This window comes from Euleptes europaea, chromosome 4, assembly GCF_029931775.1.
Source record: "Euleptes europaea isolate rEulEur1 chromosome 4, rEulEur1.hap1, whole genome shotgun sequence".
NCBI lineage: Eukaryota > Metazoa > Chordata > Lepidosauria > Squamata > Sphaerodactylidae > Euleptes > Euleptes europaea.
Window position 1 is genome coordinate 28,403,341 of NC_079315.1, and position 115,284 is coordinate 28,518,624.

The following is a 115,284-nucleotide window of genomic DNA, read 5'->3' on the forward strand; positions in this document are numbered from 1 at the left end:
CCCTGAGCTGCTGACAGCCATGGTTCCCAAGGTACAGGGACCCGAGCGCCCCATTCAGTCGCTCCCTGCACCTGTATCGGCTCCGTCCCCAGTCAAGCTGCCTGCCGACTCCTCTCTCCGGAGGGGGTGGAAGGACTGTCTGATTCCTTTAAGGAGACTCTCCTTCTAAATTGTATGTTCCGGCAGCGTTGCGGGGGGGAGGTTTTGGGTTTGGTTCATGGCGCCAAGACCGCCGGACATTTCGGATTCCTCAAAACATTGCATTTGCTACGGAGACAGTTTTGGTGGGTGGGCATGCGATCAGATGTGGACTCCTTCATCTGCAGCTGCCCCATATGTGCAGCGGCCAAACGATCACAGGGCAAACTGCCCGGACTTTTACAACCGTTAGAGACTCCCTCGAAACCATAGGAAGTGATTGCAATGGACTTCATGACGGACCTACCCCCTAGTGGGGGGAAAGACAGTTCTTTGGGTAATTACTGATCTGTTTTCGAAACAGGTGCATCTTGTACCCTGCGCAGGTATCCCTTCCGACCCGAAATTAGCCTGCCTCTTTGTGTTACATGTCTTCTGTCTATATTCCTTCCCGCGCAAGATAGTGACGGACAGGGGGTCAACTTTCGTGGCCAAATTCTGGAAAGCTTTTCTCAAACTGGTCAGAATAGAACAAGGACTGTCTAGTGCCTTCCATCCCCAAACGGACGGTCAGACTGAAATGCGGTGTTGGAATGCTATTTACGCTGTTACGTTAATTACCATCAAGATGATTGGGTAGACCTGTTGCCTTTTGCTGAATATGCTTATAATAATGCGGTTCACCAATCCACAGGATTCAGTCCTTTCTAGGTTGTCCATGGTAAAGAGTTTGGCCCCACTGGTCATATTGATATTTTTGAGGAGGAGGAGGGAGCGGATGTGGCCGGATGGGTACGTTTTATTCAAACAACCTGGCCATGGCTGGTTAAAAATCTAGAGCGGGCCAAACAGCGTTACAAGGTTCAGGCTGACAAACATCGCTCCCCCAGTATGGAATGCAAAGTGGGGGATCTTGTCTATTTGTCCACCAAGAACCTACGATCCACCCGCCCGTGTGATAAGCTCAGTGCCAAGTATGTAGGTCCGTTTCCCATTTCCCGGATTATTAATCCAGTGGCTGTGGAACTCTCCTTGCCCAAGTCCCTACGAAGAATCCATCCTGTGTTCCATGTCAGTCTTTTAAAACCGTTTGTTCCTTCCCAAAAATGGCACCCTGAACCACAACCTGAAGTGCCTGAAATGGTTGGGGGGGGGGAGCATTTTGAAGTGGTTAAAATACTGGATTCTCGTATTTGCTACGGTGCCCTTCAGTACCTGATCCGCTGGAAACATTTTGGTCCCGCCCAGGATGAATGAGTGTGCGCCAGTGATGTCTTCGCCCCCCACTTAGTACAAGAATTTCATGCAGCCTATCCTCACAAACCCACGGTGGGAGGGTGAGGGGGGTCTTTAGGGGGGCAGAATGTCAGGAGCAAGCCAGGAGGATGGTATGCGGTAGTGCAATTGTGCTGCTCCCAGGTGCTGTTGTGCTGTTCTGTCCAAGGCCAGTCTGTGCCCCGTGTTTAGTCTTCATAGATTCCCAAACTGTGGGAACTGCCAAGTGCTCCTTCCTGCCTCTGGGAGGGGGGTTGCCTAGGTTACCAGTTATCTCCTTTTGTTTTTCCATATATGCTGTGCACCTTACCTTTGCCCCGTACTAGTGTCCTTTTGAATATGGCTTCTGAAACCTGTCGATTCTAACCAATAAAACTGCTTTCGTCTGCCGAAATCTGTTTTTGCCGTCTGCTGAAATCTGTTTATGGGTTTGCTGCAAGGCTAGAGCTTACACCGGTACCTTTCCTCCCACAACTTAAACCCATTATTGTGAGTTCTACACCAAACAAAACATAAACATTTTCAACTGCTGGTAAAAGACAATGATAAAGGGAGACAGACAAATCTCCCTGGGGAGGGAGTTCCAAGGTTTGGGTGCCACCAATGAGGAAGAAGCTTCGCCATAGATGCCGGGGGCCTGAAGCAGGGCTTCCAAAGATTATTGGACTGGTAGTATCCTATGGGAGGAGGAGGTCCTTAAGGTATGCTGGCCCCAAGCCATATAGGACTTTATGTAATTGTTGCACTCATTGGCTGGCTAATTGGAGGACACAGGCTAAGGACCAAGAGCCCTTTGGCTTGTGACTCTGGCCATGCCCAAGATTTATAGTTAGGGTTACCAACTCTGGGTTGGAAAAATCCTGGAGATTTGGGGGTGGAGCCTAGGAAGGGGTATAATGCCATAGAGTCCACTTTCCAAAGCGGCCATTTTGCCCAGGGAACTAAACTCTGCAGCCAGGAGACCAGTTGTAATTCTGGGAGATCTCCAAGCCACACCTGGAGATTGGCAACCCCATTTATATACACTTGAAATACGACAAGAAAAGACAAAGATGTTAAACAGCTGGTAAGATGTTTGAACTTCTTTTCTAGGGGACTAAAGCAGCTGCCCTCATTTTCAGCTTCTATATTAATGTCATCTTCTGCCTGGCTCCTAAGCAATGGTTACCCTAATTAGATACTATCCCAAATATAACAACAGAAAGATAATGGATAAGAATGCCATGTACTACTGAAGATAACTGTAGCCATAGCAATTTTTCTTTGAAACACCTAAGAATGAAATCCGTTCTGAGCCTCTCTCATTTTCTGGTGGGTGATGCTTATCCTCTGTGAGAAAAGGACTGTGCTCCCCTGGAGGAGGAGGAGACAGGCCATCCCGGCTTCCACAAGCAGAGGCAGGCCTGCCGTCACGCTGCTGCACTCCTCTCCCTTGCTTGACCCCCTAAGGCATGAATTCACATTAAAATTATATTTCAAAAGAGCCAGGGAGGGCCTGTCAGGGCACAAAGCAGACTTCAAAAGCACATGGCGGTAGAGGAGTGTTCCGTTTCGCTAAAGAAAATGGGTCAACGGGCAAACCGGGCTCTTCGCTGCAATGCCGATGGGGGCGGGGGAGGCTAGAGTACGTGCACGGATGATAAAAAGTGCTGATTAAGAAGTTTCTGTTGTAAATCAGAGTAAGCAAAGAAATGTCAAGCATGCAACCTTCGCAGCAATAAATTCCAGATAAGGGATAGTTTGGGTAGGCAAGAGTATCCTTTTGGCAGATAATTTAAGCAGGAGTCTGCACTCCGGAGACCAAACTTTAAAGCCAAATTGTAAGCAGACTCTTCTGCTTCTGTTTGGAATCCTGCTATAGGTGATCTTCCAGAGACTTTAGCAGTGAAATCCTAAGCACACTTACACCCTTCTAAGCTTGTTGATTTCATTGGCTTTAGAATGGTGTGACTCTCCTTAGGATCGTTGGGTGCATTTATTTCAAATGAACTCAGCAACCATTATTGTCTTTCTGAGATTAGATGGTTTTTAAAAAAAGAACAATAAATCTGATATTATAGCGAAGAAGAAAATCTAGAAAATCTCAGTCAGTCAAATGGTACATCGATGGGAACAGAGAAGTAACAGGAAAGTTTTTTTTGTTTATTTAGATACATGTAATAGGGATCCAAAGTGGTTTACAACCTTGTCCTCCCCTCCTTTTTTAATATTTGTTTGTGTGTCAAGTCAAGTCACAGCTGACTTATGGCGACATTACAGAAATATGTATCTGTAATTAATTTCTGCCAGCTCAAGGTTGACTCAGCCTTCCACCCTTCCAAGGTCAGTAAAACGAGTACCCAGCTTGCTGGGGGTAAAGTGGAGATGACTGGGGAAGGCTATGGCAAACCGCCCAGTAAACATAGTAAATAATGGTAAACAACATAGGAAATAATGGTTGCTGAGTTTATTTTAAATAACTCTACCCAACAATCCTAAGGAGAGTCACACCATTTTAAAGCCAATGAAATCAATGAGCTTAGAAGGTTGTAACTGTGCTTAGGATTTCACTGCTAGTAAATGTCGGGATGTGACATCACTCCATGGGTCAGTAATGACCCGATGCTTGCATAGCGGATTACCTTTACCTTTAATGAATTTCTACTTTTCACTTGTATGATTTGGAAAGTTATGCATGCAAACACCAAATGCCTTACTGGGAATTTGGGTCTTGACTGTTCTTGTGTTTCAGAATGTGAAATAATATACTTACACATTTTCAGCTACAAATGGCTACAACTAGATCAAATAAAATTAGCAAAAAAACAAAAAAGCAGCAGGAGAAATCCAAACCAATCACTTGGGTGGCTCGGTATTTGAACCAGCCACAGTGGAGGCATGGCTGTCCTAACTGCTGTATCTGTGTACCACGTTCATTCTACGGCAGCCTTTAAATGCAAGAATTATGGAAGCATATGTAAGCATATACTTAGGAGCACCAATATTAAAGGACATGAAGTGTGATGGATGAAAGCTACATTACATTTGCTCTGAGTTATGAGTGTAAAAAAACAAATTACCAAATTATGAAAATAAAGGGGAAGAAAACCCCATAAATTCGAACGTATATGTGTAGTTTGAATCTCAAGATGCATAAACCAGGAAAAAGAGAGATACTTCCCAATAATTAATAAACACCAGCAGGGAAGCCATTATTCTTTCTGGCCTGCTGCTACATACAATTGATTACGTCAATAATCCCCAGCAGGATATGCATTAGAAAGCTAGCAGCGCACACTTTGAGAGCATTATTAAGAAATAGGCTGAAGACTGTTCCTGCTACATGACAAATGTTCCAACTTTCTAATAATACATACCCCGCTGTGGCTTACCAAGTGAAGGCACACTCATTTTACAATTCATTCTATATGATCTTTTAGAAAAATCAGTGATTTATTCAGGAAAGAGTAGATTGGACACATGGAGTGGGAGGGAGTCAGTAATGCATAAAACGAAATTAGTATCATGTACACATTAGCTAGTTCTTGGTTTAATCTCTTTGTTACACTCTGCCATGACCAACAACAATCCAATGTGAGGCGTCACAGATAGGAGCAGGCCTGACTCCTAATGACTCCCAGTTCCTAATGACTCCCAGTTCCACAAATGTTATGAGTCATGAGCTGTAATTGGCAGAATGGCTATGGGAAGGACAAAGAAAGCTTGCTGTTATTGAAACAGGGATAAGCAGGGCTAGGGGATTGATTTAGCTTCCCCTCACCCCTCATGGTATTTAAGTACATTTTATGTTAATGACCTCCAAAATGCCCTACCGTTAACAGCCTTGGTCAGGTCTTGCAAACTGAAGGCAGTGGTATTCTAGTTTATTGGGTCACCCTCACTTTAGGAAAATGCAAAGTTTCCCAGCCTGGCCCTGAGCTCTGCCAACCCAGGACCCGCGCTGGTGCTGCAGGGGAAGGGGAGGGCGCCCTCCCAGTGAGGGTGGGCAGGGGGGAGCAAATAGGACGGTGGCTCTCAAAATAAATCTCAATTGTTCTACTCTTGATATTTGGCTCTTTTGACTAATGAGTTTGCCGACCACTGTCCTAGCTGATAGGATAAGCTGGTAGGGGATCTCTCAAATGACTACAGAAGATTCCATGGTGAAAGGTAATATTACCAAGTTCCTCTCGTCTCTCAGCAGAAGATGCATCATGGAATTCTGGGAGTACATTTTGGGCTAACACTAGCCTGAAGACTCCTAACCAAAGACAGAGCTGTATTTTTCTAGGAAATTTGGCTGTGAAATTGACATAACCGGACTGGTTTTCTATGAGGACATACAAGATGACAAGTCTGGGCTTGTTTTAGCTCCATGCACATTCAATCTCTGGTGTGAAACAAAGGTCAACTGATTGTAGCAACATGCAGTTTTGCCCCTTAGAAAAGGGGGAAAGTTGGCCCAGTCATAAAAGATTTAGAGATTATGTATATATAATTTCTATAATTTAGCATTTTATTTATTTACTTAACATTCTATACCGCTGTTCCTAAAAGCTTTCAACTGTTTCCAAACATAAATGTTGATATACAATAATAATTAAAACACTCTCTGACATGAATAAAACCAAGTATAAAATTAATATTTAGCCAAAGACCCTTTTAAATTGGCTGCCCTTGCCCTTTCCCCTAATCTGCAGAAGGAATGGAACAGCCCTTCCATCATTTGGTGTCCAGTTCTAAAGGGATGGAAGACATTCTTGCCTGGGCTGAGGCTGTCTTCTCAATGACTCAAAGCAGGTTCCTCAGGAGAAGACCACCCAGGTTCACAAGGGAGAGGTGGTTCTTCAAGTTATTTACCTGAAAGGAAGACTCTTTCCCCCCATATGTCCCACCAAGAAAAAGATGGGGCCATCTTAAATTCATATAAAAGATACAGTCCAGTATAAAAATATTTTTGTATATAACCCTTTTTAAGGGGAGTTGTCTTCCTTGTGGGTAGATACCAGCAACACGTTGCTAACACTCCCTCATAGCTGCCTTTTCTACAAACAGGCTATTATTTTATACTTTTGACCTTGAGCAGAGAGCAGACCTGCACATTACCAAACAACCATGACATTTCCATGTTTTGGTTATGGCAATGGCACCAGGCCTACTGAAGTCATTACAGGATTGGAAGGGGCTGCCTAAACCTACTTGTTACCCACCAATTTATCTTTGTTTCCCGTGCCCCCCCCTTTGCCAATTTCCCCCACTTCAGGTGGAATTTGCAAGACTGCATCAGCCAGCGAGAAAAGATTAAGCACCCCCTCCACTCACCTGCTGATTCACCCCTACAAATCTATCTCCCGCATTCACCTTATCTCAGAAAACACATGTTTAGGAACACACATATAGTTCCAACCTGAGCTGTTAACACATTGCATGAAATATTTCATCAAGCTCCAAATTGTAACTTTTCTTGTTAGCCTAGTATTATATTGTCAATTTTAAATGTCTGAAACAGTGGCAAATTAGCCTATTAACAGCAGATGGTTTTAGTTTTTAGTTAAATATTATAATCCTGTACAGCAGGAAATCAGCTCAGGATTTGTTTTCAATGCTGCCTGCCTCATTTGAGTATTATGGTCCAACCTTTTGCTGTCAATTAAATTAGAATCACTCTTAAATTAAGATTTTAAACCTTTCATTTTTTTCATGACACACACACTGTCACAGATATGTTAGTAGACACTAGGAAATCAGAGGAATTATTCGCAATGACAGCCAGAGGATCCCATGTCCATGGTTAAGAAGTTGAAATCATTGTCTACCATATGTTCATTCTCCTGCACTGTATAAATTCAGATAGTCCATCTGCTAAACTATTTTGCTGTCACTACGACAAACGTAAAGCTGTATTGTGTTCACATAGCATTTTGTTAAATTGTTAGAATGTCCTGGAACACATTTCACAACCTGAAACTATAGTTGCGGTGCCCATTCACTGAGTTAAAGTGTAACAAAATAACTCGCAAAATTACAGTTTGGAGGAATTTACAGAAAAAGATAATAGAGATGGGAGTAGATTTATATCTATCAGCAGATATTATTTTTCTTAAGCATTATCTGTCACAGGATATGAGACTAAGGTAGGACTTTGTACTCAATCTGTATCAGAAACATTTCCCTGGTTTGGAGGGAGTTTTGGTGTTTGCCTTATGCTTCTGAGTGCGCTGTGCCTTTTTTGTGTTGGAGGGCAGTCCTTGACTGCAGACTGTGCTTGGTGCTACATAACTGAGAAGGCTATGTTTCTTGCTGACATCCACCTTACCACTAAAAAAGAAGGAAGACTGAGCATGCCTGGAGATTAAGATATTAGAGCCTGAGCAGGAATATATAAAAAAAGACAACCCTTAACTATCCTGGCGCCAAACCATTTAGGGTTTTAAATGGGTGTAGACAGAAAAAAAAATGTAAACTGTGATCAAAAAACCATGAAATTGAATGTTGTGGCATTTCTATGCAAAGCTCAGATGCATGCTGGTCTCTGGAATTCCCACCTAAAAGTGAAGCTGATGAAAAGAACCCAGAAACAACCTATGCCAGCCTAACAACTTAAGGTGGCAAGTCATTGTGCTTGCAAATTAGGTTTGCCAGATCCCTCTTTGCCACTGGGGGGAGGTTTTGGGGGCGGAGACTGAGGAGGGTGGGATTTGGGAAGTGCAGGGATTTCAATGCCATAGAGGCCAATTGCCAAAGCGGCCATTTTCTCCATGTGTTAACGGCAAAACAGGGCTAGACCAGAGAGACCCTTCAGACCGGAGTTCGAGAAATCAGTTTCTTTGCAGCTGATAGGCTCAGCTCGCTTTAGCAAGCACCAAAAAAGCTGAGCCCCCCTCAAAGGCAAAAGGTGTCATTTTTATCCACTGCCAGTGGATTCATTACCTATTCATTTTCTTGGATACATTACCTATTCATCTTCTAATTCTACTTGCTATTGGTTACAAAGCATTTACTTATTAGTTATTGGCTATACAACATTCTACTCATTTCTATTGGCTCTATTACATTACATTTGAAACAATATTATTGGTTAGAAACAGTTCTGTCTGAATCCCATCATTTGCATGTGGGCCAATATTAATCAACATTCCTCCTTGGAGGCTCTATGCTCTGGCTCTTCCAATTAACTTTTATCCTGGACCCTCCCTGCTTTGCTACGTCCAATTAACATTCCTTTTCTTATCATCCTGTATATTTTTGCCTACAAGCACGGTTTCAATCATCCTCCCTCCTTCACTTGACCCCACTTTGCACCCCTCTAAGTTTCAGTACTTTTCCAGTTCTGCTGCTGTCTCACAGGTGAACTGATCTCTACCTGCTGGAGATCAGTTGTAACGGAAGGAGATCTCAAGCTAGTACCTGGAGGTTGGCAACCCTATAGTTAATGGCAAAGGAAGCATCGCAGAGAAAGGTCGACTGAGCCTGAAGCAGGTAGAAGTACCAGTGGTGTTACCACACCACACATGTGGCTTTCCCATCTCCCTTTCAGTAATTTTCTTTATAAAAATGTAGAATATGATTTCTTCTTCATAGTATCTGAAGAAGTGAGCTTTGACTTACACAAAAGCTCATGCTGGAACAAATGTTAGTCTTTAAAGTGTCACTGAACTTGTGTTTTATTATGTGGCTCCCTGCCAGGGATGACAGGTTGCAACATGAACAGCAGGGGAGATAGGAGATAGGATATCCCTAGGGCTATCAGGGCTCCGTGGTCATATAGCTAAATCTTTTCAACAATATCTACTTGTTTTCTACACCGGAAGGACAGGTCAGTCCCTATGCAAAATATCAAGGGACGGGTACTGACAAGTCCCTGTGCATTAAAAATGGCAGTATTCTCAGACCAGTGGGATGTTTTTCACCTGGAGGTTCATCTGTCACAGGATCAGATGCATTACCCCCACTGGACCGAGCATTGCGATTTCAAAGGGGAGCCTGCCTCATTTGCGGTGCCATGGGCCACTTCGCAGCAGCCTGCCTGTCACGTCAGGGATCGTCGAGTCCCGCAACCCAGCCGGCAGGGACTCCTCGCGGGAGGGGACACGCTTGAGGGAGAGGCGCTGCGGTCGAGTGGAGTGTCGCTCCGAGACGACAAGCACCCCCAGCTCTGCTTGCCGGGGAGGTGCCGACAGACCCTTCGCCAGCGGACCCGTCGGGGTCCAGGATTACAATTACTGCCCCTGGAGAGACCAGCTCCGCTTCCTCCGAGGAGGATGACCACTGTAACTCCCCTTCCCTTTATCTGGAGTCTCCCCTCAAACCGCCAAAAAACAGACTGGGTCTGCGGTAGAGGGGGCAATACCGCAGACCCCCGGTGTTCCTGCGAAGCCCAGGGTAAGACCCGAAGCCCCCTTCATGGTGAGTGAAGTGGAAGAGACTGTATATGTAGATGTCATATTACAACATTATAGAAAGGGTCCTCAATTACAAGTGAAAGCCTTAACTGACTCTGGATGTGCCCGCTCGTTAATAAATGAAACCACTTTTAAGGCGCTCCAGGTAAAGTCAGTACCTCTGCCTGCTCCGGTCCAGTTCGTCCAGATGGATGGCAGTGACTTCAAGGGGCCCCCGGTAGATCGCACAGACGGGGTGGCAATGGGAATTGGCCACCACTGGGAACAGATCAACCTTACTATTGTGCCTAATGTTAGATATGCGGTGGTGTTAGGAGCAAATTGGCTCAAAGGTCACAGTCCCGCCATAGACTGGGACGCTGGGACTTTAACGTTAAATAGCCTGGTGTGTGAATTACACCGACATGACGTAGCCGTCAAAACCGTAGTCACGCCAACCCCTGCTCTTGCCTCGGACCCCTCCAGTCCAACCCCCTTGCTACCTGAATATCAGGACTTTGTGGATGTATTCAATGTACAGGAGTGTGATGTTTTACCTCCCCACCGCCGGACTGATTGTGCTATTGAGGTGGTGGGGGATGACAAACTGCCGAAAAGTAAGATTTACCCAATGAGCCCTACAGAACAAACGGTGCTCCGCGAGTTTTTAGACAAAAACTTGGCTCGCGGTTTCATCCGACCGTCCACCGCGCCTTGTTCGGCACCAGCCTTTTTTGTGAAAAAGCGCTATACAGATTTTAAAATTCTTTAAAATCATTAAAATCATTTACAATTTCACTTTCCAGTTCATGCAATGAGCTTATCTTGTCCTTGTTCTTACTCTTACTCTGTACATAGGAAAAGAACCCTTTTTTGTTGCGTTTAGCATCTCTCGCTAGCCTAAGTTCATACTGAGCTTTAGCTTTCCTAGCACTCTCCCTACAAGCACTAGTTATTTGCTTATATTCCTCTTTGGTTATAAGGCCCTCCTTCCACTTCCTAAATGAGTCTTTTTTATTTCTCAACTCTTTAAAAAGCTGCTCATGAAGCCACCCTGGCCTCTTTAGGCTCCTGTGGAAGAAAAAAGAGGGGAATGAAACCCAACCTAAAAACAAAAGCTGGGTACCCGGGGTTGGGTGAGAGGAAAATTTATGTAAGTCTATGTGGACATATTAAATATTTTTATTAGAAGCGCTATACAGATTTTAAAATTCTTTAAAATCATTAAAATGGCACAATGGCCAAACTTAAGGTTGATATGTGTAACCACAAACCCAAACGCGTTTCGACCTCTAGGGCCTTCATCAGTAGTTAGTTAAAACCTTTTCTAAAATCTGCACACACATATATATAGAAATACAATGATGTGAACCAATACAAATACAAAATACAAAGTACAAACAGTTTAAAACCCAACCAGGTAAGTGAATATGTTGCAAAATTTATTCTCAATTATTCAAACAACTGGTATATTGGATTTTTGTTGTAGTACTGGTTAGTATAAGTCTCTCGTATATTTTGTGTGCAGCTATCAACCTGGTGAATTGAGAATAAACTTTACAACATATTCACTTACCTGGTTGGGTAAGTGAATTTGTTCCTGCTGATCTAAAACTTTATGCCGCAAAAGTGCTCGCCCTTATGAGATGTGGGACACAAACCATCCAATTCGGTAATCTCAAAACCTTAGAAATAGTTCAGTCAAAATTTCTAAGATTACTTTTCAACTCCAAGAGGTACTCCAAATGTGGTTTTGAGACAGGAGGCTGCTTTATCTACGGTATCAACTGAATTATGGCGACATATCATTTTTTTATTGGCTAAGAGTGCACTTAAAACCTATGGGTCTAATCCCCTCTATGCTAGCCAGTGATCCCTTCCCAAAATGGTCGCTTAGAGCCATAGACAAATTAAGATCTATAGGATTAGACCCTGAACAACTCTTAGAAGATTTAAAAAAGCAAAAAATTTGGTACACTAGCGACTTTTCGACATCGAATTGCAAACTGAGCATGCCGCCTTACCACCTTTTTATAAACATCTAAATCCCAGCCCGAGCACAGCTTTAGCATCACACCTAGCCAATATTTCAAATTCCAATCACAGATGGGCCTTCTCAAGGGCAAGATTTGATGCCTTTCCCTCTGCGGTTCTCTCTGGTAGATTTAGTCGAACCCCCATGTCTAGAAGAGTTTGCCCCTGTTCGGAAGACATGGTAGAGTCAATCTGTCACATTTTATTTCATTGTCCTCTGTATGAAGCGGAAAGAAAATGGCTAATTAAACCCCTATTAAGGGGTCTTAATCCCCCCGGAACTTTTTCGCATCAAGCAGAAATTATATCTCTGAGATATCTCTTGGACGATAAGCATATACGGATATCATGGTTGGTGGCCAAATTTCTGTATATCGCGATTGCCAAACGAAAGTCATTTATAAACAATTTAGGTTTTATGTAGATAGAATACCATTTAGTTTTAATTCCATTTCAGTGCTTAGCATCATATGTGGATTTTATTTGGTTAATCATGCTTAAGATAGTGTACAATACATTATATACTATTTGTGCTGATTCATTTTGATCTCCTTTTCAGTATTTAATACCTTTTATTCTGTACATGTGACTGATATTTTACTGGTCATGGACTATTTTAATAAAACTGAACTGAGTCAAGTCTAAGATAGAAGACCCCCTTGTTTCCCTGTCCACCTTCTGGAATAGGAAGTTGTCAGCAAGACAAGTCAGGAATTTATTGGATCTTGCATTTTTAGCAGCATTGGACTTCCAACAGATATCCGGGTAATTAAAATCTCCCATGACCACCATGTCCCATCTCTTTGAGAACTTTGTGATCTGGTCTAGGAGCGTCCCATCCAAGTCCTCTGCCTGGTTTGGCGGTCGATAGCAAACCCCCACGAGAATATCACAATTATTTCTTATTCCTTTTATGTTTACCCATAGAGTCTCGACTGCACTACCATGCTCAGATTCATGTACTTCTTCACAAGTGTACACATCTTTGACATACAGGGCTACTCCTCCCTTCTTCCTTATCAATCTATCCCTTTTGAACAAGTTGTACCCCTCAATCTTAATATTCCAATCATGAGTGACATCCCACCAAGTTTCAGAAATGCCTATTAGGTCAAAATCCCCTTCCTGTATTAGGGCTTCGAGTTCTTCCTGCTTGTTTCCCATACTCTGCGCATTAGTGTACAGACATTGGAATCCGTGGTTTATGTGCCCCGTGGTTTTCGTTTCTGTACTTACCTGTAAGTTTATGTTTCTTTGCATACATGCCACTCCCTGCAAGTCTTTATTGTTCTCGTCTCCAGGTATTATCAGCATACAAGTCTTTAAATTGTTGTCTCGCTCCCCCATAGGATTTAGTTTAAAGCCCTCCTGATCAGGTTTGCAAGGCTATCACCAAACACATTTTTCCTACCCTCGTGAGGTGTAAACCATCCCCCGACAGAAGAGCTTTTTCTCAAAAGCGTAAGCCATGGTCCAGAAATCCAAACCTTTCTTGATGACACCACCTACGCAGCCAGTCATTAATTTGAAGTATTCGTCTTTCCCTTCCTAAGCCACGACCTTCAACAGGCAGAACTGACGAAAACACAACCTACAGCCCAAGTCCTTCACCTTCTCACCCAGAGCCATGTAGTCTCTTTTAATACGTTCTGGGCTGTGCTGGGCAATATAATTTGTTCCCACATGAACAAGTAAGAAAGGGTAAGAATCTGAGGGCTTGATGAGTCTTCCTACCCTTTCTGTCACATCCTGGATGCGTGCACCCGGTAAACAGCAGACCTCTCGGGACAAGTCAGGTCGGCATACTTTAGACTCTACCCCTCTCAGGAGGGAATCCCCAATTACGAGAACACGCCTCTTCCTAAATTGTGGGGCGGAAGATCGAGTCCTCTCATGCGCAGGAGCCTGAGGAATTTCTTTCACGCTTTGGGGGGATAGCCCTTGTTCCAGTGGTCCAGAATCAGTATCTATTGGGAGATCCTGGAACCGATTGCTGAGCAAGAGAGGATTAGGATGTGTCCTGATTTTCCTACTCCTGTGGGCCACATTCTTCCATGCATCCTCCTCCTGTGTTGTTTGTACCTCCATTTGTTCAGATTCCTTACTCTCCTGCTCCTGTTGCTCGCTAAAGAGAGCTTCATGAGTTCTGTCCATGAACTCTTCACCTTGCTTTAAAAAAATGGAGTGTGGACAAGCGTGCCTCAAGACCCTGTATCTTCTCCTCCAGCAGGGCTACCAACTTACACTTGCTGCAAGTATAATTAATGTTACCCTCAGGTAAAAAGACAAACATTCCACAGACCTTGCATGTTATTGCCTCGGCTCCCTCAGTAGCCACAATGCTGTGATCCATTTCTGAAGTTTCTTTCCTAGGCTACTCTGATAGTTCCCCTGGCAAATCTTCTTTCAAAGCTCCCTCCTTGAAGAGTAAAACACTCAGCACATAAAAAAATATTACAGAGCCCCCAGGCCAAGACCCCCAGGGCAAGAGCCCCTGGCAAGCAGAGCCTGTTTAAATACTCTCAGCCCCACCCTCAGCAATCAACAGCACAGCAATTACCTTCAGCCAGCTACAGCTTTCTCTAAGCTCCTTCTCTGTATCTCTCCCAGCTGCTCAGGCCAGCCTCTGGCAAGCAGAGCCTGTTTAAACACTCTCAGCCCCACCCTCAGCAATCAACAGCACAGCAATTACCTTCAGCCAGCTACAGCTTTCTCTAAGCTCCTTCTCTGTCTCTCTCCCAGCTGCTCAGGCTGGTATTTTATTCTCTTTTATTATAACCATTAAACAGTATATATTTCCTACAAGCTCTGGATAGCTAAAGGAAATAGAAATCAATCCAAGTTCCTAGTAGAACACCACAGACTACAATATGAACGGCCTACTTATTTTTATATACCAAATATAGAAATATCCTCCATAGTATTTTAAGTAAGACTTTAAATTTAGCTTGTAATAAAAAACATCTGTGCCCTGTCAAAAATGTGGGGTCTTTACTTAGTAAAACCTCTTAGGTAGATATTTTTAAGGTTATAGAAGAAAATTATATTTGCTTCTACTGTGTGCTGAGTTTAAAAAAACCTAGTTTTTGAGAGGCCCTCATGAGGGTCAAGGATCAAAGGAAACAAATATCTTCTAACTTTATAGCTCTTGAGCTTTAATGAAGCATCTGTCAGTAACCACAAGGGTTTTAGGTTAAAACCTACAACTTGGGGAAGTTTGCAGAGGAGCACCCCTTTCTCTGTTTCTAAGGCTTGGAGATCCAAGTGGTATTTTACTAGACCGGCTTCTCTAGATTATATTTCTTCCCCTTTCTTTTGAGCAGCCATGGACAAAGAAAAGCAATTTATCAATAACACCATACATATGCTACTCTTCTCCTTCTCAACACCTGCTTTTAAATCAATTAATATAGGAATTTTTATATCCCCCTCCATGTTTTTTAATAAAAAATAAACCATGTTTAATAATTGAAGATCACACAGGAATCTACAGATTACACAGGAATTATTATCTAATGCTGTGGATTGTCTTACATAATTTTGTTAAGTACTATACATTTTGAGTGTCAAAAGGCATGAAAAACCATAGGAGTGTTTTTCCAGTGTTCCTTGAAATTTCCCAGTTTTTCCATTGCAAAAGTCCTCTGACTTTTTCCACGAGCCTTGCCATCGGTCACTGGGCAGCTGACAGAGTTGGCAAGGGCCCCAGCAATCCCTCTCCATGGAAACCCCAAGCAGGCCCTCAGCCCTTATGGTGCAAAGGTTGCCATTATCTTGAAAGGGGCATGGGGGCACATATGGTGCCCTAACCCCTAGCTATCTGATTGGGACAGCTGCCTCTCTTCCATCCTTGGAGAGGACTGACTCTCCAGCCACTGTATTGTCAGAAACTCCTTGTGCTTCCAGGCTGTCCGGGGGCCACCAATCCACTCTAGCTTTGGCAACTCTTTCCACTCGCGACCCCTTTTTGCCCAAGAAATTTTTATGCGACCCCGATTATATAGGTATATAAAGTAGGTATACAAATCAAACATTTACTGATAATAAATCATAAAGATATTCATTTTAAAACAATTCTTTGGTATACATATAATTTTATCATTTATTAAAGATGGAAGCAAATTTGCATACTAATTTGCAGACTGTTGCCAAATTTTTCGCAAACTCCACATTCAGGTACGCGACTGTGGAACCATGTGTCAGCCTCTGCCACAAGGAACATAGAGGAAGGAGAACTGAGACTAGCCAGTCAAAGGAATATTTAAGTGTTGGCTCCCAAGGCTGCCTGATAAACCCCAAAATTGTTGACTGCCTCCAGAGACCACATTAGTGCCCTCTTTAGATATATTCGGGTGTGCAGCAATTATGTGGAGAACAACTCCCAGATGTTTCCCCAAAGTAGTTCTGAAGCATCACTAAACAAACACACATGTCCCACACCCACAGAGAACGAGTTGTAGTGCCAAGCAATACTTTATTGATCAGCAAATGGGGGGAAGGGGCTGAGGACTCCAGAGATCACCTCTGACGAGCCACAGGGAAACAAACTGTTCCTCTCCTGAAGAGGCAAGCGTCCGAGTGGGGCGGAGCCACAGATGAAGCATGCTGGGGAACAGACCCCTGCTTACCTGTCAGTGCCAGGCTGCCCCTTTGGGTCCTGCCTCTGTAGATGGGATACCTGTTTGGGTTCTGAAGGGAGAGGTCAGCCATGGAGTATGGATTCTGCTCTCCTCTTTGGGTGTTGGTACAAAGTGCTTGCCCAGTAGTACAAGGGCCCTTCCTGTGCTTTTCCTGCCACCAAAGTGCCTCACCACTTGATTTGAGTCTGCATGGCAGGGATCTCTGAGACAGAGTCCCATGCTGCACACCCTACCTTGTGAGTTGTGCTGAATCCTATCCAGGGTTTTCATAGGGTTTTCATAGTGCCCTCATAGGGAGGGCACGACTGGGAGCTGGGGAGGGGGCTTGCCCACCATAGGGGAGGGAGGCAACTGGATCTCCTGTAGTCGGCATCCTGAGCACCTCCAAGCCTTATGGGCATGTCTGCACCAGTAGAGGGGCAGGTTTTCACTAAATGCAGCTACGCACCCAGGCCCACCCACAACCACGCCGATGCAGGCACTTATGTCTCTGTTCCACCGATGGGCACCTGCTGCAGGGCTGAAACGGTGCCCAAGAGTGTCAGAATAGTGCTGCGGGCCTGCACTAGCATAATTGAACCTTACGCCAGCATATCTCGGAGATATGCTTATATAAAGCTTAATTGGATCCCCTTTGCGCCCCCCCCCCTGGATTGCACTGTAGCATATTTTAATGTTGCTGCTTTATAACTCTTTTGCTAGCAATGAAGCAAAATTACAACTCTGACTCCACTCAGCACTTAATATAGCACTAGATTCCCATTACTATTCTGCAATAATCATTCCCACAGCAGTGACAAAAGTGAGTGGCATATTATGACCCTTTAGATTTGTCTCTAGAAAGTAAGCCAAGGATACTGGCCTCTTTGCATGTTTCTCTTCATTGCCACAGTCCCTATTCTTAGAAGGAACCAATACAGGAGGGCTTTCCCCATACATTTTCCAAAACTATAAGCTTGGACAGCACTGCCAAAAATCCTTGCTTTGTATTTGTTTTTCAGATGTGAAGAGGGCAACATCCTAGTCAATTTCAGAGTACTTCCCCCAGCATTCTGCTTCTGTAACATTCTGGACTATTTCAAGCTGTTTCATGGAACCCTTTATTATTTTTAAGTGATCTGTCGTTTATGCTTCTCTCCCCCATTGTTACTGTAATTAGCCCTAATTATATATTTCCTGATTTCATTTCCTTATGGCAGTCACAGGCTGTTCAAATATAATCAGGGAAGGGACTGCATTGTAAGACATTTTAAAATGGCTGTGCATCCCGGAAATGGTGCGGCATTAACAGCCCAATGACTTGAATATTCGTCTTTCCAAGTGCATCAATAGCACTTTGTCCAAGCGCACTGGGCAGGCTAATATTGCAATTCTGTTCAAAACTAAAGATATTGCCACAAACCAAATCTGAAATTTGGTCTGAAAAATGATGACAGGACAACACAGAAAATATGGGGGTGCAACGGCCTGGTAGCCACGGAGTCCGAGTTCTCCATTATAACTCTGAATAGGAACGACAACAATTCCGACAAAATGGCTAATGTGGAAGCACCTTGTGTGTGTCTCAGACCCTGATTCAGGCATAAAAGAAAATAGGTGAGTGCCTCTGTGACAGTTAGGCAGGATTTGAACTGATCACACCTGGTACTAATAGGAACCTGGTTTGGTCAAGAGAGCAGTACTTTTTAATTTTTATGTCATTTATACTCCACTTTTCTCTCTGAACTCAAGGTAGATCACACAGTGTGAAACAATTAAATCAATAGGGATGGGGCATCCAATAAACTATGTAATAGGGCCTGGACCACAGATACTACATTTAAGTATTGCACGTCAGACTCCAGTTTCTCCCACTCCAACTAATCTCAGGAACTCTAGTCCAGAGCACACAAATCTAGAGTTCCCAGATGCCCACTAATAGGGATTCCTGCCTCTGCCCACCAATGTTGAGCTGTTTGGTGGGCAGAAGCAGGCCAGTCGAGGAGGGGGGGATGCGATCTGTGTCTGTGTGTGATGACGTCACTTCCGGTGCAATGCCGGTGGTTCCGCATCGTGCCGGAAGTGATGTCATCGTGCATGGATGCTGGTCGCCGCCCCAGTACCCGCCTCCCAACATCTCCTGCCGGTTGCCAGGAGGGACCTCGTAACCCTACACACATCCCATGCTAGATTAAAGTTTTATCATCCTGACCTCCATCTGGTATTAACACTGATTCAAAGCAGTCCCACCTAAATCAAAGCAGTAAGATTTTTATGTCATGTACATAGATCTCCATTTGAAAAGACTAAGAATGTGGCCTGTGTAAAGAACTTGAAACCCAAAGGCTGACTAAAGATGAAACAACTTAATCTTTATAGTTCATCACTGGCGCAAGCCCATTGTGGTAAATGGAACTGGTGACAGGACAGTGCTTTGAATATCAGAGCCTGATAGGATTTATACACACAAACACCCCAGGCGCATGTTTTTTGAATACTTGCTGGTGACAATACTGCAGCACTAAGAACTAACTAACCTGTTTGGGAAACATTACATACATTCACAAGGTAGTTGGGATTTGTCCCAATTCTTCCAGCTTTCATATAAAAGTGTAGGCATCTCTTAGCAAAACAAACAGGAATGGCAGTTTTGACATCTGAAATATACACAGCAAAACAGGCTTTCAGCATGAGTGTAACAGAGATTCTACATCTCTCCTAGATACTCTTCTCTCTACAAAGTAATCTATGTGCACTCAGCTGTTCACATGAATCTCTTGTGCAATGAGGAGTATTCACTTTTTTCAGACTATAAAGATATTTGAAGGGCAAAGAAAAGATGTCATCATCATGTGTTTCCCAGAACCATCTACCTGCATGTAAGAGATCTTATCTAACAAGCCAATGCACTTTATGATCTTAGCAAAGGTCTCAACTGATCTATGAAGAAATGCAAACATGGATTGGCACCACTGAAATCAGGTGGAAACGTCTTCTAGATGGCATGGCTAGTGCAAACACCCAGCAAGTGTTGGGTGTCTGGGGACCATAGCAGGAAAGGCCTACCAAACTGGGTAACATGTTCTGTAAACTATAATGTCTGCTGTCTTCTGAGTGCTCAGAAAGCCACTGGGCAGGGTGATTTAAGGAACTTGAAAACTGCAAATATTACACTCTGAACAGGGGAAGGGAAGCTTCCCTCTGTTATGCACTTTTGGTCAAACTAAATTTCTGAGGTCAAAGCCCAGCACAGCCGATAATTACATCTGGGTCATAAGCAGAGTAGTTCAGTCAACAAAATCATAATAAAATTGAAGGTCCAAGTAAACTAATAATACATAGTATTTCAGTTCTTAATAACTAGCAAAAATCACCCCACCTCTAAAACCTCTAAAAGAAAAATCTAATCAGCAGCCATGCCAAGCATTCTTTGCCAAAACTACTGGGGCAGAAATCTAAAATGAATTTATAGAGCGCCACATTACCGTCTGAACTCGCCTTTTGCCAATGACCACCTGTTGAACCTCTATATGAGCTTTTCCTGTTGTCCTGCGACGTGGCTGTTAGCTGCGCCTCTGGGACTCCGATCACCTCCTTCGTCCCCAGCCCCTTTCCAGGGGAGAGGAGCAGGCCAGGAGGGCACAGCTGGCCGGGAAAATAGAGGAGGCCGGCGTGCCGAAGCTGCAGCCAGGGCGGGCGCAGGAGAACTGCCGGGAAGTGCTGATGCGGCCCCAAGCCCACAGCTGCCTCCCAGCTGGCCGACAGCCTGGAGAAGAGGCCAGCCTGGAGAAGAGGCCAGCGGGGCCATGACATGCCCACAGACGGGCAAAGCCAGGGAAACGGGGGCAGAAGCCTGGCTGCTGCAAGGACGCCTGTTGTGGCGCCTGCGCGGTCACCCCGCCCAACAGCTGAGCGGCAGGGAGGCAGGGAAAAGCCCGGGATCAGAGGAAGGGGCCGGATGGAAGGCTCCTCCTCTTTATAGACATTGGGGAAAGGGAAGGAGAGGCGGGGGGCAGGAAAGGAAGCCATCCCTGCCCTATAAAAAGGCGGGCACACGCCGAGACCGGGGAAAAGAAGGCAATAGAGGTTACCCGGCACTACGGGTATCCGCACAGCCTCCGAACTGGCGGAGGGGCAACCTTCCTCAGACTCAGATTCTGAGGTCTGGGAGGCGTGTGTTACAGCCCAACCAGGGACGGTGGGAAGAGGGAAAGGCCTGTCCCTGGGCAAGGCGCCTCAAATTGTGGTGGAGAATGTGGGCACTAGTGCCCCCGTGAGGAAGCCTTTGCCACATCTGCCTACCCCTGGGCTGGACCAGTTCCAGGCCACTCCTTCGGCTGGCAATTTTGGAAATAACCTCGGAAAAAACCGGACTCCGCGGCTACCCCAACTGTTTCCATGGAGCCTGATGGGGGTAAATCTCAGAGCAACATGGACCTGGCCCAAGTCAGCCAGTGGTTGGCAGAGTTTCAAGGGCAACTGATAAGGGAGATGTAGCTGCAGCATAAAGAGTCTCATGCAGCCCTGATGGAGGGCCTACGGCGCATTAAGGCTGGGCGGGCAACCCAAGCAAGCGGATCTTCAGACCCCCTTGGCGCCACTAGTCGCATGCCCTCAATTTCCTTGACCAAGTTAGGACCGGAGGACGACATCAATGGGTTCCTGGAGGCTTTCGAAAGGACAGCAGAAGCCACTGGGTGGTCCCAAGACCGATGGACATATATGTTGGGCCCGTACCTGACGGGAGAAGCACAGGCGGCATTGAAGAACTTGCCCAGGGCTGACCATGCCAATTATGACCGACTAAAGGCAGCTATCCTAGATCGGTATGATATCTCTCCTGATACCTATCTCTTAAAGTGGGAAACACCACAGGTAGGGGTACGTTGTTTACAACTTCCGTTACCCGGCAACTGTGTAAGTCCCTGGGAATTCAGTTTTTGCCTCAGTAGCCCATCCCCAGACTGATGGGTTGGTGGAGCGGTTTAATCGGACTCTTAAGTCAATGTTAAGTTAGTTGGCAGGAAACCACCCTAGTCAGTGGGATCTGTTCTTGGATCCCGTGTTGTTTGCTGTGTGGGAAACATCACAGGCCTCCACCGGCTTCACTCCTTTTGAGCTGCTATTTGGGAGGAAGCCCGGGGGTGTCATGTAGGAATGTTTGTGCTCAGGATCATATGTTTAGATCTCAGTGATCTAGCCTGACAGCTGTCAAATGCTGTAAAGTGCTGAGTAAGGGAAGTTGCCAATTATCCAATCAACCGTGCTGGGCTGATGTAAGCACTAATTGAGTCTGTATTGTGATTGGCTGTATATATGTATATAAGAAGGGTGCATATGTAAGATGTAACTCTGTAGAGTTGGTGTTCACAAGGCTAGTTACTCTGTTGGATTTTTGCACTATAAATAAATAAATAAATACTCACTGCTTTGCACCTTATTTTGTGTGAGCTTCTGCTATATCACGAGTATAGACTCGCTGGGGAAAAATCTGATGCCACTGTGGAGAAAGAAGCCTTAGCGGTGAAATGGGCTGTGGGGGCACTCTAAAACTATCTGGCTAATAACCCATTTAGGCTGGTAACCGATCACGAGCCTCTGCTCTGGATGGCGCGGATGAAAGTCCACAACGCACACATATTACGCTGGTATTTGTCTTTACTTCCTTTCAGTTTTGTGGTTCGACACCACCTGGGCTCCCAAAACACCAACGCCGACTACATCTCCAGAATCTTCGAGGGATCTGACGGCGACGGCAACGGCTCGCCTATAACGGAGGGGGGGTGTCCCGCGACGCGGCTGTTAGCCGTGCCTCTGGGACTCCGATCACCTTCCTCGTCCCCAGCCCCACTTACCAGGGGAGAGGAGCAGGCCAGGAGGACGCGGCTGGTCAGGAAAAAAGAGGAGGCCGGCGCAGCAAAGCTGCAGTCAGGGTGGGGCGCGGGAGAATGGCAGGGAAGTGCCGACGTGGCCCCAAGCCCGCAGCCGCCTCCCAGATGGCCGGCGGGCTGGAGAAGAGGCCGGTGGGGCCACGACATGCCCACAGACGGGCAAAGCCAGGGAAGCGGGGGCAGAAGCCGGGCTGCCGCAAGGACGCCGGTTGCGGCGCCTGCGGTCGCCCCACCCAACAGCTGAGTGGCGGGGAGGCGGAGAAAAGCCCAGGATTGAGGGAAGGGGCCGGATGGAAGGCTCCTCCCCTTTATAGATGCCGGGGAAAGGGGAGGAGAGGCGGGGGGCGGATAAGGAAGCTGTCCCTGCCCTATAAAAAGGCAGGCACACATCGAGATCGGGGAGGAGAAGGCAATAGCGGTTACCTGGTGCTACGGGTAACCGCATAGCCTCTGAGCTGGTGGAGGGGCAACCTCCCTCAGACTCAGATTCTGAGGTCTGGGAGGTGTGTGTTACAGCCCAACCAGGGACGGTTATATTGCTTGTTTGAAAAGAGACGAACCCAGACCAGTGACTCACACAAACATGCAGCAAGTGGCTCCTACTGAAAATCTGGTTCCATGTGCTCAGGTCATTCAATCACTCCTGATGCAGGTACAATTGCTGATTTAGCTGTCCTCCCAAAAGAAAAGGCTGATTGAATGGAGACACACCTTCCACTCAATTTGCATGAATCTGCCTACGTTTTGAGAATGATTGATGCAGACCATTGTGTAACTCTCCATAATCTCCCATGCATTCAAAAGGAGAGCATTTTCACTGAGGTGGGGCAAAGAGTTAGGATAAGAGAGGGAAATTTAGGACTATCCCAGTTTATCTTTGTGCCCAGTAGGTCCGGGGTGTGGAGTGGAATTAAGAACACAAGAAAAGCCCTGCTGGATCAGACCAAGGCCCATCAAATCCAGCAGTCTGTTCATACCAACCAGGTACCTCTAGGAAGCCCCCAAACAAGACAACTGCAGCAGCACCATCCTGCCTGTGTTCCACAGCACCTAAGATAATAGGCATGCTCCTCTGATCTTGGTGAGAATAATTACTCCAACCTACCCCTATACAGGAGTTCCCCAAGTCCCAATATAAAGGACCACTGTTTATCTGAAAGACTACATTGCAACAAAGAAAGTGGGGAACGTAAATTTATAAAAACCAACGGATTTATGCACATTTCCGTGCAATATGGCTCATGACTTCCTGATCCTACACGGAAACCCTATGTAGAGTTACTCTGCATAGGATTGCCAAACCATACCCATGCTTTCCTATAGCCAGGCTCTCGCACAAAACAATTTGGAGACAGCAACCCACCGATTACAACATACCCTTTTTATACCGAAACTGAGAAGAACCCCCCCCTTTTCCCCTTAGTGGGAACTACAAAAACTCTACATAGGGTTTCTGTATAGGATCAGGAAGTCGTGAGCCACATGCACAGAAATGTGCATAAATTCGTTGTCACCTGTACGGTCCCTACAGCTTTTAGACTTGTGCTCCATCACGTTAGGTTTATAGAATTTTATTGATGGTTTTATTATGGATTTTTCTGTATATTTATATTGTATATTGTTGTATTTTTTTAAATGATGTTACCCGCCCTGAGCCGGCTTGCTGGGGAGGGCGGGTCCTAAAAGAGAGATAAGAAACGGAATCGCTTCACAACATTCTTTTACAGAAGAAACGTTTGGAAGCGCATTAGTTTAACCTTTCGTCTTACGCGTCTGCAGGAGGGGGGGGGGTTTAACAACAAAACCGGAAGCGCCCCACAATATTCAAGTTAGCCTATTAAGCGCAAGAGTTAAGAAACCTTGCGAGACTAGTTTGGAAAACCCAGCTAGAATTGTACTGATCCATTGGGCAATGATCCCCCCGCTCCCTTCCTGATTATTCGCCTCTCTTTCCTACCCCGACGGGAAGAAACAGGCGGGCGGCTCTGAGAGAAAAGGCGACGCGACCCGCCCACGAGGAGCGGCCGTAAAGAGCGCTCGTTATTATTGCCGTTGAGGCTTTCTCTCTCTCGCGCGCGCGCGCGCGCCCGGCAGCCCCAGCCTTCTCGTGAGCGCGCGCGCGCCTTCTCACGAAGCAACGGCTAAGTGTGTCGTTCAAAAAAAAACCGAAGCCGGTAGCCGCGCACGCGCACCTTGAATATCTGCCCGGCCTCCACTCCCCCCCTCCTCCCCTTCCCCAGCTGACGCTTGGGTGTGTCCCTAAGCCCTGGCAAAGGGAGGCGGGGCAGGAACAGCCCAGCTGCCACGCATGCGTGCCGCCGGCAGCCCCGCCCCCTCCCCCGCCCATCCTTTTTCGTTTTTCCTTCTGTGAGGCAGCCGCTTCGCTCCCTTTTCCTTTCCCTCCCCCTTTCGCCGTCCCGTCCCTCGCCGCTTCCTTCCTCCTGTCTGTGCCATGGATGGGTGAGTACCTGCCTCGCCCTGGCTCTCAGGGACGGCGGGCTCCACCCGCCTGTTGAGGGGGGGTGGGTGGGGGTTAAGGAGGACCCCCCCGCCTCTTTCCCCTCACCTCGCGGGGCCACCCTGCGCACAAAATCCGGGGGGGGGGGAGAGAGAAAGAGAGAGAGAGAGAAGGAAGGAGAACGGAGATAACAGCGGTAGAGAGACGTGTTTGAAGTGAGAGAAGTGGGGCTTGCCGCGCGGGGGGGGGAACAGGTGGGAAGTGGGGCGCTGTGTGTGAAGAGGAGTGAGGGGCGACTGGTGCAGGTGGAGAAATGGGAGGGGGGCGCAAAAGTAGATGGGGGAGCGGGGTAGGCACGTGGGGGGAAGGGACCCGAGTCGATAGTTTTGACTCCCCCTTCCCCCAACCCTTCCCCCAACCCTTCCCCAAGCATTTTCTGTCTCTCTCTTTCCCTTCCCCACCATACCTCTTCTCTCTCCCTTCGTTATGAAAAAGGAGGGGTCGTGTGCAGTTCGTAGCCGAAGCTACTTTCTGGGGAGGTGGAGATGGAAGAAAACAAGCTCTCCCTTCTTCCTCGTTGCCCCTCCCTCTCTCCCAAACCTGGAAGGGAAAAGGGGGGGGGGAGAAACTCTTCCACTTCCCCCTCGGGTACGGCTGGCCCGCGGTATGAGCCAGCCGTAAACTTCTTGCGGATTTATTGCACTCGGAGCAAAGTCACGCCATACTGTTGTTGGACGGGAGAGCCGTTGTCTCCTCTCCCCCACCCCTTCTTCTCTTCCTGTCTTTAAAAAAAAAAAAAAAAAAACACCCTCCCTGAAACAGACAAAAACCGACTCCCGAAAGAGCAACAGATTTCTTTCTTCCTTTCCTTTCTTTCGAGGGGGCTGAGTATAAAGGAGCGAGACCGTCTCGAGGAAGACTGGCTGGTGCGTTTTGTTGCCGTGGGCGTGAACTTCTTTTCGAAAGGAGTTTTGTTGTTGCTGCTGCAGGGCGGGGTGGGGGGGGGACTGAATGAAAGCGTGGTTTTTTTTTTCCTGGTTCCATTTTGATCTCTTGGCAAAGAGATGAAAACCAGTGTGTGCACATTGTTTCGGGCGGAGGGAGGGAACTGCATTTGTGATTTAACATGAAACAAGCTTGTTTCTGGAGAGGAGGAAAAAGACTTTGCATGAGCGGAAACCACTGGAGTGCTTCCTTGTTTGGGGATGGGGAGATAGTGACATCAGGATGAGAGACAGCCCCAGCAAGGGGTAGTTGGAGTGCGTTGTGCTTCTCTTCCTCTTGGTGTTTGATGAGCCAGGAAAGAGCGCCACCTTAAGTTAAAGGTTGCAGATGTGTCCAAGAATAAATGCTTTAAAATGAAGCTTAACAACTGTTTAAAAAGGGTTTTTAACCCTGAAGGTAGCAGTGGCTGTATCTCTGGTATAGTGCTATCATGAGCAACAATTGGAAAAGCTTACAACCATAATCTTGACTTGATACTGATGAAGTCTATTAACTAATTAATTAGAACTCTGCCCTCTCATGGCCATGAAACTGAACCTTGTGTTTCCAAAAGCAGTGTTGGCTTCTCAAGTATTTTATCATGTGACAAAATATTTGCTATTGTCTCTTATGAGTTTTTTTGGATACCATCTTATGACTATTCATAAATTGGAGTTTTTATGTACTGATTTTAGGACTTCAATCTATATAAAGCTTTTAAAAAGCAACTTGAATGACATTTTAGATGACACCTATGACTGGAATGCTACTGGGATATGAATGAAGCTGTTTCATACTAACAGGCAGTACTCCACTAAATTGATATTATGAATGCAAACTAAAAACTTGAATGTAAATTCTTTGTGCCTGATTGTTTGCCTAGAACTTAGGTGAAGAGTTGGAATGGTTTGGTGATGCAAACATAGATGACACAACTTTAAATCATGTGACAAGATGCCTAATTTCTCTACCTTTGTTGCCCTAAACAAACTGTCTCCAATCTGGAATGTAACATAAGGACAAGCCAGACAGGATGGATGTCACAGATCTGTCTTTAAAATCCAAGCTGCTCCAGAGAAAGTCCCAGAGGAGCACCTCTCCTGTGTTGTTACATTTGTTTATATACAGTCAATATACCACTTCTCTCTTCCTGGAGCCCGTAAAGCCGTAACAACCAATAAAAACACAAGAGACTATAATCCATAAAATTTAAAAATGCAGAAGACAACCACCTCAAAATCTGAATGCACCAGCAGGAGTATTCATTGAGAAGTGTTTCAGAATAGATATGTTGGAAGGTCTGCCAAAGTAGTGCTCATCACAGATAATACAACTTTAAACCATCACAGTTAATGGTAGCATCTGAGAATGCAGGCTGTTCTTTGAGTCCTCACTACCATATTTCAGATGAAGTGGGGGTCTCATAACAGAACCTCTTGGTATCTGGGCAGGCTCATACTTGTGGAAATGTTTCCTTTAAAAGCAAATAATGCCATGGGTGGAGGGCACTATTTCTGCTGGTAAAACCGTGTCAGGGTGAAGGGTCAAAAAGCCCCTCTCCCCTTCCATGTTCTAAGCCAAATCAATGGTGTGTGCAGCTATAATACACACTTTAAAGACAAAAGGAGATCTGTGATTTCCTATGAAGTTGATCCTTAAGCCTTTGTCCAGTCCAAGCATTCGGACTGTGTATGAGATTGCTATGCTTAGTCATAAGTCAAGAGTAATATTTTTGTAAAGGGTTTAATGTTAAAGATTAAATTGCATGTAGAATCTTGCACAGTTCATCTGTAAAAGGGGCAAAAAGTAATGCAAAAACATGGCATCAAAGTGTTGAAGCAATTCAGGATTCTTGGTCAAGTTAAAATAAATATATAAAAGTATTGTGATGTAAGGATTGCAAGATTGGTAGCATCTTTTGAAACAGTCAGTTCAGTGTTATATGAAAAAGAGGCAAGAATTGAAAGGTTTTATGCTGACAGTATGAAGAACCCTTTAAAATCGACAAGCCAGCATTCTGTTTCACTAAATAAGTTAGTCTAACCAATTTAATTGCCTTGATGGTTTTGTGTCTCATCACAATTTTGTTTCAGAAGTTGTTCAGCATAGCAAGGACTGAAGGGAGGAGTCAGGCAAGCGTATCTTTAAAAGCTGTGATTAATCTGAAAGCTTACCTTTCAGTGTAAGAAACTTAAACTCAGGTTTATTGGTCATGGCGTTTTTCAAAAGAAATGTAGTATGATAGCATAAGAATACATTTAATTTTGCTTGGTGCATCAGTTCTTCAGTAGAAAAGCCTTTCCGTATAAATGAGATTACTGAAAACAGGATTTTGCACTAAGATACGTACTTATGAGCTGTGCTTTTTTGAATGTCCTGCCCGTCTTTAAATACCTTGCAGGTCACAGAGGATGGAACTTTTATGGGTAGTCTAGACTGGTTAGGCTGGGTCACTAATCACATTTACTTGCTTAAGACAGATAAACAAGCAAAGCTTTCAGATAAAAGCGGTGATAATTAAATGTTTGGCTTCTAATGTGGAAGTTGCCAAACCTGCATATTTCTTATATACCACATTTTTCTTTGCATGAAATCAAGTCTGGAAATGGATCTTGACCCAATTTTGTTTAACCTCTATTAAACTACATTGGTTCATGTTACATTCTGCATTCATTTTTACCAAGGCAAAGCAAGTTAGTTAAATTAATTAGTTTCACTAATTTAAGTTCTAATTCAAAAGTATATATAGTTCTGCACTGAATGCAATTCAGGTTTTTTGCTCGATATAAAAATCGATATTCAGCAGATTACATCTAAACACGTTATTGGGATAATCTAACTTTCACTAAATGGTCGTAAAAGTCCTACTGCAGAAAGCTAAAATGCTTTACATTAGGTAGGGAGGGTGAGCATAGTGCACCATGTCAGAAATTGATAGTGAGCTATTCATCAGATGTTAATTTTGCATTCTTTGTACATGCGTCATTAACATGTTTAGAATATGTGTTGTGTATCTTTTTCCAGAAAATACCCAGTATTTTGCACAAGATAAAGTATATGCCTGCCAGTCTTGTGGATGCGATGCTGCTGAGCCCTAATACTACCCCTACATAAAAACTTAATATAATTAGGCCTGCATCTGTTTGTTGCCTTAATTTTTTTCTATGCATTTAAATCATCTTTCCTTGCCATTGTATGGGTGGGTGACTTATTTGGGACAGGCGAATCAAAGATTCTCAAGGTACTAATGAGTGTCTAGTCTCTGGGGGTGTCTGTTTGGAATGTTATATTCTTGCACAGTTACTGTGCAGGAATTGGACTTGGAAGGTAAAATTCAAATACTCCCTTAGGTATGACCTAAAGTGCCTGATTTTGCTTAGTTGCTGTCTGTAAAATGGGAGTAATAGTACACTGTCTCCCACTGTAGTTATGATGTGCTGGGTAAAACTTGTGTAAAGGGCCAGTGAATTGTAATGATTAGTGTGTCAGTCTAGGACTTGGCAGACCTAGGTTCCAATTCTCACTGGTTTGAAGCTCACTGAGTGACTTCGGACTAGTTATTGTCCCTGACAAAACTACGTATGGTTGTTGTGAGACTAAATGGAGAATGGGAGAACCATTGACGCTGCTCTGAACTCCTTGGAGAAAAGATAAGAAACATGTAATTAACATATACATTGGTTCCAGAGGTGCAGATGTGCTTATTAGTGCACAGTGTGGTTGCTACTTTAGCTTAAATATCTGCATATTTCTACTGGGTATAGAGCGGATGTTAATAAAGGCCTTGAATTATACCCTGCACTATAACTGTACCTGCTTTAAAGGACCAAGGCAGTAGGTGATGTGAAAGACCACTGGTGAGACTCTGGAGAGCCGCTGCCAGTCTGAGTAGACAGTATTGACCTTGATGAGACCAGTGGTCTGATTCAGTATAAGGCAGCTTCATGTGTACCATGGTGTGAATTGAGTGATAATTGGCTTTGTAACAAAGGTCTTAAAATGCATGGACACAGCATTTATGACTCCTTTTAATAGGTTCTGAGTATTTGTTTGCTGTTCAACTGTTGTATTTCATTTTGGTTTGACTGAATGATTGAAGGGAATATTGCAAAAATACATTTGAGGGAAAGTTTGGCATATGTTGGTTGGTTGGGTTGAACAATATTGATCAGTTAAATCAACCTAGAGTCTTCATGAAGAGTAGCAATTTAAAGTCCTTTGTTACAATATTCAGAAGACACCTGATATTGGTCATAACTTGATTTTAGAAGGGTATGAATAAAGCATATTGATGGTTCAATTCAAGTGGCAGTCAATGGGGTAAAGAACTTCCATTAGACCTGTTGCTTAGCCAAGCGATTAAACATATTTTCATATTGCAAAAGCCTCAGTAAAGATGATTTGAGGACTAAAAACACGGTAAACAAACCGACTAAATTTGTATATCCTGCATTGTTAGGAGTAGCCACCTTAAATATTCTGTTACAAACATATTTTTAAGGCATTTTAAGGGTCCTTTTCTCCCCAGAGGGCCCCAGAGTGGCTTAAAGGAAGAAACATACCCAATTGTAAAACAAATAGATCAAAAACACCGTTGTCTGGCTGGTCCAGATCTTCCAAAGCTGCATGTCACTCTCTGGCATGCAGCCAGGGACCGAAAAGTCCTTTGGCTTGTGCTCAAGGGCTCATGCCTCTGGCCCTGCCCAGGTAAAATATCTACAGGAAGAAGAGAAAATAGCCACCAAGATGGATTTCAGCTGCTGCCAGCTTGCTACCTGTAAGGCAGTAGGATTCTCCACATTTCTCCCCTCACCAATAAATGTGTACCCTTGCCATACATCCTTATAGTTTAATATTGCCCCCCCCAATTGACTGATTAAAGCTGCTAATTAAAATGTTAAGCCCTACTAAATTCTTTTTATCCAGAGCTGGATTTTCAAGCACTTGAAGCACCAAGGCCCATAGCTACTTAATGTTTAAAATACGTACAGTAAAACTGGATACCAGAAGAAAACTTTTCCCCACACTATAAAATTGAATTGACAGCATAAGATTATATTAAGATACCTGTGTATAAAATGCTTGTGGTGTCATCCCCCTCCACTGGTAATGGCTGTGTTTTCTGGTAAATTACACTGGGCTGGCCGTAATGCTTACATCATTTTTAATATTTTGAATAATATTAAGTATTTGGAGTAATTAGAATACCTTCTTAGCTTAAGTAGTTTTATAAAAATTCCTAATTCTAAATGGGAATTCTTAGTTTAATTAGTTTTATAGAAATTCCTATTTCTAAACAGCTCTGTGAGGTTGGATAGTCTGAGAAAGTTTTTTCTGCAAGACTGTATAATGAGGTTTATTGCTGTTATTTGAATTTCTCTTCCTCCCCAGTGTTGTTAGATCATGATGGGTAGCTGTGTTAAGTCTGTCTGTAGCAGTAGAAAAGAGCAAGAGTCCAGTAGCACCTTAAAGACTAACAAATTTCTGGCAGGGTATGAGTTTTCGTGAGTCACCTCTGAAAAGGTGCAAAATAAAGGGTATTACTCAGTTAAAATTCCCAAAAATTTCCTATGTGCTTCACAACGAGGCTTCTTCAGGGCAATCTGAAATATATAATGTGTAATTGTATTACTGAGTTAACACAAATAGTTATTTAGTTAAAATAATATAAGTAAATAAAACATTAAATTAAAAGTCAACATACAGGTTGTACAATAAATTATCAACCACATATAAAACCTCTAGAGCTTATTCCATCCTTGAGATTGTTGGTAACATTCATTTAAGCACACACACAAAAAGATTATTTAAATTTGAGCCAAAACCTATCAAGTGCTGGACAACTTTATCTTCTCACTTACAGGTACTTTTTTCTTCTCAATTTTCCATTATGCAATCTCAAGGACAGAATAAGCTCTAGGGGTGTGGTTGATAATTTATTGCACAACCTGTATTTTGACTTTTAATATAATACTTTATTTACATCTATAATTTTAACTAAATAACTATGCAAACTCAGTAATACAATTACATATTATATATTTCAGATTCCCCTGAAGAAGCCTCTTCTTGAAACACATAGAGAATTTTTGGGACTTTTAACTGAGTAACAAAATGCTTACTTTATCTTGTACCATCGGCCTTATTTTTTATCTCCTAGTGACTGGTGCAGCTTTTTTATTTTTCCTGATTAGGTCGATGAATAATTTTTCTGGCAGTTCTTATAAAAAAATCAGAATCTTTGTAGCCAGTGGGGTCTGGGTCAGTGACTCTTACAAGTCTTATTACCATTTGAAGTTACTTGGGAGATCTTCCAGATGTTCATCCTTCAGTAATGGCTTTGCGAAATGTAACTTCTGCAACTTCACCTGACCTTGTAAGTTTCCATGCTATTTCCCCCCTTTTCAGATGGTTGTCTCCTTTCTTCCTTCTGTTCAGTTTGAGAGCTAGTGTATGGGTACATAGTTTGCAGTCATGATTAGGTTAACAGGCAGTGTTATTGCTGCTAGTATGGATTTGCTGTGGTGTATTAAAATGCTTCTTCGTTTGTTTTCATACTGTTTGTTGCTGATAGTTCCCCCCCTGAATATTTTCTTGATTGATCTACTCCCATGCCAGTCTTGTTCATTAAGTCATAATGTTTCTGTAAGTTCCAAAAGAGACTGCAATAGAAAGATGTAATCTGATGTGCAGCCATATCTGGTACTGTACCTTGCATTATCAACTTTGAAATAGATGCTTCCCCCCAGGTAAATTTGTTGTTTAACAATTTTGTAGTGCTGCGGTTCATTGTGGTAGTCTTTTAATGGCTCTATTTGAAGGCAATTTCTCTGATGGATGCAATTGTCTCCTCAGCAGCTGTCTCTAAGATTTTCCCTGAGTACTTGGCATACCTTGATTTTACACAAACATTGCAGTCTGATCTTCCACTTTATCCTTGTTTGCCTTTTGCTTATTTATATGCACATGGATGCACCAATATTTGTTAACTTTTATCACTATTGTGCCTGATATTCTTTACCATGTTAAGATGCAATATAGGCACTGAATTGCAGGAACTTCACTTTTATTCTCTTGCCCTGGCTTCTTTCCTATTCTGTTGCTGTCTCCCAAACTGACTTTCATGGGTTCAAAAGCTGATTGCTGCTCATTAGCAAAAATATGTTTCTTTGCCCTATGAAGCTGCGCACTGTGATATGAAACTAGTACTCTGGGCTAGTTACTCATTAGATCAAATATGAAATGTTACATATGACAAAGTAAATTTAAGTATGGTTTGAAACAGCAGTTTAGGTATATGGCTTCTTGAATTCTTGTATTATGGAGTGGTTATGAAGTAACTTGATAGATAGCAAAAATATGTATCTAAATTGATTGGTTGGTAAATTCCCCTTATTTAGACAGCTGGATTTTCTCAGACATAACCATATCTAAGCTGTAGTTAATTACTTTAGTTATGTGTTCTGGTTGACGTTTGTTGATGTAACTGTGATTAGATGCCCAGGAATATTGCTTCATCCTTGGAGAAGACCATAGTCCTGTTCACAGGACCAACCTTAGATCAGATGGCATCTGAGTCTTTGACAACTCCAATCTGTTCAGTTCTTGAATACATTAATTTATAGCATGTGTAGCCTATTTCACAATTTGTCACATATAGACATAGAAGCAAATTTCTTTCTCCAAAGTGTATAGGAGCATCCGTTTTAATAATGAGCGCACTATCATCAATGGTACTGTGCACTAATATGGATCTAACCTATATTACCAAGCATTGCAGTATTAAGTGACCACATTAGAATGTTAGGCCTTGTCCTTTACTTTGTACTGTTGGTTCAGCTGTTGAGTGGATTGTTGAACAGATAACCCTTAAAGTCTGGCACTCCAGCCTGCTTTAAAGTCTAGCTCTGCTCTGTTTATTCATGGGAACATCCTTCATGAGAAATCGTCTCCATCTGTTTCTCATACCAGAAAGATGACTACTTTCCTCTCTAGAAAGTCATTCTGTGACAATGGCAGTCCAGCATATGGACAGAGGATGCTCAGAGCGTCAAAGAAGCATGGATGAAGTAGGACAGTTCTCTTTACTTGGCTGAACTCTTAACATCGTCAAGGATGATAATGTGAAGTACATGGTTTTTAAAAGAAAACATAAAAATAATGCAGAAATGAGATACTTGGTGAGGTACTTTTGCACTCCATTTTTATTTGTGACCATATTCTATTTAAATTTTGATTTGTATGTGTGGCAGACAAATTAAAAAGCTATTTTGTTCATTTTTCATGATGATGTGTTTCATGCACATCTAAAGAATAAGTTCTATACTACCTGTTCAAACTAAACTTCTCCTTTCTCTTGCTATGTGTTACTAAACTGTCCCTTTTATTTTGCAAAGAACATTCCATAACTCATTCATTTTTTTGACTTTCCCCTTCTTTTAGCTTTATTTACCACTGCCTGTGCAATAACTACTTTTCTAACGTTTCCATTTTCTCCATTTTTTCACACAGTGTTGTTACAGATCTTATAGCAGTCGGTTTAAAGGTAGGAATCTTTTTCTGTCCTTTCATATGCACTTGTTAATCCCTTCCCTTTGTTTTTCCAGTTTCGGGATAACACATTAATATTCATTCACATCTTTTTGTCTTGTGACCTTGCTCTGTTTCAGTCTTACTCTTCATGAAGTGAATTGTAACTATTCTTACAGGTTCACAGTTGTATTCCTTCTGATTCAGCTTGATATAATTTGTATTTCTGAAGTTATTAGGAGTAATATGTACTCATATATTAATTCAGAGGTATCATATATGAATTTAGAGGTAAAGATTTTGGATCCAAGTAAGCTTCTAACCTGCTAGTAGGTTTGAGTCTCCATCTTTTTCTCCTAGCTCTATGAGACTTGCATGTGGTGTCTGAGAATCCATCTCTTAAAAGTAATGAACATCTGAAATGTTGCATTCTATTGCTATGCAGACTTTTAATGATCATGTGACAAAGAGTTTTTAGTAGTCTATGACTGCTGAAGACCTACATCTTCTGTGCTCCTAATTTTTAACAGCATTTCTCGATCCATGTATCTCAGCAAAAATGCAGAGTAGTATTTAAGCTGTGATCTGGCAGATATTGCTGTGTTGGACAACTATAGCAACTGTACAATGAGCTTTTTCACTACTTAGTGTAGGTGCTTTTGTGAATTCTGTAATGCTGTCTATGAAATTTGTAGTTGGGTGTGATTTGCAGAGACCATTTCAGTAAAAAATCAAAGCATCCTGTCACAGTGCCATCCTAACCAAAGTTATACCCTTCTAAGCCCCATTGACTTGTGGACTTAGAAGGGTATAACTGTGCTTAGAATTCTATTGTTGGAAAACTAAACAGCTAGTGTCAATACACATAAATAAAGAAAATATCTAAACTTTTGGCGCAAGTCATTGATGTTGACTCAGCATGCAGAGAATGAAACAGTAGGAGTACAAAATCCGAAAAACGAGTACCATTACCATTAAATTCTGGAAGGAGTTAAATGTGTATAACTGCCTGAAAAAACCTTTTTATTAGGATTTTAAAAATAATTTGTGTTTCAGAAATACAAAACTTTAAAAGGCATAATTTGAATAGTTTCATTATCAAAGTTAAAGTCAAAAACCTTTAATTGCATAAAAAGAGCATGTTAAAATAGTACAATACTTCTCACGTTCAATATAATACAATAGTAGAGTTCCACTATAGGCACCAAAGAACACAAGCAATTGGCACAGCTATTACTTGTCAGTGTTAAAATCAGTAGCTAAAGTTTTTGCCAAATATTTGGCAACTGCTTCTGTAGAGTTGGGGGACTTATCCGCTAGTAATAGTTGGGTAGTCCTATTCGCTGGGCCAGTGAGATTCTTAATGATTGGATCTATGAAATGATTTCTTAAACCGGAGAAAAAAGGGCAAATCAGTAAGATGTAAGTTATGGAATCGGGTTCGAGGTGGCAAAATTTACATAATCTGTCTCTAAATGGGATATTGAGGAATCTCCCGGAGAGAACTGCTGAGGGAAAGATGTTAAATCTGGCGAGCATAAAAGCTCGCTGATGAAGGGGGTTAGTGAGGTTTTGTATGTAGGGGGCACCTCCGGGCATATAAGTCGTCAGTCCGTGGAAACAGGGGGAACATGTCATAGTGGGGCCCGCATTTATGATCTGTTTTTCAATGTCCCTAGTTCTTTGCTAGATGGTGAAGAAAATTTGAGACTCACCACAATTATTTAGTTATTTTTGCCGAATGAATTGGCACCATGAGGAGACGTAGAAATCCCTTAGCATGTCATGCAGTAATGTGGAAAGATCAAAACAGAAGTGAATAGGAGCCACGGCTTAACAGTGGCAATCCAGGCTCTTGTAGACAGAAGGTGGAGGCCAAGCTCTTTGCAAAGACTGTAGAGATTAATCATGTTGGGCAACCCCAATGTTCGTCGTAGGAAAGAAGCCAAACTACGGTCGACATCCAGGTAAGAGCCCGGATCCAAACGGGATTTCATTATCTTGCATCACTCGTTGTGCCTACTTAGAAATATTTCTATCTTGTCTTTTTTTAAACGCTTTTGTTACCCAAATATAGCCCTCGGGGCAATTCCCACAAAGGCAGCCTCAAATGAAAGCCCTCCGAAATAAAATGGCATTGCAAGTTGTCTTAGAAGTAGGCAGTAGTGGTGCCTTCTGGACCTCCTCTGGTAGGTCATTCATAAAATGAGGCAATGACCAAGAAGGCCCTAGATCCGTGTTGGCGAACCTATGGCACGAGTGCCAAGTATGGCACGCCGAGCCCTCTCTGTGGGCACGCGCGGGGGCGGCGGGGGCTTTGAAGGGAGCGCGGAGCCGTTCAAAGCCCCCCCTTCCCTGGACTCCCCCCCCCCCCGCCGAGCTGGGAGGAAACCTCAGTATTCAGGTTAAATCGCCGTGTTGGCACTTTGCGATAAATAAGTGGGTTTGGGGTTGCAGTTTGGGCACTCGGTCTCTAAAAGGTTCGCCATCACTGCCCTAGATGGAACTGAGGATGAGCTAGAGTTGCCAACCTCCAGGTAGGGTCTGGAGAACCCCTGGAATTTCAGCTGATCTCCAGACAATAGAAATTTGTTCCCCTGGAGAAAATGTCTACTTTGAATGGTGGACTCTATGGCATTTTACCTCACTGAGGTTCCTCCCCAAACCCCACCCTTCTTGAGGCTCCACCCTCAAATCTCCAGGAATTTGCCAACCCAGAGCTGGCAACCCTAAGATGAAAGCACAGTTCTATGAGACAGCGTGTGTGTAAAACCTGACCTGAGGCATATTAATTGGCTGAATTTACTAAAAATAGCGTATGACAAAAATGAAATATGGCAACATAGTTGACACTGGTGTCATAAACTGCAGTTTGTGATGAGAAACAACCAGGGTGGATTTCATTTAAACCAAATTGATTTAAATCACTAGTGGATAAGACTAGATTTAAATCATGGTTTTCTGCACTTGTCTACGGCCTGCTGCCATTATAAGTTTTCTCCAGGGAGAGAATAATATGGTAAACCTCAGCCTATACACACAAAGATCCCAAGACTTGTGGAGTATTCTGCTCAAAAGGTTTCACTTTCATTTTTACTGCTCAAAAGGTTTCACTTTCATTTTCACTTTCATTTTTACTCCTCACACTTAGCTCCTTGTGCAGATCAGTTCTAAACAATCTTTTATTCACTGAACTTCTTGAAACTTAAGGGGTAATGGATTGATTCTGTGTACATAGATTTGAAAAGGAACCATGGGGTTAAGGTCTTTTTCTCAACTCTGTTTATTTTGTAACATTTTTGCTGTGTGAAGAAGAGGCATGTTACCTCTGCAGACATATATTCACAGTTTTGAGAACTACAAAACCAAGCATCTGTCATAATATCTTCTAGATAGAGAAATTGCCCAAAATAATCTTACAGAAACCTCTGGAAGAACATGACATTGTGAATGGATTGATGGAATTCATTTCCCCAATAAATAATAAATAAATAAACATTGCATGAATATACAGCCTGTTACTACATAATTAAAAACCAATCCTTATTTCATAATGAATAATGACTATAATGTGTCTTATATAGAAAATTATATTTAGATTTTCTCCTCAAAGCTCATTTTATTTTTTTAAAATTTGATTAAAATTTAATTATTGATTTTTATCCACCCTGGAAACAACATGAAATTGTAAGGCGTCTACAGTCCCTCTCAGTGTTTATTAAGGGCATGAATGTGATTTTGTCTTGTGCGCTTAAACTGTCTTAGTCAAGAAATTACTTAAAAATTATTTACATGTCATGGTGCTTAGGTGATACTTTGTTTCTGTGGTGATGGTTTCATCTTTATAACTTGCCCCTTTCCCAGTATTCTGAGATCCAAGGTGTATAATGGCATAGGATCCAACTACAATTAAAACTTACACCAAAATCCATCAACAAGGCTCTCAAGAATGTCAAAGTTCCATATTGGTGTACTTCTTAAACTCCAGCTGCCCTTCTAAAAGGTTTGGCTGCACAGCTTCTCCTGAAAGCCATAAATTAAAAGGCCTATTTCATATGATCTGAGGCTGTAACATAAAATGGGGTCTGTAAGAGAAAAAATTTGAACAGACTGCAGCTGTCCCCACTTTAGTGCAAGAGGGAAACGGTAAGAAACCCCTGTTGTAATGATGGAAGCAGGCACTTAGATACGTACAGGGTGAGAGTTCTTCAATTATGTGAGTCCCTCATTATGAAGGGCTCTGAAGATGATCACCTGCACCCGAACTGAAGCCAAAACGCTGACAGCCGGAGTAAAGGTCACAAGATTTAGGTAGTGTGAGCCCTGTGGGCTCTTCCAACTAAGCCGGGTGTTGCATTTTAAAGTAATGGTAGTTTTTGTTTAGCCTTCAAGTACAGCTCCATGTAGAGTGTGTTCCCGTTGTGACGCCTCAAGGCTACTATGGTGTGAATCAGGGCAGCCAGGTTGTCTAGTCCAAGATAATTGATGGGCCAGGCATCTGAAAAAACACATTTAAGTAACCTGTTTCTCCAGTAGGAGATCTGGGTCTAGTAACACACCCAGAGTCTTCACCACATCTTCCAGGGAATGCTAAGGATGGAAGTGTTGTTCCCTTGGAACCTCTGCTTTTCCAAGCAGTGTCCTCTCTACCTTGTCAAGATTGCTTCACTTTGGAAGAACATTGATTGCTGAAGCCTAGCAAAGGTTCAGTTCCACAGAGGCTGGAAACTAACTTCTGGCTGAAGGGTTTAGCAAAAGTAATCTGTAAACATGCAGAGACACTGGCCTTGTAGCACAGTGAAGAGTAGCAGAAGGCATAAGAGAGCACTCAAGCTGGAAACCTTATGAGATCTGATTAAACTTAAAGGGGGACACTAGCTTGCTTTACATGTTGTAGCAGTAAGGCCACACGGTCACATGAGTGTGAACCAGTAATTGTGATGCTGCTCATGCAGTTTGAAACATTCCAGACACCTGAGGGAGGAGATACTTTATGGGTTGAAATTGTCCAAATCACACAGGGAGTCATTCCGCATAAACAGTTTTCCAAGTGGCTTGAAGTATATATACTTCACCATCGGGGTGTTGTAAAACCGGTTTGGAGGTAAACAGTTAGTTAGCTGCATTCTAAAGTAATGTCTAAAATGGGCTCATAATGGGGAAAATAAGCAGTGCCATTCAGTTCTCTTGTGGTGTAGCAGCAATTAGTGTTGAGAATGGGGCTAGGGACATGCCTGTCTATCCTCCCCAGGATCATTCTGGATAATTTCCCACCCTTGACCATTTCAGAAGTGGATGTACTTGTCTTCCTGCTAAATTGTTGAATTATTTTTGTGTGTGGTTGGGATGCAGTGCAGCGCATACTGTGTTTTGTCAGATGTGTGGGAGGGGAGGAATGATCGTTTTTGTGTTTTGCCAGCATATTCATCCTGATAATTAGGAAATGCCATGGCATCAGAGCAGCTCGGCCAATAAATTCCTTAGACTTTACCATCATAGGACCATGTAGAATATTATGGTCCTGACATTTAGGGGTGACTTGGTTAACTAGGTTAGTATATTTACTGCAGTGTTTTGTAGCTGCCGAGGTTTGGGAATAAAATTGTTGGTGCTTAACAGTCGTGGACTGAACACAACATGGTTGAAGGGGTATATTAGGTTCAAAAGAAGTATGTTTTTAAAGTCTCTTCCCCATCCTTTAAGATGCCCAGAAGCAGGCCAGCATCTCCTTTGGAGAAGAGAGTGGTTCATGCACATAATTTTTGAGGCCACTACCATAGCAGCCTTTCAAGTAGCAAAGGCATAGTTCTTCTCACAGCTTAAAATATTTCCTTGGGGCTCAGGTGATTCATGCAAGGGATGTGTGTTCTCTTCTATTTTTCCTCTTAAGCCCCTACCTCAAAGCGATGGTTTAGCTGCTGTATGCCCTGGCAAGCCAAGATTTTGAACCTGTGTAGTTCCCCTAACTCCTGGGGATGTTCTCTTGTAGCACCGTGCAGTGCCTTGTCCTCCACTCACTTGATATAGTTACTACCCTTCCTCTCTTCTCCCCCCACAACTCAGTGAGTATTTGCAGGTGAACATATCCTTTCATTAATACAGGGAGTAAAAAAAAGGAATGCCATTTGGATGAACATGACAACTATTTATGCTTTATTCCAGTAGATGTTGAACTTCTTTGTCCTTTTGCTATGTCTTTTTTGTTGTTGTAGGCTTTACTGCTCATGAGTGTATTAGTAACAACTTACATTAATCAGAACTTTGTATATCTTCAGATGAATTGCCAGATGCAGAGTAAATCCGTCTGATATTTTCATCACTCTCAAATAGGCTTGTTTTCAGGGCTGGTACTTTTTTAAACACTAATTCTGTCTAGTGTTGACCTGTTGATGTTTCCAGTTGTTTGGGATGCTTGTGTTCACTTTCATTCTGGATTTTTAGTATCTTTTGTATGTATTTAGTCAATTTTACTTCTCCAGCTTAATAAAAAAAAAAGGTTCTAATATAGTTTATAGCCCTGGCATGGATAGCCCCAGGCTAGCCTGATCTCGTCAGATCTCAGAAGCTAAGCAGGGTTGGCCCTGGTTAGAATTTGGATGGGTAACCTCCAAGGAATACGAGGGTCTGTCAGCTCTAGTCCCATGATAATCCCATAAACAGACATGGTGGGTGGTGGGTCAAAAGGATATTTTGAATTTGTAATTTTGCAATTTTGATTGTATTAAGCAGATTATATAATTGATATTCTTTTGTATTTTTTATTATTGTATGTTTGTTTTGTTTTATGTGTTATGTTATAAAAATAAAAAAATTATTAAAAAAGGAACATACAACTTTGAATCTTTGTACCAACAACCTCCGCGTTCAATCAAAAAAGCAGGGAGGGTTTGGGCGGAGAGTTCTGCTTGGCAATTGCGTTGAAGAGTTTCCTTGAAGGAATCACTAAGCCCCTCCACCTCCTGCACTCTAGGAACTGTGCTGGCAGGCGTCTCGGAGGGAGGAGGGGCCGGCGCTGTTGAGGGGAGCAGGGTGGATGGCTCGATTGGGAGGTCGGGTCCCTGCGACCCGGGACTCGCACCGATAGGCTGCACAGGTGGAGAAGTCCGTGCCGGTGAGAGGCGAGGGGATTGGAGTGGACGGCTCAACCGACGTGGTCAGGCGTTGGGCTTCCCCCCCCCCTCCGAAGGCGGCAGCATTGGGAGCCTGGTCTGCGACTGGGTCTGAACTGCCAGGGTGGGCAGTAAACCTCTTTGGGCTGTGATAAAGAGACTCTGTGGGACGCGCAACCTTGGTAGGATATTGGGGAAGCCTAGACAAAGCATCGGCCAGTAAGTTTTGCTTCCCTGGCACATGTTTCAGTACAAAGCGGAATTGGGCAAAGAAGTCCGCCCATCGTACCTATTTCGCGGACAGTTTGCGAGCTCCTGTTAACGCCTCCAAGTTTTTATGATCGCTCCAAACTTCGAACGGGATTTTAGACCCTTCGAAAAACTGTCTCCACACCGTGAGGGCATGTTGAACCACGGCAGCCTCCTTTTCCCAGATCGGCCAATTGAGCTGAGATTGTGTGAACTTTTTAGAGAAGTAAGCGCATGGATGCAGTTGACCATCCCCCCTCTCGCTGCAGCAGTGCACCTCCCATGGCTACTTCAGACACGTCCACTTGGACTACAAACATTTTTTCACCATCGGGGTGTTGTAAAACTGGTTCGGAGGTAAACAGTTGTTTGAGGCTGTCGAAAGCAGTTTGACATTGAGGGGTCCAATTTATTCTGGCCTTAGGCAAGGTGGCCGCGCTTCCCTTTCCTTTAGTTTTAAGGAGGTCTGTGATGAACAACGCAATCTGGGCGAAGTTGGGGAGGAACCCTCTGTAGAAATTTGCGAACCCGAGAAATCTTTGAACCTGCTTACGTGTGGAGGGTGGTTCCCAATTGATCACGGCTTGCACCTTTTCTGGGTCCATTGTAAGTCCTTGGCGTGGTATTATATAGCCCAGAAAAGTCAACTGTTTTTGCTGGAACTCGCACTTGGACACCTTAGCATAGAGCTCATTGTCTCTGAGACGTTGCAACACTTCCCTAACCAGGGCGATATGTTCATCCATGGTCTTAGTTAAAAATGTCATCTAAGTAGACCACACACAACCCTTGAACAGCAGGTCGTGTAGGAACTCGTTAATGAGTTGCATGAAGACCCCCGGAGCCCCTTTCAATCCAAAAGGCATCACTAGAAACTCAAACATGCCAAAGCAACTGGAGAAGGCTGTGAGGGGCTCATCTCCTTCTCGAATTCTGATTCTATAATAGGCTTCGACCAAATCTTATCTGGTGAAAATGCGTCCCTCCTATAGTTGCCCCAAAAGATCCAAGATCAGAGGAATGGGGTAGGCCAGGGGTGGGGAACCTTTTTCCTGCACATTTATAACATCATTTGGGGGCCATACCAGGTATAGATCTCCCGGTGGGGGGGGGAGGCTAGGGTTGCCAGGTCTCCGGCCACCACCTGGAGGTTGGCAACCCCAGGAGAGGCCATGCAGAGAAGGCCTGGAGGGCGCCCCCCCCAGGCAGGAGAGCAGCCAGCGGGAAGCCCGAGCAAACTAGGCACCAGGGGGGTGCAGCCCGCAGTCGATCAGCAAGGGAGGAAGGAAGGAAAACAGAGAAAGAGGAAAAGGGAGAGAGGGAGAAAGAAATGGAAAGAGGGGGAGAAAGAAAAGGATGGAGGGAGACAGACAAAGAGACAGAAAGAGAGGGAGAGAGAAAAGCCTTCCCCCCACACACACACCTGCCGGCCCCACGTGACCTGGCCCCAGGCTCCATGCCTTCCCACCTCCAGAGTCCACAAAAGGCCCCCCGAAGCCCAATCGGCTCCTGCGCGCATGCTCTGCTGCCAGGAGCCGTGGACCTCTTTTCCCCCCTCCCTCTTGCTGCTCAACAGCCGACAGGCAGCAAGAGGGGCTTACAGTGTGCCCCGGCATTCCTGCACGCTGCGGTGATAGGGGGCAGCCTTGGGGGAAGCGTCCCTCCCCCTCCTCTTGCTGACCAGCAGCCGTCAGTCGGCGAGAGGAGGTCCAAAGGGCGCCGCAGCGCCCCTGCAAGCCATGGCCCCAGGAACACCCTCATGGAGGGCCACCCTGTGCTGCGCCTCTATGGCGGGGCCCCGGAGCTCCCGAGGGCCACAAAAATGTCCTCGGGGGCCATATGCGGTCCCCGGGCCTGAGTTTTCCCATCCCTGGGGTAGGCATTGGTTTGGATAACCGCATTGAGTTTTCGAAAATCAATGCACAAACGCAAGTCACCAGTTTTCTTATGCACGAGCCAGATTCTGGTCTAAGAACTCACAGAGCACTGTTCTTTCAGAAGCGCTCATGGGGTAAATTTTGCTTTTTGGCAGTTTTCCATCCACAATCACCTCAATAGCAGTCTGTCCTGCAGTGGGGGGGGGGGGAAGCACATCACATTCGTGTACATTAAAGACATCCGCAAAGTCCTGATACTCAGGAGGTAGTTGGGATGAACCAGAAGTGTCTGACGCCAGGGCAGGAGTTGATTGGATTACGGTCTTGACCGCTACTTCGTATCGGTGCCGTTCACATATCGGGTTGGAAAACGTTAGCCCCTCCACTGACTGGGAGGCCGAAACTCTGTGTCCCCTGAGCCAATTTATTCCCAACACCACAGCATAATGAATATTGGGGGTTATAATGAAGTCAATTTGCTCCCAATGGTGGCCTATTCCCATTGCTACTCCCCAAGTGCGACGATCCACTGGCCCACCCTTGAAATCACTGCCATCCATCTGTGTGAACTGAACAGGTGCCGGCAAAGGCACTGACTTAACTTTGAGTGCCCGAAACGTGGCCTCATTGATCAAGGAGCGGGCACATCCAGAGTCTATGAAAGCTTTAACTTGTAACTGGGGGCCCCTTCTATAATGTTGCAATACTACATCCACATAAACAGTCTCTCCCACCTCAGTCACCATTAAGGGAGCCTTGGGTTTTGCAGAAGCATCTGCGGAGGTCTGTGGTGTCGCTCCATTCACCGCAGACCCAGTCCGTTTTTTGATTGATCCAGGGGAGACTCCAAGTTCAGAGCAGGGGGGTCCCAGCGGCTGCCTTCCTCCGACGAAGCAGAGCTGTCCCCTCCCGGGCAATTGTAATCCGGGACCCCGGCGGGTCCACTGGCGAAGGCTTGTTGGCAGGCTCTTCGTTTGCAGGCTCTTCAAAACGGACCCTCTGATTGGGACCGCCAGTTCCCGCTGCACCCCGCAAACCGCAACCTCGTCAAACAGCTGGGTTAAGAGAGTTGCGTCCTCTTGCGCCAACCGGGTCTCCTTCAGCAAGACGTCCAACCACCAAAGTTCGTTATGGGTGTGGAGACAGCACCCCGTGTCTCCCAGGGGGGCGCTGCCTCCAGCTGATGCCACTGATCCACGACCAACCCAGTCAGCCGGTTGGACTCGGCTTGAGTCCGCTGTGCCTCCGCAAGGATACCACGCAGTAGATCAGAATCCTCGGGCAGCTGACCCAAAGCTCTAACCCGACCTCCCGGCGAACCCTCCAGGGCTCCAGCCAGGGAAAACACCCTCGGGGAGCACGTCCTTAGCTCCAACCCGAGGTCCCGGCGATCCCTCCAGGGCTCCAGCCAGGCATAAAAATATAGGACACACTGGACTAGTGTCCAAATGTCAGCTCTAGTCCCGTGATAATCCCATAAACAGACATCAGCAGACAGGTAGTCTGAAAAGAGTTGATTTATTGGAAAATCCGCGGGTTAACAGAAGCCAAGAGTCAAATGGACACTAGTGAAAACGGAACGGTACAGGGCATATATGGAAGAGCAAAGGGCAAATCGGGGTGGATCTGGATACCATGGCAACCCCCCTCCCAGGAGCTAGGAGTCTTCCCACGGAGAGTAGTCTAAATATACTGTTTACAGGATACAGAACTGGCCAAGGCCAGCACCTGGAGAAACCACAACATTCCTTCTCAGACCATGTCTGACAGTGTCGTGACATGGAGGCAGGCGTTTCTTGCCTTGAAAATCCTATGGGGTCACCATAAGTCAGCTATAACTTGATGGCACAAAAAAATACATATGTATATCACTCTTAGAATAGTAAGCTAACCAGTATCTTCATCTCTGATCATCAGTATAGATCATTTCCAAGACTTTCTGTGTGTTTGCTACTCTTTAATTCTGGCCAGAGACCATGTGATTTTAAAACTTTCTGTCTTGTCAGAAAAGGAATCCTGGAATGCCTGGCATGAAATTTAAGAGCATACCTGATTATCCAAGGGCATGTGCTAGTGTGACACTAAGTTTACATAGGGTACTTGGCAAACCTGATGGGGCCCACTTGCATGAACTGAATGATTTTACTTCAGAGTAAAATCAATAATAATTGACAACCTATCTTTTGGGGCAACTTCTCTGGTAATGGCAGATAGTGTTATCATTCTGGAGTCCCTAAAGAAGTTTCTAGGGAAACCTTACATTTCCCTTGAACACTTCTTTTCTAAAGACATTGTTTCTCTGTCAGTGGAATCCTACATCTTTGCTATGCCTGCTTTGAACTTCTAGCTGTTTCAAGATAGTGAGAAGCGGTTACTAAAGTATCTTCCATCCATGTAACAAGCCAAATGTTTTCCATCAATCTTGTCTGTACGCTTAAACTGTCCTGTATATTCCGTAACGTCACAAATACTCTAATGAAATACTTTTAAGCGTTTTCTTGTCTATAATGCTTAGGCGTAATATGATGTCTTATTCTCCAAGAAGCCACTTCAAATGAAAAAAACAAACAGGGAGAAGGTGTGCATATGGACACTTTCACCCTAGCAGTGCATATGGACACTTTTCACCCTAGCAGTTGCAGGGAGACAGGTTGGCGCCAGTGCACTCGTACCCACTCTTCTTTCCCATGTGGTAAGGGAACAACCGTATAGGATTGTGAGCTCTGGGCTCGCCATACAATTCCCACAAACAACTTTTAGGCAGGTTCTCCGTAGAAAGATGGTTTAATGGAAATAATACAGCAAGTTACAGAAACCACTTGGCTACAGCAACCCCCTGATAACACTTGCTTTTCCCAGGGTAGCAACAGACACAACAACCTCATATCTGAATAACAGTTTGACCTTGGAACAGCACCTGGCGTAACCGCTGAGTACCAGGCTGGTGCCTGAGATTCTACCCCCTCTAAGGCCCCCCTCCCCCTCCCATGTCTGACGGGGAGGGATGATCGGGGTATGACGCATGGAACTGGCGAATCAGCCGGGGGGCGGAGACGTGGTGGTGAGCAACCCATTCATCGTAAGCAGGACCGAAGTGTTTCCAGCGAACAAGGTATTGGAGCCCCCCCCCCGTAAATACGGGAGTCGAGGATTTTAGAAACTTCGAAGTGTTCCTCCCCCCCCCCCATGTTAGGTACCTCCGGAGAAACCTCTGGATGCCATCCGGGTAAGGGAACATGCTGTTTTAAGAGGCTGACATGAAACACCGGATGGACTTTCCTCAGGGCTTTGGGAAGGGAGAGTTCCTCGGTTACTTTGTTGATGATTCCGGATATGGGAAAAGGCCCTACAAACTTTTCACTAAGTTTCTTACATGGGTGAAGGGATTGGAGGTTTTTAGTGGACAGGTACACTAGATCCCCCACCTTAAATTCCCAACCAGCCGAACTATGTTTATCTGCTTGGATCTTGTACTTTCTTTTCGCCTGTTCCAGATTCTCTTGCAACCAGGCCCAAGTGGTCTGAATTGCATGGACCCATTCTGTAATGTCGGCATCTCCTTCCTCCCCCGAGACATCAACACTGCCCAAGGGACCGAATTCTCTCCCATACACTGCATAGAACGGGCTAAACCCGGTAGACTGATGCACAGCATTATTATAAGCATATTCTGCAAAAGGTCGACCCAGTCATCTTGGTGGTAATTGACATAACATCGCAAGTAACATTCCAAAACAGCATTTACCCTTTCGGTCTGTCCATCCGTCTGAGGATGAAATGCAGTTGACAGCCCCTGCTCCACCCCCACCAACTTGAGAAAAGCCCTCCAAAATTTGGCCACATATTGTACCCCGCGGTCGGAGATTATCTTGCGCGGAAACGAATGATATTTAAAGATGTGTGACACAAACAAATGGGCTAATTTTGGGGCGGACGGCAAGCCCGAACAAGGAATCAAGTGTACTTGCTTGGAAAATGAATCTAACCACCCATAGTACCGTTTTCCCCCTACTGAGAGGAAGATCTGTCATAAAGTCCATAGCAATTACTTCCCACAACTTTGAGGGCGTCTCCAATGGTTGCAATAAACCGGTGGGCTTCCCTGGGGGTCATTTGGCGATGGCACAAGTGGGACAACTGCGAATGAAGGAATCCAAGTCCGATTTCATTTTGGGCCACCAAAACTGCCTGCGGAGCAGGTGTAGTGTTTTTACAAAACCGAAATGCCCTGCCAACTTAATTCCATGGGCAGGACTCAACACCTCCCCCCAAAGTATTTCAGGCACATATATCTTAGTGTCTTTGAACCATAGTTTCCCCCGCTCAATGAGATTTCTTGGGAGGACGTTGTTTAATCGCTCCGTTTGGTATCCCTGGACTAAAGCGTTTCTGAAGGAATCAGGCAATCCCTCCAAGAGAGGAGTGTTGGTGGTCGGGAGTTCAGCATGCTCCTCAGGGGTTGGGCTCACAGACTCTCCCAACACACCGGTCGACTGCGGCGGAGGGAGGGGGCGAGCGTCTCACTCGAGTGCGGTACTTCCATAGCCCGTTGCGTTTGGACACAAGTCTGTACGGCTAACGTGGGCATTAGACCCCTCTGTGCGGGAGTGAAAAGGGACTCCATGGGGCGTTTCACTCTGCTCGGGTATTGGGAAAGTCGGGATAAAGCACCCGCTAGTTGATTTTGTTCCCCAGGGACATGGTGCAGTACAAACTTGAACTTAGAAAAGAAATCTGCCCATCTGACTTGCTTGGCGGAAAGTTTGCGAGCCCCTGTTAGGGCTTCTAAGTTCTTGTGATCAGTCCAAACCTCGAAAGGGGTGTCTGCCCCCTCTAGAAAATGTCTCCACACGGTTAAAGCATGTTTCACCACGGAGGCTTCCTTTTCCCATATGGGCCAGTTTAGCTCGGATTGGGAAAACTTCTTGGAAAAATAAGCACGGTTGCAGCTGTGCATCTTCCCCCCGCTATAAGAGCCCCCCCCCATGGCTACCTCGGAGGCATGTACCTGAACGACGAATGGCTGCCCACAATCCGGATGCTTCAGCACGGGTTCGGTTGTGAACAATCATTTAAGGGTCTCAAAAGCTTTCTGACACTCGTGTCCATTCCACCCGCGCACCCAGCTGAGAAGCCACACTCCCTTTCCCCTTGGTCTTAAGGAGGTCGGTGATGGGCAACACAACTTGAGCAAAGTTGTTCCCCGGTAGAATTAGTGAACCCCAAGAACTGTTGTACTTGTTTACGGGTGGCGGGAGGTTTCCATTCCACCACGGCTCACACCTTTTCAGGGTCCATGCCCAGTCCTTGGTGCGAGATTATGTAGCCTAGAAAACTCAATTGGTCTTGGTGGAATTCGCATTTAGATACTTTGGCATAGAGTTCGTTTTCTCTGAGGCGCCATAGCACCTCTTTGACCATGGCAACATGCTCCTCATAGGATTGGGAGTAAATAAGAATGTCGTCTAAGTAGACCACCACTCATTTAAACAACAGGTCATGAAGTATCTCATTAATAAATTGCATGAAGACCCCCGGGGCGCCTTTCAATCCAAAAGGCATCACCAGGTACTCAAACATTCCAAAACAGCTGGAGCAGTCAACGGCTCATCCCCCTCCCTAATTCTTACACGGTAATAGGCCTCCACCAAATCCAGTTTTGTAAAAATGTGCCCCTCTTTTAAGTGGCTCAATAAGTCAGAGATCAGGGGGATGGGGTAGGCATTGGTTTTGGTGACAGCACTGAGTCTGCAAAAGTCTATGCACAAGCGTAAATCACCCGTTGTCTTGCGTACAAAAAAGGGATGGGCGCAATTAGGTGCAGTGGAGGGTCGAATGAAACCTCGAGCCAAATTTGTGTCTTAAAAGTCTCTGAGCACGGATTTTTCTTTGGGGCTCATCAGGTAGATTTTACTCTTAGGCAATTTGCCTTCCCCCACCACTTCAATGGCGCAATCAGAGTTGCGGTGGGGGGGCAATACATCACACTCCTTTATATCAAAAACATCAGTAAAGTCCATGTACTCAGAGGGCAGTTCGGGAGTGTTGGGGATGTTGTTGGGGCACACCGCCATGGCGGGTTCTTTGCAATGGAGGTTGCACTGAGGTCGGGTAAACTCGATTGTCTTGGCTGCCCAGTCTATAGTGGGGCTGTGTCCGCGTAGCCAATTCGCCCCCAACACAGAGTATCGCATGCTCGGTGCTATCGTGACATGCAATTGTTCACAGTGATGGCCCACTCCCATGGCAACCCTACCGGTGCGGTGATCTACCGGCCCTCCCCAGAATTCACTGCCATCCATTTGGGCAAACTGGATGGGTTGGGGTAGGTGCACCGCCTTCACTTTAAAAGCGTCCTCATTAATAAGGGTATGGGCGCAACCGAAATCAACTAAGGCCTTTATAGAGATTTGGGGAGGCCCCTTGTAGGATTGTAAAATAACATCTAGGAACATGGTTTCTTCTACATTGCTCACCATTTTTGGAGCTTCAGGTTGCACGGGTGCGGAGGTCTGTGGTGGCACTCCGGTTACCACAGACCCAGTCCATTTTTTGGCTGTTCGGAGGGTGAAGCCAGGTTCAGTGATGAGTTTTCCCAGGTTCCCTCTTCCTCTGAATAAGTCGTGCTGTCCTCGTTAGGAGCGGTAGCATTTGTAATCCGACCCCTGGTGGGGCCCACTGGTGGGGAGGTGAGGCGATTTGATGAAGTACTCTCTATGTCAAGATTGAGAGCAGGGGGACCCTTGCGTCTGGTGATTGTGCTGCATCCGGTAGCTGCGCTTCGTCGACGCCTGTCACCCCCTGTTCGGGTTGAGCTTTCCGAACGGGGGATCAGGTCGGGACGTCCTGGTCGGGAAGGGCACTACGTTGCGAAATGACCCATCACTCCGCAGATGAGACAGGCCCCACTCTGGAATCATTGGGCCCGGTCTGGGGTGGGCGTTGCGGCTGTGGTGCAGGTGTTTTTGGGGCTGCTCGGTCCTGCCGCAGACCAAGGTTTTTTGCCCGATGTCTGGAAATGGAAAGCACTTGACGGCGATTTTCCACTTCTGCAAGTAAAATCCAGCCTTCGAGATGCGGCGGGTCTCTCTGCATGAGAGCCCAGTATAGAATTTTGGGGTGTAATCCCTCGTGAAAGCATTGCACTCGTGTGGCCTCGCTCCAGTCTACGATTTTGCTGGCTAGCCTTTGGAATTCACTTGCATACTCCCTGACAGACTTAGTACCTTGCCGCAGTTGGAGAATGGCAGTCTTGGCCCTCTCCCCCCCGGAAAGGGTCCTCGAAACGTCTTCGTAGAGCCCGCATAAACTCGTTCAGAGTCTGAACGGATTGGGCCTGAATATCAAACTGCTGGATCATCCACTCTGCTGCCTCTCCTTGCAAGAGAGATGATACGTATCGAACTCAACTGTCCTCCGTGGGGAAGGTCATTCCCTGTTCTCTCATAAAACTGTCCACATGGCGCAGAAAGTACAGTAAGTCCTCTGCTGACCCGTCGAACGTGGCCCGCAAATCCCATTGTGGAGCATACAGGCGCGGTAGTGGTGCAAAGGGGTACCCCGGCAGTAGAGGATATCCCGATGCTCCTGGCAAAGGCGGCACTGGAGCCGGTTGCCCCTGTTGAGGGCCCCCAGGCAGAGGCGCCGCTGGAGCCGGCTGCCCCGGCTGAGGTGCTCCTGGCAGAGGCAGTACTGGAGCCTGTTGTCCCGGCAGCAGGGCTGGTAGTCTCGGCGGGGGCTGAAGGAGAGGAGCGCGGCCCGGTTGCACCTGCTGCAACCTCCCCATTTCCCTCCACATGGTAGCCATTTTATCCTGCACTTGAATAAGTTGCTCTTGTAAGTCCAAATTTTGGGACTTTAGGTCCTGAACCTCCTCCTCGGCCCCTCCGGTACGCCAGGCTTGGGACACTCGTAGGTCTGTATTCCAGTCTCCTAGACCTTCATCCCCCGGGTAACCCCTGCCCTCTTGCGCAAAGCTACTGTGGCGATCGGCTGCAGCCAGTCTTTGTTGGCAAGCCGTGTTCCTGGACAGGAGGGGATAATACGAGGGATCGGGGGAGAATGAGTTAAGCGACCACTCTTCTCCCCCCCCCCCCCGTATCCAGAACCTTTGTATCCTTAGGCTGCGTCCCAATCAGGGCAGATTCCTGGGCGGCCAGGCTGACCGTCACCTCTGCGGCTTCCAACGCCTCTGCTTGCATGGTCAAAGCCGCTGCTCTAGCCATCTCCAGATCGGCGGCACTTTCAGCGGCCACTGCTGTAAAAATTGGTTCGAATCCCAGTTGTAACAACAGTAACAATTCATTGCGGTCACCTAGCTGTAGTAGAGCCTGTTGTGCAAGCTCCCCAGGCACGGGGTGTCCCAAAGCCACTTCCAGCGTCTGCTGAACGTTGGCCTCGTGAATGCTGCTGATCCCAGGGAGGGGGCATTCATGTGGGCACTTCCTATATGTGCTTGCTCTATGCAGACCCCTTGTGCACTCTCCTATCCTGTGTGGTAAGCGAACATATGGATAGGACTTCTGCATGGGGCTACAGTAGTAATTGTCAGAAGCCAGTTATTTCTGCAGATTTGTAACAAATAATGTTATTTTGAACAAAACATAGTAAACCAATGGAACAATAATTAGTTGAACAAAAATAATACATTGAAGATGGTCCTTGTTGCCTACACTTCAAAGTTGTACAAGACTTTGCATTTCCTGGTAGGCAAATTATCTTGTATTGAGGTTTTGGCAGTATGTGAATTGTTTACGTCAGTCTAAAGGTTAGCGGGTTCACTTTGAAGGTCATTTCCCTTCCATGTTAGTTACTGCTGCTAGTAATAGGGTGGGCACTATTTGCCAGTTCCCCTTTACTGTAGTCTACTGAACTCCCAGAGAACTTTTGGCTTCAACCCAGATTCTTAATGCTTTTTATTTAAGATGATGATGAACTCTTTGTGTGCGTTTGTAACTTGAGGCCAAAATATAGTCAAATTCTCAATGTTAGATGTGTGTAATAGAGATTATGGGATACAAGAAGACCACTTACATAAAAGCTTTTAAAATTTTGCTTATGAATCAGATGAAGTTTAGAAGTTTAACTTGTCTATGGTATATTCATTTCCCCCTCATTAAGCTTGCTGCAAGGTTTGAATTATCAACTATCTTTTTACTGAGGTAAATTCCTAGGGTGAAACATTACTTGCACCCACTGTTGTGGATGTCTAGTTGCATTTTAAGTCCAGGAAAAATAGGGATTAAATACATGAATGTGACTGTTGCTGCCAAGCTTCATCTCCCCTTCTAACTTTCTCACTAGCGGGAGGGGGGCTGTAGAAGGGTATTGGATTTCCCCAACTGGGGGAGGGCACTGGATAAATCCAGCAGAAGAATGTGATCAGCCTCTGAAGATGTATTTGCAAGGTTCTGAAGCTTTGTAACCGTAAATCTGCAAACTTCTAAGTATATTTAAAAACTGTAAAAAATTTTTAAAAAAGAATGCAAATAATACTGGAATTCCTAATATCTTACACTAAGACATTTGTTTCAAGTATATTGCCATCTTGATCATATTATTTCTAGTAATTTTTTCATAAATGTTGAAGACTTTCAATTATAAACATTCTTTCCACTGGCTCTTTAATTACACTCTTGTGTGCCTTTTGTTAGGCCCACAGTATCTTGTTACTGATCTAGCTGGGAGTTTCAATAATTGATACATGAGACAATAGAACTAGCTGCATGCTAAGTGGGCCAGTGAGCAAGCAAGACTAAAACAGCTGCTCTCTGTTAAACTAACAGCACTGTTTCTAGGGAGATCACTGATCAACTTGTTGAACCAGTGTGGAATGGGATGGTTTTGTTGTCAGTGGAGCTGGTTGCTATCTTATTTAGATAATTTGGCATCATGAAGTCACATTCCTTATACAAGGCTAACTCACCCACAATACTTAGATTCTAGAGTTTCTCTTCCCTGTCATCTTTGTTTTCACATTCTGAGGCTGCCTTGTCTTTTAAATCCTGATTTTTTTCTTGTCTGCCTTGTCTTTTAAATCCTGATTTATAAATATACATCTATATTTGCATTTGAATTCTGCCTTTTCTGTGATATTTTGGCTTCACAACAACCCTGTGAGTTAAGTTCCCCAGCAAATGGGGATTTGGAACCCAGCCCCGTGACTACTGTATCACACCAACTTTGTACTGGAAAATAGAAATTTAGGAATCTGATACCAGGAAAGTTATATCATTCTAAAAAATTCCTAGCTGAATCTAAAATAGTACCAAAATTTGCAGAAGTGGACATCTTGAGTTCATCCTGATGTTGCCATGTTGGTCAAGCTGGTCTGTACTTGTGACCACTTTGTCTCTGCTGCCAACATCTTTTTGCCATTATCTTAGAGTGAAATATACCAAACAAGCCTGTTTTCCACTTGGAATTTTTGAGGAGGACGGATGCTTGCAAACTCTGAGGTGTATCCAAAAATATGAAATTAATGTTCTGCAGAAACGGTATGCAAGCAAAATGCTTTCAAGGAGAGCTGGGGAAGAAAAAAACTGCAACACAGTATGGACACCTATTTATTTACTTATTTATTTGATTTTGTATCCTGCTCTTCCAAGCGAAGTCAGGCTCAGAGCAGCTAACATTCGATAAAACAGAGCATACAAGCCAATGCAATAGAAAACTATAAAACCTAAGATTAATAATGTCTAAAATACTTAAAAGTATTTAAAAGATGGTGCCCCCTAATTTCCGCTTAACAAAAGGTGCCAAGCAGCAGCAGAAGCCAGATATAAAAAGCATAGCAGGAACAGCACAAAAAAGAGCAGGGGATGATTCCCTGAGAGGGCCCAGCAGGGAGGCCAACTAATATACAACCGTCATTGCCCTCACCCAGGCCAATGGAACATCTCTGTCTTACAGGCCCTGCGAAACTGAGCCAAGTCCCACAGGGCCCGGGTCTCACTTGACAGAGTTCCACCAGGCTGGTGCCAGAGCTAAAAAACCCTTGGCTCTGGTTGAGGCCAGCTGGATGTGCCTTGGGCTAGGGATCACCAGTAGATTAATTCCAGATAAGCGCAGTGCTCTTTGGGGGATATATTGGGAGAGGCGGTCCTATAGATACAATGGTCCCAGACCATTTGGTGTTTTAAAAGTCAGTACCAAAACCTTGAACCTGATTCGGTACTCAATGTGGAGCCAGTGCAGCTGGCAGAGCACAGGTTGAATATGACCTCTCCACGGGGTCCCCGTGAGGACCCACACCGCCGTATTCTGGACCAGTTGTAGCTTCCAGAGCAGCCTGAAGGGTAGCCCTACGTAGAGTGAGTTACAGTAGTTTAGCCTGGAGGTAACTGTTGAATGGATCACTGTAGCTAGATCAGGGTGGGACAGGTAGGGGACCAGCTGCCTAATTTGGCAATGGTGAAAAAAGTCCTCTTGGCAGTATCAGTGACCTGGGTCTCCATTGTAAGGGAGGCATCCAGGATCACGCCCAGGCTCCTGATGAAGGAAGCTGGTACCAATTTAACCCTGCCAAGAGTCGGCAGCTGGAGCCCATGCTCTGGGCCTCCCCTACCCAACCACAGGATCTTCTTCTTTGTTGGATTCATTTTCAGCTGACTCTGCTTCATCCACTTCACCATAGCTCCTAGGCGCATGGTCAACGTATCTGGGACAGTCACCCATCAACAGATATAGCTGGGTGTCACCTGCATATTGATGACACCCTAGCCCGAACTCTTCACCAGCTGTGCGAGAGGGTACATATAGATGTTAAAGAACCTTGGGGAGAGGATTTAATTTTATTTCAGATTTATAACTCCCATGGGGGACTCCACACAGCAACACGTGCCTTCTGGCACTATGTACAAACCACTATTTGGCATGAATAGGTCATATAAGTCTGCTTAAATTACAAACTGTTTCAAGAATAATCACTATGCAGCTTTCTACTGAAACAAATGCTTTATTTTGAGAGAGACAACTGTAGCTGAACCATGTCTTACCTTGTTTCATCTTTTCACTTTCACATTACTCTCCTCCCCGAATTTTCTATCCCTGTTTTTCTTTTTAGTCTTTCCACTTAACCCATGTTAGTTTTCCAGGCAGCTTTGAGAGGTTCTAAAGGCAGTGGCGAGGGGAGGGGGAGCTAAGATCTAGCAGCCTGCTATGAAATTCAGGCAGTAGCTGTTGCTGTGAGGATAATGGTCACTTGCGCTCACAGCTTGGTTCTGTTTCCTTCGTTATGGGCATGTGTTTGCTCAACATCACATCTCAGCTGTGTTTTATATGTTGAACCTCCCTAAATGCACTGATTGGCCCTGTTCCCATGTTCATGTTCAGTATGCGCAAAATTCCAAAAGCGCCCAAACTCAATGTGGTTGAGAACCCTACATCGCAACAAAAGCAGTCACTAGAGTAGGAAGATATGGTTTTTTTTCTTTCCCAAAAGAAGGCTTATTAAAGGTCCTGTTCAAAGTGTTTTCTTCTGTCTGGTGTGTTTGCTGAACTGAAACTTCAGTTCAGTTAAACAGCTGTTTTGTTTCTGCAAAACCTTGCACATAAAATCATCTATACTGTTGAAATTAGCGTTTCTAATGTGTTTCCGTTTTTGCTTAGTCACAAGTTAATGGGATAAGTCGCCTTGAACGCTAAGCAAGGCCAGGGCTTAAATCAAAAGATCACACTGTATGTGGAAGACTCTTCTAGCTGCTCAGAAAGTGTGTGTTGCTTATTCTGTCCCTTCTGTTGACCATTCCCCACCCCAAGCCCCTTAGAAAAAGCTACTCTACGGCAGGCATAAGCAATGTCTGGCGTATGTGCCGGAGTGCAATCATTTTTTCTTGGCACGCAAAGCTGCTTCTCCAGTCAAGCAACCAAGGTGAGCTCTTGAAGAGCTGCCAGTGCCACTGGGACTGGTAGCATTGGAACAGACTATAAGCATGGCTTATGCTTTTCACTGCCTCTGGACCATGCAGTGGCCAGTTGAGTCCAACATGAGCTCATGACGCAGCGGCAGTAATGCTGGGGCCTGGCTTGCTTCCAGTGTGACTGGCCAAGCAGAACCTCCCCCCCCCCCGTTTGCTTTGTTTTTGGCATTTTGATCAAAAACGATCCCCAGACCCCTGGGAACCAGATTTTGGACTGGACTGAAGTCTGCAGATGAGGTGAAATCACCCTTCTTCCTAATACATACACCCTTTTGGTACGCTTTTAAAAGGAAAATTATTGTTGTAAACTGCAGCTTTCAGTTTTGATGTGTCAGGCTTGGGAAGCAATTAACAATTGTGAAACAATTAACCACTGTAAAACGAAGCAGCTCTTGAGATGCTGTAAAGTAATAAGACATATCATTATGGTGTGGCAATGCCAAAAAGATGTGCATATTTCTACTCTGAAAGCCCCAGACATTTTTGACCTTCCCATAGGAAAGGTACTCCAATCCCTTTAATTGTCTTAGTTGCCCTCTTCTGTACTTTTTTCCAGCTCTGCAGTACCTTTTTTGAGATAGTGGCCAAAACTATATACACCATTCCAAATGAAGCTGTATGATAGATTTCAGCCTCTTTTCTAATAATTCCCTGCATAGAATTGCATTTTCCACTACAACCCCGAGATCTTTCTCTCAGTTCATGCCTTCTCAGAATATATTTAAAATTAGTATTTTCTGTTCCAGCATGCATCACTTGCTGGTATAATCTATTAATAGAAAATAAAGAAGACAAAATGATGGGAACTCTGCACTGTTGTTTTGCTCATGTTTCTCAAGGCTGTAACAGGCAGCAGTAAAAGTAGTAACTTTTCAAGACCAGTGAAGAGGGCAGGGCAGGCAAGCAATGCTAACCTCCGTTCACTTAATTCCACTCCTCCTTTCCCCAGGCTGATTATCTTCAAAAGGGAGGGGGGAGAGACCGTATGAGAGCCCTACTTGCCCTTATACTTCAGCTTCATAATCAGTCAAAGCTAGGGGGGAGGGGGAAGTAGTGCATGAGGTAACACAGCTGCATAAATGGAGGAGAGAAGGCAGCCGAACGCCAAGGGAGCAGTGCAGTGTGTAAGTTCATGAGCTGCTCCTTATCTCTCAAAGAGTTGACTGTGGTTCCCAGTTTGGCCACCCTTGTAACAGTGGGTATTCATCCTGTGGGCCTTCATTTTTTTTCTATTTAAAAAAGTATGTGAAAGTTCACTCGATAAGTGGAGACCTGGAGGAAGGTTCTATGAGCAAAGTGGTGACTTGTATGTCTAACACTGACTGTAGAGGGACAATATTCTTTGAAAACTTGCAGAAAATGATCTTTGTTCTGTCTGAAAATGAACGTGTTGGTATGCTGGTTTGAGCGGGAACTGCAAAGCAAAGGCAAATTAATTTCAGTATGACCATAAACCGGTAAAGAAATGGTTTTTAGTAGAGCTTCTCAGATTTACATATAGTTCCTCAAGTTAGATTTGAGTCCAGGAGTACCTTAAAAGACCAACAAGATTTTTGGAGTACACTCTTTCGAGAGTCAGAGCTCCTGTTGTCAGATAAGAAGTTCCTGTCTGATGAAGGGAGCTTTGACTCTCAAATGTTTATACCTCAAAAATCAAATAAAATGTAAGATTGAAGCTCTTGTTGGTCTCTTAAGGTGCTACTGGACTGGAATCTAGTTGTTCTACTGCAGATCAACACAGCCACCCTCTGAAACTGTCAGATGCTGGTAGAATGGTTTGTTTGTTTTTGTATAGTGTCTTGAAATGGGATAATGTACTGGTGGTTCAAGCCATGATAAAAGGGCCTTTAAAATAAAATTGTGTCTTTGTTCTTTGACTAAATTTTTCCCATTTTAGATCTTGCCAACCAAAAAAATGTCAAAATACATTTCATAGATATCAAAGTGAGCCATGGCAATTTTAACATTTGGCTATTTTATGGCTTATTTTTTCAGCGTGGATCTGATGAGCTTCTTCCTTCTGGTATCACTTACGGGCCTTTTACCATGAGCAGTTCTACTCCTGCTACAGGTATGATAAACAATACATTTTGCAGCAGGCTTGCAAATAGCTACTTACCTGGTTTCTTATGGCAAGACTTATTTTTTTGAAGACTTATTTGCAAGACTGTTCTGCAGTATGTTGATTTAAACACTGACAGATCCAGGGGGTACTGCCATTGCCCTGGTCCAGGGGCTACTGCCATCCTACTTCCATGGCGGTTGGACTGACAGTAGTAGTGGAGTATTAAGGATTTTAAGGAATTGTAGGTGGTAAAAATAGGAACTGGGGAGTAGATGGTTTTCCAGTAATGTAGCCAGATATTCTGCTCCCATTGTCTTGTATTGGAACCACCTCTAGCACTTTGGAATTGCAGGCAGAAAGTTGGCCTCACTCAGTTAAGGACTGAACATGGCATGACATGGATTGGACATGGTTGTTGGTACCTACTAGAAGGGGAGACCCTGTCAGCATCCCCATGACTGATAAACATGCATTGTGTGAATGTTTACTTCATCTGTATGCCAAAACAAACCCAACCACCTGATTTATACCATGTGGACATACCTCTTTCTAGAGTAAAATCATGATTGACTTGTTCTAGTTTTGGAGACCATTGGTTTGTTGAACTTTTTTTTTTAAAGCTTAAGTTGTTTTTTGATCTGGTGGCTGTGGGAATATGTGTTTTACATAGTTAAGTGGAAAGAAGAAAAATACTATACCTAACTGTAATCTAACCTAGAGCATAGTGCAATCAGGCCGAGATGTAGCTGTGCCCCTCAAAAGCTGATCTATCTACTTGCCTTGCTGCTGAAGTAATGCTGCCCGTCTCCTCATCATAGATTGGGAGCTTTCATATTCTCCTTCTCTTGCAAGTGTCTCCCATTTTAGTTTGAACTAACTAAAGTTAACTGCACCAGTATTTTTGGTGGCAATAATTTATACCAAACCATAGTTTGGGAGTTGGGAAAGAAATGTATGAGCCTGTGGGCCATTCCGAACATAACTGATTAGACAGTATTATGTTAGGGGAGGGGCTGTGGCTCAGTGGTAGAGCATCTGCTTGGCATCTAGAAGGTCCTCAGGTTCAATCCCCAGCATCTCCAGTTAAAGGGACTAGGCAAGTAGGTGATGTGAAAGACCCCTGCCTGAGACCCTGAAGAGCTGCTGCCAGTCTGAGTAGACAATACTGACTTTGATGGACCAAGGGTCTGATTCAGTATAATCACCTCTGATTCAGTATAAGGCACCAGTATAAGGCATGTGTACATGTGTACATTGAACCTTACAATGGCTGACTGAGAAAGTATGGAGTAATGTGTGTACACGTTACCCAGTTATTAAAAATAGCTAAATCTAGAAGAGATCATGAAAGAGCAACTAGCGTCATATTTAGCTGGTACTCAGTTCTTAATGAGTTTTGCAATCTGTTCCTTCAAATCACTGGCTTGGAGTACAGTGGGCATTTAAAAATATTTTCTAAAAACTTGTATGGAAACTGGGACAGCGATATCATAATGTAAGCTTCCCAGTTAACAAAATCTCAAAATTCAAAGTTGTAAATAATATGCAGCATTAAAACATCGTTGTTGGCTGTTCTAGCCCTTGAGCATTGTGTCACTGTTTTTATATATTAGAAAAAACATTTTAAAAAATGGAAAAACTTCAAAGAAGAGCATCAGATTGCAAGATAAGCAACTTTCGAATGAAGGAGACTTTCAGAGGATCAGACAAACTTATGTAAAACAAGTGGGGATGTGCAAGACTTTGCAGAGGGCAGAAAGGAAGAGAAGAGAAAAATCTCTCTCCTCCCCTCTTCCTGCTTCTCCTCTGCCAGGTGGCACCTCTGCCATCAGCCTCAGTGGCTGTTGCCTTTGCTGTTTGCCTTGCAACCTCCTGTCCTGGGTGTTTAGGCAGCAAAGGAGGCTACTTCTCAAGAGGGGATTGATTGGGTGGTTCACCCCTTCCAGCCTGATGTAGTGAGGCACTTCATGCCAAGTCAATCTGTGCTTAATGTGCTGGCACTATTGAACTGTGGGTTGTGAATTGTTTGTTCACTATCCCGTCTGTACTAACAGCAGCGCTATTGAACCTCCCTCTGATCTTATCATTCTTGCTTCCCTAGACATTTGGGGGTTTTTTTGGTCTTGCCCTATGATGCTATTTCCTGATCGAATTTGATGTCACTATGGGTCCAAGCAGTTTGCTATGTAGCCCCATGCTTGTCTTCAGAAAACCCCAGCCATCAAGAGCTCACCTGGATGCTCTTGATTCAGCAGCTGTGATTTGATACAGAAGTTTGCAAGCTAAAAGTAAAGCTCACATTTCTGTGAAAGAAATGTGTGTGTGTGCGGAGGGGGAAACTCAGGTTGGACAACTGATGTGGTAGCAGCCACCAGAAAGAGGCACCCAGTTGAGGTTGGGAAGGAGGGGTATTTAGGCTTCCAGTATCCTTGAATTTTAGAGCACTAGACTAAAAGGAAATCTAATGAAGTTAATACAAATCAATTTAATATTGCTCAGTGCAAGTGCTTCAATCTTACATTTTACAAAGGAGATACATTTTTAAATGCAAAAGTTTCTCTTTATATTTTAGCTAACGGGAATGACAGCAAGAAATTTAAAGGAGACAGATCTCCATGTTCCCCTTCTCGAGTCCTTCATCTTCGTAAAATTCCAAATGATGTCACTGAAGCAGAAGTCATTTCTCTAGGTCTACCTTTTGGCAAAGTAACCAATCTCTTGATGTTGAAGGGAAAAAGCCAGGTATGTACACTTGTGTGCTGTTTGCCAGTGATGGCACGTGTATCTCTTTATGTAGAAGGCTGGCGTATTTTAAAAAATGCACACCTGAGAAAGTGTGGGCTCATATTTCAGCAAAAAATCTTGTACTTCCTCTGAAGAGTTTTCTTAACAAGCAGTGGTGTTTTCCACCAATTTTCCCAGCCCACTGCAGCTGCTGAGGGGCCTGCTGAGGGAACTGTGAGGTTAGATCAGTGGTCGGCAAACTCATTAGTCAACAGAACTAAATATCAACAGTACAACGATTGAGATTTCTTTTGAGAGCCAAATTTCTTAAACTTAAACTATATAGGTAGGTACACTGTTTATTAACTTAATAAACTTTAATTAAAGTTTTAAGTCTTAATTAAACTATAGGTACACTGAATAAAACCTGATATCATACAACTTATTGTCGAAGGCTCTCACGGTCAGAGTTCATTGGTTCTAGTAGGTAAACAATGGGTGTTGCACGGAAAACGTGAATGATTGCAACAGACAGGATCGCAGCACTCTGAATTTTAAAAATCCCCACGCCTTTCTTTCATAGCAGCATTAATCCAAGTTCTGCAGAGAGATGGAAAGCCTTCCTTTTCGCAATTGAGTTTCGTGGCCATAGACACCCGCCAAACCCTATTTATTTGTTCAAAGCGGAGTTCTCGGCGCTGTGCGCCTACCTGTTCCCTTCCCCTGTTGCATCTCCCCCACACCGCCTCCCCCCTCCGCTCTTTCGTGCACCCGATCAAGCAGTTTCCAAACTATCACGACATCACGCCGCCTCACCTACCCTGCTTTGCTCTCAAGCCAGCCCCTACTGCGATACGTGAAGCTGTTCCCCGGGAAAGCGTGCCCGCAGTTGGGGTCGATTGGCCTGTGCCCTCTTCCTCCTTTGCTACGAATCAAAATGTTAAGAAGGCGAGGGGGGTGGGAAGGGATGTTGCCCGCCCTTTCTGTCCCCTGGAGCTGCAAAAGGATTTCCAGTCTGGACTATATGGCTGGAATAAAGGCCCTTTAAGCACGGGAGGTTTTGCCTTGGATCCGCTGCTCTCGAGATACACATTTTGCCCATCCAAATTCTCAAAATTCAACAATCAGCCCCTATGTAGAGTTCTGAGAATTTGGATGGGGGAAAATGTGCATCTATAGAGGGGCAAATCCAATGCAAAACCTTCCATGCGTAAATGGCCAAAGAGGACATTCTCTTAAAAAACAGGATATCTAGCTGGGGAGGGGGCGAAGAGAAAGGGGCCATCTGGCCTGCCTTTGCCTGTCTAGCCCCTTGCAAATTGCTCTTTGCTGCTGGCGACATTGTGCTCCTTCCTGAGGGGGAGCCGCTTAATGATGCTTCTCGCTTCGCATGCGCGCACCAGGTCCCTGTAATGTCCCTGCCACTTTTTTTGCCCTTGTCCCTCTCCTCTGTTCTCCCCACCACCGCTGCTGCCAAGGGTGTGTAACCTGGAATAGCTTTCTGGAAGCGGGGGGGGGGGGCTTAACTCGAGTCCAGACATCTACTCATCCCCACCACCAACAACAACGAAAAGGGAAAAAAGAATGCCTCCCCCCCACACACGTTTTCCCTACCCTGGAATTGGGGGCGGGAGGGGCGGGCCCCATGACAAAGAGGCAAGCTTCGGCCCCGGCACCTTCCCTTTGTCAAGCCCAGTCCCTCCCGGGAACTCTCCTTTCCGGACGGAGCCTTCCGCTGGCTGGTCGATCCCCCCCCCCCGAGTCCCCGTCATCGACCAAACCAGGCTGCAGTGCAGCGGCGAGGGCGGCGCGGAGCCCGGCGAGGACGGGGCTGGCTGAAGGAGCGCCGCCGCCAAGGGGGCGTCTTTGGGGGGGCCATCGCCGGGCGAAGGGGCGGCGGGGGGCGGCAGCATGAGGTAGCTTTGCGGCGGGGGCAGGCAGCGGCAGCACAGCGAGTGGAGGCAGGGCAGCAGGCAGGGCTGGCGGCTCTGGATGTGCTGCCCGCACACCCAGCAAGTGTCCAATAGGTTGAGTGGCGCCTCGCCGCCGGCCCGCTCACTGCTGGGGCCCTGCCGGCTCTCCGCCTCGTTCCCCCCCATGGTGACGGCACGGCCGGTGGGGGCAGACAGAGCATTCGCGGCGGCGGGACGGAGAGGCGCAGCTCGCTTGCCTGGCCCCGGTGCAGACCAAGGGGGCCGGCCTAGGCGAGGTCATTTGTAGCGGAGCCACACTCAAGGGGCCAAAGAGCCGCACGCGGCTCGGGAGCCGCTGTTTGCCGACCACTGGGTTAGATCAAGGCCATACTTCTAATTTTTTTTTAAAGAAACCAAGCTTTAAAGTTCATAAGCTATCCTCAGACTTTATGGCCTGGGGATACTTTCTAAGTAACTTCTAGTGGCTGCTTTCACTTGTCACAAGTAAATCTCTAGCTGGCGTGAGTTCAGCTTGTCCCTTCCTCCCTCTCTGCATGTGGAGTATGGTTGTAGGCTTCTTTGTATCAGAAACCTCGAGTCAAACTCCAGTTTGCTTAGGTGTCTTCATTCAAACCCTGTGGCAAAATGAAGGATTCCTGGTTTCTCAAGGCTTCAGCCATTCTGTGCCGATGATGAAGTAAGGGAGCATTGCAGCAGGCACCATAAAAGTAGAGGGCAAGGGTGGCATGCATGCCCCTCTGCCTCGTGTTGTAGGCATGCTGAGACGAGTAGTGTGGCAGTGAGGTGGTGTTACTCAATAGCGGAACCAATTTCCTCCATATCTCTTAGCTTGGGTTTGGATTTGTTATCAAAGTCTGTGCTGGAGGAAGGGGCTTCCTGCTTACCCTTCAAGCTGTAGCCCAAAATGCCTCCTGAAAAAGTTGCTCCCCAGGAACAACATGAAGGTTTTTTAAAAAGCCATTGTCATCCCTTGTTAGTGGAGACATAATTCCTCATCATGGTACATCTCCTGGTCGTTGGTGTTTGTTTCCTGTTCTATCTCTTTTGGTGTACAGTTCATGGGCCTGGCCTTGACACCATGGAGAACTGTTTCCATTCCTGTCATGTGACACTCAGGTCACGTGTTTTCCTGCCATGTGCTTGCAGGTCACTGGGCCCCATATTTGAAAAGTCTGAAGAGTATTGTCCTGGCATATTTCATCGCAACTTGATTGTGTGGCCATGTTCACATTTCATGATAAACTATAATTTGTTATAGGCTGATAAACTGGATTTCTAAAACTTGATTTATTCCCACCCTGCAAAGCATGGTCAATCTTCTGTGGTTTGGCACTATAACAAAAGAAAAGAGGGCTGCACCAAACCAAACAGAGACAAAAAGCAGCAATTGGTGTAAGGGAAAAATGTTTAATAATTAAATTGCCCCAAGGGAAAATATTTAATAATTAAATTGCAATTTAATATTTACTTATTAAATATTTTCCCTTACAACAATTGCTGCTTTTGTCTCTGCCACTATATTCAAATGCAGGTGTCTCAACTTGCTCTGTAGCACCCCCTCTTTCCCCCCTGTAGCAGCCCAAAACCATTGCTTGTAATCAGCTCTTTGTACCATCTCAGAACATGCCCTTTCTGTTAATGACTTGGTGCATGGCCCTCACCTATGCCAAGGGGAAATGTACAAGGCAGCGGAACAAAAGTTGTTGAAAAAGCACATACTTTATTCATGTTGCCCACATAAATACCAGAAATTGTTCCACACAAAACACAGGCAATAAGCAGAGCACCTGAATCCCCATCCTCCTTTGCTTCCCTCTCCCCGACACCACAACACTCATTCTGGCAGTGTTGTGAATATCACTTCCTCTTCATGTTCTCCCCACCACTGCCCCACGTGTACATCATGAGCTGATGATGCTTGGCAGCTATCAGCAAGATGCATTTCTTTTGGAGTGTGCATTGTGTGTGTGTTTGCAGGGAGGGGTGATGAGATATTTTGTTTGAGAAGCAGCTAAGTAGAGGTGAATTACTTTGCTCTGTATTTCACTGTTGCTGCCCAGCTCATGTATTGTGACTGATCAGTGTTAAGTGGGCGGCTGACATGATTTCCAGAAGAATAGCATAAGGGTGCTTAGGATAGTATCTGAGGCAACTGATTGGTAGCAGAAAAGGAGGCAAGCAGCAGCTAAAATGGGAGCACCAAACTTACTAGTTCATGGTCATATGAAGTGATCACTATGACTTGTTCAACAAACCCCACTTCGTTCTATGATGTCTGAATGCAGCCTGTCGTTTTGGCTCTTTTGAGTCTTGTTTACTAAAAATTATTAAAGCATGCAGACTTTGTACACCAGTAAAGTGCTTTTTAACAGTTGGATGCGCTGGGTTGGATCCTATGCAGCATGAGCAGAGCTGTTAGGTGAACAGGAACTTTCCCACCCTCCCACCATTGTAGCCTGTGGTGCTCACCACAGATTTCAGTGGTCCCCTGAGAAAGTGGAGGTGGTAAAGTGGGGGTCTTCAGTGGAAGGTGGCAATTGGTGGGCAGTTGGTGGGAGTGCCAAAATAAAAGGGGGTTAGGAGCCGAGCTATGCTCTGACCTGGATAGCTAGCCCGATCTCGTCAAATCTCAGAAGCTAAGCAGGATTGGCCCTGGTAAGTATTTGGATGGGAGACCACCAAGGAATTCCTGGGTCACTACGCAGAAACCCACAGTGGCAAACCATCCCTTTGTCTCTTGCCTTAAAAACCCTACGGGGTCACCATAAGTCATTTATGGCACTCTACATACATAGGAGCTGAGCTGCATTGGTTTACTGATATTAATTCTCATAGAATTGTATAGCTTTAAAAAAAGTATTAATGGTTTCTTCAGGATAGGGCATAGTATCAGTATCTGATGCTTATTAGTGCACCTGGCTTAACAGAATGATTGTGGCCATGGTTTCTGTGGGTTAATAAACATATTCTTACATAATAAAAGTAATTGCTTATTTTTAGCTGAGATAAAAATATAATTTCTATGCTTTCTATTATAAATGCCGTGGTGAACTACCTTGCAAGCTGCCAGCAAGGTTTGTGCAGTTTTTAGGGAGTTATAAAACTAAAACAATGTTCAATTTGTTTTTAATTGTAGGCTTTCCTAGAAATGGCTTCAGAAGAAGCTGCTGTTACCATGGTGAACTACTACACTCCTGTTACTCCTCACCTCCGCAGCCAGCCTGTTTTTATCCAGTATTCCAATCACAGAGAACTTAAGACAGACAATCTGCCCAATCAGGCTGTAAGTATGCAAACTTCAAGAAAAATACATGGCATGCATTAATAAGCTAAACGATTTCTGAGCATGGGTAGACTTCATTTAAATCAAATCGATTTAAATCACAGTTTAAATTACCAGTCAATAAGACCTGATTTAAATCATGGTTTTCTACATAAAGACTCATTCTTGCTCATATAATCTTAATATTTACAACCAGATGAAGGTTTCGTTTTTAGAATAACAACTTTTCATATTAGTTTTACAGTTATATCAAAAATACTGGTTTGGTTATACTATTAAAAATACAGATAGATAATTATGAAATTACTGTTAAGGTGAACTATCTCCAGTTTCATTCGGGTCATCAGGCCTTGCATTTCTTAGTTGCAGTGTTTGCATTTTGTACGTATCCCTGCCTTACCCATAAGTTGAGGAACTTCATTAAAATATTGGGTCTCTTTTACAGCCTGCTGCCATTATAGGTTTTCTCCTCCAGGGAGAGAATAGTATGATAAACCTCAGGTTTAAACACAAAGAACCCAAGACTTGTGGAGTATTCTGCTCAAAAGGTTTCACTTTCATTTTTACTGCTTGCCCCTCCCTCCTCACACTTAGCTCCTTGTGCAGATCTATTCCTCTCCATAATCTAGTAATTGAACTTCTTGAAACTTAGCACTTAAGAAGTGTTGATTTTGTGTACATAGGTTTGCAAAGGAACAATGGGATTAAGGACTTTTTCTCAACTCTGTTTATTTTACAACATTTTTGCTGTGAAGAAGAGATGTGTTATCTCTGCAGACACAAATGCACAGTTTTGAGAACTGCAAAACCAAGCACCTGCGATATCTTCTAGATAGAAAATCTGCCCAAAATAATATTTCAGAAACCTCTGGAAGAGCATGACGTTTTGAATGTAGATAAGAACATAAGAGAAGCCATGCTGGATCCAACCAAGGCCCATTAGTTCCGGCAGCCTATTCACACAGTGGCCAACCAGGTGCCTCTAGGAAGCCCACAAACAAGATGACTACAGCAGCATTATCCTGCTTGTGTTCCACAGCGCCTAATGTAATAGGCATGCTCCTCTAATACTGGAGAGAAGAGAATGGATTAATGGAATTCATTTACCAAAATTTTTTAAACATTGCATAAATATACTGTCTCATGCTTCATAATTCAAAATTAATCCTTATTTCATGGTGAATAACCTTTGGACTACAATGTATTTTAAATAGAAAACTATTTAAACTATCCTTCAATAGATTTTTCCTCAAATATTTTTAAAAATCCATTTTTTTTAATTTAAAAAAAACATTGATTTTATTCACCCTGTCGCCAAGCCACTTAAACTTACTGTTTTCAGAAATCTGGAAGTATATAACATAAGTGAGGACAGTCTTTTGAATTTTAGACTGGGTAGTTGAGCTTCAAGAGCCCCGTGGCACAGAGTGGTAAGCTGCAGTACTTCAGTCCAAGCTCTGCTCACGACCTGAGTTCGATCCCAACGGATGTTGGTTTCAGGTAGCCAGCTGAAGGTTGACTCAGCCTTGCATCCTTCCGAGGTCGGTAAAATGAGTACCCAGCTTCCTGGGGGTAAAGGGAAGATGACTGGGGAAGGCACTGGCAAACCACCCCGTAAACAAAGTCTGCCTCGTAAACGTCAGGATGTGACATCACCCCATAGGTCAGGAATGACCCGGTGCTTGCACAGGGGGCTTTTACCTTTAGTTGAGCTTCAGTTAACACTGTGGCTTTTGCATACTAAGTTGGAATTGCCAGAATTTATGTAACAGACCAGCTGAAGGTGATCAGCAAATGAGATCATGATGATTTCCCTCTTCCATCCTCTCTGTTACTACAGTTAGCCATATTTTACTTTGTGCTATTGCCATCTTCCATTTCAAAATCTAAACGTATCTCCTTCACTTTTCCTGCCCTACCGATCAGCCATTCATTATCCAGGTTGAATGTTAGTTGTTCACATTCAATTCTGGGACTGGCTACTTCCATAGGAAATGGGCATGCTTTTATCCCATCTCATAAAGGAAGGCTGCTCTGCTTGTGTACTATTCAGCTTGAAAGAAAGATCCTGCTTGTTGTGATCCCAATATATGCTTTAGAATCCAGTTTCTGCAAAACATAGTAAATTGCACATTTCCTCCTCCCAGACAAATGAGGCTGCAGTCTTGCATTTATTACTCTTGTAATTCAGATAGCAATTGAATTCTATTTACTTTCACAGTCAAAGTAATCAACTTGCTTCATTGCAAAGCAGATGAGGTAAATATTTAGTGGTCAATTAATTTGACTCCATCCATTCTGGTGCCTCTTTAGCAGATCAGATTAAACGGGGCACAGTTCCACCTGGAGGTGGGGCCAGTTCCTCCCTCCCTACGAGGCTGGTAGGATTTTCTGCCCATTTAGGCTTTAGTCCCAAAATCTAGCCCCAGCCTAGTAAGGAAGACTTCTGACGTGTCTTTTGACTGTTCTCCCCTTTAAAACTGGTAAATGTTGCAGCTATTTGCAGCGTACTGTTAGACATTGAATCTCTATACTAATTTATTTATAAAAATAGGACATACAAAGCATAGACAAAAGATGATTTCTTGCTGATATTTTGAAGCATCATTTTACTTGAAGAAGCACAAGTGCTGTGTTGATGCATTAGCAATATTTAGGTATTCTGAGCGCTTGTATTCCCACTTGAACCATAAACTGCGAATGTTTATTTTTCCCCACAAGGGGTATCTTTCTGTGTGAGAGAGTGTAGACAGGGTATGTAAGATGGGACTGAGCATCCTGTTGCTGTGTTTTCTTGTAGCGAAATGAAGTGGCTATTCCTGGACTGGAATGTTACCGCAAATATCTCCTTTGCTAATATACACATTAGAAGTGCATTCTAACAAATAGTGAATTACTTTCTTAAATAAAGTTTAGCAGATATGGGTCAAACCTTTTCCTGGCATGTTAGGAAAGTTAAGCAAATAATAATTGCATTTGAATTTAAGACAGGAGAGAATTTTTGGTAGCTTGGAGTCTGTCTACTACACTCTACATTAAATTGTGAAGTAACACGAACCATTGAGTTGCTATATGTTAAAAGGACTTGGAGCGTTTGACGCTTAAAAGGAAATAAATGATTTTTTTTTAATTTACTACTTAAAAAGCTTGCCTTTTTTTGAAACTCAAAATATTTTTTTCATTATACCCTAAAATGAAGCACAACACTAAGTCTGCGTATATCCTGCATATTGGAGAATTTAAAATAACTTGGTGTAATTTTCACCCTAACTGTTAGATGTATGTAAATGTGTATAACACACAAGTCTGTTTTTCCTCTGCCTTCTACCCACTCTTGTAGAGAGCTCAAGCTGCATTACAAGCAGTTAATGCCGTGCAGTCTGGAGGCTTGGCACTGGCAGGTATTCCAACTACTGAGGGCGGATTGCCCCCTGGTCAGAGTTCAGTTCTTCGAATTATAGTTGAAAATCTCTTCTACCCTGTAACTCTAGAAGTGCTACATCAGGTAAGGAACTGCAGCACAAATTTCATGTTACTTTAAAAAACAACAACACCCAAATTTAACATTTGGGCTATTTACACGTGTATTTTAAACTTCTTTGGTCCTATATACTATTCTCCCACATTTTTGAAGACATGAATGATTATGTACTGTTGCATTTTAATAAAAATATTTATAAATAAATAAAAATGTGGTTTCCTATGGGATAATATGATAGAACATGTTCTACTTTTTTCCCTCAGGGCATACATAGAATTATTATCTTGGCAATTTAACTACATAACATTTGCGCTAGCGGTATAGCTGTGTTTGTTTTTCTGTTGAGAGATCAGTGCAGTATAGACCAGACATAATAGTTGAAGTCTCCATGTCCATAAGTGTGGCATTGATTATTTGGGTTATCAAGTTTAGCTTAGATCTCCAGCTATATCCTGAAAGATATGGAAGTGTCAATTGACTGGCTGTGAATTTTTATGCAGATCTTCTCCAAGTTCGGGACTGTTTTAAAGATTATCACTTTCACAAAGAACAATCAATTTCAGGCCTTGCTTCAATACTCTGATCCAGTGAATGCACATTATGCCAAAATGGTAAGTGCATAGTTATCTGTCTTTTTGAATAAAAATGCATATTCATGATTTGCTGCATACAACATAGATTTTACTTGTCAGCCTTCCATTTTTGTATATCCTGCCATGCCATTCTTACAATTACTTGAGTATGGTATACCATTATAGCTCATCTGTGGACAATCATTGCATTGGTAGTCAGCGACAAGACTTTTTTGTTAGATGATTTAAACATTTTTGGTGAAGTACCAAAAGCAGTTCTAAGGACTAGTGTTAGAGTTGTTGGACAGAGTTTCATGAAATGCTAATGAAGGACAAAAGAGTCGTCTTTTGGTACTAGCATTAAATAAAAATCACTTTTTAACCTAATAATTATATATAGTTGATCGCTACAGTTAAGTGCTCTGACTGGAAAAATATCAATAGTATAGTTTATAATTAATTTGCCTATATAAGGCTCTAAGGGTCAAGTGATGGTAATATACTCACAGTTCCTTGTGCCTAGAACGTAATTAATTAAATAATTAAATTTTATTTGCGGCTAGTATGCCAGATAAAACAGAAACTGACCATACAGAGTAGATGTTTACAACCAAGGCCAACAGAATTAGGAATCACCCAATTTTACACTTCCACAGATTGCCTAGAACGTAGAAGAACATAAGGAATGAAAAAGAAAACACTGACTTGTTCTTTTCCCTGTCCCTATTGCCCTCTTCAAGTCTCTGAGTGCTGATTGATATATATCACTCACTAGGTCATGAAACCTGATTAAAAGTTAGTATTTTTCCTTTTCTTTCATAGGCTCTTGATGGTCAGAATATCTACAATGCTTGCTGCACTCTTCGTATTGATTTCTCTAAGCTCACAAGCCTTAATGTAAAGTACAACAATGACAAAAGCAGAGATTTTACCCGTCTAGACCTTCCTTCAGGTGATGGGCAGCCTTCCATTGATCCCACTATGGCTGCTGCTTTTGGTAAGAAATCCCCACTCTGCCATGAAAGGCATGGCTACTTGCTCTCTGCCTAACCTACCTCATAGGGTGGTTGTGAAGATAAATGTGCGAGAACCATGAAAGCAGCATTGAGCTCTTTTAAAAAAAGGGTGGGGAAATTGAATTCACTCTTATACAAATTGCTTTTGCCTTTTGGCATTGGACTTTTGCTGTTTCTTTGCACTGTAAACAGTAGTAAAATATTGGTGTGAAGTTGATATGTTCTTGCTTGGGGAAGATTGTTGCAAAAAATAGTATTTTCTCCAAAACCATTTTTTGCTCTCCTAAGGTGGGCTCATACAATTACTTTAAAAAAGCAAACTTTTGTGGACACAAGGCAGTATGCCCTTCAGACAAGCTTTCTGAGTGGTGATTAATGCACAGAAAATTGGGTCTGTCTCTGACAAGGCTTGTATGTAATATGCATCTTTGACATGTGGGCTGTTTCATATGTCACTTATCATAACAGATTAATGTACTTGGGAGCTCTGCATGTAGAATATTGGCAAAAGCTGTACAGTGTAAGAGGAAAGTCATGAAGCAATGCATTGCAATCTTAGAAAGCACTCCAAACCTACAAGTCCTGCGTATGAAAATTGACATGCAGTATTGTGTGCATGTGAGCAGAATACACCTACATACACCAGGCAGTTACATTCAGTAATAATCCAGCCCTAAGCTTAAAGAATGGAGGCGAAGGTGGTGGCTTGTCCTGCTTGGGAGTAGGTGCAGTGTTTAATTTGTGCAAACCGTTTCCTCTTTGAGTCTAATAGTTATGCCCTGCTTTGAGTATAAAATAGGTTAATTTCTACACTAGAATTCTGAACTCCATGACAGGTAGAAAAGGACTTTTGCCTGTTGTATTATCAGACTCTTGCTCTTCTAGGCAAACTCAGCAGTATTGTATGTCTGTATTTGGTATCAGTATTCATGCAGCCCCTGTCTGGCTGAATAAGCTTATTGTTACTGGCTGTTTGTATAATGACTTATAATGGAAATTAGAGCTGTGAATAAACAATTAGAACATATATTGTCAATTATCAACCATATAAGGAACTAATGAATGCATTACAAATGTAAAATAGGTTGATTTTTTGTAGTATTTGTAAAGCTGATATATTGAGATTGAAGATAAGAATTCATTCAGATGGAAGGGCATGTTTTAACTGCTAATGGGCCAATTTGTTGCTAATTTTTGGAAGGACCACAGTATCACCATTGAAGAGTATGAACTTGTACTCCTGGAAATGTAGATAAACCTGTTTCTGGCTTCAGGCCGTTTCTACACATCAGCATATTAATATTTTTATTCTGGCTTTCATTTTGTGTCTGGCTGCTTTCATTTTAAAGGATTGCTTTGTTTTCAAAAGGGTTGACTCTAAAGAACTGCTAGAAGGTAGATCTATGCTGCTAGTGCAAGTACTTGTGCAAAAGCATGGCACTATACCAGAAGTACATTTTAGGGCTTAATTTCCCTTGCACTGAGTAGCACAAGGTCCTTCCATGAGCAGTGGCTTCTGCATATGGAACCTTTGGGTACATACCTCTTTCTAGTCCAAAACACAGATATTATCCCTTAAGATGAGTGTGAGTATGTAGATCACATTAAAATACTGGCTATTAGGTTTTTTCTTCACTCAGAAATTTAGTTTTGAAGAACTTGCCTTAAATGTAATTAAAGGCTCAATATAAAGACAACAGAGAAAACAAGGAGCATCTTCAAGGAATGTACAAAAACAAAGCACAACAGTCCAAGAAGTTATGTCAAAATAGCAGGGCCGGATATTGGGGCGGTCTGGTGGGGGCACTTACCCTGGGTACAAGGAAAAGGAGGGTGCCAGCGCGGACCTGGGGAGAAGGAGCTCCACCATAGCACAGGCACAGCTTCCCGCCCGCGGCCCGGCTGGTGAGTGCACCGCCCTCCCTCAGCTTGTACTGGCCGATGCTCTCCCTCTTTTTTTCTGTAGGGCAGCCACTGTGTGCCCTGCCTGATGCGTTTCTCTCCAGTGTGCGCGTAGCACACCCCCTTCCTCCCTCCCCCTGGCTTGGGCTCTCTTTCCCCCAACTCCACGCCTGCAGAGATGTATTGTAAACTACAAATTGAAAACGCCCTCTGAACACATAACATGAGAAAAATGTGACAAGCATAGTTACATTGGGGAGAAAGGTGGGGTATAAATGAAGTCAATAAATGTTATAAATACTTAGATGAAAGGGCAATATAAATGTGTAAATTCCCTTTGAAATGGAGTTTGGCTGGCAGTCACCTGGTTGTCATGTGTTTTACTCCTTTTTGATGTATTATGTATTTATACATTTATGCTGTCCCTTTTTGTTTATTTATACACTTGTTTGTACATTGGACATAGTTTGTAGTTGTATGCGTATCACATTTTTTCACATTGTGTGTTCAGGTGATGTCTTCAATTTGTAGTTTGCAATACACCCCTGTTCTTGATATTTCTTCTTGTACTTTGTTTTTGTGAGACTTCAACACACAGTTAATGAAACAAGACTGAGGCTTGGGCCCTGTCTAGCCATGATCAGAGCAGTGCTTGTATAAGCAAACTTTCCCACTTCCTTTTGTACCCCACTCATTCGTTCCCCTACTGTTCAGTGGCTCCTGGGACCCACATTGAGAGTAAAGGGGAGGTTTGCCATGGGATGGGCGAATTAGCAGTGGTTGGTTTTTGCCTGGTATCACCCCAGGCATAACTGATTTGCAGGCATGGCTAGTTTGCACACTAGTTTTAGTATTTAGCATACTACAATATGTAATGGAATCATCTTAATACCAAATACTGAGTTGCACATTCACATGAAGTCACACTGGTCTGCTGTGAAGGTGGAAGTAAATCTCAGTGCCAGGAGCCAACATTAGCGGAAGGCCTTGACCTTTATACCCTGTTGGCCACTGTGCAAGGCAGGATGCTGGACTAGATGTAGAGATGTACAATTTCCTGAATTCTTGAACCCATTGGGCGTGGAATGGAAATTTTGGGGGAAACTGAAATACATGCAGTACTTACTGTCCTAACAGAAGGCATGCAGAGGTTGAGAAGCAATGAAAGCCTGTCATGCTCCCCTCATGTAGATTAGGTATCCTTCTAGGTGCAGAACTGCATTTTGGATTTAGCAGCTCTATGTGTCTATAGCATGCCCACCATGTCTTTAAAAGCATTTTGCTCATTCTAAAAGAGAAAATATTTCATAGGATTTTTTTAGTACTTGCCATAATTTCAGATTTTTCAGTCTGAAAAATGGGGGGGGGTTAGTTTTTGGAAAGAATGGGGGGAAAACCTTTTTTCCTAATTTTTCTGTTTTTCCTCCCGGGCCCTCACATCTTAACTAGATGGACCACTGATCTGCTCCAGCAGGGCTCTTATGTTCTTAAGTATTGGAGGGGAAATCCAAGCCCAAGAAGTAGCCTGTGAGCCTGAGTCTTGCTGATATAACCATGAGCTGTGGTTTTGACATTACATACTAGCCCAGCCGTGTGTGTGTGAGTGTGCTTGAGTGAAATCTGTGTTTTGTTACTGACAGGATTATGCAGACCCTAAAGCCATTTGATCCTATGTTTGCCTGTGTGGCCTGGAAGTAAGGTCAGTCATTACTAGCACATGTGAACTGAGAGGATCCTAGGAACTGAATGTGCAAATCCAACCCCCCAAAATAAGTGTCAGACTAGCTCCTTCCCACGGCCTCCATGTACAGTAATTTGCAGTATCTGTTTTCCATTTTAGGCACTCCAGGCATCATCTCCTCCCCATATGCAGGGGCTGCTGGCTTTGCTCCTGCCATTGGCTTTACCCAAGCTGCAGGCAAGTCCTTTTTAATGTGTTTCATTTTGTGTTGCAGTTGCTACCTTGGTGTTCATTAAAAAACAGAAAGAATAATACACATATTTGAACAAAAGGAGTAGGGAGAAATGTTGGCACCTTTTTGCCTGCCTCTCTTGCCTATAGTACGGGGAGGGGAGCTTGCTTATAATCTGTGCTTCAAATCCCTTTTCAGCACTTTTCTAGATTGTCGTTCAGCACCTAGATACTCATTTGGGCCTTTTGATATAATTCTCTTAGGACTTGGAAATGTTTCTGCTGTATTAAGATGAATAATGTAATGGAATTAGCTTATTAAAATATATAACTGCCAGCATAATTGGCTTAAAAACCAAACCCTTACCTAACTAGGTATATAGAAAATAAATAAACCCATCAATAACTGGATTGTTACAAATATGTTATGATGAGGTGATATTTTAATTGCATTGTCAAAGTGGGTTGCAGATATTAATATGGTAGTAAGCGGAGCTGAGCCAATAATGAATGAAAACTAGAGGCTTTTCTTTTATGAAACATGTATTATGTAGTGTAGTGGCGAATTTCTTAAACAGTATAAAAAATGAGCTGCAAGTGAATCTTCTACAATGCTTTTATGGAACTCTTTTGACTCTCAGGTCTATCGGTCCCAACTGTTCCCAGTGCGCTTGGTCCTCTTGCAATCACCACCTCTGCCATGACTGGGCGGATGGCCATCCCAGGAATTACTGGAATGCCTGGAAATTCTGTCTTGCTTGTTAGCAATCTGAATCCTGATGTAAGGCTAATACATGTAACGTTAATCATAACACCATTGTAAATTACAGTTTAGTCTACAGTACTTGCCAAAATGTAGAGATTGAATAAAATAATACCTGACATCATTTTATTATTAGTGTTTTAGATAATTAAGCAAACATGGCTTCAAACAGAAAAAGATTCATTTGTTCTAGTATATCTTTGAATGCTCTAGATACCTTTTAAGGCTTCTTGGTAATTTTTTGGGGGGCTTCTTGGTAATTTTTAATGTTTTTTACATTGTTGCGGTTTATAATAATTTTGTATCGTTCATCTGCCTTGAGTGATGAACTATAAATAATGTGAATTAAAAAATGAATGTTTATTTAGACTTGTATTCTTGTCTCTTTTAATGCAGGCAATCACACCAGATGGACTCTTTATCTTATTTGGTAAGTTGGTTTTTGTACCCCCCAAAAAAATAACAATAGTGTCTCATTAAATAGGTTTGTGCCCTGACCTGGATGGCCCAGGCTAGCCTGATCTCATCATATCTCAGAAGCTAAGCAGGGCCAGCCCTGGTTAGTATTTGGATGGGAGACCACCAAGGAATACCAGGGTTGCTGTGCAGAGGAAGGCACTGGCAAACCACCTCTGTTAGTCTCTTGCCATGAAAACCCCAAAAGGGGTCGCCATAAGTCGGCTGCGACTTGAAGGCACTTTACACACATACACAAATAGGTTTGTATTTTTTGCAATTTGGTATTTTTGAGCTTAGGACAGAATAAAACTCAATCCGTGTATTTATGTGCAAGATATATGCCTCAAAATCTATGCTATCTCAAGCATTATTTCTAATTACAGCAGCTTCCTAATTGCAAGTATATTCACTTAAAGATCATTTATGACAAAGCATACTCACTGCAGTAATATTGAAGGCACTTTCACATTCTTTTCACTTTGGCAGGTGTTTATGGTGATGTCCATCGTGTGAAAATCATGTTTAATAAGAAGGAAAATGCCTTGGTTCAGATGGCAGATGCAACCCAATCCCAGCTAGGTATACGGTATTCATTCCCATTTAATGTTAAATGCAGTAGGGATTTTTGAACAAGCTCTAGATAATGCATTTATGTTGTTTTTTAAAGGCCCTACAAATTCCCAGGTTTTTTAAATATTCCAAGGTCTTCTGCTTCATTCATTTCCCCCCTATACTATAACTTTAAATTATGATGGATATTTTCTTTTGACAAAAATGAAAAGCCTGTTACTTAAACTGGAGACCCTTGTTTTTGTGTCCGTAACATTCAGCAATAATGTATTGATTAAAACGAGCTGATGTAAATTGGTACCATGTTTGCTGCTTCCCTAAAATTGCTTTAAGTGAGTAAGAAGAAAATTTGTTCTGGTCAAAATAAGGGTGGGTTGGTGTAGTAACATTGTACTTTCAAAGCAAATGTCCTGAAAATTTGGAACTCTAGTTTTTAGAATATGAAACAATATAATTCAGATCAGTTCTTGTAGGTTATCTGGGCTGTGTGACCGTGGTCTTGGTATTTTCTTTCCTGACGTTTCGCCAGCAGCTGTGGCAGGCATCTTCAGAGGAGTAACACTGAAGGACAGTATCTCTCAAGTGTCAAAGTGTGTTGGAAGAGTAATATATATAGTCAGAAGGGGGTTGGGTTTGAGCTGAGTCATTGTCCTGCAAAAGAATCAAAGGTAATGTGCTAATCATTGTCCTGTAAGTATCAAGGTAATGTGCTAATTAGCGTGTGGTATGTTAATGTGGAACCATTGTATCCGGTCACACAGCCCGGATAACCTACAAGAACTGATGAACTCTGACCGTGAAAGCCTTCAACAAGATAATTGAGAATTAAAGTAAGGTGAATTCCAGTTCTGTCATTTACTGATAATTGAAAAAGATTCTTAGTGTTAAAAATCAGAGTAGCTATTCCATTTGGTCTCTCGAGATCTTAACTTTCTGACTTGAACATTTTAGCCATGAATCATTTAAATGGACAAAAACTTTATGGAAAGGTGCTCCGTGTTACACTCTCAAAGCATCAGGCAGTACAGCTCCCTCGTGAAGGGCAAGAGGACCAGGGCCTGACCAAGGACTATAGTAATAGCCCTTTGCATCGCTTTAAGAAACCTGGCTCAAAGAACTTCCAAAATATCTTCCCACCATCTGCCACTCTGCACCTCTCCAACATTCCGTAAGTATCCAGACATGAGCAACCAACTTTGAAAGGTATGTCGTAGACAGAACAGTTTTGTAGGCCATAGTCCTGGTCCAGGGTGCTATTTTATGCATACATATAGCATGGAAATAAATTCCTGTTGAGTAAAAACCCACATGCATTGTGAAATGAGCAAGCTGCTCCTAGAAGACAATGTACATGCCTGCTTCTCAGATCTATTGTTCAAGGTTGCATAGTTCCAGGTGCATAAATTCTACTGATTTCAAAAGGGTGTGTCTCACATATTTTTGCGCAGGATCAGGGCTCAGATGTACTAGATTCTGCAGTGATTCATCCAACGACACTAACAACGACATTTAGTATATTAAATTATTATTCAAGGTTTTCTACCATGCTTCCCCCCCCCCCCGCCCCACTAGACAATCAAAGTGGCCTATAAAGAGACACAGGAATATAATCAAAATGGCAGTTTTCCGATCAAAACAAACTACAGAACTCTTCTGTCCTCCAAGTTTCTCAGTACAGCATTAGCTCAGTAGTCAGGATAGGGGAGTTACCACAGGATAACAAAAGAGTGTAGAAGTGATCAGGAAGCTAAAATGGATACCCAATAACACATCAGTTAGTACTTCTCCATGCCTACTCTGTGTGGCAGTATAGCAGCCTCACTTTGCCAGCTCTTCCATTGCATCTGTGTGAACATTCAGTAGCTAGCTCTGACGCTTTATGAAGCAGTTCACCAATTCAAAAGCTTACATCTCTGGTGACCTAGACCCTGCAAGTTTGGCAGTACAGTTTCAGAATGGTGTCGAGGTCTGCCTATTTGCAGTTGCTTGGATGAATTTCAATTTCTCTGGCCTGAGGATGGAGACATGTTTCTCAGTGCAGCCTGTCAGTGCTCAATTCTTGGTCTTAATAGTTCACTATACCTAGCCATCCTGGGAGGGTCTGTGGATTACTAAATGACTCATTACACAAGGGCTGGGGGTGGTATAGGGCCTATTTATAAAATCCCTCCTTGAAGAGCCCCGTGGCACAGAGTGGTAAGCTGCAGTACTGGAGTCCAAAGCTCTGCTCACGACCTGAGTTCTATCCCGATGGGAGTCAGCTTCAGGTAGCCAGCTCAAGATTGACTCAGCCTTCAGTCCTTCCGAGGTCAGTAAAATGAGTACCCAGCTTGCTGGGGGTAAAGTGTAGACGACTGGGGAAGGCACTGGCAAACCACCCCGTAAACATAGTCTGCCTAGTAAACGTTGGGATGTGACATCACCCCATGGGTCAGGAATGACCCGGTGCTTGCACCTTTACCTTTGCCTCCTTGGACAAGAAAAAGTCCCTGTGCCTGAATAATGGTTGCTATCTTCTACCAGCCAATATGCATTTCAGTCATGGTGCTTTCAATAAGTGGTGGTTGTGCAACTGCAGACATTCTTTGTTATAAATTTACATCCAATCTCTTTTTGACATTTGAAACATCTAACAAAGTACAGTAAAAATACAGCTAACCTCCTGTAACAAAACATCCCCCAAAATAATGAAAAATACCTACAAAATCAGCAAATCACCTGTAAAACAGCACTGTCCATGAAGTATACTTAGTAACAAAACTAGACAATAGCCATCCAAATATATTCAAAAAAGTCCTCTGAAACAACATTGCTTTGAACCATTTCTGGAATGTCAGGAAAGATGGAGCCTTCTGAACCTTTTCCAGCAGGCTGTTTCACAAGTAGCATTTCAGAGAAGTGAAGTAGCTTTAGAGGACTTCACCTGTTGACAAAATGGCACAGTTAAGCAAGCATTGGTAATAAAACCTTAATGGGTGAAGAAAAATTATCTTTCAGATATGAGAGTCCTACACTATATAGGGCTTTAAAGGTAAGTACCAGCGACTTGGATCCGAAGCAGAGTTTCTGTGGGCACAGGGATGTCTACTGATAGATTATGACTTTCTTACGTCCCCTTCCTGCTGTACCCCCAGATGTCCCCTGAAATGCTCGAGGGGGCATTTGGGCTGCTGCAGGTTAAGGAGGTGAGAAAATCATGCTCTGTTGGTGGAAGTTCATGATAATGCTGCTCCAGTATCTTGAGTGAAGGCTGGAAACAAATAAGTAATTAATGAAGCAGTTTCATGCGTGTTTAGCTCCTGTCAGACAAACTATTTAAACCCATGAGTCTGGCTTCCGACTTGGATGCAGGACAAAATCGACCTTGGATACTCTACTGAGTGACCTCTGCGGGGAGAGTGGCGGGAGGGTGTCCCTGTTGTTGCTTCTGGATCTCTCTGGTTTTCAGCACTATCAGTCAAATGGTTTTTCCAGACTGGTTTATAGATGTTACATTTCTGAACATTATTAGGCAGTGGGAAATTATTTGCTTTTTAAAAAGTATTTGGGGGAAGATAATTTGGCTTCAATTATCCCTGGTCATATGACTTGAAAGAGTGCTTGGGAGCTGCAGTTAATGCAAAAAATAGCGCCAAAGCCAATGTGGAACTCAAGGCAATGTGCATATTGTTACCAAAAGGTCTCCCACTCGGGCACTAACCAGACCCAGAGCTGCTGAGTTCCAGCAGTTGTGTTGCCGTGTGCCTTCAGACCATGTGAACGCATTGCTCGAGCATTGAAAAAACATTCTCCAACTGAGGCTCGGAGGACATCTTAGCAGCGGGTCTTATCATCCTATGCTCAGGGAGGCAGGACTTAAAATTCTTCAGGTCCTGTATCGAGGCTAGGATCGCCCCCTGCTGGCCAGTTCTCCTCCTGCCTTAGAGGGAGAACCAAGTTTTGTGACTAGCTCCGCAAGCTTTTTACCTTATTACCTTCTATTTTTCTTCTTAACTTTTCATACTGTCCTGTAATCTTTTATCTTCTGTATCTAACCCCAGTGTTAGTCCTACTTCGTCTCTTCGCCTCCGTTTTTTAGCGTTTGTCGCCCTCTTGTTCTCCCCCCTCTTCCCCTCCAACCTATTCGGCCGCACTCGTTCCTCACTGAAGGAGACAATGGCGGCGACAGGGCGATGGAAGAGCTCATGTCGGGAGACGAAGAGCAGGTTACCAGCTTACACTCACCGCGGCGATCAGCCGAGGCGGCGACGGAGCTGCGGTGAGGAGAGGCGAAAGACGTCGGAGTTGGCTTCTAAGAGCCGCGGGGAAGGCAGGCGGCAGAATCAGCCCGACGCGGAGGTGTCAGCGGGCAAACGAAAGAACAATGTTGCGGGCGAGAAGGAGAGTGCGAAAAATGCACGAGAAGACAAGATGGCCACCGTAACTCCCCGATCGGCCCGTAGGGGCGACGAGGGTGAGTCAGATCCCAGTGTTGCAGTTTCCACAGAGAACAAGGCCACAGAATCGGGATCTGGTAATGTTCAGACTCCTGCTTTATTTTCTCTTTCTGGAGGAGGGGAACGTGGCATGATTGATCTGCTCCGTCAAGCCCTCAGAGAGGAACTTGCCCAGGCGGGGGAATCTTCCCTCAGGGAAATGACCAGCTCTAGGGCCTCCTCCCCCACGTCGGTTACGTCCCGCAGGTCTAGTCAGAGGGCCAGAGAACCTAGCGGCACTAGCTCTGCCTGGCCCACCAAAGTGGCTAGAAAGGCTCCCTCTACAAGTAGGGTCAGTCCCCCCCCCCGTCAGATGAAAGCGAGAAAGAAGAGGGAAGGTTTTCCTCAGGGGACAAGAAAAGAGGGGAGGGGGGCACCCCAGGACCAACCATCCTGCCTCTTCTCAGGCGAGGACTACCAGGTCATGCTGTCTAAAGTCCTAGCTACCCTGGATTTGCATGAGGAAGAGGAGACGGAGGCCTCTAAGAGCAAATCCAAGTTTAGAGGCAACAAGGAATTTTTTGCCTGACTGAGATCTAAGTCCCGAGTGGTGCCCTTCCCAGAGTACTTTGAGGATCTCTTAAGAGCAGAGTGGGACAAGCCAATGTCCAACAGACAATTTCCCACCTCCATTAAAAAGATGTACTCCCTAGCGCCTAGAGCCATGAACCTTCTACAGATTCCGGTGGTGGAGGCTCCAGTTGCAGCACTGCAGTCCGCTGCTCTGCTTTCAGAGGATGGGGCAGGCAGCATAAAAGACCGTTTAGATAAAAAAGCAGATTATGCTGCCAAGAAGGCGCATGAGGCCTCCGCTACCTCCATCCAGGCCTCTGCCACGGCTGCCTTATTTGCACGGACGTGCATCATGTGGTCTAGAAAATTGATTTTTTTTAAATATTTTTTTTATTTTCTACAGTTAATCATATATACATAAAAACAATATCCAATACTAAAAATAATAGTAATAATAAAAAAGACAAGTAATTAACAATATAATGACTTCCCCCTCTCCCTCTTCCGTCTAAAAATAAATTGTATAAACTTTTGCTAACGGAACTAATCCCAATTTTTTTAATTAACCTATTCTTATCATATCTAACATTATTAAATCAATACCTAATATAAGATTAATACAAAGTATATTTTAACTAATATATTCTAGTCCTATTCAACATTATCAAATCAATACCTAATATAAAATTAATAAAAAGTAAAAAAATGGAATTAGATCAAAAATGTTCTTTAAATGGTCCCATTAAGAATTAAATTTTTCCAAAAATTAAACACATAGTTTAACAGTAAACAGTAAAAAATAAAGACAGATTGGAACCATTATTTAAAGATATTTATATGTAATCAAAGATACATTAACTTCCCCTGCACCTCCCTCCATTTCTATCAAGAATTTATTTTATAAGTCTTCCCTTTCTCCCTAAACTCATTAAAAACATTTTATAATTGTAGTAATTTAATATCATATATGATTCTATTTCCATTAAAGCCAATCCTTTTAACCAGTTCCTTTTAATCTTTTCCGCAAGTGAAACCAAGCTTTTTCAAATTGGTCCCTTAGCTCGAAATTTCCAGCATTTCCTTCTTTTTCCCATTAATAAGTATCGAAGAACATCCTTGGAGGTTGTTGGTATACTCTCCTCTGCAGACAGACAATCCCCATAGTATATCCACGTTGCAATATTTTCCATCTCAAATTCAAAAAAGAGAATCTTGACCACTCCAATTTCTCTACTCATTAAGTCCTCCAAGCAGGTATTGAAAAGTTCATCAGGCAGATTGAAGAGACAGAGGTCCAAATCACTCACTTTCAAATCCATTGTTGCCAGTTGGGTTGTTACGGTTTGTTCATTGTAGATCTCTATTTCCTCTGCAAAATTCTTCTGTTCTTCAACTCTCTTGTCGGCTAAAGGGACATCCTTAGGATTTTCTGTTGCCTCATTCATTTTTTTGAATAATTGACTGAGTAAGAGTGCTCAGCATGGCAATCATTTGTTCCATCTGTTTTGACTTCTGCTCTTGTTGTTTTGACAGCTGTTCATATTGTTTTGCAGTTGTCTCAGTTTGTTTGGCAAACATATCCTGGATTTTCTTTTCCATATTTACTTCTTGCAAGAATCTTTAAATTTTTCCAAAATGTGGGTAGTTTAAAATCTTATGCTGAACCAAATCGCTTGGGTATTTAAACACAAATCCTCCAAATCAGCTTAGAAAAGGACTTTTAAAATTTGAAGTACCATCGAGTTTCCTGGATGCTCTAGGTTGACAAACAGACAGGAAGTAGGTAGTCAGTCAATAGGGCCGCGGACCTTCCGTCGTCCCCTTTCAGTAGTTTTTAATGTCAAACCTTTTAGTTGATACACCGAGGGGAATCCCTTCCGGTCCTGCGCACCTCAGTCTCTCGAGATTTTCCGGTACTTCAAAATAACTCTTGAAACGTGGCTGGAGGACCTTCCCGATCCGGAAGAGGCGGCGTGACCAAGGGGTAGGAGGGTTTTATTTCTCCTTTCCCCTCAAACGTCACGAAATCTGATTGGTAATTGCCCCGCCCTTCAGAAAACTCAGTTGTTTAGTCTACCCAACTATGGGGGGTCTGGACAGACTCCTCAAGGCAATTAACTTTTTAGCAGATGCCACCTTGGACTCTATGACTATCGGCTAGAGCCATGACGACAACTTCTGTGATCAGGAGGTCTCTCTGGCTCAGATCCTGGTCGGCCGACAACGGATCCAAATCCATCCTCCTAGGGTATCCCTTCGAAGGAGATCGTCTCTTTGGCTCCAAGCTCGATGACATTCTCATAGAGACCAAAGACAAGAAGAAAGCTCTTCCTAAATACCTGAGGAAAGAAGGTAAACCCTCGTACTCCTCCTCCTCTCGGCCCTTTCGGACCTCTCACACCCTGGTCTGTCCCAGATCAGAGGGAAGGTGGGGCAATTGGTTGTCAGGCCGAGGCTTTTTTCGTAGGGGATCCAGGTTCGGAAGATCCTAGTACAACCAAAGCCAAGACAAGGGCAACAAGTTTACAGAAAAGACCGGAAAGCAATGACTACAGCTCGTATCCGGTGTGGGGGAGACTTCAGTGGTTTGCCAGGAAGTGGGACGACATCAATCCAGATTCCTGGGTAAAAAGGATCATCAAGGAAGGCTACACAATAGAGTTTTGGAAGACTCCACCAGATCACTTTCTCACTTCCCCCATCGCCTTCAAACCAGAAAAGAGAGCTCGAAACCAAGCAGCCATAGACCATCTGATGGCCATCAAAGCCATAGAATGCGTTCCTTTGCCAGAGCAGTGCGCAAGGGTGTATTCATTCTTTTTCACGGTGCCAAAAAAGAATGGAGATTGGTGAGCCATCTTAAACCTGAAGCACGTGAACAAGTTTGTGCGTCTTCGGCACTTCAGAATGGAGACACTTCGCTCAATCATCGAGGCCCTGCGCCCACGTGCCTTCCTGACGTCTATAGACTTGACAGAGGCGTACATGCATATCCTGATTCACCCGGACCACCACAGATTTCTACGCTTCTGTTGCAGTCACCAACATTACCAATTCCGGGCCCTCCCCTTCGGGCTTTCATCCGCCCTGAGGGCCTTCTCCAAAGTTCTGGTGACCCTGGTGGCCCACCTAAAAGAGAAGGGAATTCACGTCTTTCCCTACTTAGACGACATCCTGGTGAGTGCCTCCTCGGAACAACTATCCTCCCAGCATACGGCCACTGTCCTATCAACGTTGGAACAACACAGCTTCATAGTGAATTGGAAAAAGAGTTCCCTTCGTCCAGCGCAGTCTATCCATCACCTGGGAGTCACGATAGACACCTCCAGAAACATGGTCTTTCTACCAAGGGACAAGATCACCAACCTAGTGGGGATAACGAAGATGGTCATCACGTCCAGATCCATAGGCCTTTCCACCTTAGGGAAGCTTCAGGGCCTAATGGTATCGTGTATAGATACGGTTCCTTGGGCGCGGTTCCACATGAGGAGATTGCAGTGGTTCCTGAAACCGTTTCAAGATCAAATCCTACACAAAAGGAATCCGCGTTTGATGCTGCCATCTTCAGTGAAGAGCAACCTAAGGTGGTGGACCAAACCTTCCAATCTGAGCAAAGGGCGGTGTTATCTGCAATTGACCAACATACAACTCTTCACAGATGCCAGCCTGGAGGGGTGGGGAGCCACCCTATCCCAACACATGGCCCAGGTCCAGTGAAGCGACACGGAAAAGAGGCTGCACATAAACAGACTGGAGCTACGAGCGATTCACCACGCTCTTCTTCGCTTCCAACCGATGCTGGAGGGCCAGAACGTGCTTGTAAGGATGGACAACATCGCAGCGAAGGCCCACCTAAACAAGCAAGGCAGGTCTCGTTCTTCATCCCTTCATGCAGAGACCGAAACCATCTTAAACTGGGCAGAGGTTCATCTGGAATCCCTTTGGGCAGAGCACGTCAAGGGAACCCTAAACATCCAGGCAGACTGGCTCAGTCAACAACTGGTAGAAAAGGGGGAGTGGTCCCTAAAGAAGGACTTCTTCATCCAATTAGCAAAAAGGTTCGGTCATTCTCTGGCAGACCTCTTTGCCTCACACAAGAACCACCAGACACCCAGATACTTTTCAAGGTTCAGTCATCCGGGAGCGGAAGGGATAGATGCTCTGGAATCCCCGTGGTCACGGGGTCTTCTCTTCGCCTTCCCTCCCCTTCCCATCATACCAAAAGTTCTTCAGACGATAAGACAAGAACGGGCCCACGTAATTTTCATTGCTCCTAATGGCTTTGCAGGCTGTGGTTCCCCACTCTGAGGGAACTCTCCCAACAGGACCCCTGGATTCTTCCATCGGTTCAGGACCTACTTCATCAAGGACCACTACTGCATCCGGACCCGACCTGGCTCCAACTGACCGCCTGGGAATCGAAAGGCAACAGATGTTAGCACTAGGATACTCCCCAGAGGTCGTGGCCACCATGCAATCAGCCAGAAAGGAGTCTACCATTCAAATTTATAACCTTTCTTGGAAGACCTTTGCTTGGTGGTGTGGTCGTAAGCTCCTAGATCCGTTGGCACCGTCTACAGGAACTATCCTGGAGTTCCTTCAAGACGGGGTAACCAAGAAACTGAAGGCCTCTACCCTTTGAAGACAAGTGGCAGCCATAGCCACGGTAATTCCTCTTCTCGATGGTTTTCCCATCGGGAAACACCCACACTTACTTACCTTCCTTAAAGGAGTATCAGCTATTTCTCCTCCAGTGGTGCACAGATTTCCAACGTGGCGCCTCAACGTGGTACTTTGCGCCTTGACCAAACATCCATTCGAACCCTTGAAGGAGGTATCTTTGAACTTCCTTAGGATGAAAGTGCTCTTCCTCATTGCGGTGACATCGGCCAGGAGAGTCTCAGAATTGGAAGCCCTGTCCTCAAGGAAGAGTCTCTGTGTATTTCACACCGATAAGGTGGTTCTGCGACCAGATCCATCTTTTGTTCCGAAAATAAACTCCAAGTTTCATCATCAACAAGAGATTAATCTCCCGTCTTTTTGCCCTCGACCTTTGCATCCAAGGTCTTGGCACACCCTTGATCTGAAAAGAGCCTTAAAAATCTATTTTTGGCTAACCAAGGACCTGAGGTGCCCAGAATCTCTCTTCGTGTCAGTGTCGCCTCCTAACGTGGGCATGAAAATGTCCAGTGCCACTATTAGTCGATGCATCCGTCAATGCATTCAGTCATGTTACCAGCATAGCAACATTCCAGTTCCGGGTGTAATTACCGTACCGCTCATTCCGTCCGCAGCTTGGCCACCTCAGCAGCTTTCGACAGGCAGGCGTTGGTCAAGGAAATTTGTAAAGCGGCCACCTGGTCCAGCCTCTCCACCTTCACGAGGCACTACAAGATTGATTCCTTTTCCTCATCTGATGCTGCCTTCGGCAGAAGGGTTCTGCAGCACGTCGTATCTGAGGATTAACCCACCCAAGGGAACACAGTTTTTGAAGATCCCACTGATAAGATGTCCTCCGAGCCTCACTTGGAGAATGAACCTTGGCTCACCTGTGAGGGTTCCTTCTCTACTGAGGGAGGAGGACATCTTGCCCGCCCAGGGTGAAGATACGACAAATGGAAGTATTTCTACAGAACTGATCTACAACCTGGAAGGGAATCAAGAGTGAGAGGGAAGGCTGACCCTTGGTCTGTTTCCCCTATGTTATATATGTTTATGGTTCACTGTTACTAACAGTTTTCTAGAACATGTTTTTTTGTTCACAGTGTTTTTTCTATGTGTACTTGTTGATGTTTCATGATTAAGAAGGCTTGGGGAAGTCCTCGAACTGGCCAGCAGGGGGCGATCCTAGCCTGGATACAGGACCTGAAGGGAGTCCTGCCTCCCTGAGCATAGGATGATAAGACCCGCTGATAAGATGTCCTCCTCCCTCAGTAGAGAAGGAACCCTCACAGGTGAGCCAAGGTTCAATCCTGTCTGCCAGTGTTCTTCTGGGCCCGCTTCAGAATGTGCTGGGGCCTTTAAAGCCCTAAATAGTCTCGCCCCAGGGTACTTGAAGAACTGTTGTTGATTCAACCATTGCAGACCCTGTTCTCTGTGTCCCTCCAAAACTAAGGTGACATGTCTGACTATAAGGGGCTGGAAAGTTATATTACCACCCTCGTTTTAAAGGTAAAGGTAGTCCCCTGTGCAAGCGCCAGGTGATTCCTGACCCATGGGGTGACATCACATCCCGACGTTTACTAGGCAGTTTGTGTTTATGGAGTTGTTTGCCATTGCCTTCCCCAGTCATCTACACTTTACCCCCAGCAAGCTGGGTACTCATTTTACCAACCTCGGAAGGATGGAAGGCTGAGTCAATCTAGAACCGGCTACCTGAAACTGACTTCTGTCGGGATTGAACTCAGGTCGTGAGCAGAGCTTTTGACTGTAATTCTGCAGCTTACCACTCTGCTCCATGGGGCTCCTCCCCTCTTTTTATATTGCTCTTAATCTGTTAAGTTTTTTTGCTGCTCCTCAATGGTTTTATGTTGTGATCTGGTTGTAATTTGTTTTATTTTCAAATCTTTGCTGGCTATTGATACTGGTTTATATTAAATGCTGATGCTGTTAGTTGTATTATGCCTATTTGCTTTTACTGCTGTATCAGTGCTTTGTTATCTTATGATTGTTGGTGCCTCCAGAGTGCATGGGTTGTGATTGCATGCTACAGTTATTTCAAATAAATCAATTCTGTTTACAGACCTTCTATAACGGTTGAGGACCTGAAGAGTCTTTTTGGTAATACTGGATGTAATGTGAAAAACTTCAAATTCTTTCCGTAAGTTTCGGCAACAACTTTGAAAACCGTGCAGTGTACTCTTGACCTTCCAATTAATGACAGCAAATGAGGAATGATGTGTAATCAAATCACTGTTTAATGAAAAGTTTATAGACAAAGCATAGTTAACCCTGATTTGCATGGCTTAAACTTGCATTTCCCTTTGCAACAGTTTTCTTGTAAACGAAGCTGGGAAGCTGTAGGTAGAACTGTTGATTTAACAGAATATCATCATGTAGAATACAAACTGACAGTCTGAAGTGGAAAAAGGTGCATGCTGTTTCTTTAATTTGTCATCGTCCTTTCTCACAGAAAAAGTCTTTGTGTAGTTTTTATTGATCTTCCTGTTGCCTTTCTTTTTCTCTCTCAATGGTAGCAGGATCAAGGACTAACATGAGATGCTAATGTAGGGTTCTCATACCAGTCTTTCTGTTTGGCAGTTGTCATGTTTGTGTTTTGCTAATTACCAAGTCACTGAGATTTATATTTAGTGCATTTTTAACCCCACCCTTCCTCCAAGGTGCTAAGGTCTGTACAGATTAATTTATCCTCCCTGAGTGGTAGGTTAGGCTAAGATACTAGTTGACCCAAGGTCACTCAGTAAGTCTCATGGCAGACTGTGGATTTGAACCTAGTTTTCCCAGAGTCTAGTAGTCTGACCTGCTTAACTACTGTGCCACATGCCTTTCATAAAGTTTTTGAGATGTTAAAATGTCGAGATGTGGCTAGGTTTAACTGTTTTCTTTTTCACTTTCAGAAAAGACCGCAAAATGGCTCTCATCCAGTTGGGTTCAGTGGAGGAAGCAATCCAGGCTCTTATTGAGCTTCACAATCACGATCTCGGAGAAAATCATCACCTCAGAGTTTCCTTCTCCAAATCTACAATCTGATACTTGTTGGACACTGTCTTTTTAAGGACTCTACCCACAGTTAACAGTAAAATCTTCAGACAGAGACTGGTGTAGCCAAGACAAACGCTGCATTCTTCAACTATTAAACTTGCGATAAGTTCATGTGTATTTCTGTACACATTAACGAATCAAGGGATGATTTTTCCATATCTATTGCTGTTAAAAAGGCTAATAATTCTCCATGAAATTATCTTCTCTAGTATTTAATAACAAAACATTTTCAGTAGATGCCCCTTTTTCAAATGATTTCAGGAACATAATTTTTAGTTTATTCCAAAATGACTGTGCACAACATTTCTGGGCCCTATTAAAATTTACCCTATTGAAAGAATGCCTTCAAATTAAACTTAGCCGATAGCTTTACAATACTAATAAAGAGTTATTATTTTGGGGTTTTGTGGAATTTTTTGACTAACATTTTGTTAGCACCAGTTGAAAATATTGGAGGAAAGGCAGGGCCTTCTTTCTCCCTGGAATAAAAGAATTTCCAGATCATATAGTGGGCACCAGTAAATGGTCTTAATCTCCTCAGTGACACTTTTAACTAGGTATTACATCATGGCATGAGGTTTAGTTTTTATTACTATGAAATGATGTGTAACAAGATTTTTGGAAAAAATCGTGTCCTGATTTCAAATTTTTTACATTTCTTTTAGAGAAAAAAATGTTTACACTCTTAAGGAAAAAAAAATTCAGGTCTGTCATATGGTTTGACAAATTTTTAGAAAGGTTATTTTTGGTAAAGTCTTGTTTAAAAATACAAAGTTAAACCTCAAGGGTTTTTTGTACCACTATAATCTCTAATACTTAAATCAGAATTACTGTGTATTTACTTAATTTCTTATGTGCCTTATTATGTGCTTATAATGATACAATAGTTTAGAGGTTTATCTGAAGTATCTTAAACTGTATTGTGGCTTGGTGAGAGTTTTTTCTTTGTCTTAGTTTTTTAAAATTTGGTGATTTTAAAAAGTTTTTGATAAGTAATAGTCAAATCAGATTTTTGGTGCTTTGGTACAGGGATGGGGAGATGACACTGAAGACCATTCAGTGCGCATCCTGTAGGCCTCTTCACAATATTTTGGGGGTTGCAGCTGAGTGACATCGCTGTTGGGCTCTAAAGAATGTTCTCCAGTTTCTTGGTGGTATCTAACCTGTTGAGCCATTGGCTCTTGGCTATTTGAGAATATTTTTGTCTCAGGATTCCTTTTCACCCAACAGAACTGGGCTTGCTGTACTAAATGTGGACTTGCTTTCCTTCATAAACATCATAACTTCAGTACTGAATGTTCACTCCTGTTTGGAGAGCAAGATGAGATGCAATTCTTATTTTTTTGTGAAATATAGGTATATACAAGTTATTTCTATGATTGTAATACTATGTTTTTAGAGGTGTCTCAAGATGTTACGTCTACTGAAATTCTTCATTGTTTGAAAGGTATTCCTCAAGTTTAAGGGTGATCCTTAAATTGTTTTGGAGTTGGACACTTTTTTTTTTTTTTAAGAAATGAAATGGCATGTAATGGCTGGTAGCGCTTATTCATCTTGGGGATTTTTAGCAAGTCCAATTGTTCTTCTGCAAATGTGGTTCAGCAGAACTCCATAGCATTAGTGGTTTTTTTAATGGTAATTTTTAATTTGGTGGCTTGATAAATATCCTTGAAATGCTAGCTTCTTGGTAACATTACTGTCAGTTGAAAGGTTAGGCAGTGAGCCTTAACTGCTGCCTTAAATTATATAGCTATACTTGTGTGGAAGAGTTCAACTGATCATGATGGGAAACCTTTGGATGGCTGACTAAAATATGTGCATTTTTTACTTGGCAGCAGATACATTGCTTTACACAAAAAATGTTAGTGTCCACTAATGACTGACCCTAAGTTCACCATGATTTCACAGCCGTTTGAAAATCAAGGTATATAAATTAGCAAAGGGTATCAATCCTCAGTTCAACAATGTCATTAAACTGGTGCCTAACTCCAGCATGGCACCTGATCTTTTCATTCTGCTGATAACAATGGCTCTGAGTAAGCATGTTCAGGATGATAACCTAGTTAGGCATGAGTTAACTAGCTTATTGGAGTAGGGCTGTAATGAATATGCTGCCTCAGCGTAATTAAAGTAACCTTAAGTTTGGTCACCATGATGTGTTTAATGCTGCTACAAAGGGGGACATTATTGGAATTGAATGTTACTGTGAAGCAGGAAAAAAACAGCAACCTGAAGTTTTAAGAATGAGAATTAGCAGTGTATAATATCAAGGGTGAGGGTAGTGTGTTTGTGTGTGCGTTTGCGTGTGTGTGCAGTGTGAAATATCATGTGTATGCAGATACACATTGCAAACATTTAATTTATTGACTTAACTAATCTAAAAGAAAGCAACTTCGTAGTTTTAAGGGAGAAAAACAGTCAACATAAATTCTGTCCCTAGAAAATGTCATTTCTAAACTAATTGCAGTTTGTGTTGTAGGGCATACATTTTTATATGTTGGCACCTTTAAACAGTTTTAACAAATTTGGATGGTAGATAACCACCTTGTGTGGTCTTCTCATAATTATATTATCATCTTTGTTGTAGTGTATGTGTTCTCAACACTTTGTGGTTAGTTTATTTTCGCAAGGCTGTTTTCCATGAGTTGCATATGTGAGCGATGGCAGTACACTTTGTTTGCATTTAAAACAATGGTTCCATTTAGAGCAAGTATGATTTACTCTCTTCTTCAAGAAAAGACACTCTAACCTCATGCTTTAGATGGCATCTCCTGTAATTGAGGTTAGAACAGTACTATCTTTCCTGTTGTTTTTTTAAATTTTATTCCTTTGCTGCAGAGTGTTAGCATTAGATCCCTCCTTGCCTGTCAGGCTTGCAATGAGTGTTCCACAGAATTAAGGTGATTCAGAGGAGGTGGTTATTGGATAGTAGCCATCTGTGCAAAGCTCTCCTTATCAAGCAGCCTAGTATAGAATGACCAATTTTCCAGAGTACTTGATCTTTGCTAACATTTTATCAGCTGAGTCTCTTCTCTGTTCTCTCACCATTTATCCTCAAAGTGATTGAGATTAACACTGTGTGACACTTGCAAATGTTTTGGAAGTGAAAGCTGTTCAGTTCTTGATCTCCTTCATGTCAGATATTTGAATCACTAACTCTACAGCTGATAAAATACCTTCAGGCCCATAACCAATTAACAAGCTTTTAACATTTTGGCTGCAAAGACTTGGCAACAGTGCCTTTCAGTATACTGGAGGAAGGGAACAGTATCTCAAAGAAGAATCCTTGGTTTAATAAACTCCTATTAATTGTAAGACGGCAATGTTTTTGATTAAAGTAATATGGCATATTCGAAATTACAGTAACAGACCAGAGACAAAATAGCTTTGAATTTAGGTCAAAGGCTCATCAGTCTTGTGGAAAAGCTGTGTTTAAAAACTCCATTTCAACTGAATAGTCCATTTCAGTTGATTGTGATACTCATTACTAGAAGGTAAGCCATACTCGGTTTCATCCTGAGGGCAAAAAGCTGCCAGTTTAGTATACGAAGTGGAAGGGAAAGTAATCTTGTCATTTCCTTCCTTTCAAAATTGGCACAAGAAGGAAAGAGTGCATATGTTTTGGCAGGTGTTTTGACAGTTCAGTGTCTTGGAGTCTTTGCTTACTAGCCCTACTAACAATTGGAAAAGCAAATTTTAGAGCTGTAGTTAAAGCTTGGATTGCACTGTTTACTCAACTAACCATGTCTGTTGCAAGTTGTAGAGCTTCAAACAAATATTCCTTTGTTAAGCCTTTCCCAAACTTGGTTGCCTTCTGTCTCGTCAGTTGCACTACAACTGTGCTTGGAGGATACCTTTGAGGGCTCTCTGTGCCTATATATCCCAAATGTAGCCTTGAGTTGTCTGTGTGGCACCTTTTTTTCTTTCACAGATTTAAGAAATTGTATGCAGTGGAATCTTGTTGCTGTAAAACATAGCATAGGCTTTCTTTTCATAATGAAGAAACCTCAGATTTTCTCTTTCACTCTTCATCCTCTTCTATGTAGTAAGCATTGGTATTTTCAGAGGAGGGGGGGCTGAGTGGTTAACTGCATTAAAGCCATTTTTGTTTGCCTTTTACTTTTTTGTGGACTGGTAACTGAACCAAACTGCCAGATTTAAACAGTTGTGTTGCAAACTGTTCAAGTTGCACAGAGATTTTCTTGAAGCAAATTAATTCCTAATTGTCTTTGCAAAGATCTGTATGTTATATATGAGACTGTTCTCTTTCTGGAGCAAATCTTAACATTTAGGAATTATTTGAAATTGAAAAACTTCTAAAACTTAATTTCAGGGTTTTTACAAAGGTAAAAAACACACACACAAAAAACGGGACCAAAGTTTATGTGCCTTCTGTAGATGTGTATTTTTTTTGCTATCTATTTCAGTCTTTACAAATCAATACTCTTGTTTCCAAGAAAATATGTATTTATATAGTAAAAACCAAATGACCCATGAACTGTCCATGTGTGCAATCAATTGTAACTGTTTCATTTGGGTTTGTTATCCCTTTGCCTTCTACCATTGTAGCATCAGTATGCTGCACCATGCAGGAATCCAAGTTAAATTCTTAAACTGTGGTTGTCTCAACAGCATGCAATGGAGAAATGATAAAATCGTGGTGATCAAGACATCCTTCCATGGTAATTGAAGGGTGTTGTGTTTTGGCAGAACTTTTGGTTCTTGAATCTGTGTCCAGTATTAGGGATGATAATGGAAAACATAACCAGCTACTTACTTGGATTCATCTTTTAAATGTTTGTTTTTTCCCCCAATTCATCCTACAGCTCCTGTAAAAGTTCACCCCCAGACTCTCAAAATATGGTGACTAACCAAACAAATTGTTGCACCAGATTGTCACCTCATTGCAATGACCAAAGATTGTCTGCTCTAGTTATATACTGAGACATCTTGCCAGTTTTCTCTCCAGCTATCTTTCCTGAAGGACTCTGTAAAGTGGCCTTTTTTATGAATGCTGTTGGTGAATGGACCACTTGATGAGAGAAGCTACTTTAAAAAAATGTGAACCAAATGTAATGGCATAAGGCAAGGGGCTAATGGACTACTTAATACTGTATTCAAAAAAAGGAGCATGATTACAGGAGTCAGACATTCCCTAATTTTTCATGTGTTTCTAAGTCCCTTTTTAAGTTTGTAAAAATATTCATCTAACACAAGAAAATGCTGTAAATATTTGTAACAACATTTTTTACCTGGCAAAAAAAGGTTTTTGGGAACAAGTATAAAATGGTTTTTATATTAAATAAAACATCAATTGTCTTGTATATTTTGATAAGCAACAATACCAGCTTTCGTTTGTTAAGCAGCTTGTGGCATTGGAGGGGGAAAAGGATTCCATATTGTTCAGATGACATGATGTTATAAATGCAAAGAAGTTGAAATATTAAAGAAACTATTTTCTAACTCCGTAGTGCATGGTTAATTTGAACTTCTGTACACTGCCGTATACTCCATTTCTTTTAAGTTTTGTGTATTTGCTGATTATTACTTGAGTATCTATACTTAACTCTTTTTCTAACAACTCTAGTTGTAGCATGCCTCTTAATAAATGTCATGACATCTGTACTCTCAAATTTTCTGCGTTCTTGTCTATTGCTTTGGGTTTCCCCTTCTAGTGTAAAGCTAATGTCCATCTGTTTTTATTTGTGTTCCTTTTCCTCTATTGGCCATTTTACACTTGCTCTCTCTGGATTGTGTTTAAAGTCTTTGACAATCACATCTTCATGGAACATCCTTATGACATAATTTGCATCACAGTTTTGTACAGACGAGAGATTGACTTTGTTTCCAATGCGCTGAAAAAAGTAAGGCTTAAACCAGCAACTAATCTGAGCTACTTCAAATAACTTTCACATGGGTTTTGTTGAGGACAGCTATTTCATTTTAATTCATGTGTTCCATTTTTCTACATCTAATGTATAGGGGGTGTCGGTTGATGTAACACATAGCTGTACACCGTATATCTCTCAGTGCATGTGCAGTTCTCTGCTTTCTTCCCTTGTGCCTCTTCCCCCATCAAGTTGAGAAACAGTCATCAACTTCTCCATATTTCTTTGTATGTCCTAATTGTTGCATATTTTACTTTCACCTACCAGATGCTGGCACTCAAACACGTTTTCCCCATCTTTTTGTCCCCAGTTGATTATAACTCACATGGAGGCAAGGTTTTATAAGATGATGTGTATATATGAGAGCCAGTGTGGTGTAGTGGCTAAGGTGTCTGACTATGACCTGGGAAATCCAGATTCAAGTTCCATTCACACCATGGAAGTTTGCTGGGTGACCATTGGCCAGTCACATTCTCTCAGCCCTGACCCTGGCTAGTATTTGGATGGGAGACCTCCAAGGAATACCAGGGTTGTAATGCAGAGGCAGGTAATGGCAAACCACCTCCAAATGTCTCTTGCCTTGAAAAACCGTACAGGATTGCCATAAGTCAGCTGTGACTTGACGGCAAAAATAAGATGGTATACGCAAGTGGGTAAAAGCTTGATCATCAAGAGACAGGGAGAGTGATCAGTGAAGAACAACGTAAGGCAGCTGCTGTATCATAACTGGGTACTAGTTAAGATGATCGTAAAGGTACTCGACATCTTCGGTCCTGAAAATGGTATACAAGCAACTAGTTCAATAGGTATTTGAACCCAGTTCCTCTTGTTGACTGTTCCTAATAAGTGCTACAGTTCCTGCTCAGGATTGGCTTTATCATGAATTGAATATTCCAGCGGAAGATGCCAGTGGTCACATTATGAGAAGGCAAGAGTCACTAGAAAAGATGGTTATGCTAGGAAAAGTTGAGGGCAGCAGGAAAAGAGGAAGACTTAACAAGAGATGGATTGACTCTATAAAGGAAGCCACAGCCCTCAATTTGCAAGACCTGAGCAAGGCTGTCAAAGGTAGGACATTTTGGAGGACTTTGATTCATAAGGTCACCATGAGTCGGAAGCGACTTGACGGCACTTAACACACACATACAGATGCCAGTGGTGGCTTCTCAAGATCCATCTCAGTGACAAACAATCACAAAGGCTGGAATTATTACTGACTTCATTTGCTTCAGGAGAGTGGTCTTCATGCAGTTTTTCCTTTTAAAAAATCTGATTTTACAGCTCACCATGCTCTTCACAAAGTTGTGCGCACTGCATTGTTTGTAGGGAGGTGGCTAGCTCCCTGTTCATTGCAACACAATTATTGCTGGTGTGCTGCACATAACTGGTGTAAAGGTCGCACTTCTCACATGGAGAGGTGTGTGAAGATCAGTGCCCAGAACCAGGGCTGTTGAAAAAAAATTCAGTAAAATTTGGATTCGGCAAAATTCGGCCCGTTTTTATTCGGGAAGTGCCGAAGTCCAAACTCCCCCGGTTCGGGTCCGTGCAATTCGGCATGAGATCCGGAGTTTGGGGGGAAATTTGGCCGAATAAAGCCATTAAATACAATCGCGCCTTTCCACAGCTCCAGGGGGGGGGTATTTTTGGGGTAGAGGTCCCAAACTTTCAGCGTAGCTTGAGGGGACACTTCTTGCAAGAACCCCACAAGTTTTGTGAAGATTGGGTCAGGGGGGGCTGAGATATGGGCCCCGAAATGGGTCCCCCCTCTTTAATGTGCATCTCTGACAATGGGGCTTTACAATTAGCAGAGCTTGCCCCCCACTCCCCAAGCTCCCAGCCCCAACAAACAGCTGAGCTGGGGGGAGTAAGGGTGGGGCAGCTGCAAAGAAGTTTGCAAAGCAACACGTTTGTAACCATGCAAACCATGTAAAGCAACATGTTTGCAACCATGCAAAGCAACACGTGACGGCTGGGAGCTTGCAAACCATGGAAAGGGACAGAGGCATGCTAGCTATGCATAAGGAGCAGGAGGGGGTGGAATTTCCCCTTTTGCATCGGACTCGGGACCAGGAAAATGCATTCTTTAAGTCACAATTTGAAAACCAGTTTTGAGCAAGCATCAAAATAGACCTAACCGATCTTATGAATGAGGGAAAACATGAGGACACACAACTGAAGCCTCCCCCTCAAACCTAGGAGAGACTGGAGGGGGCACACACACCCAGGCAGAACAGGCGAAAGCCCCCTTTGGCTTCCCCCCACCCACCCACACAGACTCTGCTTACACACACACACACACACAGGAGAAAAATTATAGAGAAAAGCCCCAAAATGGGTCTTACTGTGGATGTCTTCTGTTCCATCTTCTTCGCACCTGCCCCGCCCTTGCTCCCCCAGCTCAGCTGTTTGTCGGGGGTGGGAGCTTTGGGCATGAGAGGCAAGCTCTGCTAATTGCAAACCTTCATTGTCAGAGATGCACATTAAGGGTGGGGGGACCCCTTCCCGGCCCCATATTTCGGGGGCCCCGATCCAATCTTTACAAACTTGGGGGTCTTGCAAGAAGGGTCCTCTGAAGCTATGCTGAAAGTTTGGGGGCTCTACCCCCAAAAATGCATCCCCTGCAGCCACAGAATGTGTGCTGTAAATGGAATAAAAATGTATATTAAGGGGGGACCCCTTCTGGGGCTCATATTTCGCCCCCCCAATCCAATCTTTACAAAACTTGGGGGTTCTTGCAAGAAGGGTCCTCTGAAGCTATGTTGAAAGTTTGGGGGCTCTACCCAAAAAAATGCACCCCCTGCAGCCATGGAACGGCTCGAATGTGCACACGCACCCCCCCAAGGGGGATCTCTCACACAAACAGATATTCTCTTTCTCTGATTGGCCAGAAGAAGACCCAGCTTGGCCACCGATTAGCCACGGGAGAATGCTGCTTACTGATGGTTATGCTGCTGCACCGAACACCTCGAACTCGCTGAATTCGGCTCCCCGTTTTCCCGCCTTTTTTGAGTTCGGTTCCATCCGAACTAAAAACCGCCGAATCGGGAAATTCGGCTGTTTTTTGGTTCGGGACGAACCGAATCGACAGCCCTACCCAGAACATAGAGAAACACGAACATATTTTGTAGATCAATTTGAACCTTTCCTACTTGGTTGCTGGGATATAACTTAATACAGCAGTTCTAGGATTTTACGGCAAATAGAGATGAGTTGCCACAAAATGCTTGAATAAACCGATGCTGCAATGGAGAAACTTCCTACTGATCCAGCTAGCCAACCTTGGCATCTACAGTAGAAATATTCTATAATTTTGGTCAAAATAAATAGTTCTCAATTCTTATTAGTTGCTCACTCAGTTTTTCAGCCATGGCCTTAAATTTTCTGCATTGAGCGTCAATGCTGCATGCCTCTTCCAGGGCATTCTAGATTTGGAACCTAATTAGAATATAAGTCGATTCTAAAAACTGAGCTATATTGCTTGTGTTTTTACTCTTGGCAAGCACTGCCTTTGTTAAACAGAATAGCTATTCTTTGGTCATATATAGCCTACACCACATCTTTGATGGCTTCATTTTTAATAGTCTCAACATTAAGAGTACTTCTTCTGTTCATCTCCAAACTCTCCCTCATGACCAAGCTCTTGCTGCAGAAGTAGCAGTAGTGAGTAGGGCTGTTGATTCAGTTTGTCCCGAACTGAAAAACAGCTGAATGTCCCCTGATTCGGCTGTGTTTCGGTTCGGGACGAACCGAACTAAAAAAAGGCGGGAAACGGGGGAGCCGAATTCGCCGACTTTGGGGGTTTGGCGAATAAATTCGGCAGATTCGCCCCCCGCGCCTTCATGGGGCTTCCATGAAGGCGCAGGGGGGCTTTAAACAGGTCTGCGCCTCCCGGCAGGGAGGCACAGATCTGTTCCACCCCCCCTCCCAGGTGGGAGGTGCAGATCTGTTTAAAGGGCCCCCCGCACAGAGAGCGCAGAGGGGCTTGACAACCCCCCGCCTGCCTTCCCGAGAGTCCCAGATCTGTTTAAAGGGGGGGTGGAACAGATCTGTGCCTCCCGGCTGGGAGGCACAGACCTGTTTAAAGGGCCCCCCGCGCGCCTTCAGGGGGCCACCTGAAGGCGCACAGGGGGCCCTTTAAACAGGTTTGTGCTTCCCGGCCGGGAGGCACAGATCTGCTCCACCCCCCTTTAAATAGATGTGCACCTCCCGGCCAGGAGGCACAGATCTGTTCCACCCCCCCTTTAAACATCTGCACCTCCCAGCTGGGAGGCGCAGACCTGTTTAAAGGGGCCCCCGCGCACCTTCAGGGAGCGCCCTTTAAACAAATCTGTGCCTCCCAGCTGATCTGTTTAAAGGGCCCCCTGCGCACCTTCAGGGAAGCCCCCGAAGGAGCGCGGGGGGGCAAATTTTCCCCCGAACTCCGGATCTCGCCCGAGTTTCGGGGATCCGAAGTGGGGGAGTTCGGACTTCAGCACGGCCCGAATCAAAACGGGCTGAATTTTGCCGAATCTGAATTCAACCGAATTTTTTTCAACAGCCCTAGTAGTGAGCATTTAATGATGTTGCAATTACTTCCAAATTAATCTGTATAACAACACTGTGGTGGGAATCCTGCTCTGCCTTTCCACCTGCATGGTTAATGCACCCACTCAGAACATTACCATAAGGTGGAATGTGAAATTACACTCTGATGCAAAAATTTCATAGAAATAGTTGCAGACTGCAGCTCCAGTGATTTAGCAATAACATCCATTTCCCCTCTATTTTATTTGTTGAAAAACAGAAAATACACATGATGCATTACATTCTCACTCTGAGGGCAAGGTCATTTTGGCATGGGTGATTCCTCCCATTGTGCCAAGAGGCAGGATCTTTGTCAGTCTTCATGTCTCCTACCTCTGTGTGTGTGTGTGTGTGGGAGGGTGTCATTTGGCTCTTCACTTAGCTTTTGGCTGAGGAGTAGAGTGCAGGTTTTTCTGAGGAACTCTGCTGTCAGGTCTGGTTTTCTTTTTCTCTCTGTCTTTTTCTTTCTTCTGTTTACACTAACTCTTTTCTCCTTCACCCTCCCTCTCAACCTGTCTTCCTGGTGGAGACAACTGACACACGTGTCTTTGTGGTGGTCACATGGCTATTTGTCTTCCAAGGAGGAAGTTTAGTGATCCTTTCCAGAATGGGTGACAGAGCTGACTACATGGGAACAGTCAGTAAGTCCTGGATAGGGAATGTCAATTGAGTGAACAGCCACACACCTCAGAGACCAATTATTGGCACAAAGCAACGGAGGAGGAACAGTTTGGCAGTTAAGTTCTAAAACCACACCAAAATCCACCATGGCGATCGAGAACCAATCTCCTTTGCCCTGGGAGTTGCTGGTAGGTGTGCGAATGGTGAAACCAGTGCCCCTCAGATGTCGCTTCTTGGTGGGGAAGAGTGGTGGTTGAGGAATTGACTTTGACATTTTAACTCAGCAACTATAAAAAGCATAAGAACATAAGAAAAGCCATGCTGGATAAGACCAAGGCTCGTCAAGTCCAGCAGTTGATTCACACAGTGGCCAACCAGATGTCTCTAGGAAGCCCACAAACAAGACAACTGCAGCAGCCTTATCCTGCCTGTGTTCCACTGCACCTAATATAATAGGCATTCTTCTCTGATCCTGGAGAGAATACGTATGCATCATGACTAGTATCCATTTTGACTAGTAGCCATGAATACCCCTCTCCTCCATAAACATGTCCTCTTCAAGCCTTCCAAGTTGGCAGCCATCACCACATCCTGGGGCAGGGAGTTCCACAATTTATGTGTTGTGTGAAGATAAGAGAGGAGTATTCTCCTTCCCCCTCTTTCCCTTCTCAGAACAGGAACAAACTGAGGTGGAAGAGGTTGCAGAGGAGGCATTTGTAATAAGTTATATAGACACAGTTGTTAAAAAAAATCTCTTGACTAAAATGAGATTTATCACAAAGGGGAAAGCAGTAAGATTTTCAATTTGTGATATTTATCAATTCATTGTTATTATTTAAAATATTGTTACTCTACCTCTCATGGGTTAGATTCTACTAGTTGGCTTGCTGAGGAGGGCGGGTTATAAGTCAAATAAATAAATAAAAAATTTGCTACCACAAAGGGCAGGGCTTCGGACTCCTAAAAAAACAATGATGGAGATCATGGTACTTGCATGGACAAAAACCCACATGGGATGCAGATACAGTAAGTTTGGAAATGGGCAAGATTTCCTCCTTCTCCCTCTTGTGCCTGCAGGAGAACTGGTAGGGCCAACCCCGTATCTGTAGTTACAAAGTGGCTAACAACGTAACAATAAAATGTGAAAAAAATAAACTAATGAATGCATGGGGAGGGGGGTATCTCTAATTTTCACTTGATCTCTTTTACTTACCTGGGTGGAAAAACCCATGTATTGGGCTCAGAAATGTTTATTGTACAGCAGCTAAGACAGGAAGCTTTTCCACCAACATTTCAGATGGGTTCAACAATACTTTGAGTAAGTTTATCTTCTCATTGTGATGACAAGCTTTTCCCACCACTGTTTCAGATGAGAGCGAACTTTAAAATATTTTTAGACAAGTAGTGCTCTCCATAATCAATTAATACTAGTGGGTGGCCTTTATCTTTTGCTGAAAAGGTCAGCATTGGATCTTTATGTGGATATACATGAGCAACATAGATTTCAAGAATGAGTTGTGATGTATGAAGAGAAATATTTATTTGGAAGTCCCTTTGATTTTTGTATTATTTCCAAGAATGCACTTGGAACTGAAGCCTAACAGTGCATTCCTGAGGTGGGAGTCTGAAAGTGCTCTGGAGGCGGTGTGACCTTGCCGCCAGCGTAAGTGGCCTCTTATCAAGGAATAAGAGGCACTTACGCTGGTGGTGGGTTTCACCACTCCTCTACATGAAGCCTGCTGGGTCACCTTGGGCTAGTCACTCTCTCAGCCCCACCTACCTCACAAGGTGTCTGTTGTGGGAAGGGGAAGGGAAGGCGATTGTAAGCTGCTTTGAGACCCCTTGAAGGTAAGAAAAGTAGGGTATAAAAACAAACTCTTCTTCTTCTTCACGTACATGTAGGTCTACCCTTAGAATGTTCTTTGGGTCCCAGAATAGGATTTTAAATTTGATTGTAGTTAAGAGACTAGAATACACAAGAAACCATCTGGTTGGGACCCAAAAGTCTCTTATATCTCAATATGCATTGAGGGGTTGCTGATTTCCAGTTTCAGCCACCTCAGAGAATCTCCTATCCCTAGGAAAGGTCGCAATGAACTGTAATAGGATGAGGCCCTGAAAACTGCTGTGCACATGTCAAACACCCTGCACCACTCTTCAGATCCCAGTTTTTGCACTAAAACATAGTTAGATATGAACTTTAGGGATGCGTTGGGGTATTTTAGTTTGATTTAATGAAAAGGTATCACATGGCTTTTGTGTTTGAATTTTGCAGTGCATGCATCGTTTTGGGCAGAGATAGTTCAGTGAAACAAATCAAAATCAAAGTGAAACAAATCAAAATCAAAGGAATATGGAGTAAAGACGTTGCTAATGCCACGAGGGCTGTTATGTTTTCTTTGTAGCGAAAGTCTCATTACAGGAAAGACGTTTCTGCTGCTCAATAACAACTGAAGCATTTTGATGAGACCCAGAGAACCAAGAGGGAAGCTATTTTTTCTGCTCCAGCAAGTTTTATTGTTCCTGCTCTTCCTGTCACCTAATGGGAGAGACGATTGTTAATTAATCTGATTGCAAAGAGGCTCAAAGGACAGCATTTGCTTCCCCTGCCACGCATGCAAAGGTGGCCCTTCCATCTGGTGCCAGCCACTCATTGCTCAGCTGTTCAGAAGGCAGCCAAGTTGACAGCAGAGCGTACAAAAATAAATGTAAATTGCAGTGGAAATGAATAATCTGTATTCACGGAGCTTGCTTACATTTTATTGTAATTGGTGGAGAATGGTTCTCATAGTAAACAGAATATCTGCTACTGACGCCATAAAAGTCTGTTCTGTATTTATTTCTTTGTCTTTAAATGTCAAGATTATGCCTTTATGCTTTTTGCTTGAAAGAAATGTGATGCAAGATTTTGAAGAGTGTTTTTAAGTCTCTTCCAAGAATAGACTTTATTAAAAGAAAAGTGAACAATATCAGATATTTATTTTACAAAGGTTCCGTTTGTATTTGCCCTGAACTTTACTGCTTTAACAACATATAATACGGCATTTATTATTTAGTTAGCATAAATAATTGTACTATTTATCATATTTATATAAGTGTCTTAGCTTTCAACAAGCAAAACTGCAAATGTAATGCCCAGATATAAGGGCTGGTATAAAATACAATGTACTCATATGCACACACATGGAAGCTTTGGGGAAGTTGGTATCGGGGAGCCATGAACCAACAAATCATGCTCTCTGTGCCTGTAGAGAAAAAGCTCTGAATTACCTTCATCCTCAGGAATGTGGTTTCTGGTTACTAAGCTCACAAGATCAAGCAATCACTCAGTGACACCTTTGGGCAATATCTAAAGGCTATGCTAATTATTGTGGAGTAGACACCTAATAGGTATTGGTGCTTTTGTGTATCCATCTGCTTGTCAGCAGCTATGGGCCTGCCCCATCCGAATGCATAAATGATACTGACTTTCCTTTGTTCGTTGGTGAGTAACCTTGCATCTTATCTGTGGTTATTTCACCCCAGGTCTGTGTTTAGCTAAATAAAGAACTGTTGCTTTTAACATAACCTCCTCCTTGTTGTCTATCATTGGACTATAAGTAGGGCTGTTGAATTAAAAAAAAATCGGTATAGTTCGGATTCGGCCGAATTTGGCCCGTTTAGATTCGGGATATGCCGAAGTCCGAACTCCCCCACTTCAGATCCGTTCAATTCGGCGGGAATTCAAAGTTTGGGAAAAAAGTTCGGCCGAATAAAGCCATTAAAAACACAATCGTGCCTTTCCGCAGCTCGGGGGGGCATTTTGGGGGTTAGAGGTCCCAAACTTTCAGCAGAGCTTCAAAGGACGTTTATTGAAAGACTCCCCAAGTTTTGTAAAGATTGGGTCAGGGGGGGCTGAGATATGGGCCCTGAAAGGGGTCCCCCCCACCCTTAATGTGCATCTCTCAGCAGAGCTTGCCGCCCACGCACAAAGCTCCCAGCCCCGACAACAGCTGAGAAGTTTGCAAAGCAACTGCAAAGAAACACAACCTTGTAAAACAACAGCTTTGCAACAGGGAAAACCAGAAGACACACAACTGAAACTTCCCCCCTCAAACCAGGGAGCGAGAGACTCGAGGGGGAACACACACCCCAGGCAGAACCGACGAAAGCCCCCTTTGGCTTCCCCCCCACCCACAGAAACTGCTCCCTCCCCACACACACACAGACTCTGCTTTCCCCCCCACCCCCACACACATACACAGGAGAAAAATTATAGATTAAAGCCCCCAAAGGGGTCTTACTGTGGCTGTCTTCTGTTCCATCAGGAGGGGCTGGGGGGGACTTGTAATCCAAGATGATTCCAATTAGGCACGGGACATTTTGCTCTGGAGATGCACACACAGGATCGGCTGATCCATTCATCCCAATAGGGGAAAGGGGAAAGCCCATATCTCGGGACCCCCTGACCCAATGTTCACAAAACTTGGGTGGTCTCTTAAGAACACTTGTCTGAAACTCCGCTCAAAGTTTGGGGTCGGCACACCCAAAAATGCGCCCCCTGCAGCCACAGAAAGAGAAAAGGGGGGAGCCGATATTTCTGCCCCCACTGAACCCATCTTTACAAAACTTGGGTGGTCTCTTAAGAAGGATTGTCTGAAGCTATGATAAAAGTTTGGGGGCTGTACCCCCCAAAAAGCACCCCCTGCAGCCACGGAAATGGAAAAGCGGGGAGAGGAAAAAGGGGTGGAGTCCATATCTCGGGACCCCCTGACCCAATGCTTACAAAACTTGGGGGGTCTCTTAAGAAGCCTTGTCTGATGCTCCGCTGAAAGTTTGGGGTCGGCACACCCAAAAATGCGCCCCCTGCAGCCATGGAAAGAAAAAGGGGGGAGCCCATATCTCGGGACCCCCTGACCCAATGTTTACAAAACTTGGGTGGTCTCTTAAGAAGGCTTGTCTGAATATCCCCTGAAAGTTTGGGGTCTGTACCCCAAAAAATGCGCCCCCTGCAGCCACAGAAAGGAGCGAATGTGCACAAGCACCCCCGCACACACACACAAGGATTTCCCTCTCTCTCTCTCTTTCCCCGGCGGGGCCGCAGATCAGCTGATTCCTCCAGTACTCAATCCTGACTGATTGGCTAGAAGAAGACCCAGCTTGGCCACCGATTGGCCGGGGGAGGAGAATGCTGCTTACTGAAGGTTATGCTGCTTACTGACGGCCCCGAATTGGCCGGATTTATTCGCGAACTCCCGAACTCGCTGAATTCGGCCCCCCCGGTTGCCCTCCATTTTTGAGTTCGGTTCGTCCCGAACTAAAAACCACTGAATCAAGGGAAATTCGGCTGATTTTCAGTTCGGGCCGAACCGAATCAACAGCCCTAACTATAAGACAACCAGGCACTTCACAAATACACCTAAAGCAGAACAGAGGGAGTGCACTGCAAAATGCTGAACTAGCTTAGCATATATATTTTAGAGCCAAGCTACACAAGACTTTTTTTTTTAACAAATCACTTTTGTCATGTTATATCGTTTATAAAGTCTGCAGGGGTCTGATTTGGCTTGGGACCATGGCATGGGGAGCAATGTGCCTTCCTTGTACCCATTTTCCTGTGCTGAAACTGTATGGAGGAGTTGCTGCATTTTGGAGCCCCACAGACTTTAAAAATAACATTCCCCACAGGTGCTGTGAAGCTGTGAGGAAAGCAGTTGGGTCTGAGTTTGTTTTTTAAAAGTCTTGTGTAATTTAGTCCTTTGAGGTTGCAACAGGCCACTTAGTTTCTCTTTTACAACACATGCATGTGCCTTACTTGTATGAGATGAACACGTCAGCAAGGGGCTGATCAATAGGGTTGCCAGGTCCCTCTTTGTCACTGGTAGGAGGTTTTTGGGGTGGAGCCTGAGGAGGGTGGGGTTTGGGGAGGAGAGGGACTTCGATGCCATAGAGTCCAATTGCCAAAGTGGCCAGGTGAACTGAGCACTATCAGTTGGAGATTAGTTGTAACAGCAGATCTCCAGCTAGTACCTGGAGGTTGGCAACTCTACTGATCAAATACTGTGCTAGCAACATCCATGGTAAGTTTCTCACTTTCCCATCATGACTGTGTAATCTTTGCTGCTGCAAACATTTTGGAAACCTATAAGTAACTGAAATGGGGAACAAACTTAACATTGTGCAGTTCTTACTACAACAGATCCCATAATGGCTGCTCCTAGGGTTGCCAGCTACAAAGTGGGATGAAAAACAGGAAGGGGCCTGCAGCTTGAGGAATCAGTAGAGATACCTCTCCAGGCATAAACTCTTTCAGAAACAGAGAAAGAACTCAAAAAAACTGTGTGTGAAGTTTCTGCAATTGCTACTTTTTGATAAAGACCCCTGTGAAATCTCTCCCCCACTCTGAAGAGCTTCATCCTCAGGAGCAGATTTTCAAGAAGTATAGAGGGCTACATGAAGAAGGGAAAGAGATCAGTTAAACTCCTGTTCACAATTCATAGGCTCCAACCAAGCTTCCCAAATAATTCTTATATATGGTATTAAATATTTCTTGAAGCTATGGTGCTATACTATGAGTCTATCATCTTTCAAAAGAAAGTCCAGAATGTATATCTAATTCGTCTCTCTGTTTCTGACAAGCACGACTCTTTTAAGGGTGCCTTTTTTTTTTTTGCAATTTCTATAATTCTATTTTCTTACTGCTACAAATAGTATATTTGGGTTTTGCAAAACTGCCATTCACAGTAACTGCTTTGAAAATTCCTCCCATTTCAGTTTTGAGACTGGCAACATCAGCTTCCTCAAAATTTTTAGTCGCTGTTTTTTCTTCAAATGAACGAGTCGAATCTTTTGCATCCAAACAACATTGCTAGAACTTTTTTTGTTAATGTGAGCAAAGTTCTGTTAGATACTTGTCAGTGACTTGGAAGCCTTTCTGCAGCAATACATTGCTAAATTCTACAGAACTGGCATCTACTGACACAGTTACTGCTTCTTTCATATCATAACGTTTCAACACAGGTATTCTGATTAGCAGAGAGTTGTGTTTTGAAGCTATTTTCTTGGTACCCAGAAAAGCTCAACATCCTGAGCCAATAAATTGTCCTAATGCTGTTGTTGCTGTTGTCACATCTGCAATAAATTTTGTTAGACAAAATGACCATTCCTAGAAATCGTCGTATATCAGCCTTGTTCTTTGTATGAGGTGTTTCACTTGGGTTGCTTATTTTAATTGTATCAAGTTTGAATCCTTCTTTTGCTTAGGTATGTCCTAGGTCTTTTATTCTTGTCAAGCATTTTATGCCTATTTTCCTAACTAGGAAACTAAGAAAAGATGTTACCCCAAACAATTTTTGGAAGGAGATTCCGTATATTCGGTATCTGACTTTTATTTTTGACCCAGCGTATTTACAGTTTTGGATGCATTTTAAGGTTCTTCTCTTGGCAACTATGTAGAACTTGCAGACTTTAATCTTGGGTCCTTCCTTACGTTCACACCATCAGGACCCAAACCACAGACTTTAATTTTCGAAGTAATATTAAGTTTAAAGAGAGGCGATAATTCTCATGCTTTCCCCAGACCTTCAGCTTGAATTCACATTTATTAAACACATGATTTGGAGTTTGTAGAGCAAGGAAAAGGAGATGAGAATTACTAAAATAAGGAACAAGCTTATTGTGTGGAATCATATGTTTGGCGCACTGCTGGTAGCAAAAAAAAAAAAAAAAAAAGCCTTATCAGAGCAACCACTTGTGTGTGTTTTTCTCAAACGGTGGCAGAAAGCAGATTAATGACATTTAAAGAAAGAATAGTTCAGAACTGAAACCCCCAAACAGGCCTCAATGATTCCTGAGTGCTGCTGAAAGACATGAACTTAAATTATTCTTAGTAGTAATTATTACTATTACTCTGTGGCTTCATGCCGTGTGTTTTAGGGATATAGTAATTGAAAACTTACTTCCACAAGCAGAGGGTTTGAATGTATTGTGGTTCCTATCTTCAGCTGTTTAACTGCACTCTGCATGCTACCTATGGAATATTATTTATTCATTTACTTTGGGGCCAAAATAGACATTTACAGTAACTCTTATTTCCCCTTTCTAAATTACCCTCATCCTGCTGCCATTAAGCCTACAGGGGCAAATTCAGATACTCAAAACTACCATTATTGTTTCTCCAGCGAGGGTACTATTGTAGCATTAGGATGATTTTAAAAATAACAAATAGTGCACATATACTTGATTTCTTCAGGGTACTGTGCCTCTCCTTTTTCCCCATGACCAAGAAATTTGACTTGTGGCCTCACTAGTCCAATACTTTAACCACTACACGACACTTGAACCAGAGTTTAATGATGAATTTGATGGGTGGCCACTTCCTCTTACTCTTAACTTGCACCCATCCCATCTGGAATTCAGCATTAATAATACTGACCTGGTTTATAGCATTGTCGTGAAGATTTCTAAGATTATCTAAGGGCTGATTCACACCTTTAAGAGTCCTCATGTCTGCCCCATGCCCACCATGATGACTTCTGACCACAGGTACTCTGGGAATTCAGTGCTCAGCACGGTGTAGTGGTTAAGAGCAATGGTTCGGAGTGGTGGAGTCTGATCTGGAGAACTGGGTTTGATTCCCCACTCTTCCACATGAGCGGGGGAGGCAAATCTGGTGAACTAGATTTGTTTCCCCACTCCTACACATGAAGCCACCTCAGTGACCTTGGGCTAGTCACAGCTCTCTCAGCCCCACCTGCCTCACAGGGTGTCTGTTGTGGGGAGGCAAAGGGAAGGTGATTGCAAGCTGTTTCGATTCTTCCTTAATTGGTAGAGAAATTTGACATATAAAAACCAATTCTTCTTCTTCTCAAAACATAATTCCCAGGTGTGTGGGTGCTCAATTTGGATTGGGAAAGAAGTGCACAGGCAAGCATGTCTTAAACCTTCTCCCGTACCTTTTTCCTGATGTGAAATGTCCCCAGGACCCTCTATTTTGCCCCATTAGGGAAGTTTGGTTTTTTTAAAAAGAGAGTGGCAAGAAAAACATTCTTTGGTGCGTTAGTTATTTTCTGCACAGAAATGCGCTAAGAGATGCTGAGCCCCACTATCACCATCAGCTAAAATAATGACAAGATCCATTGTGAGAGTCAACAGTGTGATCCTATGCAAAGTCGATCTCAGTGGGCTTCGACTGAAGTAACTGCACTGGTTTGCACGTAAGCAATCGATTAAGAGTTTCATAGAATCAGAGTTGGAAGGGACCGCCAGGGTTATCTAGTCCAACTAGGGTTGCCAACCTCCAGGTACTGGGGGAGAAAAAGGCACCACTGTACTAATATCAAGGAGATAAGGAATTCAGTATAGAGGCAACGTTGTATGCAAAAGTGAAAATAGTATTTATATAGTGATAACTTATACAATTGAAATACAAAATGACTATACAAAGAGGATGGTATTCCAATAATTACAAAATTAATAAAATAGTTGAAAATCTCGTAAGGGTAAAGCCAGTCTTCAATTGCGACAAGTCCAAGCGACGAAGAGGGATTAGTAACGAGGAGACGATCGTTTCGAGCTCCAACAGAGACTCTTCCTCAGTCCTACCTAGTTATTATACAAAACATGTATTCAAGGACTATGCATGCAATAAACTCACATTACATATCAAAAATTGTACAAATATACTTACAAGGACCTCTTCTATCTTGTCATATTCAAATATTTCCACAACGGTTACAGTTTCAAAAACTTCGGATACATTGAATCTCCCACGAAGGGTAGACACACACAGCTTCCCACTTGGGGTAAGAGATAATGTGTGGCAAGTTACAAAACATAAAATGCAAGTACCTAAATAATGAATTACAAGGGGTGATCCAGGTACTAGCTGGAGATCTCCTGCTATTACAACTGATCTCCAGCAGACAGAGATCAGTTCCCCTGGAGAAAATAGCCACTTTGGCAATGGGACTCTATGGCATCGAAGTCTCTCCCCTCCCCAAACCCCGCCCTCCTCAGGCTCCGCCCCAAAACCTCCCGCCGGTGGTGAAGAGGGGCCTGGCAACCCTAAGTCCAACCCCCTGCACAATGTAGGAAATTCACAACTACCTCCCCCCCACACCCCCAGTGTCCGCTAATCCACGCCTAGAAGATGGCAAAACAAACAAACAAACCCCTCCAGGATCCCTGGCCAATCTGGCCTGGAGGAAAATTGCTTCCTGACCCTGAAGTGGCGAATAGTGGCCTGGTCATGCAAGAAGGGGCCATGAGAGCCAAACACTGATGCAACCCTTCCGGCCCTCGTTCTCATGAGCTGCCTAAGGTCATAAAATCAGCCTTGCTGACATATGGCCATCTAGCCTCTGCTGAAAAACCTCCAGTGAAGGAGAGATGTAGGAAGGGATGAGACTCGGCTATGGGGGATGTTGCAAACAGCACCTCTCCTTTCCTCTGTTGGGCTGTGGGTGGGGCTGGCGCTACCATTAGGCAAACTAGGCGGTCGCCTAGGGCACAGACCTCAGAGGGGCGCAGAACTGGTCTGAGGGGCACCGTTTTAAACAGATTAGTTTCTTGGGGGAAAAAATGCAACTGACAATTTATATATTTTTTATTTTAAGATAATGGTCGAACGTAGAATTTATTTTGTATGCTGCTGTAGGCCTTCACAAAACATCATCCACAGAGTTTATTTTAAGATAAGTACTATAATAGTGCTTTGGAATATAATTAATTATAATTAGGGTTGGCAGGTCCCTCTTCACCACCGGCGGGAGGTTTTGGGGGTGGAGCCTGAGGAAGGAGGGGTTTGGGGAGGGGAGGGACTTCCATGCCATAGAGCCCAATGGCCAGAGCGGCCATTTTATCCAAGGGGAACTGGTCTCTATCGGCTGGAGATCAGTTGTAATAACAGTAGAGCACCAGCTAGTACCACACTAGTATCCCATTGGGAACCTGTTGACAGTGCTGCTGCAGAATGTTGACTTGAAATGGACTTGTATATGTAATTGACTTACTACAAAATGAATGATGCAATGTGGGGCTGAAGAAACGAATGTGAAACGGCCGTCCCCTAGCTTTTGGATTTATACCTACTATTGGATATCCTGCTGAACTGATTAATTTGGAAACTCAGAAGAGGACTTTTTGCCTCCAGATGCACACCAATAGACTGTTTCATGCTTACTTGTACATTTGTATGTAACAAATCACTTAGTTGCTAAGCTTTCATGTTGTACACTTGTTTTGTTCTTTCCATCTTCATTACTCATTATAGACGTGTTTTTTGCAACCTGTTTAGGTGCATTTGCGTACCACTTCCCCGTGCTAATTTCCAAACCTATTTGGTATAAGCACGGAGGTGCCTTTGTTTTTGTTTTGCTCAGTACCTGGAGGTTGGCAACCCTAATTATAATGTTCTATAAAAAGTTTTGCGCTTTCCCCCCCTACTAGACATCTCACAGTGGGTAGCCGTATTAGTCTGTTTGCAGTAGTCAAAAAGGGCAAGAGTCCAGTAGCACCTTAAAGACTAACAAAAATATTTTCTGGTAGGGTATGAGCTTTCGTGAGCCACAGCTCACTTCTTCAGAAAGCTCATGTGTGTGTGTCAAGTGCCATCAAGTCGCAGCCGACTTATGGTGACCCCGTTTGGGGTTTTCATGGCAAGAGACGAACAGAGGTGGTTTGCCAGCGCCTTCCTCTGCACAGCAACCCTGGACTTCCTTGGTGGTCTCCCATCCAAATACTAACCAGGGCTGACCCTGCTTAGCTTCTGAGATCTGACGAGATCAGGCTAGCCTGGGCCATCCAGGTCAGGGCTCCAGAAAGCTCATACCCTACCAGAAAATATTTTTGTTAGTCTTTAAGGTGCTACTGGACTCTTGCCCTTTTTGACTACTAGACATCTGTTTTTGAAAACTGGTTAGCAACCGGGGGTGGGGGAGTGGGGCCCTTGCGGGTCGCCTGGCCTAGGGCACGAAGCTGACTGGTTGCGGGGTCGAACAAGGCCGCTCCCTGCGTGAGAACAGGAAGTCTCTTTAAACATTAAAAACTGGTTAGACCCTTCTTTGGAAGTCGGGTGTAGGGTCACTGATTTAGGTGGGTGGAGGGGGAATGGGTATCTCTTTTTTTCTGAATATTAGAATTTTATAATTTAGAATAGAATAATTAAGGTACACTGATGCCCTTCTGTTTTTGTTTTTTTGGGTTAATTGACTTATTGTTTTGTATTGTTTTGTATTCATTTTTTGTTTGTTTGTTTTATGTTATAAAATTCAATAAAAATTAAAAAAAAAGAAAGGAAAAAAAAGAACAGGCCTGACGCTTTCCCTGCGGCCCCTTGAGCGGCGAAGCCACCTGGAGGTGGGCAAACGGCCGGTGTGGACACAGGGAGGGAGGGAGAGAAGAGACGAGGGAGGGCGGCTCGCCTAGCGCGGCTTATCGGGCGCCGCCGGGCAGCAAAGGCGTGGCCGCGGGGCCGCCCTCCCGCCTGGCCCCCCGCGGAGAGCGGGAACTCTCGCGAGGCGGGGCCGGCCGCCTCAGAGCTCCCGCTCGAGCCCGGCGCCGCCATGAGGCCGCCGCCTCGCCGACGCCGCTCTCCCGTCGCGCTCGCGGCTCTTCTGCTGCTCCTGGGGGCGCCCCCGGTCCTCCCCCGCGCTCCGGAGGAAGGGAAGAAGCGGGGTAAGTGCCGAGCTGGAGCCCCCCGCGCAGAGAGGGCTGGGCCGCTCTCCGGCTGCACGGTGGCCCCGGCCGCAGTCGGGCCACCCTCGACAATCAGTCCCCCGCGCAAAGGTTTCGAGGCTTCAGGTGGGACCCATGTGCATCTAGAGAGCGGCAAAACCTCCCGTGCGTTTTCGCCCACAGAGTTTGGCGCCGCTCTAGGAGCCCCGGCCTTGAGGCTTGGTTGAAACCGGGGGCTCAGTCCCGCCAACGACGCATCTGTCGAGGGCGCTTTTAACACAGCCCAAATAATGCCCTTTCAGTGCCCTTTGCACTGAAGATTTTGAAGTGTGAGGATGTGACTCTGGCCACCCAGACTAGATTAATTAATTAATGACACAACTTTAAGGTTGACAATGAGGAAATTGAAATTGTTCGAGGCTTTCTATTCCTTGGCTCCACCATCAACCAAAAGGGAGACTGCAGCCAAGAAATTAGGAGATTGAGACTGGGGAGGGCAGCCATGAAGGAGCTAGAAAAGATTTTGAAGTGTAAGGATGTGTCCCTGGCCACCAAGACTAGATTAATTCATGCCATCGTATTCCCTATTACTATGTATGGGTGTGAAAGCTGGACAGTGAAGGAAGCTGATAGGAGGAAAATAGATTCCTTTGAAATGTGGTGTTGGAGGAGAGTGCGACGGATTCCGTGGACTGCCAAAAAAGCAAATCAGGGGGTTATAGATCAAATCAAGCCTGAACTGACCCTAGAAGCTAAAATGACTAAACTGAGGCTGTCGTATTTTGGTCACGTCATGAGACGACAAGAGTCACTGGAAAAGACCGTCATGCTAGGAAAAGTGGAGGGCAGCAGGAAAAGAGGAAGACCCAACAAGAGATGGATTGACTCAATAAAGGAAGCCACAGCCTTCACTTTGCAAGATCTGAGCAAGGCTGTCAAAGATAGGACATTTTGGAGGACTTTCATTCATAGGGTCGCCATGAGTCGGAAGTGACTTGACGGCACTTTACACACACACACAGTGCACTTTGCTGTGTGAACTGGCAAAATCCACTTGCAAACGATCGTTAAGGTGCATTGAAGGTGGATTCTGAAGAAGTGAGCTGTGGCTCACGAAGCTCATACCCTACCAGAAAATATTTTTGAAGGTGGATTGAAAGTGCATTATTTGGGCTGTGTGAAATTCTTAAGATTGTTGCCGCCTTGGGGGAAATCCGTGTGAGAATGATTTTCCTTGAGCGCGACGTCCAGCAATGTGTGGGTGCACTCACTGTTGGACGTTGAGCTGTAGTAAACACTTGAGCCCCGTAGTAAACATCTGCAAATGGTTTTGCCTGGGTGGACAAGACAGTCCAGCAGCTGAAGGATGGATATTATGCGAGGCTGACACAATATCCAACACTCAGCCCTTTAAACTGTGCGCAAAAACGCAGGGGAGGTTTGGCCTTGGATTGGCCGCTCTCTAAATGCACATTTTCTCCAACCAAATTCTCAAAACTAAAAAGCCCCCCATGCAGAGTTTTGAGAATTCAGATGGGGAAAATGTGCATCTAGAGAGCGGCAAATCCAAGGCCAAACCTCCCATGCGTTTTCGCCACCAGTTTAATGCCAGAATTAAGCCCTGCAGTGGCTGAGATATAATATTATAATGCTATAATGTAATATTATATATGCTATAATATAATATATGCTATAATATTATATAATATTATAATGCTATAATA

General features: G+C 43.9%; 1 protein-coding gene across 2 annotated transcripts; it reads left to right on the forward strand.

Moving 5' to 3' along the window:
• The first annotated feature begins 24,713 nt into the window (after nucleotides 1-24,713).
• On the forward strand, nucleotides 24,714-89,913 carry PTBP3 (polypyrimidine tract binding protein 3). 2 transcript variants are annotated; one of them, XM_056847837.1, is made up of 15 exons: nucleotides 24,714-24,777; nucleotides 34,271-34,304; nucleotides 58,439-58,514; nucleotides 61,081-61,250; nucleotides 66,303-66,449; nucleotides 69,790-69,954; nucleotides 70,431-70,541; nucleotides 71,325-71,499; nucleotides 75,261-75,332; nucleotides 75,968-76,113; nucleotides 76,492-76,525; nucleotides 77,041-77,133; nucleotides 78,076-78,292; nucleotides 88,855-88,932; nucleotides 89,690-89,913. In XM_056847837.1, exons 1-15 carry the CDS (start codon nucleotides 24,770-24,772, stop codon nucleotides 89,820-89,822), a joined length of 1,659 nt encoding a protein of 552 aa, XP_056703815.1. In that variant the 5' UTR covers nucleotides 24,714-24,769; the 3' UTR covers nucleotides 89,823-89,913. The 2 variants fall into 2 exon arrangements, with proteins under 2 accessions (XP_056703815.1, XP_056703816.1); XM_056847838.1 differs by lacking the exon at nucleotides 34,271-34,304.
• Nucleotides 89,914-115,284: the final 25,371 nt, after the last annotated feature.

Excerpts from the sequence above, each read along its gene's own strand:
- PTBP3 (XM_056847837.1), top strand. Across the intron at positions 61,251-66,302 it reads TGTTGAAGGGAAAAAGCCAG|GCTTTCCTAGAAATGGCTTC; the intron begins GTATGTACACTT and ends TTTTAATTGTAG. Across the intron at positions 71,500-75,260 it reads CACTATGGCTGCTGCTTTTG|GCACTCCAGGCATCATCTCC; the intron begins GTAAGAAATCCC and ends TTTCCATTTTAG.